General features: G+C 39.7%; 1 protein-coding gene and 1 pseudogene across 3 annotated transcripts; both read left to right on the forward strand.

Moving 5' to 3' along the window:
• Positions 1–23,034: 23,034 nt before the first annotated feature.
• On the forward strand, positions 23,035–23,566 carry LOC113927381 (annotated as a pseudogene).
• Positions 23,567–48,324: 24,758 nt separating this feature from the next.
• SEC63 (SEC63 homolog, protein translocation regulator) lies at positions 48,325–116,383 on the forward strand. Of its 3 annotated transcripts, XM_027601688.1 has the most exons (22): positions 48,328–48,614; positions 64,720–64,819; positions 69,065–69,179; positions 70,186–70,298; positions 75,450–75,511; positions 76,128–76,186; positions 77,819–77,869; positions 79,056–79,164; positions 81,281–81,375; positions 81,476–81,608; positions 83,143–83,235; positions 84,856–85,010; positions 86,206–86,253; positions 86,838–86,985; positions 89,593–89,675; positions 92,583–92,642; positions 92,844–93,017; positions 96,635–96,793; positions 100,947–101,048; positions 104,804–104,902; positions 113,951–114,055; positions 115,305–115,704. In XM_027601688.1, the coding sequence occupies exons 1-22, from the start codon at positions 48,491–48,493 to the stop codon at positions 115,446–115,448; spliced, it is 2,331 nt and encodes a 776-aa protein (XP_027457489.1). In that variant the 5' UTR covers positions 48,328–48,490; the 3' UTR covers positions 115,449–115,704. The 3 variants fall into 3 exon arrangements, with proteins under 3 accessions (XP_027457491.1, XP_027457489.1, XP_027457490.1); XM_027601690.1 differs by lacking the exon at positions 100,947–101,048 and having other exon boundaries at positions 48,325–48,614; positions 115,305–116,383; XM_027601689.1 differs by lacking the exon at positions 86,206–86,253 and having other exon boundaries at positions 48,473–48,614; positions 115,305–115,448.
• The last annotated feature ends 16,244 nt before the right edge of the window (positions 116,384–132,627 follow it).

Genomic DNA, 132,627 nt, shown 5'->3' on the forward strand with positions numbered 1-132,627 from the left:
CCATGGGTGATTGGCTGTACATAGGCCTGGCTGGGCTCACCACCAATGTCCAGACTGTTGCCCAGCACAAGTTCCAGCTGAACCTGTATGAGCTGAAAGAAGGTCTATAAAGACAGAAAGTTCTCACAAGCAGGCCTACATTTTAAAAGAAATACTAAAACAGTTCTTCAGGCAGGAGTAAAATAAGCCTAGATGGAAACTCAGAGGCTTCCAACTCAAACTCATTGGAAGAAAAGATTGATGTAAAGGGAAAAATATATGGATAAATTTAAATAATAATGACTGTATACAACAATAATATTCTGTGGGGTGTCTCCGTATTCTCTCTATTCATTAATCTATATGTGTGAAAGAATGAATAGAATGAATGAAAACACTGGCATAAAAGTCAAGAGGGGATTATTTTTGGAGTCAAAATGTTTTAAGGTCATTGCATTATCTGAAAAGATTTCTTTAGGCTGTTCTGGAAGTAGAATGGATTATCAAGCAGATACTGGTAAAGAACTTTGTTGCTTTTAAGTTGGACTGAATATACATTCTGACTCAGATCCAGTTCCATTCCTTTCATTACATCTTTGAGGATTTTCTTCTGCTCTTGACTCTTTGTATTTCTTTCTTTTTTTTTTAAGATTTTATTTATTTATTTGACAGAGAGAGACACAGTGACAGAGGGAACACAAGCAGGGGGAGTGGGAGAGGGAGAAGCAGGCTCCCCGCTGAGCAGGGAACCCGATGTGGGGCTCGATCCCAGGACCCCGGGATCATGAGCTGAGCCAAAGGCAGACGCTTAACAATTGAGCCACCCAGGTGCCCCTTGACTCTTTGTATTTCTTAAGGAAGCAGCTTGCTATCAAAGAGAAAGCAAGGGCTTTAAAATCAATCAGACCTGGGCTTAAACTCCTGCTTTTCCCCTTACTTAGGCAAGCAATTTACTTCTCTGAGCCTTCACTTTGGGAGGGCTGTGAAAATGGGAGGTAGTAATACTGGCCTCACAAGATTATTGTGCAAATTAAGTATATGAAGAGCCTACAGTGTGATGCTCAATATCCAGTGTGATGCTCAATATTCATATTGCTCAGTAGGTACTCGTTTTTCCCCTTATGGACTGCACTGTGCAACTGGCACTTGATTATTCACCCTCTCACATTGTTTCCTAGGTTCCTTATATTGGTGATTATTATCCCTCCTCTCCTGACTCGATTGTAATCTTCTCTAGTTCCGGGACTATATATCTCCCTTTCCTCTCTTACCCCTAGTTCAGTGAATAGTGTTTGGAGGAAGAGTAATACTTGCTTGAGGAAAACACATGTAAATGAGATGAAATACATTCCTGTACCATACATTATGTTGGAAGGTATCTTCATAGCAGTTCTACGCAGAAGGATATTTGAGACCTTGAAGAAAAGTCCTTCAGCTGCCCATGAGAAGCATAAATGGTGAAAACATGTTTAATGGAAAGAGTGAAGTGCCATTTTACCATGCAGGAACCCTCCAGTTTAAGCCCTGAAGATTCCAGGCTGGAGTATCCAGTATCTGGATACTCAGATACTGCTGAGTATCATGGATTGCTGCCCTTAAAACTAGCGTCGTAAGTTGTATATAATACCTTTTCTGGGCAAGAGTCCCATCTACTTAATCTCTGCTAGTTGAGTATGTATTAGATCTGACTGTTGAAAAATACCAACTTAAACCAGACAGTTAAAAAAAAAATCAACATGATGCCCATAACTGGCTTAATTTATCTTTCCTTTCAGTAATCCCACATACTACCTACTTATTTGCTGTAATGAACATGCCGTTCAGCTAAAATAAGATTAACTGCTTAAGACCGTGGCATTACAGGCAGAGAACTTTAATGCTGCTTTGTGTTTCATTGTAAAGTTCAGCAGTTAAACGATATGGTGGTGTCGTTTCTTCCTTTGTAATCAAGATGGTTTCACTTAGGATTAGTGCTCCCCAGCCGATTCTTCTGATGGAATATTTGAAGCAGCAAATTTATATGTCTAGGTTACAGCCTGGGAGCAATAATAACCTTCAGAATCAAACCTGTTGGCCTAATCAGCACTCAAATTGCACTGCTCTTTGTGAGGCCCCCCCTCTGCTCTAATGGTGATGGAAATCTTGCCTGCCATGCAGACTGTGGAAGGCAAATTGGAAGGGGGCTTGGCCATGCATGGAAAATAGCACTGTGATGACTCAGATTGGATCAGAGTTCAGAATGTTAACCCAAGTTCCTCCCAAGTGAATGAACATTCACCTGTTCTCTGCATCAAGTTCAAATCCCACTTCAATGGAGCTTTTCTAGACTGTTCCAGCCCCAACTCATCTCTCTTTTCTTCGAAGTTTAATTGCAATTATAGTTCTCCCTATATAAGGCTGACTATCAATTTATATGGTTCATATCATTGTTCTATATGGGCTAACACTGTCCCTTCAGTTAGAAGTCCAGGACTAGCATCTACATGGTCCTGGGCCCAAAGGGGCATGTTGTTTAACAGTTGCTCATTGACTGAAGGAAACACCCTCTGTGTGATGTGACCCATCATGACTCTGCCTGGATATCCACAGTGGGGACTATCAGTCTCAGCTGAGCCTGCAAGGGTCCCCTATCCTCATCATGTTTTCTCCTCTGTGGAGCATATTCCAGAGAGTGAACATGGTGACCAACAGATTTGTCCATCCATTCAACTGATTTTTTTTTCCACTCGGTAAATATTTATTAAGCATCTCCTGTGTACCAAGTCTTTTCAGAACTCTAAGAACTGAGAAACTTCTTGCTGACCATTTTGGTGGAGATGGGGAAAACAGTTTAAAAGAGCTAGACGAAAACTCCTTTCTTCTCACAGAGTACCCTTCAGCCCCAGTTTTTGGGCAGGAACCCCTATAATGCTTCCTTTCCCTGTTTGTTTATTTACCTATTCTTCCCATCCTCACTTCTCCCCTCAAACTGCTGTGCTACATGGAACTGTTCCTCCCCTTCTTCCCTGGCTTTGATAATAGCAGGCTATTGAATTTTCTTGTGTGAAACTGGTTTGCTCAGGTCTCTGCCAAGCTGGCTGCACTTGCTAGGTTGGATGGATTCCAGGCATGATCCTCTAGGTAGGATTTAGTGTGGGTCAGGATTCCTTAGTGGGTAGGAAGAGGGTGGGGAGAGAAAAGGGAGATTAGGTTGGTTCTGCCCTCTCTGCCTAAGGAATTAGATGAATTGTTTAATGAATTATAAACAGGGAGCCCTGCCTTGGATCTACTTCCATGCCGAGCCCAATAATTTTGACTCCTCCAGGGTAAAGCTGGACCCTCAATCACCCATGGGGTGATCTGAGGCTGTTGTGGGCATGTCAGAACAGCTGACATCCAAGCTGGACCTCTTAGGAAACCTGAGGTCACTCTCTTGACAGCTGTGAATCCAATAATGAAGCACCCTAGTCTCCTGCTTCCTTCATTTTTCTGGCAGAAATAGGGGCTATCCTAGAATGGTAGACTGTTAGAACCAAGGGGGGCCTTCATCACCCTTTATTCCAGGCTTCCTTATTTTTCAGGTGTAGCGATGACAACTAGTCAAAGTGGTTCACCCAGGTAGATGGAGCCGTAGCGGCCAAGCCCGGGCTGTGACCCATGTCCCCTGACTCCCAGACTGCAGCCAGGACTACAGCATGCCATCTCTCCGCATTCCCTTTTTCCATCACTCTGTTCCCACGCCTCCTTTTATTGCCTCTCTCTTGACTGACGCATCTGTTTTCCTTCCTGTTAAATTTCAAAAGCAAAAACTACCAGTGTCAGAAGGAAAACAACAAAAATGAGCAAAACTGTTTTCGTGGACACTCTTCTAACACCTTTGATTTGTCCATAGTTTGCTAATAAATATTTCTTAGATGCCAGTGTGCTTAAGCATTCATTTAGTTGAATTTGCTGTGAACTCCTAAGTGTTTATTAAGTCTATTTCTAATAGGAAGAGCATATTTTTTTCTTTTTTAGTTCAGACTTGTTTTCATTACAAATGGCAGAAACCCAACTCAAACTAGCTTACACATAAGAGGAGATTTATTGGATTCCATAGCTGGAAAGTCCAGGAAGTGATCTCACTTCTGGTTTGCCTGGACTCAGGAACTCAACTAGTTGCCCTATGCACCCTTTGTCCACTTATCTATGTTGCCTTCATTCTTTCCCACTACAGACAGGTGCTCTCCATGTAGTAAAAAAAAAAAAAAAAAAAAAGGCTGCTGTCAGTCCTCATTCACATACTTCCAAAACGTAACACCCCTTCTCCTCCAGCTCCAGATTGAAAAGTCTCAGAAAAGGGCTCTGATTGGCCCCGACTGGGGCACACGTTGCCCATCCCCGGACCAGTCACTGTGCCTAAGAGAATGAAGTACTATGATTGTCTGGGCCTAGGGTTCTATGCTTGGCTGTTCCCACCACTAACACACACACTCATGTCTCTGTTCATTGGTTTAAAAGGCAGAGTCCTGCAACTTGGCAGCCTTGCCAAAATCCTATAGAGTGGCAGAGAAACAAGTATCTACAAAGACAAAATTGAAAGACAATTATTTGAAAAGACAAATTGGTAGACTCCTACTTTAAACCCCTTCCCACTGTGTTCCCTGGAAACAGTCTGCTGAGTGCTTTGGAGTAGATCTCTACCTGGCACCTGCCTTCCGCTCCCACTATATACCTCACTTGTCATTAGCATTGTAGTATCTGCTCCCTGCCGTCAACTCCTCTCTCTTTCCTGTCCACTTAACACATTACCATGTTAATACTCTTGTACTGCAGTTCTGATCTTATTTGCACATTTACTCAAAAATCTTGACAGGAAATCACAACAGTCAAAGTCTACTGATTGCTCAGGTTTGGAAATTGTGATCTGAATAGAGTTTGAGGCGGGGGCAAAATAAGATACAGTACAGCTTTCTGGCTTCCTTTTGATTTCACTGTAGCTGGAGTTAGTGTCAGATCCCACAGGTTAAGGGCTTCATTCCACAAAACTGCCCCCAGCCTCTCACTTTCAGATGCCAGTCACAAGTCCTATGTTGTCCCCTATACTTCGGACTGACTATAATCGGTGTTCTCACAACCCTCTTTTTGGGTTTGATAATTTGCTAGAATGACTTAACACAGGGAAACACATATTTATCAGTTTATTATGTAATTAAGAATATGATAAAGAATACAGTTGAACAGTCAGATAAAGAGATACATGGGAGAGGTCCAGGAGGATCCCGAGTGCAGGAGCTTCTGTCCCTGTGTAGTTGGGGTGCATCATCCTCCCCACATGTGGAAGTGTTTACCAACCCAGAAACTCTGTGAATCCCCTATACTTTGGGGATTTTTATGAAGGCTTCATCATGCAGGTATGATTGATTATTAACTCAATCTCTAGCCCCTTTCCAAAACTTCCCAGAGAATAGGGGGTGGGATTAAAAATTCCAAGCTTCTAATGATGGCTTCATCTTTCTGGTGACCAACTCCCATCCTGAAAGCTATCCAGGAGACCACCAAGAGTTGCTTCGTTAGAACAAAAAACACACCCAGGAAGTTCCAAGCAATTTAGGAGCTGTGTGTCTGGAACTAGGGTCAAAGACCAAGTATTAGAACAAAAGATGCTCCTAATGCTCTTATCACTTAGGAAACTAGAAGAGTTCTAGGAGCTCCGGGCCAGGAACTGAGAAACAGAGACCAATATATGTATTTACTATTATTTCACAAAGTCCTTTATCTTTCCCCTTTCCCTCCATCCTGCTGCTTGGAATATGGCTGTTATGGCTGGAGCTCCATCTTGAAAGAAAGGACAAAGGCCATGCATGGCAGAGCAATAAGCCTGAGTCCTTGACACCATGGAGCCCCCTACCAACTCAGGACTGCCCACTCAGTTTTTATGTGAAGGAAGAATAAACTTTCGTCTTGCTTAGACTACTATTACTTTGAGTTTGGGGTCATTCACAATTAAACCAACACCAGCCGCTTCAGTGTATTTCAGGTGAGCAGATGAAAAGAGGAATTCTGTTTTGCACTAAGGGACAAGATAATGTGTTATATTGCTCACCCAGGATGGGGTGAATGTGTGGTAGCCTGGTGTGAAAAGAGTGAAAAGGTAGGTATCTGTTTTGGGGGACTTGGTAGGAGCAATGCTACTTCCTAAAAGTGACCAAGGGCAAGGCTTTCAACTCCTTTCTTTCTCTGCTTTGGTCCTTAATCTACCAGTACAAATCCCTTGAGCATCCAATGTCCGGTTTGGTAAAATAATAATAATGTTCTATAATGTGTTTGGCTTTTCATTTCATGAATAAGAAACACTAAACAATTAATAGAGGGATAAAGATGCACTCTCAGATAGTTTGAAAATGGAAACACTTAAATAATAATAAAAAGAAGAACTCCAACTTATTGACAGTCTTTGATGTTTTAAGCACTGTGCTAAGTATTTTAAAACATTATGTCATTTAATCCTAATGACAATCTGATGTGTTTAATACTGTTTTTAGCTCCATTTTCTGGATAAGAAAACTGATATTTAGAAAGGTGAAGCATATATGGAGTCACACAGTAAGAACGGATCTGCATGACTTCAAAACCCGTATTCCTAAGAAAATATGTTTTACTAACTCAAGATTAGTAACTCAAGATCTCTTTAACAGCTTCATTTTGCAAATGAGTGGCAGGCTCCCCACAGGAAGCAGAATTCACCCCAGACAAGTTGGATGAAAAGAATGGAACAAAGGGGCTACCTCGAGAGGTGCAGGCAGGGTTGAGGAAATGAATGAGGGAGTTTGAGTCTGACACTGGCAGGAAGCCATTATTTCCCCTAGGACTGAAGGGTCCAAGGGGAGGAAAATTGGTAATGGAGCCTGGTGAGAGCTGGAGCATGAAAGATGGGTCACCCGAGGGGAACCATGCGTGTGGAACTTCACAGCTACCAACAGAGACACGGTTCCTAAGCAGGGAGGGCAGAGGATAAGGCCTGATCGCTCTATCCTCCCACCCTCTCATCTGAGGGGGTCAGTCTCCTTGGGCACGCAGCAGGGCAGGGAGGGATGGAGAATGAACCTTGAAGGCAAGCCGACTCCATCTCTGAGCTACAACAGCTCTGTAATCCAGCCATCATTCAGACTTTTATAAAAAATGGTCTCTTTGCGCAATTCGAGGGAAAAGACCCACAGGATCGAGGGCAGCTCTCAGAACTCAGGAGCCCTCACTTTCTTCTGCTGTTTTGCAAGAAGGCGATCTGCTGGATGGCAGGCGCATCTTGCAGGCCCAGTGTCTTCTCCAGCTAACCTCTCTAACCAACCCTTAGGACAGTCTCAGCCTTCATTGTGGAATTCCTTCACACCATGGGGAGGAAGAGCACCTGTCAGAGTGTAGAAGTAGATGATGGTCAATAAGAAGCTGTTTCAATGATTAACATATATTTCTTATTTGGGACTAGTGTAGTCATTTATTTTTTGAAAATCCATGAGTATTTTATCAATAAGAACCAAAAGTTTGTTTCAAACTGCGGTAGCAGGCACTTTTTTTTTTTTTTTTAAGATTGATTTATTTGAGAGAGTGAGCGAGTGCGTGCATGCTAGTGGGGCGGGGGGTGGGGGGCAGGAAGGGGCAGAGGGTGAAGGAGAAAGACTCTTAAGCAGACTCCATGTGAAGCATAGAGCCAGATGCAGGGCTCGATCTCACGGCCCTGAGATCAGGGCCCTGAGCAGAAATCAAGAGTCAGACGCTTAACCCACTGTGCTACCCGGGAGCCCCAGCAGATAAATGCTTCTTAAAAGACCATGACAAGGCCCGTTCCACTGTTATGTTGTGTTTCTCTCATATTATTCACAAATTTTCTGTTAAGGAAGTAAGAGAGGTGCAGGAAACTTGTGAGAAAACATCTGGGGTGAAATGAAGAAGTACATTGCTAATCTACTGTCTTTTGACTTTTTAAGAAGGAAAAATGCTACAATTTTTAGTTTTCTTTCAGAGCATATTTTCTAGGCATTGGCTAAGGGAAAAAATCGGTATTGCAAAGAGAAGGAAAAGGTAAATTCCGATGATAAAAGCCTCCCGGAAGGGGCGCCTGGGTGGCTCAGTCGTTGGGCATCTGCCGTCGGCTCAGGTCGTGATCCCAGGGTGCTGGGATCGAGCCCCGCATTGGGCTCCCTGCTCTGCGGGAGGCCTGCTTCTCCCTCTCCCACTCCCCCTGCTTGTGTTCCCTTTCTCACTGTGTCTCTCTCTCTCTGTCAAGTAAATAAATGGAATCTTAAAAAAAAAAAAAAAGCCTCTGGAGGCACAAGTGATTAAGTGATACTGCCAACCTGGGGTGCAATCTAGTTTTCATGAGAAAATGTGTGGAAAGAAGGCAGTAGCCAGCACACTCCAGTGAGGCTTTTATAAGCACATATTGCCACCTCTGGGGCCACTAGAACATAAAATCAAATTCTCAGGCAAATTATAAAATGGTACTCTTAGGAATTATGAAAATAATGAGTAATTCTACTTTTCAGATATATGATGAAACCACATTATATCTCAGTTTTTTGTGGTTATGTTTTATTTTAAAAGTATTTTTTAAAGCCCTATTTTTGTAAATTGTGTTTCTAACTTTGTGTTCTTTCCCACATTTGTCACATTTTTCTGTTTGTGGTGGTCACTAAAGGGCTAAGCTGGGGGACCTGCCCTCATGTCACATGACCGACCAGCACCAACAAAAAGGACGTCTGGGACCCCTGCTTTGTTCTTTGCCCTGTTCACAACCCAAGTTTCTGAGAAATTCCTGATTTCCCTGGCCTGAACTTTCCTTTTATCTCTTATTTTTGTCCTCATAAAGATCCCTCCGGGGAAAACCAAAACAGAGTACATTTGATACTCCTCTGGTGTTGGCTCCCTTCCCTCTGCTTTGATTCCCATTTACCTCTTAAATTCTATCTCCTTCCAGCACTTCAGAAACAATCCAACCAGGTTCAGTTTATCCTAAAGGCCTGGTGCTGGATTGTGTCCACTCATTCACTCACTGAAGAGATATTTCTGGTTCCCTAAGGGAGGCAGGCAGTGTGCCAGGTACTGGGGCTCCAGCAGGGACCCAGATGGACATGGGCCTCACCTCACAGAGTTTCTGATCTAATGACAGTGCCAGTGAGGTGGTGTAGTGCCCAGGCCAGGAACTAGGCAGGTCCCAGGTGAGAAAACCAGGAATTACTAACTTAAAGATAATGGAGACTGGACCTTAATTGAAAATAGGCAATTGCATTTTATTTAAGATTTAAAATTGTATAGCCTTTTTAACAGGGCGGTTATTGTTTCTTTGGCTGTTTTAATTTTATATGAAAAGCACAGTTGACTATAAAAGCATGATGATTTCCCTCTAGATTAACTGATCTTATAGATAATATAACCATAACCAAGTTTACTTGGTGGCCGCATATTCTAACTTCAGTAAAATAAGTGGAGACCAATAAAAAGCTTCTTCAGAGCTGGTGGTGTAACTCAAAGTTTTCATCTGTTTAAAAATGTTTTGAGGGCGCCTGGGTGGCTCAGTGGGTAAGCGTCTGCCTTCGACTCAGGTCACGATCCCAGGGTCCTGGGATCGAGCCCCACATCGGGCTCCCTGCTCAGTGGGAAGCCTGCTTCTCCCTCTCCCGCTCCCCCTGCTTGTGTTCCCTCTCTTGCTGTGTCTCTCTCTGTCAAATAAATAAATAAAAAATCTTTAAAAAAAATGACAATCCATAAATAAGTCCTGGAGATGTAATGTACAGCATGATGATTATAGTTAATAATATGGCATTGTATGTTTGGAAGGTGCTAAGAGTAGATCTTAAAAATTGTCCTTACAAGAAAAATAATTTTGCAACTGCGTGGTGACAGATGTTAACTAGATTTATTGTGGTAAATTTCATAATAATACAAATATTGAATCATGTTGCACACCTGGGAAACTAAAATGTTATATATATGCTAATTCTATTTCAATGAAAAATAAATGCAACAACAAAAAACCCCAAAAAACAAAAATGACAACCCAACTGCCCACCAATCTACCTCTCTAGCTAGCTTCACCCTTTTTGATTCTTGAGAGTTTTCTTTAAAATGCACATATCCCTTGGAGGAGTTATAGCTCAATTTAGGAGTTACAGCTTATCAGACAACATGTCCAAAACTGAATTCCTGATTTTCCATCTCAGTAAACAGGTGTCAATGCTCACACACTTACTCAAACTAGAAACACACCCTTTCTTCTGTTTCTTATGGAGTGTATTACACTTTCTTGTCAGTTTTTCCTCCAACATATATCTCAAGTCTATCTACTTCTCTCCCTTTCCACTGCCACCATCCTGGTCCAAGCCACCCTCATATGTCACTTGCAAAGTCTTCCGATGCGTTCCTTCAGCACTTTGTACCACTCCCCCTTCACCAAGTGCTATAATTGCTGTTTACTCACCTGCCTCTCCCACAAGAGTTCAGGGCTTGGTTTGTTGGAGAGATGAGTGAATCTAAGTGACACGATCTTCCCAGCCATGGGAGATGAGGCTGTAGATGAGGTTGTGAATTCTATTTAGTATGCTCGACAAGAATATTCTTTCTCTAGGTCTCCTCTCTGGATACTTAAGAAAAGCCCAGAGATATATTTTGAAGGGTAACTTGACCTGAAATGAATCCTAATCGGTTTAGACAGAAAAATATAAGACTTGATTTAGAACCAAGAAATTTTTCTAAGCTTTACCTATCAGAGTATCTTCGGTGCTTTGTCATCATGTTGAAATGCTTGATGAAGCATATCGCTAGGTGTTTAAGAGATGATTCTGGATAGATTAAACAGCTGGTATACTTTTGAATTAAGATTATTGGGAGCAGCCCACAGAGAGTAAAGATCCCTTTTAACCTGGGCGCCTGGGTGGCTCAGTTGGTTGGGCGACTGCCTTCAGCTCAGGTCATGATCCTGGAGTCCCGGGATCGAGTCCCACATCGGGCTCCCTGCTCAGTGGGGAGTCTGCTTCTCCCTCTGACCCTCCCCTCTCTCATGTGCTCTCTCTCTCTCTCTCATTCTCTCCCTCAAATAAATAAATAAAATTAAAAAAAAAATCCCTTTTAACCTTTTAGACTTCAGGGTCAAGTTGTCATGTGAGGGGGTAAGCTCCCTTCACATCTGGATGGCATGTGGGCTAATTATGCTAATGATCATCCTGGTCCTTCTCTGCCTTTCTCGAATGTACTATAGTGCCCATTTGCTCTTATCCCAGCAGATGCATGGGAGAAAAGAGAAAAAGCCCAGGAAAGTTAACTTAGCCTTGCTGATGTTTAACTAGGAACAGGTTGACTACAGTACATATCCGGACTCTTGTTTTTCAAACCTTAACTTTGTTTTTCTTACAGTCTGTCTCTGCTTGCTTCCCTCATCTTTTAACTTATTTCCTTCATCCTTTCTCAGAAACATCTCCTTGCTTTCTAAAATCATAGACTCTTAGAGCTGGAAGGTCAGGAAACTCCCCAGGATCTGGTTTAATATCCTCTGCAGGGAAGACTGAGGCTCAGAGAGTTGAAATGGTTTGCCCATAGCAGTTGGAAAGCAAGTATTTGACCCATGGCCCTAAATTCTTCTTCCTGTGTAATGCTGCCTTGCCTCTCTCAGAGAATAACGAGGAGAAAGAAGATGCCAGTGCTTGCGGAAAAAAAAAAAACAAAAAAACTTCTCTTTCTTTTATTTGGACAAAAACCAATAACAATATCACATATGCATTTGTGCTTTCAAAAATATAAATTTTCTGAGTTAAAGAGCTAAGCCCATGTAAAAGAATAAAAGAGAAATCCCAATCAAAATAGAAAATAAAAATACTTTTAATATAAATTTATCATTAGATTTCTGACTTGTTTCTCCAGTTAACTAATTAGTTGCCTAGTATTTTTTAAGTGCAAAGCTCTGATAATGTCCTCCTAATCACACTCTATTGAGCAGTGGGCACCATCTGCATGGCCCTCATGACTTGACCTCATCTGCTTCTCCCAGGCTCCTTGCTGACCGCTGTCCTTTCATTCACCATGCTGCAGCCCAGCTATTTTCCATTCTACTCCTTGAATTCCACCTGCTCTTCTCTGCTTGGAGGCCCTGCCCCTGCCCTTACCTGTTCCCTTGACCTGGAATGCTCTCCCTTCTCAGGACTGGCTCCTCATCCCAAGGGGAAGCCTTTCTGAAGCACTTAACGTGAAGGAGGCACCACCTCTATCCAGTCTGTCTCCAGCCATCATCCTATTTGTTTCCCTCATAGCACCTACCATGATCTGAAATTGTTGACATAATTTTTTACTGTTTGTTGTCTGTGCCATTCCCCTCTCCCACCAAGGTAAGCTCCATAAGAATCTGCTTGTCTTGTTCACTCTGAGTATCCCCAGCATCTATGGGGGCATGTTGTAGACGCTTGATGAATATTTGTTGACTATATGAATTAATCAAACAAGCTGGAGGATTGTGGATTATTGTTCAAATAGCAATGGACTGTGCAATTACAATGTCAACCAGATTCAGAATTGCCTGCCAGGATTTAAACCTCCAAGAACATCCATGTGGGAAGTAAGACACATAGACTCATCAGCCTAAGGCAACTGCTTCTAATTGGAACTTTTCCTAAACCTGGGCTGTACTCTGATGGTCCTTTGTAATGTTTCCTATCACGTATCAGTTTAAATTCCTCAATGAGAAAATGCCCAAGGAGTATTGGGAGGTGTGATATATCTTTTAATGATAGGTTCTGGGGACACAAAGATGAGGAAGCCTCCATCCCTTTCCTGAAAGATCTTGTAGTCTAACAGGGGGAAGACACAAGGGGCTTCATTGTTTGTAAATTGCCTAGACCACAGGATTTTCATTAGCACACGAAGCAGTCTTAGCAGTGTTGTTCTGTGATGTAAGATGTTGAAATGTTTCCTGAATCCTTCACCTTTTGCAGCCTAGGACACTTTAGGTTCCACTAAAGTGTCCAGTGTTTCAAAACCAATAATGATTTTTTTAAAAAAAGAAACCTACCCATTACTGAGCTCCTATTATATGCTAGACCTTGCCCTGGGCATTTTTTACAGTTTTTCTCCCAAGGTAGTTCCAATGATATTATACTCATTTTTACCTATGATGGCACTGAGACTCAGGAAAATTCAGTATCTTGTTCAAGGTCACACAACCAATAAGTGAAAGCCATGAATCAAATCCAGGTGTTTCTAATGCCAGAGCCCATGTTCCCTGTGCTACGCCAGAGGCTCTTGTTTCAAATATTGCAGGATGCAGTTCCTCCACTTTTCACCTGCAATGGATCTCTTCCCAATTTCCCTTCTCTGCTCATGTCAAAGGACATCTTTATACATACCAGGTCAAAACCTTATAGACCCAGGCTGTCTTTTTACAAAAAGGGTGCAGTCCAATGGTGCATTGTACTGATAGAACAGTTAAGAAGGCTGTAGGGGTTCTAAGGATACCTAGAAGACAGGGGTTAAAAATAACACTAAATAATCCATTGCAGATGTGACTGACACAAGACCCATAATGGGCTCAGCTTCCGCTTCCCCTTTTGTAACTGCAGAGCCTTTATCCTAGGTCTGTCCAGATTCCTCTCATCTCTTGCCTTGACATTGGTATTTTCGGTCCTTAACAGTTAGCCAAAAAGTATTCATTGAATAAAAGTAGCTGTATTTTCCAAGGGGTGTGACTTCCCCCAATGAATGGGCAGCACTGAGTGCTGGTTTCCCGGTGAAGTCAAACTCTTCCTCCGCCTCAGGGATGCAGTTCCACTTCTCCCAGCCCCCGTGTGTATGGTTTTCATAATTTACCTGGAAAAACTGTGATTTTACTCCTGCTCATTAAGTCTTATAAATATTATGATTTGCATGTCACATCCCCCAATGAGCGTCCCCTTTGTAAACTCTGAGCTGTTTGCCCAGGTGCAGAAATAGGCAGGGAGGTTGGAGTTGCTGGGGATGAAGACAGTCACTCCCTCTCCCCGCCGCCCCCCTCCCCATACCACCCGGCCACGGGCAGGGCACTGCTGAAAATGTACAAGCACAAAGGAGGAAAACTTGTAAGAGTAATTACTATTCTAAAATTGGGCTTCCTTAAAACCCCCTTGGAGCATCTTGCAAATATTAAATTGTCTTTCAACCTCTTGAGTTTGAACTAGTTTTGTAGGTATGTGTGATAACCAACTTCAAAACAAAGACTTTTAGAGGAGACGGGTCTCCTCTCTAAACACGTCTTCGAAGAGGGCATATGCCAATAGGAGAAAGGAGGGGATGAGGAGCTGGGGAAACAGCGGAAGAGAAGCTGAGGGGAGATGGAGAGGGAGGAGAGGAGAAGGAGTGTCAGAAACAAAGGACACGTTGGGGTTTAAGTGTTCTGCTTCCTTTTCTCTTTCATTAGCACAAATAATGGGGCGACCCATGGGTTTCAAATGCACTTAAGCTCTTCTTGGGAGCTGGTTGCGGCCTGAGGCGCAGGCTGACTCTCAGAGGAGAGCCTGGCAGTCACAGAGGCAGAAGTCAGACAGAAGGGCTCTGACACGTGAGCTGTCGGGTTGTGTCAACAACAGCTGACCCGTCATAAGACCTTAGGAAGCAAACCAATGAGAATCTTGTTGCAGAGCAGCTAGTACCCGACCAGCTCCCTGCTAGGTGCTTGGAAACAGACTGACTAGCATAATGGAGTGGTTTTGTAATCTGTCATAATACCATAAGCCACAGACCCACAGACTTTGACCCCTCACAGGTATAATAAGCTCCTTTATTCCGCTGCACATGTTCTTCCTATGGGGAGGGAAGAAGGGGGCCCTTCTTCTAATTACATATCCACAACAGATGTTTTGCTGGAGAACAAAGCATGATATTCATTAGCAACAATCTTATAAACCAGGGTCTTTTTACTAGCCAGTTAACTAATTGACAGTTAAGAATTTGTATTAATAAGATACTGCAGCCAGGCATGGCTTAATCTGACAGTTTTATTAAAAAATGTAGGCAAGCTCTACATGCCAACATGACCGTCAGCCCTCATGTAGGAATCCTGCTTACAAAGGATCTTAATTTGCCTGTAAAATAATATCACCCTGGCAGAAAACTGTTCTCTCAGGTGCAAGTCCAGGAGTCAGCAGAGTTACCTGCTTGGGTGATTTTTTGTTGTTCTTCCCTTTGTGACACTTCTGAACAGGGAAGTGATTTTGTCCGTGTTTTCTTAAAATCTTGTTGGTATGGGTCACTTGTTCTGGATCAAATTATCTGGGTGGTGAATTATTCTGACTCTTCCTTTCTGCTCTTCTGTGTCTTCTTGTTTAAAATGTTATCTTACGGAGTATAGAAAGAACTATTTCTCAAGTCATTAGCAACTCCGTCCAAAGTCACGTGGGGTAGAAAGAGAAATCCCAAACCTATCATATCACTGCCTTTTTCCAGTCTTTGCCTTTGAAATTCTACCCATTTTTCAAGACCCAGTTTAAATATTCCCTCCTCCATGACAGCTCGAATTTCCTTCGCTGATGGAAACCAAATATTTTCCTCTTCTGCTTTCCCAGCACATGCACCAAGCTTCTCTCGTGCCCTTGACTCACTGACCGTAACCCCCTTGGCATACAGTCTGTCCCATCTATGCCCTCACCCCCCCCGCCGTGATCTCTTGCCTACAGCAAATACTTACTGTTTGCTGGGTCCGATTGAATTTACTCTTTATTGCTTGCTCTCATCGCAGTCGGTCAGTCCGTAAATGCTCTTTTGATCTCTGTTCTTTTTATAACCGTCTCTAGAATCTAGTCCTTTTCTGTGGCAAGACCTTACATACCTCTTGCCCCGTCTCCCTGCTTCAGTCTCAGCCTCCTTGAGATGGATCTTTCTAAGACATGTGGCCCGTCCCTCCTCTGCTCTCCGTCCTTCCACTGGTCTTCCTTCAGTCATTCATCCCCCAGACACATACAGAGCGTGCTCTGTGTGCCATGCACTGAGTTGGGAGCTGGGAGTTCAGCAGTGAACAAAACCCTCCGAAATCCTGTGCTTGTGGAACTGATGCTCGGGCGGGGAGACAAACAATACTGAACAAGAATACCGCATGTCAGATGGTGAGAAGTGCTACAGGAGAAGGAGAACAAGGGACAGGGACAGGAATGAGGGATGGGAAGGTGCTATCCTGGGTCAGTCAAGAAAGGCTCCTGCACGAAGGTGACTCTGAGGGGGCGCCTGGCGAAGGGAGGGAGCAAGCCAAGTGGGAACCTCAGGGAAGAGCTCTCCAGGCCGAGGGGACACGGGGAAGGAGGTCCTCTGGTGGGAAGGGGCATGCCAGTGTGGTTGAACAGAACGAGGCTGAAGTAGGAGGGAGGTGGGTAGATAATGTTGGACCTTGGGGACATTCAGAGGACATTGGGTTTTACTCTGAGTGAGAGGGAGAACTTTGAAGGATTTTCAGCAGAGGGCTTTGATTTAACTTCAGTTTTTTTTTTTTTTTTTAAGATTTTATTTATTTATTTGAGAGGGAGAGAGAGATAGCCAAAGAGAGAGCACGAGCAGGGGGGAGGGGGAGAAGCAGACTCCCGGCTAAGCAGGGAGCCCCATGCGGGACTCGATCCCAGCACCCTGGGATCATGACCTGAGCCGAAGGCAGACACCTAACGACTGAGCCACCCAGGTGCCCCCGATTTAACTTCAGTTTGTACAAGCTCCCTGACGCTGCTGTGTTGTGCAGAGTACTAGGGAGCGCTGGGTACAGACAGAAGTAGGGACACATGGTCACAGGCTTATTGCCGAAATCTGACTGAGAAATGGCGGTCACTTGCACCAAGGTGGATCCTGCAGGTGGTAAGAAGGGCCTGCACTGGATGTTTTTGAAGGTACAGCCAACAGGAGGACTCGCTGGTTATATGGATGGAAGGAGAGAGAGAGGAATCAAAGGGGACTGCAAGTTTTAAAATATTATTTATTTTGAGCCACTGGAAGCATGACTTAGGATGAAGACAATGGGTTTTTCATTCTAGGACCCTATTTGGCCCACCTCTCAGTAGTGTCACCTGCCTCCCTCTTTCTGTGTTCTGTGCTGCATTCCCACCCAGCCCCTCCAGGTTCCAGACTCACATTCTTTCAGATGCCTGGGTCTTTTTTCATGCTAATCCCTCCTACTGGGCTGCCAAAGCGTGGTCATCTGTCCACCAGGCAAACTCCTACTCCTTCTGCAAGACCTCTAAAATGACATATCTTCTGTGAGGTCTGCTTTCTTTTACACACACACACACACACACACACACACACACACACACACGCACTCACATGTCCCCGAGCAGGTGCATTCACACCCAGCTCTCTTTCCCACAGCTCTTTATTAATACCCCTTTTGCACTTAGCTTGCTTATTCCGATTTCCTGCATCTGGGGCCTCCTAGAGAAAGCATGCTCCCGGAGGGTGGGACCCTCCCATGTTTATCACTTCAACACTACCACAGTAAGTGAAACGTGGTGGGGCTTCATTAAGTGTTTATTAACTCAGTAAATGAACGGGAATCATGGAGGGATGTGCCTCACCCTCTAAATCCCTCCATCTCCTCCCCTACCTGGCACAAAAGGTTTGGGTCTCCCCACCCCCCCACCCCTGCTACTCATAACCTCATGAGCACTCATGCTACATGGCAGGGCATGGGATGAAGTGATTTGATGGATAAGCACTGATTTGGTTTGGAAACACAGGAATAAAATTTCATTTGCACCTTAAATATGTTTTAAAATATCAAATGGACTTAGGACTGTTTTAACTAAAGGTCCTCCAAATTAGGCTGTGTTGCAAAGAATGACAGCCTTCAAGTTCACTCCCAGGAAAGCTTTCTCACAGGTCTTGGAACAGAAAGGCTCATGGACCAAATTAAATAAAAAGATGTATTGAATGTATTTAAAACACAAGATGGGAAACGGGGACAGAGATGGGGGGCAAACAGTATGGAAGGAAGCTTATCTTTCTCTCTCTCCCTATGTTGTCATTAGGAGGACCAGGGTTGGGGTTGGACAGTGTGGGGTGGGTCCGCAGAAAGAAGGTGCCTGGAACTACCACATGCTTGCTTTATTAGAAAGACACAGGGCAAGTATGTCTGCACAGACCTGTAGCTTGCCAATTAGCGTGCTGAACAGCTATGGGTTTTATTGGCATTATTGGGGCAGAGCATCCATGAGGCTATAAAGAATAAAACTGAGATCACTGGAAGGTGGCTGGTTTTGTAACTATCAGCCTTCATGTAGCATAATCCATACTTGATGACATGTCTTTCCATCCTTTTTGGTCTATAAGTAACAATCTTGGTGTTCTGTCCTTTTAAACATATAGCATATTTTACAGGTTACCAATTCATTTGCTACCTAATACTGAGCACATCTTATGAATTCTTGCTATGTTTCATAGTCTATTTGCTCACTCATCTACACTTAACAGATCCTAGGAGTTCTAGCTCTCGTAAACTAGTCATTTACTTTCTATGTATGCTGAACCATTCTTATGAGTTTTATCTATCTTAGGTGTTTCACTTCTTTTATAGCAAAATTAGATATTCTTTTTTTAAAAAAATGATCTTATTTATTTGAGAAGGAGTGAGAATGTGAGAGAGAGAGAAAAAAGAGAGAGAGAGAGCAAGCATGAGGGGTGGGAAGTAGCAGAGAGAGAGGGAGAAGCAGACTCCCTAATGAGCAGGGAACCTGATGCAGGACTCGATCCCAGAATCTTGGGATCATGACCCGAGCCGAAGGCAGATTTCTTAACCAATTGAGCCACCCAGGCGTCCCAGAATTGGGTATTCTAAATAATACAGCAAACACATGCACTTATAGGCTGGAAAAGAGAGATTCTAAAATGCCAGTTTAAGTGTATTTGTGTCCCTAATACAATGTCTAGGGAGGTAATTACACCCAGTAAGTTATGCCTCTCACCCCCTACAACACATTCCCATGATTGGATTCCAGAAGAACATGTTCAAGGGCAAAAGAAAAATGAAAGTCATAAAAGCCTCTGGGATCATTAATTATAGAAACCCATGCTGGCTGGTTAATAATCATAATAGTTAATTGGAAAATTTTGTTTCCACTCACTTCGTAACTCAAAATCTTTTTCTTTTCCTGCTTACTCCGTGAAAGTCCTAAACTGTTTCCAAAATGGTATTGCTTAGCTGAAAGGAAGGAAGTCCAGGGGCAGTGATGTATGTATGCATATATGGATTATATGTATGTCTGTATTTATAGATGCATTCTGATACTTTTTATTGTGCAAATTGCTTTTTAAAAATAAACGTTTTTGAGGTATACTTCACACACAATAAAACACACCCATTTAAGTGTGCAATTCAATGGGTTTGGACAAATGTTTGCCCGCATATAAACACCACAATCAAGACATAGAGCACTTTTGTCATTCCCCCCAATTTTTTCTTCCCAGCGACAATTTGACACAAAAAGTAAAAGTCTCTAAAATGTCCATTTCTAATGGATTTCATTTTCCTTCAACCCCGATTCTTGCCTCCGTGAGCAAATTGAGGTAACTTAAAAAAAATATCACCCAGTGGTTTCTTTCCAATAGGTGCTGGACAATACTTATCCAATTCATTGTTTTTAGCTACTGATGTCAGCTAGGAGTATAGTGCTTTTATTTTATTTATTTATTTATTTTTATATTTTTTAAAGATTTTATTTATTTATTTGAGAGAGAGAATGAGAGAGAGAGAGAGAGAGAGAGAACACATGAGAGAGGGGTGGGTCAGAGGGAGAAGCAGACTCCCTGCCGAGCAGGGAGCCCTATGTGGGACTTGATCCCGGGACTCCAGGATCATGACCTGAGCCGAAGGCAGTAGCCTAACAAACTGAGCCACCCAGGCGCCCAGGAGTATAGGTGTTTTTAGTCATTGGTGTCAGCCTTGCCTTCTGTCATCATCTTGAGAAATGGCCCAACCATGGTTCCAGCATTACTGCTTCCCACTTCTGGACCCTCAGCCATGGTCGGATAGGATGTGTGACTGCCTTTTAAATGCCCCACATTTAACACAAAACGGAATGCAAACTCTATGCATTTGTTCATATGAAGTCCCAGTCTGTAAAGCCCTTTCCAGGGACCAGCTCAAGCCCTGCCTCTCTGAGAAGCCTTGCCCAACCCACCTATACTTTTGGAGATCCCCTTTTGTCCAGAGCATCCATATTGTGCACTGGTCAGCACCCATGGCTAGTGTCATCATTTTAGTGTCTCGAGCATGTCTGTCTCCTCTACACCTGGGTGGTAGATTCCTCAAGGGCAGGGACTTCCTTCTCAATGGCAGTGTCCAATGCCCAGTGAATAGTCACTGAATGACTGACCTCATGAGACTCTCCTTGGCAGAATACATTATATGCGAACAGGTCTCAAAACCCTTCTTGACTCAAAACAGGTGACTGGATTTTTATCCCATGTCCTACCTAACCAATGACCTCAAAGGGACACTGTGGGAGTGCTGGGTCCTGTACTCTGATGTAGAAGCCATTCTGCCTTAAGGAAACCTAATGTGTAACCATCCAAACCTACAGAGCATATAAATCATGCATATTTTTTGGAAAGTAGGAAAAGGGTTGCAGGAAGGGGAGGGAAGAGAGAATATCCATGATTACTTTCCTTACAAAATATTGTTTCACTGTATGGGAAGCAATCATCACTGGGCTCCTTGAGTGCTTGATTTCTTCCTCCTTCGGTCTCCTGTGGGACTTCCCTTCATCATGCATCTTCTCTCTCTCCAATTCCTTCAAACTTCTCCCTCATGCCGTGAACAACTCCAGTTCTCTTTAATTAAAAAGAAAAAAGAAAAACTATGTTTATCTCTCAGAGATCCTCCATCTCCCACAGCTGTGACTCTATCTCCCTCCTTCCCTTCTCATCCAATTTTCAGAGTCACCTAGATTCATTATGTTCACTTTTTCTATCTTTTCACTCCTAAGCTTGCTCCAGCCTGGCATCATCTACAGACATTTCTCTTGCAAAGACCGCTCCCAGGGCAAATGGTCAATTTTCAGTACTATCTTTGTTTCATTCACGGAGCCGATCATTCTTTTTCTCTCTCTTCCAAATTTTCTTCCAATTCTCCCAAGGCTTGTCAGTCTCTTCCTTGTATGCCTCTTTCTTTTTATCTTATCTTCCAAAATATTGCCATTACTCACAATTCTCCCCCTGGCCTATTTATCTTTTCCTTTATATAATCTCTTTTCCCAATTGCATTTATTTCCAAGCTTGAACTGTTACATGCACAATGATAACAATGGAATGTGGTTTTCCAGCCCAGCCCAGATTTCTTGTCCAAGATTTAAGTAGTATCTCTCAAATCTTCAAAGTCAACATGCCCACCATCTCTTCAACACCCAAGTCAGAAACCTGGGTAACACCTTGACTTCTCTCTCTGCTTTCCACCTGCCCTTCATTCATTCAGGTCCCACTCCTGGTAGAGTAAATATCTTCTCTCTCAAATTTCCCATATAATGTACACTGGAGTTGCATTTTCCTTGGCAAGGACTGGATCCCAAAGGCAATGAGCACAGCGACAATTGGGAGAGTTAAAATACCTGAAAGATGTTTGTTTCAGTCTATGAAGGATTAAATGCTACAGGAATGTCCGTTCTACCATAAACCATGAGAACACCAGATAACATATTTGAAACAAAAGTATCCAGACATTGGACAACAGATCATGCAAGACAGTAATCCCTGAGGGAACATAAAGAAACAAGGGAAGACTTACCAGTACTATAGCTCATTGTCTGGAGGCAATTTCTAGGCTGTAGGTCAAGAAGAAAGAAACTAAACAGAGCCTGATGATCTAGCTGAGTTGAAAGGCAGAGATCCAAGTTTGGGGAATCTGAGGTGTAGAATATAAGAGTAAAGGGAGATGAACTCCAGAGAGCTACACGTGAGTTCCTTTGAGTCTTTGGCTGAGTACTGATCTGAGCATATATAAGAGGAAACTCCCCAAGGCCTGGAAGTAAACCACTCTAAAAACAGTAGGATAATCAAATGCTCAAAGCTCACGCAGGGCTGGGAGTAGTTTGCATTTCTGCCAGCCGGAACAGAGGGCTCATATTAGATAAAGTACTTGCTCTTGTAGTGGGCCTAACTTAGTTCTAGAATAATGGGTCCTCTGACATGCAGCTCTTCTAGTGATGAATTCTTTCAGCTTTTCTCTGTCTAAAATAATTTTATTTTGTTTTGTTTTCTGAAAGATATTTTTGCTGGGTATAGAATTGTGGACTGACAGGTTTTTGTTTTTTTAAAGTGTTATTCCACTATTTTACTGCCAATGAAAAATCTGTTTGCATTTTAATTGTTCCTCTCTATACATAGTATGTATTTTTTCTTTCCTATTTCTAAGGTATTGAAAGCAATTTGATTATGATGTGTCTTGGAGTAGTTTTCTTCATGTTTCTTGTGCTTGGGGTTTTTAAATTCCTTGGACCTGAGTTTATAGTTTTCAACAAATTTTGAAAAATTTTCAGCCGTTATTTCTCCAGATGTTTTTCTGTTCTCCTTCCCTTTCTTTGGAGGCTCGAACTGTTAGATGTTAATCATTATATATCAATATTTAATACAAATATGAATATATAATATATTCATATTATGCAAGTATGTCTATATTAATTATTATCTATTAATATAATATGTATACAAAGCTGCTTTCAGTTGTCCCACAGATCACTGATGCACTGTTCAATTTTACGTTTCTTTTTTCTCTCCAAATTTCATTTTGAATATTTTCTTCAATCTCACTAATTTGCTAAGTTTAATTTGCTATTAATCTCACCCAGTGTATATTTTATCTCAGACATTGTAGGTTTAATCTCTAGATTTGGGTTTTTAAAAATATCTTCTGGTAGTGCACCTGGCAGTCCCACGGATCTGTCTCTTGCTTCAGCAGTATTTGGATGGAACAGATCCGGGGATGCCCCTTCTACCAGCCTCCAACCACCCCTCCAAACTTTTTTCTAGTTGCAACTTTTGGAGCCATCTTCTCGGCCACCCTCTGCCTCTGGATCCAGCCAATACCCTATTTTGAGCTTAGTTCCTTATGACAGATCAACCATGAGCTCCCAGATTTGTCAGAATTATTCCACTGAGGTGGAGGCTGCTGACAACCAACAGCCTGGTCAACGTGCATGTGCGGGCCTCCTACATCTACCTCTCTCTGGGCTTTTATTTTGACTGCAAAGATGTGGCTCTGGAGGGCGTGGGCCCCTTCCTCTACAAGTTGGCTGAGGAGAAATGAGAGGGCGCTGAGCATCTCTTGAAGATGCAAAACCATGGTGGCGGCAGTGCCCTCTTCCAGGATGTGTAGAAGCCATCCTAAGATGAGTGAGGTAAAACCCTGGATGCCATGGAAGCTGCCCTGGTTCTGGAGAAGAACCTGAACCAGGCCCTTTTGGCTCTACATGTTCTGGGTTCTGCCCATGCAGACCCCCATCTCTGTGACTTCCTAGAGAACCGCTTCCTGGGTGAGGAGGTGAAACTCATCAAGAAGATGGACAATCACCTGTCTAACCTTCGCAGCGTGGCTGACACCCAGGCAGGGCTGGGTGAGTATCTCTTTGAAAGGCTCACCCTCAAGTATGACTAACAGCCTCTGGAGCACAGCAGCCTTTCATGGGCCCCTCGGGCATTCCCCTCCCCCCCCCCCCCGCCCCCGTGCCAGGACTTCTGCCTGAGCCACTCCCTAAAGCCACTACACATCTTTTTAACCACCCTGGAGCCTTCTCCCAACCACGGACCAAATGGAAACAATAAAGCCTCTTGCAGCTGCTGGTAAAAAAAATCTTCCATGTTTCTACATAACGTTTGGAACATATGGAAAATACCATCTAGGGGCGCCTGGGTGGCTCAGTTGGTTAAGTGACTGCCTTCGGCTCAGGTCATGATCCTGGAGTCCCTGGATCGAGTCCCGCATCGGGCTCCCTGCTCCGCGGGGAGCCTGCTTCTTCCTCTGACCCTCCCCCCTCTCATGTGCTCTCTCTCCGTCTCTCATTGTTGCTCTCTCAGATACATACATAAATAAAAATCTTTAAAAAGAAAAGAAAATACCTTTTAATACCGTCTGCTAATTCCACATCTATACCAGGTCTGGATTAACTTCAACTGATTGTTGTTTCTGCATAGTGGTGCATATTTTCTTGCTTCTTTGTATACATGGTCGTGTTTGATTGGATGACTGACATTGTGAACTTTACCTTGTTGGGTGATAGATATTTTGGGATTTTTGTAAATATTCTTCAACATTGTTCTGAAATACACTTAAGTTACTTGGAAATCATTTGATCCTTTTGGGCCTTACATTTAAGAGGTTATAGAATAAACCAGAATAGTGTTTAGTTCAGGGGTAATAATCATTCTCCATTGTCGAGGCAATACCCTTCTGAGGATTCTACAAATGCTGTAAGCAGGAGGGACAGAGAGAGAGGGAGAAAGAGAATCTCCAGCAATCTCCATGCCTAGTGCGGAGCCTGACACGGGGCTCTATCTCATGATCCTGAGATCATGACCTGGGCTGAAATCAAGAGTGAGAGGCTTAACGGACTGAGCGCCCCAGGCTCCCTACCTCCCATAAATTCTACATCCTAAATATTTACCTGTCTCCGTCACTACTTCCCAATCACCTCTCCCTATAGACTACGGCAAGCGTCTCACCCTAACTATCCCCACACCTAATCCTTTTCTCTCACAACACAGCCAGAGAGGTTTTTCTAAAATGAAAAACAAACCATGCCTCTCTTCTGGCCTCTCACTGCTCTTAGGATAAAGCTCACAGTCCATATTGAAGACTCAAGGCCCTTCTTGGTGTGGTCCCCACCCTGCTTGCTCTCTTGAATCTTTTGGGAAACCATTCCTGCCTTTGCCTCCTGGCTCCATTCCTACTCTTTCATCCCGGGGCTTCCTGCTGGAACACTTCTAATGATTTTTCACTCAGTTAATGCCTGATTCTTCATTAAGTTCCCAGTTTCAATACCACTTCCTCAGAGAAGGCTTTCCTGACCACCTATGTCCCTCCCCACGACTCAGGTGCTGTTCCTGCCATGCACTCTCATATTTCTTCGCTTCAGTGATCATAGGACTTATCTCACCATATTATGAATTGTCTTTCCCCATCCCAACTGCTGTGCCTATTTCCCATGGTATCCCAGCACCTACCCCAATGTTTGGTTCTAAAAAGAACAAATGTTCATCCTCCATAACATATTGCAGGTCTGCTCCTTCCGTCCCAATCCCAGAGCACCATCCTAGGCCACGCCCCTGCAACCCTGGATTCCTGAAAAAGCCTCAGATCAGCCTCCCTGCCCGAGGGTCTCCTTCATCTAATCCACTTGCTGCTGCTCGCAGCAGCAAGAACCATTGTCCTCAAGCATCATTTTGATCATATCACTCTCCTTCTTAGAAGCCTACAATAGCTCCAATTGCCTCTTGAATTAAATTAAAACTCCTAATCATGGGTCTCAAGGGTCTCTACCAATTAGCTGCCTCCCTTCCCCCACACCTAGCTGCTGTCATCTTTCCACAGGCCCTCCAGCATGGCTTCCCCTGCTGCCCTGCGAATCTGCGCCATGCCCACCTCCCCCCCTAAGCTAGCCCCTGTGGCACTCTCTCCTCCTTTCTTAGCTTCTCTTTTTCTTTCAGCCATATCATATCCCTTCCTGCACTGAAAAAATATGGCTCAATAATCATTTTCCTCATGGTTGTTTCCTAAATCATCTCCATGTGGCTTTGTCCTTTCTAGCATAGCCTGTTTTCAGGTGTGTAGAATATCTGTGCTTATAGGTATGTTGTTAGTGTCCCATGCCCTACAGCTTCTGCTAACTTATTTTTGGTAGCGTCTTCCCTGTTAGGGTCCAGCAACTCCAAGGACAGGGATGATGTCTTTTCATCCCTTGTAACTCCCTGTGATCCTCAGGCATGTTCTGTGCCTGAGGTCCTTGTTTACCTTTGCAACAGAGATGGAGGGGAGACTGGAAAGTGGGAATTCCCTAAAAGAAACTCGTTTTCCTTCAGATTTGCCAAACCAGGCCCTAGTCAGTCTGACAGGTGCAGCCCCAGCTAAGCAGCAGATAGTTTGTGTTCAGCATCCCTGTCATGGGGGTGGGGGGATGTGTTGGTGGATCTTAGTGTGGTGGTGAGGAACAGGGACAAAGACAAACCTTTCTGATTGTCCGCCCTATGCCAAACACTGTGGTGGGGGCTTTATGTATAGTATTTCATGACTGCCTCCCAATAACCTGACAAATTACAAATGATTATTCCTGACGTACACATACCCTAGGAAGTCGGAGAGGTGAGTATAATCTGCCTGGTCACTGATTCAGGTCTTCCTGATCCAAAACACATGCTCCTGTCTTTATACCAAGGAAGACATGTTTCTGGATAAGTGGACCTTCTAGCAGAGTGCCCCAAATCTAAACCATAATTGGAATATTCACTCTGACACTGTTGTGTCCACCAACATATAGACAACATATACAACGTTGTCTACCACTTTACGTCTGAAGAAGATGCTCATCAAGGCTGAACCACATGGCTCTGCTCACGCTTGTTTACTTGTGTAGCCCTTGTGAAATAAGATTCTTCCCATAAATGATGGCTTTTTAAATTTTAGTCAAAGATTCCTTTAAGAATTTGATGAAAGACATGGACTCTCTCCCCAGAAAAAATATATGAACATGTAACTTTTGTACAATATCAGAGTGTTCACAGACACATCTTACTTCCAGCCATAGGTTTATCTAGACCTCAGGCCTGCAGAGAGAACTGCATACTCTCCTTATGCCTTTCCTATTTTACTGCTCCAGACCTACTCAAGGTAAATGTGTGAGGACTCTGTGCCAATATTATTTATGTACATGTTTCAAATGATTGCTCCGTAAGTCTTGACTTATTCAAAGATGCAAAAGCTAGCTTCAGCATGGAGACCTATGAGAAAACCTAGGGACTGAAAAGAATTTAGAGAAGGGGCTTTTGGGAAAATAAGTTTCATGACCCTTCACAAGACAGGTTGTGCATATATTAATCTATGGTCCCTACTGGTAGGTTTTAATCACATCTTTATTTCCAGGTGGGCTTTCACTGTGATTGTAGACAACACTATCCTTCCATCTCAGCTTAATTGTTTGAAGCTCGCACCAGACTCTGCTCTATCTACAAGGGGAAGCTCCTTCCCAAACAGTAAATTCATTTTCCTGGGAAACTCTTCCCTTTGTAGTTGAGGGGAAAGGAAAAAACTGGAGGTTTTGGGGAAGCTTTTTGAGGCTGAAGAGTGACATCTCTTGGTGGAGAGATGGAAGGGACTTTTAATTAGGCCACTGTTCCCAGGGACGTTTTGGAAAATGAGTGTTCATGGCCTCCCAGTGTCCATGAACCCCTTAAAGTCATATGAGAAATTTGGGGTGTAAAATGTGTATTTTTTCTGAAAAAACAATGGTTCAGGGCTTTCGTCAGATTCTCAAAGGGTTCTTTGCTCATGAAAGTTCAAGTACACTGGGTTGGGCCTGTATTTTCTGTGTTTGAAGTCAGAAGATGACCTGCAGCAGAACCACTGTGGAGTGCTTGTTAAAAAGTCAGATTCCAGGGCCCGCATCCCCAATTTTCTGAATTAGAATCTCTAGGGGTATGACCTGGACTCTGAATCTTTACAACTTCCCCAGGTGATTTGGTTAAATTTCTGAATATGCTAGGAGGTTTCAATGTTTGATATCACCCTTTAGAATAAGGCCAACAATTACAGTGTAGGGAAATACTTATATTTACCCAAAGAGGCCTGGGTTCAAATCCCAGCTCAGCTACTCACTAGAGGTGTCAGCTTGGCAAATGATGAATGTCTCTGAACCTTAGTTCCCCCACCTGTAAATATGAGGCTAATTTATTGTCTTAAGATAATATTGCTTAATACATAGTAAGAGTCCAAAAAGTATTATTTACTGCTCATAGCTTCTTCTTAAATATTGAGTATTCTTCTCAAGCTCTCTAGGTCTAATGTTTATTTTTTTACATGCTCTATGAGGCTTTTTTCATAAAAGTATTGTCAATAAACAAAACAAAACAGGTTAATTACTTTCTACAACATATAGCCATGTATAAAGGGGTTTTGTTATGCCATCAAATATGCCTGAACTGTAAACTATAAATTGAAATTTTCTTTGCCTCAACTTAACAGACAAATTAGCAATATTCTTATTTTGCAGGCTCTACCACACTGCAACTCTCTCTGTGGACTCATGGTGATTTTAGAAAATGGAAAGCATACATGTCGGAATTTACCAACAAGGACAAAGTCTTCCATGCTTAATAGTCACATTATTGAGAAGGTTTGGTTTTACTGAGAATCCACTCACTAGTGCATCTCCAGAAGCAAACAGCAAAAAGGAGGAGAGAAGAAATTCCTGTTGTTGTACAAGTTCTAAAATCCTCTGTTTGGTAAGAACACCTCCTGCCCCCAGGCCCATCCACCTCCTTTCCCCCCCAACCCCCGCCAGGAACGTTGGATTTTTTCAAGCAAATTCCTTCTGATTTTGTAGCTCTGTCCTACTACAGTTGTATGTCTTTTATCACTGGAAAATAATTTACACAAATAACCATTTTTACATATCAGTGAACATCCCCCCACCCCACTCACAATGTAAGCAGGGATAATGTCTAAATAAAAACAACAATCCCTTCTAATTCATTTTCACAAAGAGTAACCAAAGTTCTCATTTGATCAATAAAGAATCTCAGAATTTGTCCCTGGTGCCGTTTTTTTGAAGCTAGACATTTACTTCAGTCACTGGTGGAAGAAGACTTGTTTGTTTGGAGCATAAAAAATTGTGACTCTGTGGAGAATTGGTATCCAACAGCATTAAACTCACCAGTTGATCAATCTTAATTATCAAAACAGTTCTTAAGGATCAGCTTAGGTTTTGTATTCTTTGATTGCCATCTGCTGGTGGTTCTCCATACTAGAAAGTAAAAGTGCTCAGGAAGATTGCAACAACCTGGTTGCTGCTTGATTTTAGCAGTTCTTGCCATGGCAGAGAGAACGACATTTTTAATGTCCCATGAAGACCATGATGACACCAGAGAGCCGTGCCAAAGTTCTAGAAAAATGTCTCTCAGAGACATTCCTGGTGTAGCTGTATCCTGGGAAGATGGTTGCACAGCTACTAGGCATCTCTGTAGGGCCAACTGGTCATTCTTTTTTAAAAAATACACTTTATTTTTTAGAGCAGTTTTAGGTTCACAGCAAATTGAATAGAGAGTACGGAGATTTCCCATATATCCCCGGCACCCACACATGCACAGCTCCTACTATAAACATCTAGCACCAGAGTAGTCCCTTTGTTAGAGTTGATGAACCTGCGTTGACATCTCATTATCACCCAGAGTCCATAGTTTACATTAGGGTTCACTCTTTGTGTTGTTTAGCCTATGAATTTTGACAAATGTATAATGACATGTATCCACTGTTATAGTATCATACAGCATAGTTTCACCACCCTAAAAATCCTCTGTGCTCTGCCTACTAATCCCTCCCTAACCCCTGGCAACCATGGATCTTTTTACGGTCTCCATAGTTTTGCCTTTTCCAGAATGCCATATAGTTGGAATAATATGGAACATAGCCTTTTCAGATTGACTTCTTGCACTTAGTAATATGCATCTAAGTTTCTTCCTTGTCTTTTCACGGCTTGATAGCTCATTTCCTTTCAGCATTAAATAATATTCTGTCATCTGGATGTAGCACAGTTTATCTATCCACCTACTGAAAGGCATCTTGGTTACTTCCAAGTTTTGACACTTATGAGTACAGCTGCTTTAGGCATTCATGTACAGATTTTTGTGTGGACATAAGTTTTCAACTTCTTTGGGTAAATACCAAGGAGTGCAATTGCTGGCGGGTATGGTAAGACGTGCTCATTTTTAAAAGGACTAAGTGGGCAGAGCCAGACATGAACATCTATAACAAGAATGCTTTTCTAACCTTCAGTCCCCGGGCCCATGGTGGGCTTCAGGTGTTCAGGAATCCTGCCAAACTCATACACAAGCTGTTGGGTAATGTGTGTTTTTTGGGGAGATGTTTCACTATTTTCATCAGATGCTCAAAGTTGGCTCTGGTTCAAGAAACACAGCTCCCTGGAAACTCTGAAAGGAGTATAGTTGAGCTGGAATTAGAAAATAAGAAAACTGACATTCCTGGGGACCTTAACATGTGCCTGATACTCGTAGACAGCCCCCACATTAAAACAACACCACCAACAACAACATAATGCTAAAAACAACAGCTGGGATTTATTGAGAATCCACCAAGTTAAATAGTTTATCTTTATAACTGTATCTCTAAACTTACAACAACCGCATGCTTACAAAATATCTACATTTTGTAAAAATGACCAGGGATCGGAAATACTGCATTGCTCGTTTGTACAGCTAAACATGAGGCTGAAACTCAAATGCAGACCAATTTAAACTCCATTCTCCAATAACAAAGACAATAAAACAAAACTTCTGCCTCCAATGGCTTCCATGAGAGAAGACAGAGCTGCACACCATCTGTGGTGAGGAATAGAGACTCCCAAAGAGGAGGAGGAAATATCTGAGCTAAGTTTTGAAGGGCAACAAAGACTCAGCTAGGCAGAGGAGATGGGGCAGAGATGGAATTCTAAGAAGGAAACAGCACATTTCACGGCATAGAACATGAGAAAGAGGCTGATTGAAAGTTCCAGAGCTGGTGCTATGATGCTCAGAAAGAATGAATCCTTGCCAGCTCTTGGAGCAATTAGGACAAAGACTAATCATCTCTGGTCTTAAAAAGAAGAAATTCCCAAAGTGAATTTAAAATAGATAAATTGGACTTCATCAGAGTTATAAATGTTTGTACTTCAAAAGGCACCATCAAAAAAAATGAAAAAACAACCCACAGAATGGGAGAAAATACTTTTAACTCCCATATCTAATATGGGACTTTCATCAGAGTATATAAAGAACTTTTACAACATAAGAATAAAAAGACAAATAACTCAATTTTTTTAAAAAAGATTTTATTTGTTTATTTGACAGAGAGATAGAGAGAGCCCGAGAGCACAAGTGGGGGAAATGGCAGAGGGTGAGGGAGAAGCAGGCTCCCCGCTGAGCAGGAAGCCTGACACAGGACTCGCTCCCAGGCCCCTGGGATCATGACCTGAGCTGAAGGCAGACACTTAACCGACTGAGCCACCCAGGTGCCCCAAAACCTGATTTTTTTAAAGGGCAAAGGTTTTGGATAGACACATCTCTAAAGAGGACATAGAAATGGCCAATAAGCCTATGATGTGATGATCAACATCATTAGTCATTAGGCACCTGCAAGTCAAAACTACAATTCGATACCACTCAAGCCCACTAGAATGGCTAAAATAAAAAAGATAGATGATAACAAATGTTGATGAGGATGTGAAGAAATTGTGACCCTCATACTGGGTCACTACCATCCAATGCTGGTGGGAGTGTAAATGGTGCAGCCACTTTGGAAAACAGTTTGGCAGTTCCTCAAAATGTTAAACATAGTTACTAGATGACCTAGCAGTTCAGCTCCTAGGTACATACCCGAGAGAACAGAAAGCATACCTCCATACAAAAAACTTGTCCATGAGCGCTCATAGCAGCATTATTCGTAACAACCCAAATGTCTGTCAACCAATGATTGGATAAACAAAACGTGGAATGGCCATATTCTGGAATATTATTTAGCCATAAAAAGGAATGAAATACGGATGCATGCTACAATGTGGATGAACCTTGAAAACACTGTACAAATTGAAAGAAGCCAGTCATAAAAGACCACGTTATGTAATTGTGTTTATATGAAGTATGCAGGATGGGCAAATTCACAGACACAGAAAGGAGGTTATAGTGGTTGCCACAGGCTGCGGGGAGATGAGGGAGAATACCAGTGGCTGCTACTGGATACAGGATTTCTTTTTGGGGTGATGGCAAGTTCTGAAATTAGATAGTGATGCTGGTTGCACAACTCCGTGACTATGTGAAAACCACTGAATTGTACACTTTAATAGGATAAATGTTATGGTGTGTGAATTATATCTCAAGAAAGCTGTTGTTCCAGAAGGGTGTGGGCAGCAGGGATGGGGGGTGCAGGGGGCAGGGAGGGAATCTTTCCTGAAGCAGAGTTGTCCTATGCATGGAGCTGTATCAGAAAGGGCAAAGTGAGAGGGGCCTTAGAGAATGACAACAATAACAATTATAACCCCTCACTTCATTCACTGAACAAGTAGTTGTTGACGACCTACTACAGTTTAGATGCTGGGGATACAGAGAAACAGAAAACATCTCTGTCTACATGGAGATTCTATTCTAATGAGGAGACAGGCAATAAACAAATAAGTCAATGTGATCTCAGATAGTGCTAAGTGTTACTCAGAAAAAGGAGGGACTATTGTAGATGAGAGGCCCGGGAAGGCCTTTAGGGGGTGACACATGCACAGAGACCTGAACAAAGTGAATTTTGTCAGTATTTCTCCAATGCGGCACTGAGTTTAGATGTGCATGTTACTTGATCCTCTTAACAACAGATAGGGTAGGTACTACTATTATCCCCATTTTACTGATGAGAAAATTGAAGTAGAGCAAGATGGAGCTGGTGTTCATACCCAGGTTTGTCCTTTTATAGCACTTTATAACTTTTAAAGCTCTTTCATGCAAATGGAATAATATATGCAGAAGTGCTTTGTGGATGATAAGGTACTATGCAAATGTAAGTAATTATAACTATTTTAATGTAATCTGGTTCGACCTCCATGGCATGCATCCTTGTGAGGGAGATAAGGTGTGTAACATTATGTCATTCTTAGACAAAAACAAACACACACAGCTGTGAAGTGCAAGGTAAAGTGACTTGCACAAGGTCACAAAGTTAATTACCGTTATTATTCAGAACTAACACCTTTTTTAAAAGTTTTGTATTTTTGTCTCTGGGGTAATAAATTCTGTGTATTTTTCTTGCCAAGCCTATTTATAAAACTATATTAATTATTAGAGTGAAAAACAGTTTAGCAGTCCTAAATAAATCTTCAGATGATCTTTTCTTCTGTATCTTTGATTCCACTCACTCCACAGGCTCCTTCCTTCTCCCTGTCTTTTCCTATACCCTAACTTTTCCAGACACTGACACCCTCACATACAGACTCCAGGAATTAGAGAGAAGCCATCACATGCCTCTTAATTAGCACAGGGAAGAGGCACTTACCGTCTTAACTGAATGAGACCAAGTAAGTCATTAGCTCTCAAGATATAGAGTCAGAGTGCAGTTAGTAAGAGAGATATGGATTTCTTAAGGTGACTACATGGGGTCTGAAAATCACTCTCCAAAGTGATTAAATGTGGGGCTCCTGGGTGATTCAGTTGGTTAAGCATCTGCCTTCGGCTCAGGTCATGATCCCAAGGTCCTGGGATCGAGCCCCGCATTGGGCTCCCTGCTCAGCAGGAAGCCTGCTTCCCCCTCTCCCACTCACCCTGCTTGTGCTCCCTCTCTCGCTGTGTGTCTCTCTGTCAAATAAATAAATAAAATCTTTAAAAGAACAAAAAACCCAAAATGATTAAATGTGCTTGATTTTAGATGCTCTAGGTCAGAGGGAATTGGCAACATCCTCGAATGTCAGATCTGTTAAGAGCAGATAGTAGCATTTATTCTCCCCTTCATCCAAGGGACCAGAGATCTGCCCTTCCCTGGACATTGAGGGCCAAAGCCAGAGGCTTTGAGACTGTAGGATTTCAGAAACCCCACACTGGGGATTTGCTTTGTGAATGGTGCCTTGGAGCAAAGTATCTGGTTGGAGGTCTGAGGATACTTACCTTAACCAACCTCCTCCCCGTCTCCCATCCTCTGTAAAGTTTGGTTTTGGACCTCTTTCCTGAACCTTTGGATAAATTATTGCTTAAACCTTCTGTAGGGATCGAAGATAAGGCTGTATCTAAAACTGAGGACTCGGGACCCTTCATCGTGGGCCTAGGAACCTCATGGCTGACCAGGAGGGGCCCCGCCCCAGAGGAGGGCAGCAGGAGTAATTTCTATTATGTTCCACCTGGAAAAGCTGCTAGATGCATCCTATGAGGGAAAGAAAACAGAGGGGCTGAGAGCATGTTATATGAACATGGCAAAGTCATCTTTATTTATTTATTTAAAGTCATCCATCCATGGCAGCCACCTTGCTGTACCTACTAGACCAACATTTCCCAAAATGCATTTCCGCAGACTCTTGTTACATACATTTATTTATTTATTTATTTTAATATTATTCATTTATTTGGCAGAGAGAGAGACAGTGAGAGAGGGAACACAAGCAGGGGGAGTGGAAGAGGGAGAAGCTGGCTTCCCACAGAGCAGGGAGCCCGATGAGGGGCTCGATCCCAGGACTCTGGGATCATGACTTGAGCCAAAGTCAGACGCTTAATGACTGAGCCACCCAGGTGCCCCTATGTGCATTTTTAAAAAGGGGGTAATGGTCAAATACTTTGGGAAACCTCATGTCTTATCCTTCATCTTAGAGATTTACATTCTTGTTAACATATCAAGGGTTTCAATCTCCTCTCTTCTCTTTGTTCTCTCTTCCTGCATGATTCCAGTTCAGGACACATTCATCTGACACCTGCAGGTGAGGGGTGGGTCACAACAGCTCTAGCAGGGATGGGAATAAGACAGCCTGAACAAATGAAACTGAGATTAATCTTTTTTTTTCCTTTTGCCCTTTTAAAAAATCCTCCTTACCCCTTGACATTACATTAATGATATAGTCTTAGAATTTGACTATAAAGTCCAGATTCCTTATTTTGATCTTCAAAACCCTTTACAAACTGGCTCCACCAATATCATCTTAATCCCATAACCAGGTGACTTTGCTGGAACAGACCTAAGATTCAGATGCCCTAGGAGAATGGAGCCTAATGGCCTTCTTTACTTTGTAACTATTTACATTTGCATGCGTCAGAAATGAGGAGCCCTTTGGATAAAACACTTGAACCCTGTCCACGATTGGGGTGAAGACATGTACAGACAAGTCTGATTGACTGGAGGTCCCAGGTGGAAGCTGAGAGAGCACATTGGTAAGTAAGGGGACTCTTGGTGCAGGGAGCAGGGTAGGGAGCAGATGCACAGAGGAACACCTCTGTCCTGGACTCTGCCTGGATTACAAACTCACCTCCACTGCTTACCACCTGTGTGTCTCCGGGCACATTTCTTCATCTCTCTAAGCCTCCTGTTCCTCATGTCGAAAATGGGTGCAGTTCTAGTACCTACTTCATAGAGTTGTTTGGGAATGAAATGAACTAATGTATGTAAAGTATTCAGCAGTTCCTGTTATCAGTAAAATTCCTGTTATCAGCAATAAGGCTTTAGCATCAAGGAGTTTATAGGAGCAGTTCTGCAGAGAGTGGAAACTGACCTTGGAACTACACTTTATTTGTGTGCTCTGGGGAGAAAATGCCTTTGTCTATGAACAGAAGGTTCTGTGATTCCTTGGCACTCAAGAATCTTTTCTGTGGACCTCTCCCTTGGCTCTTCTATCCCCCACCCCCAACTTCAGAGAACACTCTACCTCCATCACTAAGCAACATAGTAATACTGGGGTATATTCTTTTTGCAAGAGCAATGACATGGACTTCAACAATCAGATGCAAAGGCTCTAGCACTTAAGCAATGGCAACAGTAATGGTGAAGGTTGGGCAATGGCCCCTCTGGATTCCATTGTAGTCTGAGCCTGCAGGGTTGTAACTTACTTAGCCATGGTGGAGAGCAATTTGCAAGTCCAAAATGGGTACATGAGAGAGCTCCCCTGGTCATTTGTGCAACTTCTGCATGAGGCTGGATTTCCCACAGCCTGCCAAGCAGGGATGGAGAGCCATCAAAATTGGGTGAATGAACCTAAATCTGGGGAAGCTCTAGGCCCTTAGGCTACATTTATACACTAGTAGCAATCATTTATTGAGGACCTGCTGTTGTCAGGCCCTGGGTTGGGCACCCTTCATTTACTAAGCATACATGAAAAAGTTATTCCCATTTTACAGAGGAAGTTAAGCCATTTGCCTAAGATCACATGGATAGGAAGTAGTAGAGCTGGGTTTTGAATTGTAAGCTGATCTGGAAGTCCAAACCCTTCCCTTCTATGCTAGTCTGCTTTTCTCTATCTATACTTCCAGCCGTGTGTTCCAGTATTGCACACACTCTTTAACTTTGTCTCCAATCTATCTTATCAGTTTGGTCTACAGTTCTTCCTACTTTTGTTTCCTAAAGTACTGCCTTTTTTGAGGTTCAGTAGGCATACAGTGCCTTGTCTACATGGGAGTCATAGTCACCAGCCCCTTCTATATTAGCCATCACTATATACTTTTGCAGCTTTTATCTACTGACAGTGGATTTGGGAGAAAATCTACAGCTTTCCTACTCAAAGTATAGTTCATGGTCCAGCCAAGTAAGCATCGCCTGGAGTTTGTTAGAAATGAGGAATCGCAGGGGCGCCTGGGTGGCTTAGTCAGTTAAGTGTCTGATTTTGGCTCAGTTCATGATTTCAGGGTCTTGGGATCAAGTCTCCCTGGGTTCCTCACTCAGTGGGAAATCTATTTCTTCCTCTCCCTCTACGCTTCCCCTCACTTGTGCTCTCTCTCTCTCTCTCTCTCAAATAAATAAATAAATAAATAAATAAATAAATAAATAAATAACATCTTTAAAAAAAGTTAAAAAAAAAAAGGAAATGAGGAATCACAGATCCCACCCCAGACTTACTGAATTAGAACCTTAATTTTAATAAGGTCCCCAGGGGATTCATATGCACACCAGATTTTGAGAGGCACTAGTCTATAGCTTTGAGCAGAATCCCTGAAGCCACCAAGCTTTGGGGTATTTCCTGATTCAGTACAGAGCTTTCTAAAGCTAATACGTTGCTGCTCAGCACCTCAAAAGCCCCTCAAAATCACTTGATGGGGTATCACCTACCCCAACACTTAAGCCCCCAACACTCAAGCAGGCTGTAGGTTTTCATGGTGATTGGAGGCAACCACCATGGGAAAAGACTGTGAAAGGTGCTTCAACGTGAAGAGGAGCTTAATCTTATAAACGATCATAGTCATTCTAAAATATGGCCACCAACTGGAATCAGAGTGGGAGGTGGGGAGAACAATTCTGATATAACTGGTATAGAGAACAATTCTGATATAACTGGTATAGAGAATGGCCTAGGCATTGGAAAGTTCTTAAGTTCCCCAAGTGGTTCTTATATGCAGCAAAGTTTGAGGACCACTGAACCACTGTGACTACCTTCTTTCAGTTAATATAATTCTAGGGTCTATGTTATATTCAAAGGTAACACAGGGTTTCCTATACTTGATTTTAAGACTCACCTGGAGTAATTGCTAAAAATAAAATAATCAGGCCTTATTCCCAACTCACTGAGTCAGAATCACCAAGGGTCTGGGAGCTGTAATTTTAACCAGCACCTAGGTGCTCTGCTCCTCTTCATAGAGGAGATTTGGAAGATATTGCTTCCAAAGACCAGTGGATTAGAAGCTCTAAACCCTGTAGCAGTTGCCTGCTTTTATCATTTTCTTGTTTCTGGAAGGGCACCTGATCTTTCCCCATCAGGAACTCCTTGGGTTTAAAAGTGTAAAAAACGGTCTTGGTATCGTTCTACAGCTTTTTAAAGGGAAATGTTCTCTTATAAAATGCTCAGGCTGACTGTAATCTAGAGCTTAGCACAGCTCTTGGCACAGGGTCTCAAATATTTGTTAAATAAATTAGTGAGTGGTAAAATAACTCTGAAAAGGAGCACCAGGGTGGCTGGAAGAAGGAACCAGCAAGCAGACTAACTCCCTTAATTTCTGACTTTTGAGTCAGGAAGTTTACTTCAGTAAACTTGACATATGACAAATAGATAAATTAGGAAGTGGTTATTCATTTCACAAAAGGCTGATTTGATTTACAGAGGATTCATTAAAGCAGTGTATTTCCCAGACTAGCAGAATCAGCATTACCTGGTAACTCACGAGAAATGCAAATTTCCAGGCTACGCTGTAGAACCTGAATCAGAAACTCTGGGTTATGGGGTCTAGCAATCTGTGTTTTAAAAAGCCTTCCAGGTGATTCTCTTACAACTAAAGTTTGAGACCTACTGCACCAGAGTAATTCTTTACATGAGACATTCCCCACAACAAACGAGACAAAGGATGTCCAAGAATACACTTGTTGCCAAAGGGGACCTTAGCTGTATTCTCTGATCAAGTATCCCTATGCATCTTCAGAAAGATTCCACACCGTAGTTGAGTATTTCCTTAAAAAAGCACTTTATATATATAAGTATAATTTGCTTATATTTAACCTGAATAGTTTTATAGTGTCAGATGGAAAAATATCACAGCATACTGCACAGGGTGAGAGTTAAGTTCTCTTTTTTGATCTTTCTTCCGGTAATATGCTGAGCCGTAATATAAAATATATTTCTTGCTATGAATAATGGTCAAAAGCAGTTTGAAAAGCACAGCTGCATATGGTACAAGGTTTGGCAGTTCTCATGCATGCGAACAGAGAGTGTCATGTAAATAAGTATGCAGAAGGGCTCATTATAAGGATCAAATCAGTAATCCCTGCTAAGAAAGAACATTCCTTATGTTCTAAAAAGGCTTTCTATTTCTGTGGTCCTGCCTCAGATTTCAAGCAGCAAGCTGCCTTCCCAGGTTGGTCAGTTGCTTTTCCCAGAGTGTCTGGGTTTTGGTGAGAGGAAATGCAGACATTGACAGATAATTAAGACGCGTACGCTAGGCTACTAGTATGTGCGTAATACTGAACCTAACAACTGCTAAAAGTAATTCATTTAGCATTTCCTAATGTGGAAACGAATGAAGAGCATCCAAATGAGAACAAGCAGAGGCTATTTATTCAGAGCTTGCCACAGCAAGGGATTCTGCCACCATCACTTGGGTTTGGCAGAGACTTAAAGCCAGGCAGGGGAATGGGGAAGCTTTATAGTGCAAAGAAGGGAAGGCTTCACGGATGCTCTGATTAGGGGTGGTTGGCATGGAGAAGCTGGAGCCAGGCTAACTCAGAGCGGGTCATCCTGGGCGATTGGCTTAGGCAGCGTATTTGGCTGGTTGATCCCGATTTGAAAATAGGGGCAAAAAACTGGAAGCTGGCAGTTTTTGACCTAGTCCTGATGTTCTGGGCTGATTGCTGAAGAGACTGTGTTTTGATTTCCTGGATTGGTTGCTGTAAAGGTTATGTGTTAGGGTTCTATTGTTTTAGAGGTCTAGTCTGTCTCATTACCCATCAAAGCAAGGCACCAACTTAACCTGTAGGGCAAGTTTATTCATTTATTCAACACTTAGGGTCTCTTGCCAACTTGTCCAGTGAATAAGAAGTTAAAATGAGGGTTGAATCTAGGCAGCCTATAGGTCAAAGTTCCCCTCCCTCTGTCTGAATAGTTAGTGTTGGCAGGGATGACCCACAGAAATGTGCTTTTGGTGGACTGGAAATGCCCAATGATGCTGAAACATCTTGGCTCATAATCATTCAGCTCAAGGGTGGCTACTCTGCATCTGTGCTAATCTGAGTGAGCCATGAGAGCTGACCATAATCACTCACCCCTCCATAGCCCAGCAACAAAGCAGGCTCCCAACCCAGCTGCTTGCCCTGGTCTCAGGCTGCCAGGCAAAGGTTGCCAACCTTAGCAACCCAGAGAGGTCAAACTTCCAATATCTTCTTCTTTCAGTTAAGGGTCTCAGCCAGATGCCAACTGCAGCCCAGGAAGTAATGGCTAGAGGATCTCACCATTTAACTGCCCAGTTTCCGTACCCCTTCCAAAATTTGGTAATCTCCCATCTTGTGAGGCAGAAACTTCATCTCGGCATAGAAGATACTCACTTCCTCATCTCACCAAATACTCACTTTCCCAGTCTCCCCTGCAACTACGGCATGGCTGTGACCCAGACCCACCAAGTGGGCACAACTGTATGAACTTAAGTCTCCAACTCTATACAAATGCAAAAATCCCACAACACACACTACTTCTTGTTACCTACATGTTCTGCTGTTCCATAGTGTGAACGAGGTAAAGTGGGGAGAAACAGGAAAGGAAGAAAAGGGAAAAAAGAGTCAGTGAAGCTTGTTTTATTTATTTTAAAGATTTTATTTATTTATTTGTCAGAGAGAGAGAGAGCACAAGCAGGGGCAGCAGCAGAGGGAGAGGGAGAAGCAGGCCCCCCTGCCCCTCTACTGAGCAGGGAACCTGATGTGGGGCTCCATCCCAGGACCCTGGGACCATGACCTGAGCTAAAGGCAGACACTTAACCAACTGAGCCACCCAGGTATCCCAGTGAAGCTTGTTTTATTATTATTTTTTTAGATTTTATTTATTTTTTTGACAGAGAGCAAGAGAGAGCACAAGCAGGGAAAGTGGCAGAGGGAGAAGTAGGTTCCCAGCTGAGCAGGGAGCCCAACACAGGGCTCTATTCCAGGACCCTGGGATCATGACCTGAGCTGAAGGCAGACATTTAACCAACGAAGCCACCCAGGCGCCCCTGAAACTTGTTTTAAATGGAAGATTTTGATCAGGCTTTTGCTCAAGTTTAAGCAAAAAATGTAGTTTCTGAGATTGTTAACAATTAACATGAATTTACATAGCAGGTAAGAGGATAGAACATATAGAATATAACAAATAAAAACAATTATGGGGCGCCTGGGTGGCTCAGTCGTTAAGCATCTGCCTTCGGCTCAGGTCATGATCCCGGGGTCCTGGGACTGAGCCCCGCATCAGGCTCCCTGCTCCGCGGGAAGTCTGCTTCTCCCTCTCCCACCCCCCCCCGCTTGTGTTCCCACTCTCGCTGTCTCTCTCTCTGTCAAATAAATAAATAAAATCTTAAAAAAAAAAATCAATTATAGGGGCACCTGGCTGGCTTAGTCAGTAGAGCGTGTGACTCTTGATCTCACAGTTGTGGGTTTGCACCCTACTCGGGGTGTAGAGATTACTTAAAAATAAAATCTAAAATCAAAATAATTTTGTTGAGTAGTGGAAGAAATTCAATAAATAAACAAATCCATATAGAATATATTACTTGGTGAGAAATGCCTTGAAGAAAAATAAAAGCAAATAAGGAGATAGAAAATGAAGGAGGATGCTACTTTATTTTTTTATTAAGTAGGCTCCACACCCAGCGTGGAGTCCAACTCAGGGTTCGACCTCATGACCCTGAGATCAAGACCTGAGCTGAAATCAAGAGTCAGTCACCCAACCAACTGAGCTACCCAGGCGCCCCAGATGCTATTTTATAAGGAGATCAGGTAAGACTTCTCTGAAAAAGTAGTATTTGATCAGAGACCTGAATGCTGAGGGCTTCAAAGGGGCCACTGGGATAGCTGGGGGAAGAATGTTCCAGGCAGAAAAACTCACCATGTGCAAAGGCCCTGAGGACAACAAGGAGGCCAGTGTGGCTGGAGTAAGTTAATGAGGGGGCAGTGGTGGCCATGGACTGGGAGAGGTGGGGCATAGGGCAGATGACTTAGGACCTTGCAGACCCAAACGCTCAGCTTTCATTCTGGTGAGATAGGAAGACTGTGGAGGATTTTGAGGAAAGGAGGATTTTAAATGATCTTACAGGGTTTTTGAAGGATCTTACATACATATACACCCAGATGGGTGTTATATAAAACTGGTGAAATCCGGGTAAGATCTATAGATGGTACCAATGTCAATTTTCTGATTCTGATACTGTATTTTAGTTATATAAGATGTTACCATTGGAGGAGGCTGACTGAAGGGTACATAGGCTTCTCTCTCTCTACTATTTTTGCAACTTCTTGTGAATCTATGTTTCAAAATCGAAAGTTGAAAGGAGGGGGAAAAAAAAGGATCCCTGGCTGCTGTGTGGAGGACAGATGTGAGGCGTGACAGAGGTGGGCAACAAGATTGGAAGGAGAGATGGTAACAGGCTGTGAAACGGAAGAGCCAGCCAAGTGAGGTAAGGTATGTCAAAGAAGACTTTTTGGGGACATCACTTTTGTATTCGATCTTAAGAAGATTTGTTTGATATCAAAGAGTGGAAACTATATTCTGGGTAGAGAAGAAAGAAGTACATAATAGAAATGGTGACCTAATTCACCCTCTTGTTTCCTGCAGGACTGTCCTTAAACCATGCTAGTTCAAACCATTCCTTTTTTTCTCTTTCTTTAAGGCATCCCAAGGGCATTGCAATGTCTCACGCTCATGCACTCCTTTAACAAAGTTCATTTTAAAAGCAATATTGCTAATATGTAGCTTGTAACCTGGAAGCTGGACTTAAAAGTATTTTTTCAACTCTGTTAGTCCCATTCACAGACAGACTGGACTTTATGCTATTCTCCAAATGTTCTTTGAGCTGACTCCACCTGGATTTTTAAATTCTATTTCTATTTAAGTTTTGAGGCCTAGCTCAATTGCCATCTCTTCCTTGAAGCCTTCTGATGTTCTCTGACAAAAGAAATGCTTCTTTCCTGTGAACTTTGCAAATATTTTTATCAGTATACCTCTTACAGCATTTATCACGTCCTTCCTTGGGTTTTTGCTACTTATTGAGACAGTATGTCCTCTTCATTAAATTGTAGGTGAATTTCCAGAGGTCAGAGACTCTGTCTTAAACTCACCACACTTATATTCTCCACACTGGCTAATAGTGTGTGAGCTCTATGGATGTTAAATGTTGAATGAATGAATTTCTTCTTCTTTTTTAAAAAGGGTTGTATTTATTTATTTATTTGAGAGAGAGAGAAAGAGAGAAAGCAGGAGCAGTGGGGAGGGGCAGAAGCAGAGTCCCCTCTGAGCAGGGAGCCCGACATAGGACTCGATCCCAGGACCCTGAGATCATGACCTGAGCCGAAGGCAGACACTTAACCAACTGAGCCACACAGGCGCCTCCCTGAATTTCTTCTTTATAATAATCTGCATATTTGGAGATTAGGGGGTACATTCATTTTGGAGTTAGGGAGGTATTTTTATGTAGTGTACAGTTACTTCTGTGTATGGTTGTTACCACCTTCAGGAATACTCCTTCTACCTCACCATCTGGGCAAAGTCAAGCCCTATTGTAACATGAAAGAGTGATACATCTTGATTCAAGATATGAATGTATCCCAGGAGGCCTGGCACCTGAAGTATAAAGGTAGTAGAGGAGAAACATATTTTGAAATATACAGAGCCAGAAACTACTCTATGGAAAATTCTTCCACTCAGTAGGTGTTAAAATTGTAGGCAGAGGATTTGGTTCTCATTGAGGCTTATCAAAAAGGAAAATCTCTCTTAGTAGGAATATATTCAATATGCAATGTATACAATTATAAATGTACCATAGTTTTCAAAATCCTGTTGGAAATCGTGGAAATAAAATTTATTAGAATTCTTCCATTTGCAGTACACAAACCTATAGTGATTATAATTATTATGAATATTAACTATTTTTAGTAGACTTTATTATTTTCTTTTAGAGCAGATTTAGGTTCACAGCATAATGGAATGGAAGGTACAGAGATTTCTCATGTAATTTCTGCCCCCACTCATGCACAGCCTCTCCCATTATCACTGTCCCCCCATAGAGGGGTACCTTTGTTACAACTGATGAACCCACATTGACACATCATTATTATCCAAAGTCCATAGCAAATATTAACTTTTGTACCTAATTTTATAATCATAATTTTATATTCTTTTTCCTAATTAGGGTCCCCCCATCTTATATGCTTCAAGACCCACAAATATTTGCTTTTCAACAAGATGATTTGTTTCTTCCTGAAGTTCTAATCTCTACTGAGAATTTTTTTCTTCTTACTCAAATACATACCTTTGAAGTTTGCCCATAGTGAACTCTTCTGTTTATTTATGGCCATTCTTCCAAGTTGTATTTCGATCTGGGTGGGAACTCTCATCAAGAGCTATTTTATGGCTTACTGAAAAATGTCAATCATTATTTTTTTTAATCAAACAATTTGGATATGTTGGCAATTAATTCATAAAAGAATGACCTGAGTTTCTTTTTTTTTTTTTTTAGATTTTATTTATTTATTTGACACAGAGAGAGAGACAGCGAGAGCAGGAACACAAGCAGGGGGAGTGGGGGAGGGAGAAGGAGGCTTCCCGCTGAGCAGGGAGCCCGATGTGGGACTTGATCCCAGGACCCTGGGATCATGACCTGAGCCGAAGGCAGATGCTTAACGACTGAGCCACCCAGGCGCCCTGTCCTGAGTTTCTTGATACATCATTGACAACTGGTTTTAGCAAAATAAATTCTCAGCTTTGTAATCACAAAAGTAGGGATAGAGTAAGAACAATGTTGACAAGTCTAACATACTCATGAAAAGAGAGGAGCTGAAATACAGACCTACTCCCAATACTTAAGAAAAGCCACTGCCCTCAATTCCTCTTTTTTTTTTTAAAGATTTTATTTATTTATTTGAGAAAGAGAATGAGAGGGAGAGAGAGCATGAGGGGGGGAGGGTCAGAGGGAGAAGCAGGCTCCCTGCTGAGCAGGGAGCCCGATGTGGGACTCGATCCCAGGACTCCAGGATCATGACCTGAGCCGAAGGCAGTTGCTTAACCCACTGAGCCACCCAGGCGCCCCTCAATTCCTCTTTTAAAATTGTTTTCATGGGGTGCCTGGGTGGCTCAGTGGGTTAACTGTCTGCCTTTGGCTCAGGTCATGATCCCAGGGTCCTGGGATAGAGCCCCACATCGGGCTCCCTGCTCGGCGGGGAGTCTGCTTCTCCCTCTGCCCCTCCCCACTGCTCATGCTCTCTCTCACTCATGCTCTTTCTCCCTTGAATAAATACATAAAATCTTTTTTAAAAAATTGTTTTCATGGTTCTGGAGTTGAGTATAATCAAGTCCTAACACCTTTCCAACCCATACCCCCCTTTACATTCTCTCCGAGTATAAGACTGTGGTTTCCTAAGGGCCTTACAGGGGTAGGGAATGAAAGGATTAAAATGGTTTGATAACATTTTATCTAGTCAAAGTTCCAACATATAGGTCATGATCTAAAATTTTAACTGTAATAATGTCATGGAAGCTTTTTGTAAATCATAAGTCTTGTACAAATATTACTTTGTTGATTACAAAGTTTAATGTAATGTTTAACGATTTGTCATTACTACTGTGGGGGGTAACTCTTCATCTCTGTTAGGGACAAATAAAAAAGAATTGGTTACTTTGTATTAGAAGAGATTTAGCTCTTTTAAAAAATTTTTATTTATTTATTTGAGAGAGAGAGAGAGAGTGCAGGCGTGGAGGGAGTGGCAGAGGGAGAGAATCTCAAGCAGACTCCCCACTGAGCACCGAGCCCCATGTGGGGCTCAATCTCATGACCTGAGATTATGAGTCTGAGATCATGAGTTGAAATCAAGAGTCAGACACTTAACCAACTGAGCCACGTAGGCACCTGAGATTTAGCTCTTAATGGAAGAAAATCCTAACTCTGAAACAAAGTAATAAGGGGTTTAACATTAAAGATGATTTGCTAGGCTTTGGCAGTGAAGGTTATTGTAAGGTGGGGGGAGGGAGAAAAGAACTAGAAATAATTGCATGTACCTACCTAATAATTTGGGTCTTTCCTGTCTCTTTGAGGCTAATTCCATTAAACAGAATATTAAATAATATTGATTATGGCCACACAAATGTATTTTGGTATGTAAAAATATAAGTCAACACCAGCAGTATGAGGATGATTTGGAATGAAGGACAGATTTGCTCTAAGGAAAGGGTAAATTATTGAGAAGAACCTAAAAATAGTGAGGCTTTCTATACTTGAGAGGAATTATCTATCTAGCAATTGTAATGAAGTTGATTAAAATATTGATTTAAAGACACATAGACAATACAAAAATGCCCTTTAAAACATGCTGTTAGATTAAGAACAAAATGTGTTTGTAGATCTGGTTCTACCATATTCACTTACTATTACTAAATATTTCATTAAAATGATCTCTTGAGAGAAACCATTGTGTTAATTTAAAAATACCACTGAATTAGAAATTGTGATTAATTAAAGGTATAGTTCAGATTTGCCTTGGAGAATATTTGGGTGATCCGAGTTTATTTATGTTCAGTAACCTTAAGTTCTAGGATAAAACGTCTTTATATCTTTAAAAACAGAAGATACCTATGAAAAGAGAGGAGCCAAAATATAGACCTGCTCCCAATACTAAAGGACAAACCACAGCCCTCAATCCCTTTTTAAAGTTGTTTTCATGATTTCAGAGTTGAGCATAATCAAGCCCTAATATCTTTCCAACAACCGCCTTCACATTCTTTAATCTGCTTAAACAAAGTCATGTTTTAGATTGGTCTGGAGGTTAGCAAATAAATACGATTTGTTCAAAATATTATTTTATGGTTCGGTTCTCTTCAAGCCACTCTTATGCATGAACCCAAAGCTGCAGTGAAAAGATTATTCCTGCAGGAAAAAAGTCAGAAGAGTATTTTTCATCAATAATTTCTATTGTCACAAGGTTATAAAACTGATGTATTTGCACAAATGCTGAGGAAAATACATAATCGGAGTAATAAAAAATAACCTGTACAGCATTATTAAAACCTGAGAAGACTTAATAACAAATTCAACATAAACAAAAGAAACTTCAGGAACCCACCCACTTCAGTTGAGGCAATTTTATGGCTAATTTGTTTCTGAAGCAAGGCAAATTGTTCTGTGCATATCCGCGTTGGGGTAATCAGAATGTGGCGCTGACTTCATAGTTCAATCCTCTTGCCCTCACTTCTCTTCTATTTTTTCACCTCTAATACAGCCTTTGAAAACTTTATATAGAAAAAAGTGACGAGGGAAATGCAGAGAAGACGACTTTTAAAAATTTCCTTTCAAAATGGGTAGGTAGGACACTTGAAAGGGAAGAGAAAATACATGTGAAAATAATCCATTATGAAGAAAAGCTTTACCGATTATGATAAATGCTAGTTTTGAGGACATAAAATAAAAGACATGTGACCAGATTTCTCTTCCAACAATGGAAGGCATATTGAAAGAAAGTTAGTAAATAGACTGTAGTCTTAAAACGTGTTTTAAAAAAATAGTGTGATGTGTGGTATTTTCTTATTACATTTTTTCAAAGCATTTTCACTATAATTCACTTTAGTCTTCACAACCACTCCGAGAGGTAGTTCGGGTGGGTCTTTCCTCTTGATCCATAGAGGCGAGATGGAGACACTGGGATAGGCCACAGGCGGGGCTGCAGTGCGACCGTGGGGTCATTCCCAGATCAGGGCACCAGTCCTCCGGCTCCCAGCTCAGCTGCCTCTGGCCTCTGAGACCTCAGAGGTAGCCAAGAGAGAGGCTCCTGAGAGCAACTGCTTCCCTAGCGGTCCCTTTAGTAGCACATTATCATGCCCACACCTTGCAAGGAGAGCCAGCCGCCCTGAGGGAAATGTTAAGGTCCACGAAGAGGTGGTGGCCAAAGGCACCGGCTTTGTGGCATCAGAGTGATCTGAGTTTGAATCCCCAGACTTTCTTTACTGTGCATGACTTTAGGCAATCTCTCTGACCCTCAATTTCCTCACCTGGAGAGCCAGCATGCTTTGATTTATTCCCAGGGGCTTACTGACGATTAAATGATATAAAGAAATAAAGGTCTTACTTAGCCTACTGCCTGGGTCGAAGAAAACACTGGTGACCTGGTGTCTAAAAGTATTGCCTCTGGGATGGAGAGATCACTGTCTCTAATGGCTTGGGGAATCTGCATCTGCAAAATGGGCGCAGTGTAGATCGCAGTCTCTTGGTAGCAAACATTACTTTGCAAACAAACCACAACAACCCCCTCCCCCACCTGCGCCGCCCAATTCTGAATGACCCTTGTTTTCAAAATGTGCGATCTGGAGGAACGGATCTGGAACCTAAAGAAATGTTATTATCAACCAGGGAAATTAAATAAGCGAGAGGGCAGACAAGGTGAGGTAAGGATGGGAGAAGGGAGAAGCGAGGAAGCCTCAGTTCTCCTCGGAAAAGCTGCGGCTCCAGGAGCAGCCAGGTGAACCGCGCGCACCCACTGTTCCGCGGGTCTTCGCTGGGAGCCCCTAAAATGACCCACCGAGACCCTGGTGGGACGCTGGGAAAGGAGCAGGAGGAAAAAGGGCGGGGAGAGCGGGTGAACTCTAAGGCTAGGGGCGGAGCTCTAGGGGAAGATCTACAGAAGCGCGAGGGGAGGGGCTGTGGCTTAGGGGCGGGATCAAGGGCGGGACCTCTCAGAGTTCCACGGCTGCGCGCGCCACGTCTCCCTTAGCCAGTGTGTAGGGGAGAGTCAGAGGGAGGGAAAAACCGAACGGGGCGGGAACTACCTCTTCTCGCGAGAGTTGGCGACGGCAGCGGCGGCGGCAGCGGCGTGTCCCTGAGAGTAGCGTGGGGGCGGGGAGGAGAGGCGGCGGCAGCGTCCGAGCTACGCCACACAGGGCCGGGGTGCTGGGTGCTGGAGCCAAGAGCGGGGTCGTGGCGGCGGTGGTGAGAAGAGCGAGGCGGAGGGGGGGGTGCCATGGCGGGACAGCAGTTCCAGTACGATGACAGCGGGAACACCTTCTTCTACTTCCTCACCTCATTCGTGGGGCTTATCGTGATCCCGGCCACATACTACCTCTGGCCCCGAGACCAGAATGCCGGTGAGTCTTGCCGGCAGCTGCCCGCGGACCCGCGCAGGCCCCGCCGGCCCCTCTGGGCCGCGCCGCCCCCGCCCAGCCCAGCCCAGCCCAGCCCCCAGCGTCGGGGTGATCATCTAGCCCGGCCGAGCCTAGCGTCCAGGCGTCCGCTGCTGGCGGGGCCCGGCTCGGCGGTGTTTCCCTCGGTTCCTCTCAGAGCTCCTCTCCATCCCCCGTTTCATTGTCTTTTTCAGGAGTTTCGCTTCGCTCCTTCTCACCCATTGTTCTGGGCGCTCCTTGCAGCCTCCTCCTGCCTCTTTGTCTTCTCTGCCTCTGATTTTATTGGTTATTTTTCTATATGGAGGGACTAGGATGGGATGGGGAGGATGGGAATTGGGAGGTGAGAGAAGAGTTGGCAAAGGAGGAAGCCGAATGTGCAGGCACAACTCCTGAGCCCCTTGGCCAGGGTCCTCTTCCCTCACACCCCTGTTTCCCTCTTGCAGCTGGCGCTCCAGATGTTTTGGGCACCGTCTGAGCTGGGTGGCATGCTTTGGACTCCCCAACTGAGCTCGCCAATCGCCCCTCCCCCCGTCCCTTTTCCCCTGTTGCTTTTTCATTTGTTCACTAACACGGTGGGGTTGGAAGCAATGCAGTTATTCCCCTTAGCAACAATAGGCTGTTCTCTATTTCCTTTTCTTTGGAGTTTCCTGTTTATGGCGGAAAAAGTGCAAGTATGAAGGATTAAGTCTAGTAGGTAGTTGTTAGGTAGCTGGTCCATTCGCTTTTAGTTCTACATCTTTTCACATTAAACACGTGGGATTAGAACACAAAGTAATATAGATTCTTTTCGAGGCATTTTATGTTGCACTGTACTAGGTTATATGACAAGTGATAATCTTAAAGCTGATGGAACTGCCAGGCCCTAATAGGTTATTTAACAGTAACTAGTAGGTTTTGAGTATTAACATTTAGGGAAAGCTTTCTGTTTCACAGGAAATGCTAACTTGGTTAAACATCTTCTTTGAAGTTGGGTGTGGTGGAAGTCTAGGTTGTCCAGGTTATATATTCTGTTTGGGGTAGATTGTTAACAGTGAAGCACCGAATCAGCTCAGAACTTGTTATGCTTTAAGACTGACTCAAATGCCCTGTAAAATTCTTGAGTTACATAATGGAATTAAATTGAGTTTAGGATAAATAACAAAGGATTCCATTTTTTAGTACATTCGATAGTTTAAATATCCATTAGGTGCAGAAATCTGCCCAAAATTACCAGTTTTCTTATTCAGGGGATGGTTTATGAAAATTGGATTTTGGACTCTTGTGCCTTCTTTTCCTAAGTGTATTTAAATTTAAATGGGTTCTTTGGACAGTGGTTGTACATAAATGATTAAGTCTTAATATAGTAATGGTTTCCCTTATCTGCAAAACCTAGGCCATTCTAATAATTTTATTTTGAATTAAAAATGCATTTTTCAGTATAGTAGCTTATTTTCACTTAACCTTTGTGTGTGCATCTGGTTGTGTGGAAGACAAAAGGGTATTGGGAGAGTAGGTAGGTTTCGTTAGGATGTGTTAGGAGAAGCTGCTGGTTTGGGAGATTAGTCATTTTAATCTACACTGGATTTCTGAAATTTGAAAGTCCTATTTTTGTGGTGGGTTTTATTTATGAAATTATGAAATTTGCCTGATAACTTACAGGCAAGTTATACTTGAGCTCCTTCAGCATATAGTTGGTCTTTGGAAAAGTGGTAGGGAATTAATAGTGACTGTAAGTTATGGCCTTCAAATGTCACTTTATTTAATCCTCTTAAAACACATTGGAGTAGGTACTATTATTATTATCTCTATCCTTATGTGAAGAAACTGGAGTTCAGAGAGCTTAAGTAACTTTCTTCTTCGTGGTGGAGCCCAGTCTGCTTAGTTTCAAAGTCCTCTGTTGTCTCCATATTGCTAGATAGAAAGGTGTTGATTTGCCCCTACTTTACATCTGGCTCTCTGTTTCAGGCTTGCCTTAGTAAGTGTGCATGTGTTGATGTATTTGGTTTGCTCACAATTGCACTGTGAAAATTAAGGTGGACACTTAAATGCTATTCTAATCATCATGAAAATTGGTGGACTTGGACTATTTTTGTGTATCTACCATAATTGAGTTGTTTCTTTAGGATTACAGTGCTATTAAAAGGATGTTTTTATCATAATGACTTTTTTCTGAAGTTCAGTTTGCAATGTCTTGAATATCAAAGAGAAATCTTAGAATTAAGAGGTTCACCCAAAGCTCTGAAAAAGGTTTCTTTTTTTCAGAATGTTTGCAGCAAAATAATTTAGTGACTTGTGTCAACAGGAGGCTACTTAAAATCTTGATTCTTCTCACTTAGAAAATAGTCATTAATATGGCATATTAATTTGGAATATTAATTTGATTATTGGTGCTGTTTTAGACCCTTGAGGGCTTGTAAAGGTAGAGACACTGTACTGTCTTTCTGAAATCTTAACAATTCTGAAATACATATTTCCTCAAGGGTTTTGAATAAAGGATGTGGACCTGTAGTAGTATTTTTGATTAACACAACAGGTATTTTAATACTTGATTTTGAAGCTTATTTTATTTCATTTTCCTGTGAAATTTAAGTAACCAAATACAAAAATGTCAGCGTAGGAGTTTGAATTTCAGAGTTCTTATGGCAGTCTTGACTTTTCAGAGATATTCTCTGTAGGAAACCATGAAAAAGTTTTCTTTGCCAGTAAGTATACATTTTTAAAGTCCAGTGTAAGTAATCTTTGTTTAGTTTTTTTAAAAAGATGATACATGTGGGTCTTTTATTTTATTTATTTTTATTTTTATTTTTATTTTTTAAAGATTTTATTTATTTATTTGACAGAGAGAGACACAGCGAGAGCAGGAACACAAGCAGGGGGAGTGGGAGAGGGAGAAGCAGGTCTCCTGCCGAGCAGGGAGCCTGATGTGGAACTCGATCCCAGGACCCTAGGATCATGACCTGAGCCGAAGGCAGACGCTTAACGACTGAGCCACCCAGGCGCCCTACATGTGGGTCTTTTAGTTTCAAGGTTTAGTTGTTTCATTGTTGCTCTTCTGGAATTATTGGGCTCTTGAGTCCATTAGCATGGCACCATTTCACAGATGGTAAGATCTAGGGTTTGCGAAATAAAAGTAGCTTGGTCATTGGCATATTTGATATGTTAATTGAAGTTATTCTATTATCCAGAACACTAATGGAATCCTTTTGCCTCGATTTTTGTCTAATCTGGGCTAAGTGCACTTACAATTTATACCCCTTTTAGTAGTTGAGGGATCCTATTTATCTTACTCTCCTGGTTGTTTGCAAATTGGCTGAATAAGTTGACTGAAATCTTTTTCAGACCATTATGGACAAAAGCTCTGGATGAAGTAATAACAGACGGTTTAGATTTCCTTAAAACAGTGGTTCTCAACCCTGGGTCCACATTAGAATCACTTGGGGAGCTTTTAAAAACACTTTTACCCACCCCCAGATACTCTCATTTAATTGGTCTGGAGTGGGTGCTGTGTATTGGTTTTTTAAAAGGTCCCTATGTGATTGTAAATTGTAGCTAGCAAAGAGGAGAACTCCCTTGGTAGTGGTCTTTTGCTGGAGTTGTCATTTTGGGAGATGGTGTATTTTTATATGTGCTATTTGCTAAAAAACAAAAATCACTAATGCCTTAGCCTTTTTGTTTTACATAGTTAAGAAGCACTTATTGTAGAATAGTGCTGTAAAGTTCCTGTAGTTGAAAGCCGAATATATTTGTTAAAACAACGTTAATAATATAGGTTTACAATGGTATTTGATAAGAGAAAACTGCTTGTAATTATTAGAATTTCAAATAATCAAGAACATGCTTTTATTTGTCCCATAGGTGAAGGCTTATTGATCCTTTGAATTGAGATAAATTATATCATTACCTTTTCCAAGTTTTTGTTTTTTTTAACTCCTTGACCTTATTTTTTTAAAACTTACTTGACCTTACCCCTTATCTTACTTTTTCAAAACTGCCTGGTTTTGAAACCTGTCTGGATCTGCTGCTTTACTCATTGTGTGATCTTAGGCAAGTTATTTAACTTCTGTGTTTTTAGTTTACTCATCTATAAAATAGAGACAGTGAGTTATTTGTTTTACAGAAGTAAAATAATGATTAAACAAATAGATATATTGTACTCAGGTTTTTTCCCCATGGTTTGAAAGGATTCATGAAACTTTAAAAAAAGTTGCATTTCTTTATTCTTTGCTTGCCCCCTCTCAAACAGTGTACAAGTGATTCAGCTTTCTGATGGCAATGTGAGTAGGAGTCCACTTTTAGTGCTTACTAGTGTAGTAAGAAAACTCTGAATTTGGAAAGTTAGAAGTTTTGGTTTTAAGTTCCAGCCCAGTCCCTGTTTTGTTATTTCTGAACTCAGTCTCATTTTCTAGGTATAATAATAATAATATGCCCTATAGGAAGTGATTATGAGAAGCAAAGCAATAAATGCATATAAACATGCTTGCAAAACCGAACACAGTGTAGAAATTCCTTCATTTAGTAGATATTTATAGGACATTAACTTTGTGCTAGATGCTGCTTCTAGGTGATGGATCAGATCTTTTCAGCGCATATAACATTTTTCTTAATAAGTTGTGTATTTCTGCACTGTATGTACACAGTGCAGAAAAGCACACACACGCAAAAACAGAACAGACATTGCTTGTAATCCCATCACCCAAAGGTAATAAAACATTTTGGTGTATGTACTTCTCTTTTTTTTCATCCTGTGGGGATGACTTTATAACATGGTCCTTCCTCTTGGTGGGGAAGGCCCTACACCCCCCTCCAGCTTGAGACAGATAATTGTGATTGTCCTCATCCCAGCTCTGCTGCTGTCCATTTGAATATTTGCTAGCCCCAAGGTGGGTATGCTGAAAGCACTCACAATATCACTTTGAGCTAGACTCAGGTATTATCCCAATTTTACTAATGAGAAGACTAAGTCCTAGAGAAGGAAGCCAACGTACCTAAAGCCATATAGCCTCTAGTTGGAAGATTGGGTGTTGAATCCAAACCTATTTTAATGCTAGAGTTTCTCTTGTTAGCCGTTACTCTTATACTGCCTCCTATAATTAATATAATGCATTATAGTAAGTATTAAAATGGTAAGTGGAAAGTGCTGTGGGAGCACAGAAGAAGGAATGAATAATTCTGTTTGGGGATTTGGGTGTTTCATGCAGAGAAGGTGATTTGAGATAGGTCATAAAAGGTAAGTGGGGAAGTGTATTCCTTATGTAGGAGAAAGTATATGCAAAAGCATGGAGAGGTTCAATAAATGGTAAAAATTTAATGTGCCCTTAAGAGTAAATCAGCCATTTTAGGAAGCTTATACTTTGTTTTGTAAGTTATTGGGTAAACAGTGGAAGTTTCTAAATAGTTAATGACCTGGTCAGTTTTGCCGTTTTAGGAAGCTTATATTTTATCTTGTAAGATACTGGGTAAACAGTGGCGTTTTTAAAGTAGGGTAATGACTTCATCAGTTTTGCTTTTGTGGAACATTGTGTGGAGAATGATTTGGCAGAAGAGGGTAGAAGGTGGTGGTTGCTGGGTAGGGAAGAACTAGATGGAGGAGGAGTCCATTTCAGAGGCTTATTAGTCCGTTGAAATGTAGGGGAATGGGCAGATTAGAAAGAGAATTCTAAGACAGCTTGGACTATTTATATGGAATATAGAAGTACCTTGGAGGGAATGAGAGAGTGGAGTACAGATTTTGAGTTTTCACTTATTTCTGTCTTTACTTATTTCTCCCTCTCTTAAAAGCTGTTTGGTGGGCGCCTGGGTGGCTCAGTCATTAAGCGTTTGCCTTCGGCTCAGGTCATGATCCCAGGGTCCTGGGATCGAATCCCACATCGGGCTCCCTGCTGGGTGGGAAGTCTGCTTCTCTCAAATAAATAAATAAAATCTTAAAAAAAAAAAAAGCTGTTTGGTGATTGGCCCAATAATAACCTACCTTTATCAGTTTTGGGATTGAGTGCAGGGAGAAAGATGGGGATGATCATTTTTATTTAAAATGAAATATTGGCCGTATTTATTGATTTACCTAGGTTTCTAATTACGGTGGAGTTGATTATCTGAAGCTCTTGCTGAGTGGATTTTAACAGAAAAAAACTGGCTGCCATCAGCTTTGTGTTCACAGGAGTATATTTTATGAATGTTCATATTTTATTTAGAGCATATATTCTTCCTAAGACTTTAGATCTTGAAGGGATACTAGAGATCTGAGAAGCTTGAGTCATTTTATTTATTTTTTTTTAGGATTATTTTTTTATTTGAGAGAGCAAGAGAGAGTATGCGTGGGGGCGGGGGGCGGGGTGTTTGAGAGGGAGACGCGAGGGGCTCCATCCCAGGACCCTGGGATCATGACTTGAGGGGAAGGCAGATGCTTCACCAACTGAGCCACCCAGGTGCCCCAGTTTGAGTCATTTTAAAATAAAGTCATTCCCCTCTGTGGTCTATCTGACAGAAAGGGGTATCAGACACATACTATATGTGTACTTAAGTCCTACACAGTAGAGGGGACCAGCAGGCACGTTGGCAGTATGAATTATGGTACAACATTTAGGCTTTGTAGTTGTGACAAACATTGGATTAGTAAATGCATTGCGAACAATTGTTTTTATTTAAAGGTCATTTTGCATACTTGCTTGATCTTGGAAGAACCTGAAAAACAGAGATAGGCTTATTTTCATTTCCTCAGCTATTTGTTCCCTTAGTCATACTTTTTATTTAGACATAGAAGAGGTCACAACAAATATATCTATATTGTAATTGGACTTCATTTTAAAGAATGTTTCCTATTGTCAGACTATCTACACCATCTCACCATCACATTGTTTCTTTGAAAAGTGTTACTGGTTTTTCATTCTCTTAAGAAGGTGTTTCTTACATTTTGAGAATTGTGTTTGTGTCAGTATGGATGGAAGGGATTTTCTCATGTAGATAACAGATTTTTTTGGCTTTAGGTTTTTTGCTTGTTTAGTTAAATCTAGTAGTTATTGATTGAGCCTTCACTGTTTGCCTATACAGGGAGGGCAGACGATAAGAATATGAATGCAGTGTAAATCTTGTTTAAAGATTTTATTTTTATAGAGTTTGTAATCTAGGTAGGGTGGGAGGATTAGGATTAGACAAATACATGAATTATTACATCCAGAGCATAACAAAGGAAATGTAAGAAAAGTGAAAACAAGTGCTGTGGAAGTTAGCTAGATTAAGTATTTACATCTGGTTGGGAATGATAGTGGGGATTTAGAGGTATTTTGACTAAACTATTAAAGGATAAGACAGATTTAATGGGTAGAATGGTGGGGTTGGTAGTGCAAAGAAATCACATGAGGGAGGCACCTGGCTGGCTCAGTTGGTTCAGCATGTGACTCTTGATCTCAGAGTCATGAGTTTGAAGCCCCATGTTGGGTGTAGAGATTACTTAAAAATAAAATCTTAAATAAAAAAATCACATGAGGAAAAGTACAGAGGCTGGAAAGCATGGAACGTATTCAAAGTACAGATCAGTTGAAGCAGAATTCATTCAGTGAATAAGTGAGAAAAGGCCGGAAAAGTTGATTTAAGTCATATGGTGGAGAATCTTATGCCTAGCTGAAGAGTTTATGTGTGATTTGGTTGACAGTATGTCATTTTTGGACATTTTGGAATGTATTTTTACAGTTGTGTATATGAATTAATGTAATAACATCTCATAGAATGAGAAAGAACAGAGATTAAGAAGCAGACAGGAGATAATGAGGGCCTGAACGGTGGTTGTGGCAATAGGAAGATAAGTGACATACTTGAGATGTTACTGAGGTGGAATCTTTCTTTCTTTCTTTTTTTTTCTTTAATTATGTTGGTAAAGTACATATAATGTAAAATTTATAGTTTTAGCCATTTTAAATGAACAATTCAATAACATTAATTACATTTACAATGTTGTGCAACCATCACTGCTGTTTACATTTTTCATCACCCCAGATTCTACCTATTGAGCAGTAACTCCCCATTCTTTCTTTCCTCCAGCGCCTGAAAAACTCTAATTTATTCTTTGTCTCTGTACATTTGCCTATTCTAGATATCTCATGTAAGTGGAATCATACAATATTTGACCTTTTGTGTCCAGCTTATTTCATTTAGCATAATGTTTTCAGGATTCATCCATGTTGTATGTATCAGAACTTTATTCTTTTTATGGCTGAATAATATTCCATTGTATGGATATGCCACATTTTTATTCACCTTTTGATGAACACTTGGGTTGTTTCCCCTCTTTGTCTATTGTGAATAATGCTGTAGTGAACATTGCCATACAGGTACCTGTTTAAGTGCTTATTTTCAGTTCTTTTGGGTATATTCCTAGGAGTGGAATTGCCAGGTCATATGGTAATTCTATGTTTAGCTTTTTGAGGAACTGCCAAACTGTTTACCACAGTAGCTGCACCATTTACATTTCTACCAGCAGCATACATGGGTTCCAATTTCTGCATATCCTCTTCAACACTTATTTTTCATTTTTAAAAAATTATAGCCATTGTAATAGATGGGATGAAGTGGTATTTCACTATGGTTTTGATTTGCATTTCCCTAGTGGCTAATGATGTTGAGCATCATTTCATTTGTCTGTTGGCCATTTGTGTACGTTCTTTGGAGAAATGTCCATTCAAATCCTTTGCCCATTTTTAAATTGAGTTGTTAATCTTTTTTTGTTGACTTGAAGTTGTTCTTCATATATTCTGGATATGAATCCCTTATTAAATACATGGCTTGAAAATATTTTCTTCCATTCTGTAGATTGTCTTTTCACTTTCTTGATTATGTCCTTTGATGCACCAAAGTTTTTAATTTTGATGAAGTCCAATTTATTTTATCTTTTATTGCTTGTGTTCTTGTTGTCATATCTAAGAATCCGTTGCAAATCCAAGGTTCTGAAAATTTATCCCTATATTTTTTTGTAAGAGAATTACGGTTTAGGTGTTGAGTTGTGTAAGTTCTTTATATTTTGGATATTAACCCCTTGTTGGATATATCATTTGCAGATGTCTTCTCCCATTTAGTAGGTTGCATTTCCTTTTTGTTGGTTTTCTTTGCTGTGCAAAAGCTTTTTATTTTGGTGTAGTCCCAATAGTTTATTTTCACTTTTGTTTTCCTTGTCCTATATCTATTCTTTAGTGATTATTTGCTATTCCTTTGTACCATTTGTAACTGTAGGCAAGTTACTTAACTTCTCAGAGCCTCAGTTTTTTAAGTATAATACGTACATATATATCCCCAGGGTTATTAGGACATCTTAATGAGAAAATTCATGCATTTAACAAATATTTATTAGGCACGTACTATTTGCCAGGCATTGTGTTAGGCAGTGGAATGTGGGGTCAGCAATGTAGATGGGATCTCTGTTCTCTTGAAGTTTATATCCTAGTGTGGGGGAGATGATTGACATACTACATATAAACAGTAAAATATTAGATGGTGATATATACTGTATAGAGAAGTAGGATATTTAGAGAAAGTCTTCTTGGGAATGTTCCTTCAAGCCGAGTGAGGTAAGGAAGCCAGTCATTCAGAAATCTGAATTGGGTGGGAAAAGCCTATAACTGGCTGGCTGAACAGTTGTTTGTGTACAAGAGCCTTTAAGCCAAAAACAAGTTGGTCATATTCCATGAATAGAGAAGACCAGAGTGGCAGGAGTTTGCCAGGTGAGGAGAATAATCTGGGATAAAGTCAGAGAGGGAGCTGGGGTGCAGAGCATGTTTGTAAGCCAGGGTAAGAAGCTTGGATTTTATTTTAAGTTCAATGGGAAGCTATTGAAGGTTTTTAAGCAGAGAAGAGACAAGATCTTGACTTAATATTCTCCTACTTCTTAATGAGATGAAAATAGTTTTTGGCCATCTTGCTTATTTATCCTTTTACAGACGATGTCTTTTCTACTTCAAATATTTAATTAAAAAATTTTAGTTGCATATTTAAAAAATCACATACTATAAAATATCATACAGATGGTCCCGGGTCATAATGGTTCAATTTATGATTTTTGGACTGTAAAGTATGAAATTGGTACACACTCAGTGGAAACTGTGCTTCGAATTTTGAATTTTGGTCTTTTTCTGGGCTGGCGATACGTGGTACAGTACTCTCATGATGCTGGGCAGCAGTGAACCACAGCTCCCAGTCAGCTATGTGATCATGGGGGTAACGACTGACACACTTACAACCATTCCATACTATATGCCCATTCTGTTTTTTACTTTTGGTACAGCATTTAGTAAGTTACCTAGGTTTCCTTCTTGTGTGTAGGTGGCAGATGAACCCAAGTTTCTGAAACCTTCCAATTTAGATAATCTGTGATTGTGTGCACTGGTGGTGGTGAGTAGTGTTTAGTCAGTCCTCTATCCATCCCAAATCCAAATGGTTCTGACCTCACCTTGAGAATGACACATTTTGGCTACCTATTCAGATTCAAGTTAAGATCGTAACAGAAGCTTTAGTTTCTCTTAGTGTATTTTGAGATTAGGATGATTTTAGGAGAGCTATAGTTTTGGTGGTCTAGAGCAGTGATTCTCAATTTTTCACTAACAAATTATCATTCTCATGCCTCTCCTCTTTTGCAGCATTCTGGGAACCAAACCGCCCTATTATAGTAAAATGTGTTTTCCTATTTTTTAAAATGAATAAAACAAAATTGTCCCAACAGTGGGTGAGCCAGTATCATCATGGTGAGGTAATATAGTCTCAACTAGCAGCAGAAAGACTTTGGGTAGCTAGAAAACTGATGTATAATGTCTTTTAGACTTTTTGGATTATTGAATATAACCTTTTAACTCTTGGTACTATTTTCTTGGACCCCCCTAGGGATTTAGGAATAGTTTTAGTAGTCACTGAATTTTGGAAAAAGAAGTGTGGTACTTTTTTCTTTTAAATAAGTCATGTTCTGTCTATATCATTTAGCCTTGTTAATTTAAGTAATCTATATTATAAAGCATTCCAAAATTTCTCAGTGATTTTTATAATTTTCACAATATCAAAAATATATGTTGATATATTTATTTGAACTGAAAAATGAAGTCATACTATTTTTTTGACCAAGTTTGATTTGTCTAATTGATTTAATTAAAATGAGGGCTGCCTTTGCCAAATTGATTATATAGGGTATATTTTCTATAAATTGAATGATTCAAGGTAATCTGCAGCTTCCAAGTTTTAACAAAATATACTTAAATTAGAAGATAAAGCTATTTTGTCTAATGTGTCGGATTGGCAAAAATGAACTTTTCATTTTTAAAAATAAGTTTTGGTATTTATGGGATATTTATAAGCTTAGAAGTGATAGCATAGCAGATACTTTACTCTCATTTTAGTAATTTATCAACTTAAAATATTTATGTTGTCTTGATAACACCAAAAAAAGTAGCATCAAATTTTAGCATCTAAAAGTTTATAGATGTCAAACCTGAGTATGATAAACTTACTGATGTTCTTTGGCAGTATGTGCTAAAGCATTTAGAGGTGAGGCATCTTGATGTCTGCAGTTTACAGGAAGATAGTTCGGATAAAAAAGAGAGGGGGAAAAAGGAAACTAGAGGTAAGGCTGAGAGTTGCAAAATGTTAACATTTGGTGAAAGGTACTGTTCATTGTAATATTCTTTCAACTTTTCTGAAGGTTTGAAGATTTTCAAAATAAAAAGTTAGGAAAAACTTAATAGTCATGGGGAATAAAAAATTAATTTTAAGAGGCATTTGTCAGTATCATAAGAAATGACTTACCAGGATAAAAATATGTTACATTAGGATAAAATGTGGGGGAAGTAAAATGAGGGGTTGGCTTGTACATGAAGTTTTGTAAATGGATGATGGTGGCTATGAAATTGCTGTGGTATTTAGATTTCATTGGTGTGTTTAAAAGTGATGGAACTATTTTATTTTAAAATGTCAACTCCATGTCAAAAATGACATCTTTTGCCACTCTTCAGACTTCTGATAAAAAATTTGAGATGCCAAATTAGAAATCTACAAGTAGATAATATGATTTTTAAAAATTCTTTTTGCTGGGCGCCTGGGTGGCTCAGTCGTTAAGCGTCTGCCTTCGGCTCAGGTCATGATCCCAGGGTCCTGGGATTGAGTCCCACATCAGGCTCCCTGCTCGGCGGGAAGCCTGCTTCTCCCTCTCCCACTCCCCTGGCTTGTGTTCCTGCTCTCACTATCTCTCTCTGCTAAATAAATAAATAAAATCTTTAAAAATAAATAAATAAAAATTCTTTTTGCTGTAATCAGGCAGACAGGTTTGAAGATTTTGTTTCTGGCTAGCATTCTTCAGTTCTTTGGCTTCAAGGAATATGGTGCTAAGGGTTCACTCAGATATACTACACCCTGGCAGATTGTTCTGGCATGGACAGATGGCTGTGACTATTTTAGCAAAGACATTGTATAGCTTATGAAGCACAACCATAATAACCTTCCCCCAAACCTGTACTATTTCCACAGACATAAAAACTTTGTTCAGCTGCTGAGAGCAATCATAATGTTATATTGTTTTTAAACCACAGAATTGTTTTACGACTTTGTTAATTTCCTTTTTCTATAAATGTGGATGATTTCTTTAAAAACTATAAGTTAATGGTATTATTAATATAATTTGTACTGGCCATGACACTAGTAATTCTACAAACTAGAAGTTTATAAATGAACTTTTTTTTTTTTAATTCTAAGTGTCTTCTAAAAAACTGCCTGGAAAGACTTCACTTGTGATACTTACTTTGACTTGAGGTCATTCATGTAGAGATTTGGAATTTGTATTTAGTTGTGCTGGAAATCTAAATGCCAGTGTGTTACTGTGTAAACTATAGCTTGTAGTACTTATTGGTTGACTTCAGTATTATCCTAAAAAGTTAAGATATAAGTTTTGGATTGGAAGAGTGAGGCATAAAATGTACATGTACACATTGTGAAAAACTACGGGGCTGAAAACCATGTGTACTTTTTTTTGGCCAGAGACATTGGGAGAATATCATTCCTTTGAATAGATCAAGCCATCTGGTTAATAGAAACTTCAGCATTGTTCTTATAACTTTGTCAAACATTTCCTTGGTTTTATAGTTGAAAATGGAAAACTGTGGAGGCTTAATTTAATGAAATACAGATTAAAAAATCACTGGTGATACTTTCAAAAATGTCCATAATTTAACCATGAAAATAAAAAAATTAACATTACTCCACTTCATTCTCAGACCCTGTTTAAGTTTCGTCTCAGTGAAGTTCTTTATAGCAAAAGATCCAGTTCAGAATCACACATGACATTTAGTTGACATGTTTCTTTAATCTCCTTCAGTCTGGAACAGTTCTTCAGCTTGTTGACTTTGAAGATTATAGGCCAATTATTTTGTAGAATGAAACTGCGGGTTGTCTGGTGTTTTCTCATGATTAGATTCAGATTATATATCTTAGGCAGGAATTTTACAAAACTGATTCTCTGTGTCTCTTATTGTATTCTGTCAGATCGTATATGGTTGCATTTTGTCCCATTGCTATTGATGTTCACTGATCACTTGATTAAGATAATGTCTGCCAGGCTTTCTATAATAGTTTCCTATTGCTGCTGTAACAGATTACTACAACCTTAATGGCTTATTACAACACAAATGTATTTTCTTACAGTTCACCAGGCTGGAAGTCCAAAATCAATTTCACCGGGCTAATCATGGGGTTGGTAGAACTGGTTCTTCTTGGAAGCTCTAGAGTTGAGTCTGTTTTCTTGCCTTATTTAGCTTCTAGAGACAGCCTGTGTTCCTTGACTTATGACTCTTCCCTCCATCTTCAGAGGACATCACTCCAACATCTGCTCCCATTATCATATCACCTTCTTTGTCTTCAACCCTCCTGCCTCCTCCTTTTAAGGATCCCTGTGATTATATTGTGCCCATCCAGATAACGTAGGATACATCTCCCCATCTCATCTTAATTTAGTTGGATCTGTAAAGTCTTTTTTGCTTTGTAAGATAATGTATTCACCGGTTCAGGATATTAGGATGTGGACATTTTGGGTGGCAGTTGTTCAGCCTACCATATTTTCCCACTGTAAAATTATTCTTTTCCCTTTTGTAATATTTTGTGGAAAGACACTTGGATCCCTTGTTCTTGTTAGTGGAGAGTAGTGGTATTTAGAAACTAGATCTGGGTGTTGATGTGCTCACTGCTATTGATCTTGCACACTGCTCCTAGGCTCCCTTAGTAGTGTTAGGGAATATATATGTATAGAATACATCTGTATTTCTACATGGAAAGATATTAGTTCATACCAAAATCTTTAATTCCAATTCAGTACCACAGGATTCGTTATTTTCGAATTTTTCATATGTGTAACTCCCTTCTCTGACAGTGAAAAACTGACCCCAGTTATCTTTTATATGTTAACTTATTTGATCAGTCCCCCTGCATATTACCAGTCTCCTTTGCTGTCACTACCCTTTCCCGTATATGGATCCATTGTCATCACACCTCGTTCTGATACCTCCTACCACATACCTCTCCTATGTGGGTGCTTTCCTCAAAGCCTGGTGGTAACAGGGTAGTTGGAGTTCTTACTTACATGGTGGCTTTGGAGCATTCTGTTATATGCAGAGTTCTTTTACTTATCTAACATCTCATTTAAGCACTGCAGTTTTGTTGTTTCTAGTATTGTGAAAAAATTTCTATTTAGTATTAACCAGCTGGACTCAGTGTAGGTGATCTCAGTTTTGTTGGTAACAACCAAAGCATTATAGTCAGGAGCCAGGGGACCATATGCCTTCTTCTCCCATCAGGCCTTCCTGATCAGGTGTTGACCTTGGCCCTTTTCAGTGTCATAGAGCTTCTTCTTAATCTGTTTGATCTGGTGCTTGTTGGCCTTGACATCCATAATGAACACAACAATTATTGTTGTCTTCTGTCTTCTTCATGGCTGACTCATTGCTCAGGGGGAACTTGATGATGGCATGGTGGTCAAGCTTGTTGCTCTTCCAGGGAAAATATTTGGGCTACCTTTGGAGTATCTTGGGCCACCAGAAGGTGGGTGACATGCAGATCTTGTGTGTGTGTGTGTGTGTGTGTGTGTGTGTGTTTTGTGTGGCTGGGGTTGCCTTTTAGCATTGCCTTGTTGGCCTTCCAAGCCTTTGTTTTGGCTTCAGCTTTGGGAAGGGGAGGGTTTTTTCCCTTTGCTTTCTGCATGACATCTTCGTGAAAAGATACATTTTTATTTTAAAACTTAATTTTTTTTAACTTAGGAAAGTTATTCAAGTGATGGTAATGAGTTTAGTAAAACAATACATGATATTTTGGCTTTAGTTTAATTCCTCTTTAATTGAATTGCAGATTTTTCCTGGCGACTAAAATAATGCCTTTTCTTATAACTCCTATATGAACCTATTTTAACTTCTTATGGGTTTGGGTGACTTTTCTAATTTAACATAATCATTCTCATAATTGAATAATACCATTTCTGCTTAGCTTCCTTTTAATAAGCTGCATGTTTCAGCTATTTTACACTTTTTGTACCTTCTATAGCAAAAGGGAAAGGAAGAGAGCATTTCTCAGAAATTGCTGATTATGTGACTAAATATTTTGGGTTCAAGTCAGTTTTTGTGTTTTCAATTAGAAGTTATTTAAGTCTCACATGAAAATGGTTGCCTGGGGTGCCTGGGTGGCTCAGTTGGTTAGGCGACTGCCTTTAGCTCAGGTCATGATCCTGGAGTCCCAGGATCGAGTCCAGCATCCGGCTCCCTGCTCAGCAGGGAGTCTGCTTCTCCCTCTGACCTTGTTCCCTCTCATGCTCTCTCTCTACCATTCTCGCTCTCAATAAATAAATACAAATCTTTATTAAAAAAATGGTTGCCTGGTAGTCGAACAAGATTTTCCACATAGATCATTTGTTCTGAATGGCAGAAAAATTAACCGATGTTGTCAATTTTTCTTAAAGGTTATTTGAGTAGGTAGTCTTTTATATTCCAGTAAAATTTTAGCATGGTAATGAAGGTTAGTATGGTATTAACTGGTTTTGCCTTCATGTGAAAAATGCTTTAACTTACCACCTTATTTATTTATTTTTTTTTGACAGAGCAAATTCGATTAAAGAATATCAGAAAAGTATATGGAAGATGTATGTGGTATCGTTTACGGTTATTAAAACCCCAGCCAAATATTATTCCTACAGTAAAGTAAGTAATTGGTTTCAGTAAAAAAAAAAAAAACAAAACTTAGTGCTTACTCTTTGCTAGGTAACATATAAAATGTGGGTATAATGATGAATAAAACATATGTTTAAAGAAATTGTAGCCTTAGGTGGGGGTAAGATGTGAATTTGGGAGCTTTTAAACAGTGATTTAGAGGTTCAAAGGAGAGAGAATGTACTTCTGACTTGGGGGAGGGAGAAAGGGAAGTCAAATCTTGAAGGAAGACCTTGTGCATCTTGTCAGGATTGGCATTTTGCCTTAAAGACTATGGGAGAATCTTTAAAAGATTATCAAAAGCAGGGAGGTGACATAATCAAGTTTGCATTTCATAGTGATAATTAAAGTTTATTGAGCACATACTGTATGCCAGATGCTGTGCTAGGGCTTTATGTGTTATCTCATAATTTTATTATTAACTTCAAAGTAGATGTTCTTGCTATTTTGTCAGATGAAGAAAGTAAGAGGAAGATGAGGTAACTTGACCAGGGTCCTGGAGCTAGAAGTGGTAGAGCGGGGACCTTTTATTTTGGCAGGCCAATTTGATTAAACAGGACATTAGCATGTTTAATTAGAGGAGGCTTATTTGATTTTGTGAGGCTATGGGGTATGCTGGTTTAGAGCCTAGGCTTTGGATCTTCACCCTGAATCATCAGTTTTGAGGTAGTAGGTGAATCTGTAATGAAAGAGTTGCTATTATTGGAGGATTGTATCTTGTGAATTACTTATATCTATCTGTCCAGTAGATAGGAAGGGAAGAACTAGCAGTGATAATTAGTAAAAGTAGAGCCATTTATTTTTTAATTTTGGCTTAAATGATGATGATAGTTTTCAACATATCTGTGTAACTTCAGGGGGCTTAAATGGTCTTTCTTGGTAAGGTTTTACTTTGCCTAGTTTAGTTCCTTTGCAGAGGGAGGGAAATTTTAGCTTTGGTGTTAAGAGTTCTACATTGATGCGAAAGTAAAAGGCAAAATTAGTGATTAGAAGAGTAGTTTTATGTTCACTGTTTATTCTTTGCTTTTGCTTCTCATTTTAAAGTTTTATGAGGTAGCAAGGCAAATAGTTGTGGCCTCCTAATCTCTTCCTTTTTTGGTTTTGGTCAATACTTTGTGGGTATCTGAACCTCAGTTTTCAAGAAAAAAACCCAACCCTGTGAAGTTCTCTTTAGTGATTAGTAAACTGATTTACTTAAATGGAAGCACAAATTAAGGGATGTTTATAAGTGAGGAAGAATTAAATTAGGTAACAATTTAGATAAGGTCAGAAACATCAAAACCTTTGTGCTACTTAACCTTAAAGCATTGTTTCACAATTAAGCAGTCATTGCGTAATGCTCTCATTTCTGGAAGTTGCTTCCAAAATGACCTTTAAAATATACTTAGAGTAAAAACACAAGACTTCACAAGTTGATCACTGATGCTATTATATGTAGGGAAAGACGCTTATCTTTCCACAGGACCTAAATATGTTTTTAAAAAATTGGGTGTAGATCATGATGAAATCCATTATGTTTCCCCCTTTGCTTTGGCTTTCAGGAAATTAAAGCATGGTGTTATTGGTTGTTACAGTTTTCATCAGCCTGGGCGGTTCTATTATGAGCTTCTCTAATCCTCTCTTCATTCTTGAGCTTAGAGAGCCAGGTGCACCATGTAGAGCATTTGTCCTGGGGTATAGTATATCCTGGGTGTTTTGATTCCTCTCCCTTCTTCTACCCTTGTTTGCTTTTAAGTCTTGTTTTAGTGGTTTTCAATTTCACTTTTATCTTTGTTTTCTGAGCTTTCTTAGCCTTTTGGAGCATTGGCAAAACAAAATGTGGAATTATTAACTTGTAGATTTTCAAGTGTTCTGTAGCATATCGAAGGAATGGCAAACTTTGGGTTTGAGTTAAAAATTACTATGTAAATTATTCTCCTTATTCATTCAATAAGTAGTCATTGTGTGCCGATTATTTATGTGTCAAGTAATATACCAGGAACTGATATATTGTGATTAACAAATAGATGTGGTTCAGCAACTTAACAGTTGTGGGAGAAACTGGCAAGTAAACAAGTAATGATAATAGAGTTTAGTAAGGGCTATGAGGGGGGTGCCATGACAGAGCAGAGGAAGGGCTTTCTGGCTTGAGACAGAGAAGGCTTCTCTGAGTGAGGTCAGGGCTGAGATTGGGTAAGACATACTGAGAACAGCTAACAGGAATTGTTTACTATCTGTGAGATACCTTCTAGGTGCTTTACATACCTAATCTCTTTTAATTCTCAAACCCACCCTAAAAATTGGAAACTGAGTTGTAAAGGACAAAGCAACTTTCCAAGATCTCTAAGTTAGTAAGTGGTGAAGCTGGAATTTGACCTCAGGTAGTTTTCCAGAGGCTGTGTTCTTAATTACCTCTCCCTAGATAGCTAGGTAGAAGTGGGAGTGTTCCAGGTAGGACATCCTTTTCCTCTTTGGGGATATAGGTAGTATGGAAAGAAGTTTGCAGTATTAGGTACTTAATAAGGATTAGAACATTATTTTGGCTAGATGGAAAGAAATTTGTATCTGAATGCCAACCCTGTTTAAGCTACTCTGGGGTTAGTCAAAAACTCAGTAAGATCCTGTTCACGTGCTCAAGGAGCTTGCAGTGAGTTAGAGGAGAAAAGTCATGGGTTTTGCTTCTTAGTGACTATAACCCTGGTTTTCCCATGATCACCTTGACAAGGGTAACAATTGCTTTGAGGTGAGTCTTGAAGGATGAATAGATTTTGGATAGGCAGAAATGGGGAATGGGAATTCTAGGTGGAAAGATTCAAGAGCAAAAGCATGATGGTAGGAAAAGCTTAGGGAACTTTGGGAGATGGGGATTTTTTTTTTTATTGGGTGATAAAGGTCAGTAGGTGGATTTAAACTTGATCCTAGAGGCTCATTCCAAATAAATATATTTAAGCTAGGTTTCTACCAAATGAGCTTAAACACCTGGAATATTTTCTGTCTTTGAAAAAAAGGTCACTCCAATTTTGTTTGATTAGGCCTCGATTCATTTTATGTGTTTAACAGTTCCTACTTACATAACAAATTGTGATATAAAGAGTATAAAAATATAAAATTACTCAATTTCATCACTTAAAGATAGCCACTATTAAGATGATTTACCTTCTATATTTTTAATAAAGTTTTATTTATTAAAAATAACATACATATTATACATATATCTTGGAAAGCTGTTTTTCTTGTTTTAATTTAATTTAATGATCTTCCACAGTAAATATTGTTTTTATTGGCTAGATGGTATTTCACTTTATTAATATACCATTAATTTGTCTACTACTCTATTGATGGACATCTCTGTGTGTGTTTTCTGTTATTCTGTGTATTATTTCTGTTATATATTTGTAACCAGCTTTTTATATACCTAATTCTAGTTTATTTCCTTCTAAATTTCTTGAAATAGATAGTTAAAAGGGTATGTACTTCTTCAGGGTTTTGACACCTTATTGCCAGACATTCCTTCAGAGTGTAAAGGGTATGAGTGTTCTTTTTTTTTTTTTAGCCTCTCCAATACTGGTAATATCAGTCTTTTAAATATTTTTACTAAACAGAGCATATTGGAGAGAAGAGGTTAGGTTTGCTTATTTTTTTTAAACTATCTATTCCTTTATATCCCTTTTTATCCAATTATGTACATCTTTCTATATTTGTATTCGCTAATTGTTTGGCTGTGTCTTGGTTTATTAGTCTCCTATAAATGATTTATTTAATTAGTCCCATATAAATGGATATTTAATGTGTTTCTAAAGTTTTACTGTTATAAACAAGGCTATTCATTCACCCATTTTTTGCAGTTTATCTTACTCAAAGTCTAATTATTAGGTTAAGAGCAGCTCTTTTTTTCTTTTTTACATAAATGGTTTACTGAATACTTAGTTTTAATATATTTTGATCTAATATAATGAGACCAATAAGTTGAATTAAGTTCTATACATAAAATTCTGCAAATAGCAATCGAGAGAATATTACAGGTAAGATTCTAGATGCAGACTACTAGATTCTAAAGAATTCAAAGGTAAAAAAGGCACTGCTCTGGTTGTGACAGGAGTTTACAACCCAGAGATTATAGAATTGAGTCAATATCATAGCGATGTAGGACGCTTTGATTGTTTTATTGCTTTGTTCTGCCGTATGTCTTTATCGATTCTTAAAGGAAAACCGTATAGGTATATTTATTTATACTTCATGTATCTTTTTCCTAAACAGGAAGATAGTTCTGCTTGCAGGATGGGCATTGTTCTTATTCCTTGCATACAAAGTTTCCAAAACAGACCGAGAATATCAAGAATACAATCCTTATGAAGTATTAAATTTGGATCCTGTAAGTATTTTTCTACAATGCACATTAGTTTATTGACTCTATGAAAATACTGTAAGCCCATATCCTAAAAGGAATTGGGTTGTGCCTAAAGAAATCAGTTTGGATATGTAATCCATTATTATTCTAATGTATATATGTTTTTTAAGCTGCAGATGTTAAGTTCATCCTAGTAAGGCTTGGTTTGAAATTGCTAAATATAAGAATGTTTGAAGATGAGATGAGAAGTTAGTATATTTTTAAAAGACTTTTATAAATTGGTTTAATGCAAAGTTAAAACCAGGGGGTTCATTTATGTTATTTGGATGGTAAAAATCTCATGATCCTGTGTTAGTTGACACTAAAGCAGTGTGTTAAGTCTCTTTCTGTCTTACAAAGAACCGGTTTCATTGTTAATGGTTTTATAGAAGCAAAATTTGCGTCATATCTGATTTTTCTTACTGTGATGATCATGATCAAGAGAGAATTTTTTTAAGATTAAAAGATTTTGGGGGGGCAATTTAATGCCATAAAAATCAATATGAAAAATTTATTAATAGAAATTGAGTCTAATTAGGAAACAGGTAAACTTCTTAAGTGTTTAACATTAAAGTATTGATAAACAAATGAAACCAAATATTCTTCTGATTATTTCTTAGAAAGGGAGTTAACCTTTGATTTGAGAGTTTCTTCAGACAGACTTAATTTACTGTGATCACTTTGATATTTAAATGTTGCTATCTTTTTATTTTATTTTAATATGGCATTGTGTGGTTTCATTCTTAAATCCTTGGTGCCTGGTGTTACACAACGCCCAGTAGGTGCTCAATAAAATAAACATATTGGACAAAATAAGTATATTTTTATTTAAAAAATACATGGGATGAAACTTATGGGACAATTATATAGGATGAAAACATTTTCTCTTTCTGAAAATACCGAATAGTTTATATTTTAAAGTTCAAAATAGGATGAATTATGTTTTTACAGCATTGTGCTTATTTTAACTAAAACAAAGCTTTCGTTTTAGGGGGCAACAGTAGCAGAAATTAAGAAACAGTATCGTTTGCTCTCACTTAAATATCATCCAGATAAAGGAGGTGATGAAGTTATGTTCATGAGGATAGCAAAAGCTTATGCAGCGTAAGTATCATAGGACCCATTACACATTTTTAGGAGTGGTAAAGATAGTTTTTTATTTGAATAAAATATTTGTCATAAGCTTTTAAATGATGACCTTATATGTTGAGTCTGTTTATGGAACTGCCTGACAACCCTAAACTGCTAATTTAACTAAACTTGAATTTTAAGTAACCTAGAATAGTGCTTTTGCCCTGTGAAGTTAGTTAAATTCAGTAGTAGGTAATATGTTAATTGAGTTATTTTCTAAGCATTCTGATTGGAAGAGGATATACTTATACCTTGTTTTCATATCTAGGCTTTTTTTAGACTAGATCTCTTTCTCTTATTTTGGAAACGTAGCTTATCTTAGCTATCTAAAGACTAGTTTAATTTTTGGGGAACAAGATAAGGGTATATAGAATTAGAGTTTTTCCTTGAGTGTTAATATTACAAGAGATAAAAGTTAGCTGGATTCTTCAGGGCTCATAGGCATATCCCAATACAGCTCTTATGTTAAAGAGTAAAATACAGACAAGATGTTGTCTCTTTTTAGAGGACTCAGTGATGTATAATTTTGTGCTGATTTTAAAAACAGAAGTAAATAATAGGACAGGCGCCTGGGTGGCTCAGTTGGTTAAGCATCTGCCTTTGGCTCAGATCATGATCCCAGGGTCTTGGGATCGAGCCCTGCATCGGGCTCCCTGCTCAGCGGGAAGCCTGCTTCTCCCTCTCCCTTCGCCTGCCACTTCCCCTGCTTGTGCGCTCTCTCTATGTCAAATAAATAAATAAAATCTTAAAAGAAAAAAAGGTAAATAGGATACTCAGATGTAATATCAAGTAGAAGTGGTATATGACTTACAGAAGTTTGGGAAATACTCATTTTGTGCTTAATAAAAGTATACTGACTATGTCTCCTCTCCCGTCTTTTTTGTGAGTTGCTTGTTACATATGTGAATATGATTCTGCGATAAAGCAGTGCCTTCAGGAACTTCCTGAAGTGTGTACTACATTTCGTTTTCTGTATGGCAGATGTCCTCCAGATTGCTGTTTTTCAGTTGGTGTCTTCCCCTTTTTTCACTGTGTCTCTTCTAAGCATTTACTCTCATTGCTCAAGTGTTTCAGTGCTTTAGTTGCTGTCTTCAGGTAATTTGAGAAGAACTGAAGATACCCAGAGGAAGTCAGATAGCTAAGATTGATTAATTGGTAGTTTTAATTTTAGTCCCTTTGTCCCCCCTCCCCCCTCAGTTTTCAGGTATTGTAATATTCTTAAGTTCATGATTTTGTTCTCACGTTACTGGAAATCTGACTCTTTATGTTGTATGGTCATTATCTAAAAAGTACAGAAGAAGAATATATGGCCTTTGGTTTTAACTCAATTATATGATCAAGCTATAGAATGCTTTTTAAGTAAAATGTCTTAAATAGTTGATGGTCCGTAAGACAAATGAAGGAGTAAAATAATTATGGGACCCAGAGCTTTGAGATCTTGTAACTTGTATAAGTATAAATGGATTAGATAAATATAAGTTCTGGGTGATTGAAGTTCCCATTTTATGCATAGTTCTAGCAGCCTAAGTATAACTCAAGCAGCTTTTGGAATGTGTTTATAGGCTTTGAACTGCACAGTTTTTTAGAATTTGCTTTGGCTCTTCAGGATATTTTCTCTTCCCTTATTTGCCCATTATAATAACAAGCTGGGTCATTCTTATTTCTTCATACCAGTTTCTAACTTAAAGGAAAGGAGGTGGTTAGTTTTGAGGAGTTAGACCAACTATTGAATTTTCTGGTTCATAGTTTCTGGTTTCTTTTGGATATAGTTGGGATTTGGCTTTTGGGTGTAAAACATATGTTTAAGCTACTTTATAACAAGTGGACAACATAGATGTTACTTTAAAGCTATTTTTTTTTAAATGTGTTTTTGTGTGTTCCTATGCATGAGTATGTAACTTAGTAACATAGTCAACTCAGGGTCATTCACCTATAATTTAATGAAAACATTCTCTAGATCAGGATGTAAAATCTGGGACCCCTGAAACTGTATACAGAATTTTTTTTTAAAGATTTTATTTATTGATTTGAGGGAGAATGAGAGAGAGAGAGAGCACGAGAGGGAAGAGGGTCAGAGGGAGAAGCAGACTCCCCGCTGAGCAGGGAGCCCGATGCAGGACTCGATCCCGGGACTCCAGGATCATGACCTGAGCCGAAGGCAGTCGCCCAACCAACTGAGCCACCCAGGCACCCTGTATACAGAATTTATGTGTATTTGTTAACTATGCATTTTTCCAGGGCCAGAAGGGTTAGAGATTTTATCAGATTTGTAATAGGATCTATGGCACAACCTCCCACCCGCAAAGTTAAGGGATATAATCATGTTTAGGAAACTTTATACGCCTTGAATTTTTAAAAATTATGTTAATATTACTGGTCTTGTTTAACCTTATTATATATGAATTATACTAAAATGTACATAACTTTTTTTTTAAGATTTTTTATTTATTCATTTGAGAGAGAGAGCGAGAAAGCCAGCACAAGCAGGGAGAGAGGGAGAGGGAGAAGCAGACTCCCCGCTAAGCAGGGAGCCTGATGCGGGGCTCGATCCCAGGACCTAGAGATCATGACCTGAGCTGAAGGCAGACACTTAACCATCTGAGCCACCCAGGTGCCCCTAAAATTACATAACTTTTAAGTATTTTTTAAGTCTTAGGAATGGTATACTGAAGCACTAATAAGTAGCCAAAAATGTTCCTTTCTTACACTTTTAAAAAGTTTATGATAAAGTTCCTTTAATTTGATTGAGTATGGAGCATGGTGCTGCCTGTCACACACCAGTTGTACAAATCAGCTTAATGAATGAATTAATGGAATGGTAATCGACTGTGTATGCAGTTTGAAAAAATGAAGTGTTTCTATGATGTGAGCTATGCTTTATTTTGCAAAATCAAGGGCATTGTGTAGAGAACAAAGCAGTTTATTATGCTGCCATCATTAGAAAGGTAGAGCGGACAGATAATTATTTTTGGGAAAAGAATCTGATAAGAGGACAGAATATTGAGAAAAATAATAGCAAAACCCCTGGGTAAGTGGACAGTTGTACAGGGAAACCAGGCCAAAAATTTTTGAGAAATATCCCTCCCTTAGCAAAAAAGAGCCACCATAAGCACCATCCTTATGAACCTCTCTACAGTGCTTTTTGTTGGCTTCTGTATTTTACTGTGGACTTAGGTCAAATAGTATAAGTGGAGTTAAAGTTAAAAAGGGACTGAAGATGTCAATGTACTTGTTTTCATAAATGACCAAATTGATAAGTTTTAAAATATTTTCAGTTCCTGACGAACATAGGTGCAGAAATCCTCAGCAAAATATTACCAAGTCACATTCAACAATATATTAGAAGGATCATTCACCACAATCAAGTAGGATTTATTTTGAGGATGCAAGGATGTCTCAGTATTTGCGAAATCAGTCAGGGTGATACACCACGTTAATAGAACGAAGAATAAAAATCAGATGATCATCTCAATAGATTCAGAAAAAGTATTTTGCAAAATTCAACATCTGTTTTATGATAAAACTCTCCCTCAACTGTTAGAGTCTTAGAGGGAACATAGCTCAACATAATAAAGGTCATATATGAAAAACCCACAGCTAACATCATACTCAGTGGTGAAAAACTGAGCTAAGACAAGGATGTCCACTCTCACCACTTTTATTCAACATAGTACTGGAAGTGCTAGCCACAACAGTCAGACGAGAAAAATAAATAAAAGACATTCATATTGGTAAGGAAGAAGTTAAACTGTAACCTTTTGCAGATGGCATGAAAACCCTAAAGACCACCAAAAAACTTTTTAAAAGTAATAAATGAATTCAGTAAAGTTGCAGGGTACAAAATTAATACCTATTTTTATTTTAAAAATAAGTCATAGGAAATACGGTCAATGTTATTATAATAGCATTGTACAGTGAAAGATGGTAGCTACACTTGTGAGCATAGCATAACTTATAAACTTGTCAATCTCTATTTTGTACACCTGAAACTAATGTAATATTGTGCTAACTGTACTTCAATTAAAAAAAATTAGGGGGCACCTGGCTGGCTGAGTTGGTGTAGTGTGTAAGCCCCACGTTGGATGTAGAGCTTACTTAAAAAAATAATAAAAAATAGAAATTAGGTTTAGAGGAAAAAAATTTGAACTCATTGCAAATTTTTGCTAGTTTTTAAAGGTACTTCTGCATTTTCACTCTTAATGTGGAGCTTTGTTGAATAGAAAATTACATTGTATCCTATATGTGTATATTCTGGGAAGGTTAAAATTAGATTTGGATATAAACGTAATCTTTTGCCACTTAGTCTTCAAAAAATGCCTTTCTTATGATATTACTGGTCATTTTGTGTGTGTCTGCCTTGTCTGCTTAACAACACTGTAAAGTTTTTGAAGGAATTGAAATTTTCTTTTAGTATTTTTTTAACATCTATTTTGGGACCTGGAATAAAACCACTCTCATTTTGTGCCTTGAGCCATGTCCCAGATCAAGGGTAATATTTCTTTTTACGTGTTTAAAAAAATCACTCTGTCATTTTTATATTGCTGGGTTAGGAAGCTGTTGTTTTAGCAGGTATTTTCCTAGTCCTTCTGGCAGTTGGTTTAGGAGAAAATTGTGACCTCAGCAACAGTGCAAATGACCTTTTCTATAGCAATGGAATTTTACAGGTGTTCATTTTTTTCTTTGAGAATGTGGTACCAGTTTTGGGATTATTATTAATTTGTATTAAGTTTATAAATAGGTATATATTATTATTGAAGTATAAACAGTGCTCACTGAAGAAATTTTGGAAAATATATGAGGATATAAGAAGAAAGTCACCTATAATCCTCCCTGCCTTCTCAGAAAATGTAGTAACGTTTAAAGTTTTATCTTCCTGCTTGAACTGGCAAAACTTGAGAACCCATGGGCCAACCAGGAATTTCTATAAAGGCTCAGTAGTTCTCATTTGCTTTAATGTAGAACTCCTTGCTTTCCTCTCTTTTTTTCTGATTTCAGAGAGGCTTTTCTTGATTTTCTAAAATTAATATCTATAAGAAATGAGTTGGTTAGTTAATAGAGTTTGTATATATGAGTACTTTTCAGATGTGCCTTTCTAATTTTGCAGTTTTGTTCTTTTAATGCTAGTTTAACTGATGAAGAGTCGCGGAAAAATTGGGAAGAGTTTGGAAATCCAGATGGCCCTCAAGGTGTGGTAAATAATAATTACAAATTACTGGTGATATGGTGTGGATATATATATATGTGTGTGTGTGTGTATATATATATATAATGAAAATATTAATAGATTGAGAAGAATATTTTGATTTTCTTAGTTTGTTAATAGGAAAATTATAACCTCAAGGAGCTAAATAGATATGTAAATGAGCTCTCATTAGCTAATTTTTACTTTATTTTTCTTTCTAGCAACCAGTTTGAAAGATAGAACTTAGATTAGGTTGATGAGAAGTGTAATCACTGTAATTATTCATCATTTCCAGCTAGCACTTGATAAAAGTTGGATGAAAACAATCTGTTTTTCTTTACTGACTTTAAACATTTTCTTGTATATTCATAGTGTTTACATTACCCAGGACATATAAAAAAAGAATTTAGATTTAATAAGAAGGAATTCATGTACTTTGGTCAAGTTTCCCCCCCCTTCTGGAAAAATCCATTAACTTTTATGTAATGGGAACACACATAATATACTCTTTCTTAAAGCTTTTATTGGGCTAGGGGGAGTTGGGAGGCAGAATTTTGGGATATAACTAAATAATAAAACTGGAAGTTGAGATTCTTCAGAAATAACTCTTTCTGTTTTAGCCACAAGCTTTGGAATTGCCTTGCCAGCTTGGATAGTCGACCAGAAAAACTCAATTTTGGTGAGTGCATGTATGTAAGACACATTATAATGTGTTAGATATCAAAATACTGCAATGCCGTTTTTAACGTAACTGTGTATTGTGAAAACTTTTTACATAACGGAGAAAAGAATTGGTTCTTATTATTAGGTTGCTATTTGGGCAGTGTGTTCTAAATGTAGTTTAAAACCTTAAAGTTGTGATTTCTTTTGGAGGCGGTTTCAGGTCAGGTCTTACCATTGGTTTGGAGAACTATGGTTTTATATGGTATCCTAAGTAGTACTCAAAATTTAAATTATCCTTCATTTTACATTTATCCAAGCTAAATTAATGTTATAACATGTGCTAAATTAATGCTATATATATTCCATATGGTACTTAGGGAGGCAGTAGGATATCAGACTTTTTTTTTTAAGATTTTATTTATCTGAGAGAGAAAGAGAGAGAGAGATGAGGGGCATACGGGAGGGAGAAAGAATCTGAAGCAGACTCGGCACTGAGTGTGGGACCCAACGTGGGGGCTCAGTCCCATGACTGTGAGAGCATGACCTGAGCCAAAACCAAGAGTTGGACACTCAACCAACTGAGCCACCCAGGCACCTCAGGATATCAGACTTTTAATCAGTGATAGATGCTGCAACTCTAAAATGTCAGGAATTATCTTAACCTATTGTTCAGGAATAGATGTTTCCCTATTTCACATTTCTTTTTTTTTTTTAAAGATTTTATTTATTTATTTGATAGAAAGAGACACAATGAGAGAGGGAACACAAGCAGGCGGAGTGGGAGAGGGAGAAGCAGGCTTCCCGCTGAGCAGGGAGCCCGATGTGGGGCTCTATCCCAGGACCCTGGGATCATGACCTGGGCCGAAGGCAGACCCTTAATGACTGAGCCACCCAGGAATCCCTATTTCACATTTCTTAAAAATGATTAGGAGCTGTCTTTGAAGCAATAAAAAAGAAAATTCATATAGTCTGTCATTTGTTTTGAAAATGGCTGTTTAATGTTCTTTTATGGCTGATGAACATTATCTTCAGGGATATATGGTTTCGTATATAAGAGTGTCTGTCATGCTTAGGATTACTGTGGGAATACTGGAGAAGAGAGATAGTTAGCTACCTGATTTGGGATCAAGTAGTAGGAGAAAAATCTAAGACCAATAGATAGAAATTACTTGTAAACAGAACATTATGAAGTTGTTCCTTGATAAGGAACTAGGCTTCTATTATTTATTTCTAAGACACTAACTACTTGCGAAGGTGTGCATCTATAAGTACCTGACTGGATGGAAAATATCATTTATAAAGCTGTTTTGCTGGTGTTATCTACAGAGCAGATTAAAAGGTAATTTATTATAGTGGATAAAAGCGTAAATTTTTAGAGTTGAAATGCCTGGATTCCAATCCTGGCTCCACCACTTGCTAGTTGTGTGAGTTGGGACAAGTCATGTAACCTGTGTGTGCTGCAGGTTCTGTATTTGCAAAAGGAAAATAATAATGGTACCTTTCTCATAGAGTTTGAAAATAAGGTTTAAATGAAATAATACATGAGGAGTGCTTTTGATAGTGCCTCTCCCATGTAAACCTAAAAATAAGTGTTCCTGGTATTATAATTGACCTGTGAAAGGCATAATTATTTTCTTTTCAATTCTAGGTTTTACTTGTATATGGATTAGCATTCATGGTTATCCTTCCAGTTGTTGTAGTAAGTTCTAACTCTTTTTTTTAACAATTTTTGGAAAGGGAATTGGTGGCATGCTTTGGAATCTCCCTATAAGATTGCAATTTGTATTAGAATATAATCCATTGATCCTTGAATTTTAAGAATCTTAATTCAACTATACTTTAAAAGTAGGTGATATCATTTGAGTATGTTAAAGTATATCTCCTCCCAATACAAAAGTTACACAACTGAAATAATACAGGTGTATTTAGAGTTTAGAATATCTTCCTGCATCACCTCCCTCAACTTCGTTTCTTCGTTAGAGATAATCACTGATAAGTTTGGTGTTCTCCCTTTCAGATTTTTAAAAAAATGTTTATTTATTTATTTTTGAGGGGGAGGGACGGGGGGAGAGGGAGAGTAAGAATTTCAAGCAGACTCCCTGCTGAGCATGGAGCCCTGAGATCATGACCTGAGCCGAAATCAAGAGTCGGACGCTTAACCAACTGAGGCACCCAGGTGCCCCTTTCAGATATTTTTCTGTGGATTGTATATACATACGCACTTTAAAAAAAAAATGTCGTCTTACTGTATGTATTGTTCTGTGACTTTTTTTGCTTCCTATATTGGGGGCACAACATACAGAGCAACCTCATTTTTAAAAACTATTGCATAACACCTCAATATGGAGATAACATAAAGTTTATGATTTTACTGTTTCTTTTGTGACTGGTGGTTTTCTTTCTGGTCTTATAGTTTCTCTGAGTCCCGTAGTGAGACTGATAATTAACCTGTCTTGCCTTCTTCATAGGTTTGTTGTGTGAGGATCCAGCTATATGGAATCATGTGAATGAAAGTAGTATATCAACTGTAAAATTGCTCCCGCACTTATTTATCAAATATTTATTAAATACAAACTGTCAGGAACCAGCTTGTTGCTTTTATAGCAATGGTTGTTTTGTTTCTGTTTTATCTTCAGCTTCTAACTGAACCATAAATGTTTTAATCATATATATGTAGTGGGGTAGGTTGGGGTTTAGGTGTTGGGCAGTATAAATACTTGCTAAATAATTTGAAATATGTAACAAAGCATTTTTCTAAAATTCAGGTATTGTTACTTGTTTTATGAACATTTAGAAAATTTGACCAGAAACATATTCTGCATCAAACCTAATATTTACTGTGGTTTTGATACTTTATTTATTTTTTAATTTTATTTGCATTTTAGGGCTCTTGGTGGTATCGCTCAATACGCTATAGTGGAGACCAGATTCTAATACGCACAACACAGATTTATACATATTTTGTTTATAAAACCCGAAATATGGATATGAAACGTAAGTAAATTTAAGTAGCTGTGATAATAGATTATTTTCTGAGTCATTTATGTGATATATATTCAACTGGAGACATTTCATTTCAGTTTTATATTCTGTTCATATAACTAAAGCTGGAGAATGCTAACACCCTTTATCACATGTATTTTTTTTTTTTTAAGGATTTTATTTATTTATTTGACAGAGAGAGAGCACAAGCAGGGGGAGTGGCAGGCAGAGGTGGGGGGAAAGCAGGCTCCCCACAGAGCATGGGGAGCCTGATGTGGGATCGATCCCAGGACCCGGGATCATGACCTGAGCCGAAGGCAGTCGCTTAACCAACTGAGCCACCCAGGCACCCACATGTATTGTATTTCTATTATTCCCATTTACTCAGCTATATATATATATATATTTTTTTTTTCCCCTAGAAATTGTATGGTAAAGCTTCATGTGGGTAAATTTTGTAATAATACTAGCTAATATTTCTTGAGTGTTTGTTGTATACTAGGGATTATGTATGTGTTAACTCAATCTTTATTTTGCTCCCATAAGTAAGTTACTGTTTTTAAGCACATTTTATAGATGGGGAAACTGAGCTTAAGGATACTTACAGTAAGTGGTAGAGTTAGTATCAAACTCAAGCAGTCTGTTTCCCAAGCCCTAAATCAGTACGTTATACTGTATTAGTCTCAATAAAATAGGTAGAGGTCTTGGATGTGTTGAAAGAAAATTGTCAGAATATTTAATTCACAGATTCTTATTTCAGAATTTCTTTATGGAAAAAAAAAGTTCCATTTAAAATACTTTCTTTGATTCCATAAAGCTAACAGTATAAATTTTATCCTTGGAATACATAATGTTGCATTTCAGAATCACTGCTCTGCAGAACTTACAGACATATCATAGAAAAACCCTGCTTCCCCCCTCGGGAAAAAAAAGGAAGATACAAGTTTTAAAAAGTTTTAGATTGTGCCTCACTGTAGAATACATTTTTGTTCCAAAACCTAAATGGAGTTTTCTGTAGTTTGGATTTGGCCAGTTTTATTAATTTTTTTGGTAATGAGAAAGAGACTTCTCAGAATCATGTAACTGTGTGAACAGATCTTTTATTTTTGGAGTATTTTTGGAATGAGCAGATCATTTATTTCTGAGGAATAAGTGGTTGTTACTCTCCCTTTTACACACAACACATATATCACTTTTCCTTATGTTGAATTGAGATATTAATACAGAAACCACCTTATGAAAGTGTTTCATGTTTATGGTGTGTTTTAGTGTGTTTTTTTGCATCAGTGGTCTTGATTTCTATTTTATTTCTGACAGTGACACTTAGCCTTACACAGTTCTATGAGAAAAACATTGTTAAGCTGCTGGTGGGCTTGGTTATACATCCTTGATTACTTTAGTGTTGGCATCATTTATTATATAGCTATTTTAGGAGTAGTTGTTTCATGAAACATTTGAGGGTAGTGATGGTAGTTAGTAGCTTACACATACTACTGTTCTTACTGTGTGTCAGGCACATTTGAAGAAACTGAAGCCCATAGAGAGGTGAAGAATATTGTCCTGGGTCATTTAGTTAGGGAGTGAAACTCTAGGGTCTATGTTCTTAACCTTTGTACTGTCCTGCTTTTTGTGAATACATTGCATGCATTTTTTGCTGGAAGGTGAGATTGATGACTGCAGTGCCAGTCATCAAACCTAAAACTCTTTTTAACTCATTGTTTCTCAGCCTTGTTTAACTATGGAACCCCTCTTTTTTCCACTTAAAAGTTATTAAGATCACGTGGGATACTTAATAATTGCTCTGTAGAAAGCTTCTGTGGAACACATGCTTAAGTCTAGAAACAGATGCTATTTAAACTGATTTTAATGCATCCAGTGCTTTGGGGCCCTTGATTTGATGTATATTTCTATTTACTTGTGATAGGTAATATTGTACATATTTTAAAAAGTGAAACGTTTCTTTTTTTATGGGAAAAATGAATACTTGTTAATGGAGTTTGGATGATTTTTAGCTTTCCATGCAAGTGGAAAATTGCCTCAGTGTAGGATTAATGAAGTATCACAGGAGAGGAAGTTAATAGGTGAGCAAATGTATTTATTTACCTTCATATCACTTTTGTTTTCTTAGGTCTTATCATGGTTTTGGCTGGAGCCTCTGAATTTGATCCTCAGTATAATAAAGATGCCACAAGCAGACCAACAGATAATATTCTAATACCTCAGGTTAGGCCTAGCTCCCAGATTCCTTGATATAAGCATTTAGGTATTAAAGTTAATGCTTTTTTAGGTATATATTTTTTAATAATTATTTTATTTACTCTAGCTAATCAGAGAAATTGGCAGCATTAATCTAAAGAAGAATGAGCCTCCACTTACCTGCCCCTATAGCCTGAAAGCCAGAGTTCTTTTACTATCTCATCTTGCTAGAATGAAAATTCCTGAGACCCTTGAAGAAGGTAGGATTCTAATATCTGCAGGGTTTTTTGTGTTTTTTTAATATTAGAGCACACGTGAGCTGGGGGAGGGGGAGGATGGGAGAAAGAATCTCAAGCAGACTTGGAGCTGAGGATGGAGCCTGGGGTGGGGCTTGATCTCACAAACCTGAGATCATGACCTGAGCTGAAACCAAGAGTCAGATGCTTAACTGACTGAGCCACCCAGGCACACCTCAGCAGGGTTTTAATAGTACAAAAGCAGTGGATTTAATTAGACCTCATGGTGCAGTGTTTTGGCCCTGTTCTTTTTTGCTCAATCAAATAATTGCTCAAGGACCTTTTAAAAAGAAAACTTTATGCTACATAATTCACAAATATTTTGAAAGTCTAAAGTCAGATACTTGGACAAATGTTAAAATTTAGTATTTCAAGGTGAGAGAAGACTCTGAGAAATGTTTATTCAGTTGCAGATTATATAGTAATTTCTAGTGAGTTTTTAAAAAAGATTTTGTAAGCTTTTTAAGCTTTTTGGGGGAAGAAAAAATGGATTTCACAACAAATATCTCAGTCAACCACCACTACTACCATCACCTCCAGCAGTAATTGCTGATAAAGGATTTAATTTTTATTGAAAGCTTCCTAAATTGCTTGAAGCCACCTCTCTATGTAAAAGAAAAGCAGTGGATTGGGACAGTGCTGTTTCCAGGGATGTCATGAATTTGAGTGTCATTTCTTCTTTACTTGCGTTACTTCATTTGAAGTTTTAAAAGAAAATTATTATACTTAGGGAATAAATGTTCTTTCTGAATGAAGCTCCTCTTCTTCTGTCCCTTTTTAAAGCCAATAATAAAATCAAATGCCTCCAAAAACAAGGCTAGCTGATGCTCAGTAATTGGTGATAAGATAGGATACTTATGATGGAATGAAAGATCACTATTTAGGCATTTTGTTGGAGTTGCAAATTAACCAGTAATTCTGATTTTTCTAATATTCTGTACAGATATGAAACCATCTCCATTTTTTACCAATTAAGTAACAGGGAACAAATATTTTTTTAGGTTGAGTACTAACCCCATTGGATGATCTTAATAGTTAACCATTACATGCAGTAAAAATGAGTCTGTCTCCTTCCTCTTCCTCCCCCCCTTCTCTTTCTGCATTGAGTTAAGATTTATTCTCAATCTTAGTCTTTGGACTTATTCATAGTTATAGAAACTTAGGTGCACAAGAAGAAGATTCTTAAGGTTCTTAAATATAGTAAGATTAGAATTAAGTTTAAGACTATTCTTCCAAAAAAGGGAGTTAACTTATGAAGCACAACACCATAATATTAAAAATTTGCCTTTGAAACATCTAATCTGATCTAGGGTTTTCTGACTGATTTTTGACAGTGATGCTTAGGAGAAACTGTTGTGTTCAACCTTTAAAATTCTGAGGTCATCTGAAATATTTATGGGACAACTTGAATTTAGTATTAGTCTTGGACTATAGATGATAGAGATGTTTCAACTATAAAAGTGGAATGATTTGTTTCAGGTTTTCTGTTGTTTTGCAGATCAGCAATTTATGTTGAAAAAATGCCCTGCCCTACTTCAAGAAATGGTTAATGTAATCTGCCAGCTAATAATAATGGCCCGGAGCCGTGAAGGTGAGGTGGAAATGTAATTAATTATGTTGTACTTTTTCTTGCAAGCTCCTGGAGATTATACTTACAGTTTTAGGATTTTTGAGTACCTACAGTAATTCTGCCTATGTATTATATAAGTTGAATCAGCTTTCCCACTTTTATTCATGGTTTTTCTTACTTCTTTCCCGTATGTTCCATTATGTAAAGTCTTTATCACAATTCATGTTTTTGAATTTATTTATTGTTTTATTGTTTGTTGTCACTTATTGTTAAGATTTAAGATACCTTTTCCTTCCTTTGAATATTTTTAGAGTTAGGTTATTCTGTATTTTAACAATGAGTTTGAAATAATTAAGTGATGTAATAATGACTCATCTGACATGTAGTGTTTTTTGCATGAAGGGAAAGAAAAAAGAATGAGAGAGTTTGTGGTCAGTAATGGAAAGGGAGACCCTTAAAGGAGATAATGGTCATGGTTTGTTGTTATGGCTGATACCAGTTCTTGGCATGGTATCAGTATGTTATTGATACTGATAATTTACTGTTTTGGGAGGTGATGCAAAGAATTTTTCTGTTAAACCAATGTTTGTTGCTGGATAAAGGCTGTTGCATTTGAACATGTTTGTATATTTTTGGTATCTTATAACTTCTTTAATTTAAATTTTAGGTAGTTAACATACAGTGCAACATTGGTTTCTGGAGTAGAATTCAGTGATTTATCACTTACATACAACACCCAGTGCTCATCACAACAAGTGCCCTCTTTAATAACCATCACCATTTAGCCTGTCCCCCACCCACCTTGCTCCATCAACCCTGTTTGTTCTCTATCATTAAGAGTTTCTTATGGCTTCTCTCTCCTTTTTTTTCTTTTCTCCCCTTCCCATATGTTCATCTGTTTTATTTCTTAAAATTCTGCATATGAATGAGATCATGTATTTATCTTTCTCTGACTTATTTCACTTAGCATAATATACTCTGGCTCTGTTCACATCGTTGCAATTGGCAAGAGTTCATGCTTTTTGATAGCTGAGTAATATTCCATTTTGTATATGTACACCACATCTTCTTTACCCATTCATTGGTTGATGGACATTTGGGCTCTCTGTAGTTTGGGTATTGTTGATAATACTGTTGTAAACATCAGGGTTCATGTATCCCTTCGAATCTCTGTTTTTGTATCCTTTGGGTAGATACATAGTAGTGCAATTGCTGGGTCATAGGGTAGTTCTAGTTTTAACTTTTTGAGGAACCTCCCTACGGGATTTTACAACTTATTTTATTTTATTTTTTTTAAGATTTTATTTATTTATTTGACAGAGATAGAGAGAGAGAGCACAAGCAGGCAGAGAGGCAGGCAGAGGGAGAGGGAGAAGCAGGCTCTCCACCGGGCAGGGAGCCCGATGCGGGACTCGATCCTGGGACTCCAGGATCATGACCTGACCCGAAGGCAGTCGCTTAACCAACTGAGCCACCCAGGCACCCGGATTTTACAACTTTTAAAGGAAAATCAACACTATGATCTTAAAATTTGAGGTGTTAACGATATTCATATGAGTCATGTTTTCGTGATGAGTTGTGTACTCCGGAACACATAAAAAGTCCAGCCTTGTTTTTTCTTTTATTCCTGTTCTTTCTAAGAAAGGGAGTTTCGTGCTCCAACTTTGGCATCCCTAGAAAACTGCATGAAGCTGTCCCAGATGGCTGTGCAGGGCCTTCAGCAGTTTAAGTCTCCCCTTCTGCAGCTCCCTCACATTGAAGAGGACAATCTTAGGAGGGTTTCTAATCATAAAAAGGTAATTCTTTGCCACTTTAAAATCAGCTTTAAACAGTATGTCATGTTACTTAAAGGTAGCACGAATGAAAAGTGTTCTAGAAGTGTTTGCTATGACTTTCTTAGATTTAGAATGTCTTAAATACTCTACAACTATTCCTAGAGTGGTTCTGTTAGCATTTTCTTGCTTAGGGAGGTGTCTTATAATATAAATTTACCTACTGTAAGTGATTTTACTACTTTGGAGGTCAGTGCATTTTAGTAATTAAGACTTTGTTCTTTATATTATGTTACCAGAAATAAATGTACAGAGTAAAAATGCACTGAATGCTTTCCAGTCATTTCATGCCTGGCTTTTAAGGTTGGGCATGGTTTATTGGTTGAATAGGAACAAAAAAAATTAAGTTTTCAAAACATAAGTAGATCAAATAAAGATGCTTCTAATTTAGATAATGCAATCTATTGTAAAGATCTGCTAATGAATCTTAAGATATGGCAAAAATGTGTATAAATGAAAAAACTTGAGGAAATATAAGAAAAATTATAATTCTGATAGGAGATTTTAAACATTATTTTGCATACATTAGACAAAGTGGGCGGAAGATAGACATTGGATTTGATAGTATATTAAGGTAGAACTAATGTGTATTAGAGATTCCCATATGAGTTCTCTGTCCTTTCACGTAATCGTATTGCCCTTATAAATTTGTTCACATTTTGAATTGAAAACTGTGTAATCAAAAAGTGGACATTCCACATTCCTCATGATCTAAGCCCTGTCTGTGAAAGTAAATATTAATAACTAGTACCAAATGCCTGGAAATGAACACTCTCCTAAGTATCCCTTTAGCCTAGATGGATATTACTGCAATAACAGCTATATTTAGAAAATAACAAAAATGAGAATATTGTGTAGTAAAACCTTAAGGATGCAGTTGTACTTGGAGATAAATTCATACTCTTAAAGGTTTTTATCATTAAAATTGAAAATATGGGTCAGCAAACTGAGCATATCAAATGGTAGTTGTTCTTGATTGGGTCAAGAGTCTATGAATATTACTGTTTTTTTTTCCTCCTAACTTTATTTTTTCTAAATTTAAAAAATTACCCTGTATTAACTTTGTAATTAAAAAAAAAATCCTAAATTTGAATTTCTTTGGATAAAAGGCCATGAAATGCTATAAAGTTGTATTTTTTGCTTTGAAATGTGTATGCAGATCTTCCTCAGCTTACAGTGGGGTTACATCCTCATAAAGCCATCGATCGTAAGTTGAAAATATCCTAAGTCAAAAATGCATTTAATACACCTAGCCTACCAAACATCATAGCTTAGCCTAGCCTACCTTAAACATGCGCAGAACACTTATATTAACCTACAGTTGGGCAAAATCATCTAACACAAGCCTGTTTTGTAATAAAGCGTTGAATACCTGTCTCTTGTAATTTATTGAATACTGTACTGAAAGTGAAAAACAGAATGTATGGGTACAGAATGGTTGTAAGTGTATGGATTGTTTACTCTTGTGATTGCGTGGCTGATGGGAGCTAGGGAGCTACAGTTTGCTGCTGCTCCCCAGCATAATGATAGTATTGTATCAAATATCATTAGTCCTGGAAAAGATAAAAATTCAGAGTATGGTTTCTGCTGAATGCATTGCTTTTGCAGCACTGTAAAGTTGAAAAATTGTAAGTAGAACCATTGTAAGTTTGGGACCCAGTATAATCTTAGCATTTTTCTAAAAGTTACTGGATTTTGTTTTAGTGAAACATGCTAATTTTCTTTTTGTGAAAAATTCTATGACTTTGGGATTTATTTTCTTTCTCTCTCTCTCTCTCTCTTAAAATTCAGTACAAAATTAAGACTATTCAGGATTTGGTGAGTTTAAAAGAATCAGATCGTCACAATCTACTGCACTTCCTTGAAGATGAAAAATATGAAGAGGTTATGGCTGTCCTTGGGAGTTTCCCATATGTGACTATGGATATAAAATCACAGGGTAAGTGGGAGGTTTCCCTGTTGAACATTTTTTCTCTTTTTGATAAATTGGCTTTTGTTTATGTGGCTTAAGGTTCTCAAAACATTTGATATCATAATGTGTAGTTAGACTTTCCAGAACTGTAGTTTGTCAGATTGGCTGTGATGGAATATGATACATGCTTAATAATATTTTTTTTTAAGATTTTATTTATTTACTTGACAGAGAGATAGGGAGAGAGGGAACATAAGCAGGGGGAGTGGGAGAGGGAGAAGCAGGCCTCCCGCAGAGCAGGGAGTCCAGTGCGGGGCTCGATCCCAGGATCCCGGGATCACGACCTGAGCCGAAGGCAGACGCTTAACGACTGAGCCACCCAGGTGCCCCCATGCTTAATAATTTTGAGAATACTGATAGAATCCCATAGAATCTTACTTTTATTATCCTCAGAATGGGATTAAGCTTGAGGACTCTCTGTTCTGTAGTTCAAGTTTTAGGAATATCTTAACTTTTCAAAGATTGAAAGATTTTCAGATGTACTGAAAGATACTTGAAGTATATATTGTTAGTGTAAAAGAAATAGCTGTTTAGTTCTAAAATTGAGTTTAAAAAGTCCAATTTACTTTAGTAAGCCTTGGAAATTACCATGTTAGAACATGCCACATTTCATGTTGTTTTTCTCAACCTGTCTCTATCTTTATGTCCACTGGGGTGAAAAAATAAATTTTTCTACCTACACAATTGTCCTGTGAGTGTCCATTTTAACAACTGAATAATAGTATCATACAGTGGTTACAGAATTAGAGATTATCTGCCCATTCCTTCATTGTGACAGTATTCTGAGTTTTGACATTTACTAAGTTCCTGTTGTGAGAACATTCTTGTGGGACCAAGAATACAAGGATGTGTTAGGAATGGTATCTGTCTTTAAAGAGTTTATAGTCTAGTTGAGGAAGTAGGACATAAACATAGGATTAAAAACAAGGAAACATAGGCAAGTGTTAAGTGAATGACACAGACATTGTGCCATTGCTTCATTCAACAACTATTGAGTGCCACCCATTTTATTGGGTGTGGTAAGCAGTGGTAAGCAGTGGTAAGACAAAGCTTCTGCCTTATTGAGTTTGCATTCTAATGGAATTGAAAAGAGATAAATGGCTCTCAAAGACTTGGTGTTTGAGAGGTAAGGTAAACTGCAGTCTGGTTTCAATTTGGCTGGAGTATAGGATACATGTAATGAACACTGGGACTGCTTTGGTGGGGAGTTTGGATTTCCTTGTGATCTCACTGGGAAACTTCATGATGTATTTCATTCCATAGTATCTTGTATAGACAATTTATTATATTTTCACAGTGCTATCCAAATGTGTAATATGAGTAATATAGTTAAAGGAGGGAGCGTAGAAGAATTTTAGAAGCAGGAAAGGAGCATCTGCCTGATCCAGTGCTGGAGATGGTGGATCTCTTTCCCATATTGCTTAGAGGCTGTACAGAATCTCCTGTAGACTTCAGATTGAAGAAAGGATATTGTATCCTTCTTTTTTAATAATAATAATTTTTCTTTTTTAGAGCGCGAGGCAGGGGGCGGGGGTGATGCGGGGAGGGGGGGAGGTGGGGAGGGGGAAAGGGAGAGAGAATCTTAAGGGGCGCCATACCCAGCGTGGAGCCCGATGCAGGGCTTGATCTCCATACCCTGAGATTGTGACCTGAGCCGAGATCAAGAGTCGGATGCTTAACCGACTGAGCCACCCAGGTGCCCCAGGATATTGTATCCTTCTCGTTGCCCAGCTGTTGCACCTCAAAGCCCGTAATGGAGGAGAAAGTAGTTAAGAGTTTGGTGGAGGCCGTTCTTTTCCCACTGGTGTTGTGTTAATGTAGGCCAGAACAGAGTATGCTAATCTAAATCTGTGTGAAATAAACATAACAAACTTAGAAAAATCTTAGGCAGAAATACATAGTGAAGAAAACTCTTACAGATAAAATTTGGAGGAAAAATGAATTTGAATAAGATATGTTTGATAAGTTATTTCATTTATTAATTTTAACATTAATGTTTATTAATTTTAATGTTAAGTTTATTTTATTAGCTTTTGGCAATATGTAGCAAATGTGGTTTTAAAAAAAGGTGCTTTTTACTATAAACAAAACTTCGAAGTTCTTGCCTTAAGAAATAAATGTAATGTGACTTAGAATACTAGTTCTAATTATTTTATTTCTGACAGGCAGACTGGCATTGATCATATAGGTAAAATCTCGTGAATACAAGGTTTGTACAATTTAATAGAGTGACAGATTTTTATATCACTATGAAAGAAAGCTGTGGTAGAGTAGGCCTCACATTATACTTTGTTTTAAAAGACCAGGGTTTGAAACTTGGCAGTGCCAATATAGCCATTATGTGACCTCAGGCATTTTACTTTAGTTTTGAACCTCACTTTCTTCTAAGTGGAAATAGTCTTCAGAGAGCTATTTTAAAGATTAAATGAGTGCATTGTTGAAGGCATCTGGTGGAGTGTTTTATATAGAGTAGACAGTCAAAATATTTTTTATTAAGTTTAAAATATATTTGAAATACTGAAGTACCAAATTGAATTTTACCATTTACTCTGATTTTTTACTCTCATCTTGTAGTATTGGATGATGAAGATAGCAACAACATCACAGTAGGATCCCTAGTTACAGTGTTGGTTAAATTGACAAGGCAAACAATGGCAGTAAGTAATCTGTTTTTATTTTTATGCTTTAAGAGTTATGTGTTAAAAAAAAAGAGTTATGTGTTAAGGGGTGAAGGGGAAAAGGAGGTCCAGACTTCTGATGATGGAATAAGTCATGGGATTCAAAGTATAGCACGGAATATAATTAAGGATATTGTGACAGTGTTGTATGGTTACATAGCATAACAGAGAGAGTTGTTGAATCACCATGTTGTACACCTGAAATTAATATAGTGTGAACTATACTTCATTGAAAGAAAAGGAAAAAGTTATGTGTCAGAGTTCTTACATTTATTTTCTCATTTTAAGTCACATATTCTCAAAGTCAAAGCTATTATAGTAGTAAAATCTAATTTTGCGAGTCCTATTTAGCTGTTTTTTTTTTTAAGATTTTATTTATTAGAGAGAGACAGCGAGAGAGGGAACACAAGCAGGGGGAGTGGGAGAGGGAGAAGCAGGCTTCCTGCGGAGCAGGGAGCCCGATGTGGGGTTCAGTCCCAGGACCCTGGGATCATGATCTGAGCTGAAGTCAGTCGCTTAACCAGCTGAGCCGCCCAGGCAGTCTATTTAGCTGTTTTGATATTTTAAATTAATATTCATAGTTTTCCCCTTAGTTTTTACATACAGAAAACCCTTGGAAAATAGATTAATTCTTCCTGTGATGATTTGTTAATTCCCTGTAAAAACATTATAATAATAAGGTAATGTGAGTTTAGTATTTAAACTCTACTATACAAAGATTAATTATTGATTGTTGTGAATTTCATTACCTGTTCCTTCTTGGTCAATTCTGATTTTACTCTTAATTTTTTAAATTATAGTGAAAATATTTTTTTTCTAATTATGTGAAAAATTAATGCTGTCTGGGAAAAAACTTCAGGCATTGCAGAAAAGTATAGGAAGGGATTAAAATCACCTAAAGTCCCGCCACTCTGAGATTATTGATTTTGAAGCTCATCGCTTTAGATACCCTAATGCATGAATACCTGTGGGGTTAAACGGTGTTTTCATGATCATGGATTCCTTCTCTCACCCACCTCCCTCAGGAAACCCCTTGTCAGTCCCAGGCGACCAGAATTTAGTCTTGTGTGTATCCTTTCATATCTTTCTCCATGCTCGTATTTACTGCCTGGGCCTTTACACTGTATATATATATATACCCTGGTACTTTCCTCATTCTCTTTGATTAAATTCAATCACATTGTATATGTTTCCTGTATATCTTGTTTTTCTTAGTTTCTATTACATATTTGTGTTACTTCCCAAGTCAGCTATTATCTCTCAAGTTAGAATTATAGTTGTAACTTGTTTTTAATTGTACTATTTTTAACTCTGCATATTCAACTAGTGGAAGATTTTAGCCTGTTCTACTCTGGGGCCTCTGAATATCTGCAGGAAACATACTCTGCGTTTAAACCCCATCTCTAAAACCTCTGGTCGGAAAAGCATACTTTGTAGTAGGATATATCAAATCAAAGATGTTGATTTTATGGTAGCAAGTGATAAGGAAGCATTTGTGTCATGGACTCTGGATGAGAAGTGCCCCCCAGGAGAAGAGGAAACTTCAAAGCCAGTGGCTAGGATTGGGCATAGAATCCAAATTTATATTACCTACATGCTTCGGAATTCCCAGCCTGAAAAATGAGTAAAAATTGGCCTTGAGGTCTTGACACTTCTGGGATAATTGGTAGGGGAAAAAAAGCAAAATTGCCCTGGAGGAAGGGAAAGAATCAAATATTTATCTTCAAGTTCTTGTATGAACCGAACCTCAGAGTAATTAAGTATTAAAACCCAGCTAATAAATGAAGAAATGAAGCAGAGATGGTAGAATTAGACTAGGGATTGGCAAACTTTTTCTCTAAAGGTCTAATTAGTAAATTTTTAGGTTTTATGGGCCACATGGTTTCTGTAGCAAGTACTGAATTCACAAATGGGCATGGTTGAGTTCCAATAAAACTTTATTTGAAAACCAGGCAATGGGCCATAGTTTGTGGACCCCTGAATTAGGCTAGCAGTTTAAAGCCTGAGTTATCATTGTTTTTACTTGTTAGCTTTAGTAATTCCGGGGAGTTTATTAAACACAACCAACATCACTTACTATCTTCTAGTATAGATTCTCACTGAAACCTTACTGGAATTTAAATCCTAACTTTATGCCTTCTATTCTGATCCTAAGTGGATTATATGGTGGATATGTCTTTAAATTTTATGGATTTTCTCGGTGCTCCACCCCTTAGGCATTTTATTTACTTATATATGTAATTAATTTTAAAAAAATTAAAAAAAATTTGTTTTTCTTACTTAAACTGTACCCCCAATATGGGGCTTGAACTCACAACCCTGAGATCAAGAGTCTCACACTCTACTGACTGAGCCAGCCATGTGCCCTTCCATAGTTATTTTAAACTATGAAATACTTTTTTTTAAAGATTTTATTTATTTATTTGAGAGAGAGAGAATTAGAGCACGAGAGGGAAGAGGGTCAGAGGGAGAAGCAGACTCCCTGCTGAGCAGGGAGCCCAATGTGGGACTCGATCCTGGGATTCCAGGATCATGACCTGAGCCAAAGGCAGTCGCTTAACCAACTGAGCCACCCAGGCACCCTAAACTATGAAATATTCTTGACTTTATAATGAGTTTATATATCTTAAGTCATTGCATTTGTACTTTTCAAAATGTATTCAAGACAGATGTGAGATATTTCAGAAGGTAACTTTTGAAGTATCATTTAGTAATCGCTGAATTTGCACACATCATTTAGTAATTGCTGAAAGTCTGCTGTTCTTCCTCCCTCCACCAATTGTCATCAGTTAAAAAACTTATTGGTCATCGATTTTGAAAGGTTGCTTTATCTGAAAAATAAACATAGGTTGATAGACTTTATATTTTTCTTCTCTCTGCCTCTAGGAAGTATTTGAAAAGGAACAGTCGATCTGTGCTGCAGAGGAACAGCCAGCAGAAGATGGGGTAAAACTTGATTTTTCTTACTTATCTTTCCTGGTGAAGGAAGTGTTTTCTTCTGTTCTCTGATTGATTTATATTGTTGTGGGAGAGTAATTCAGTTTGTGAAAGCATTTAGTTTAGCCATTTTCATCTAAAAATTATTCTGACTCCCAAATGAGACTGTTGCTATAACTTCTGAGTGTGTGTGTGTGTTGTTATTTATAGCAGGGTGATACTAATAAGAACAGGACAAAAGGAGGATGGCAGCAGAAGAGCAAAGGACCCAAGAAAACTGCTAAATCAAAAAAAAAGAAACCTTTAAAAAAAAAACCTACACCTGTGCCCTTACCACAATCAAAGCAACAGAAACAAAAGCAGGCAAATGGAGTTGTTGGGAGTGTAAGTTTATTACTGTTATTATCACTATCTTTATTGAATTATAACATACACTAAAATGTTCCCATCCTATGTGTAGCTCCTGAAATTTTATGTATGTATGTACCCATGGTACCCAGATTAAGATAGAAAACCTTAGCACCCTAGAGAGCTCACTTGTGTCCCTTCTTAGTCAGTGACCCCCTCCATCTCCCTCCATACCTTCCAGTTTGGGCTGTTATTACCACAGATTAGGTTTGCTTATTCTTAAACTTCATGTAAGTAGAGATATGTTTGTCCGCTTTCATTCAACATTATGTCCGTGACACGCATCTGTGTTGTGTGTATGTGATAACTCCATTCTTAAGAATACACTCCAGTTTATCTGTTCTGCAGTTAATGGACATTTGGGTCATTTCTAGTTTTTGCCTGTTATTGAATAAAAATGCTGTGCTTATTCATGTACGTGTCATTTTGTGGACATTTCATTTTTCTTGGTTATGTACCTAGCAGTGGAATTTCTGGGTCATAAAATAAGTGTATATGGTTAGCTCATTGAAAGAGCCTGTTTTCCAAAGTTGTACTGTTCTATGTTTCTACTAGCAGAATATGAGTTCAGTTGTTTCACATCCTCACTAATGCTTGGTTTTACCATTCTTTTTTATTTTAACCATTACAGTGGATCTGTAGTGGTATCTCTGTGTGTGGTTTGTATTTACCTGGTAACTAATGATATGGAGCATCTTTTCATATACTTAGCAGCCATTTGAATATCCTCTTTCTCTACTGGGTTGTCTTATGGATTTGTAGGATTCCTTTGTATATTCTGGATATGAGTCCTTTTTTACTCTCTTAATGGAAGCCTTTGGTGGTACCTAATTTTAAGGAAGTCTTTCATTAATTTCATGGTTACTGCTTTTGAGTCCTGTTGACATTTCTGCCTATCAGAGATTTTAGGATTTTATTTATTTATTTGAGAGAGAGAGCACACACAGGGGCAGAGGGAGAGGGAGAAGCAAGCAAGCTCCCAGCTGAGCAGGGAGCCCTACATGGGGCTCCATCCCAGGACCCTGGGATCATGACCTGGGCCGAAGGCAGATGCTTCATTGAGCCACCTAGGTGCCCCACAGTATTGAGTCTTTTTACTCATAATCATGGTTTATCTTTATTAACTTGGATCTTCCTTAATTTTTTCTCAGCAGTGTTTTGTAATTCCCAGTGACAGAGGTATGACGCATCTTTCATTAGATTTACCCTTTTGTATTTGATACTTTCTGGTGCTGTTGCATATAACATTAAAAAAAAAAATCCGTTCTTCAGTGTTTATTGCTGGCACGTAGAGATACAGTTGTCTTCTAAATATTGACCTTGTATCAAGGAGTCTTGAACTGACAGTATGGGCATACCTTGTTTCATTGCACTTCAGTTTCTTGCACTTGTCAGATACTGCATTTTTTACAAATTGAAGGTTCGTGGCAACCCTGTGTTGAGCAAATCTATCAGCACCATTTTTCCAGCAGCATTTGCTCACTTTGTGTTTCTGTCACATTTTGGTAATTCCCTCAATATTTTACACTTTGTATTATTATATTCGCTATGGTGTTCTGTGATCAGAGATTACAGCTCGCTGAAAGCTCATGTGATGGTTAGCATTTTTTAGCAATAATGTATTTTTTAATTAAGGCATGCACATTTTTTAGAATATTGCTTGCACACTTAACATACTATAGTATAGTGTAAACATAACTTTTATATGTAGTGGGAAACAAAAAAAATCACTTGACTTTTTTCCGATAATCTCTTTACTGCAGTGGTCTGGAACTGAACCTGCAATATCTCCGAGGTATGCCTGTAATTCTGATCATTTGTAGGTACTTTTAAAAAGATTTTCTGTGTACACAATCGTGCCATCTAGGAATAAAGACAGTCTTACTTTTTTCTTTTTAATCTTTTTGCTTTTTCTTCCTTTCTGTCTTACTGTAATGGCTGAAACTTTCAGTGTAGTAATGTTGGTTAGGAGTGAGGACGGTGGTCACCCCTGTCTTCTTGTTTATCTCCAGGAGAAAGGGAACAAACTATTAAGTGTGATGTTAGCTATAGGGTTTTTGTAGATATTCTTTATCAGGTTTGCTGAGAATTTTTATCATGAACAGTACTGAACTTTATTAAATGCCATTTCTCCATTTGTTGAGGTGATGTGATTTTTCTCCTTTCTATAATGTAGTGAATTATGTTGAAGCATTTAAAAATTTTAAACTGTCCTTGCATTCCTGGAAGAAATTCATTTTGTCGTCGCACATTATCCTTTTTCATATTTATCTGGATTTGTTAATATTTGTTTAGGATTCCTACATCTATTTTTATGAAAGAATATTGTTTTGCCATTCTCCTTTCTTATAATACCCTTGCCAGGTTTTGTATCAGGTTTATGCTGGCCTCATTAAACAAGTTAGGAAGTATTTCTTTCTTTTTCCTGAAAGAGTCTGTGTAAGATTGGGTTTGTTTCTTATTTGGAAGAACTATCTAGAGAAGCCATCTGGGCTTGGATTTTTTAAAAAGGGTTTTTAGTTTTAGAGTCCATTTCTTTAACATATTCTACATTTTTCCTTATATCAATTTTAGTAAATTACATTTTTCAAGGAATTTGTCCATTTCTTCTGAGGTATCAAATTTATTGACAAAGTTATTCATAATATCCTCTATTTGTAATTTCTTTTGGAGCTGTAGTAATTTCTCTTATTTCTAATATTGGTAATTTATATTCTCTTTTTCCTTTGATCAGTCTTGCCTAATAAGAGTCTTATCTCAGTTTTATTAATCTTTTCAAAGAACCAACTTTTGGTTTTGTTTAGGTTTCCCTTTATATATCTGCCTTCTCTTTAATTGATTTCAGGTCTGTATTATTTACTTCGAGTTTTTTTATATTTAATTTGCTGTTCTTTTTCTTCTTGAAATGGATTAGAAATATTTTGTCTGGGACATTGGCTTTCCTTACTACGTTATACTCTATCAACTATAGAAGATAATGTTAAATTTTCAAAGCAGTGCTTTTCTATGAGCTTTCCATTTCCCCATCTCAAATAAAATATATTGTGTAAGTGGGGTGCCTGGGTGGCTCAGTTGGTTGAGTACCTGACTCTTGTTTCGGTTCAGGTCATGATCTCAGGGTCATGAGATCGAGCCCTGCATCCTTGGGCTCTGTGTTCAACAGGGAGTCTGCTTGAGATTCTCTCTCCCTCTGCCCTCCCTCTCCCCCCGCCCCCGCTGATGCCATGTGTGCGTGCTCACTGTCTAAAATAAATCTTTAATAAAATATATATATATAGTATGATTGATGTTTTGAAAGATGAGCCATGTTGCCATTGCAGTAGTATACTTTGCAAATAAAGATAAAATATTTTTATTTTACAAACATGGAAAATAAATAAAATAACTAACAATAGACAAATAAGCTAAATGTTAAAGTCTTTAGTCTGACTACCACATATGTATAAATACGTGTGTTTATAATTGTCTAAAATTCTGTATGAATAGTGAAATTATAATCATGAGCTAATTTAATTATAATGGCAATAATTAGCTTCAGGGACTCAGAATTCACTGAGATATTCAGAACTTCTGTGGTTGCTTTTTTCTTTTAGGAAGCTGCAGTAAAGGAAGATGAAGAAGAAGTTTCTGACAAAGGCAGTGATTCTGAAGAAGAAGAAACCAATAGAGAATCCCAAAGTGAAAAAGATGATGGTAGTGACAGAGACTCTGATAGAGAGCAAGATGAAAAACAAAACAAAGATGATGAAGCAGTAAGACTTATAGGTTTAAATAATTAGAATTATATACCTCTGATAGTTTTGGTTTTTGTTGTTTTTTCATTTGTTTACTTGTTTGTGTGCTTGTCTTAATACCAGTATATTTTATAATCTTACAGTACTTTGTAAGAATATGTTTGTGGGATGGTGGTCAGAATTATAAAGAAAAATAGTTTCTAACAAGGATTGGACCTCTTAATTTTCTTAAATCTTAAATTGCTGTTAGTATAGGTTGTGGATTTGAGGAGAAGTCAGTTTGGTATCTTACAGTAATTTTCAACATTGGAGTTGAGTCTGCAAATGAATTAGGAAAGGTGAGTTATGGTCTAAGCAGTTACTTAGAGGAGTCTTTCAAAAGTTCTAGGTAGTGTTTAGAGTAAAGAAATATTACTGTGGACTCTAATGTCAAGAGGTTGTTTAAGGAGAAGACTAACATTTATAGAATGCCACCTTGTTTAAGAGGTATATAAGACATTAAGGAAAGGAGGAGTCTCGAAGGAACTTACTAAGGTTGTGAGGGTAGAGAGAATAGGAAAAAGTCTCGTGGTGTGGCATTAAGTTGCACCTGATTTATAGATGGGCTATAGAAAAGAGGGTTTGGTGGACAAATAATGGGTCCTTAGAGACTGCTACAAATGAACTGTAAACTGATCAGCCATTCCTTTATGTTTGTGGTGTTCTGTTTTTTTCTGACTGGGCCATCAACCTAAAAGTTACCCTTGTGGTTTAGGAGAGAAAAGGGGATTCCCTGAATAGCCTGTGAGGCACAGGTAGAGGCCGAAAAGAGGATAAAAAAGTAAAGGGCAAAGGATAAAAGTATAAGGAATTGCAGGCATACCTAGGAGATAGTACAGGCTTAGTTCCAGACCACCGCAATGAAACTGACATCACAATAAAGTGAATCAAATGAATTTTTTGGTTTCCTAGTGGATATAAAAGTTATGTTTACACTATATTGTAGTGTAGTCTATAGAGTATGCAATAGCATTGTCTCAAACAATATACACGCCTTAATTAAAACATTCTTTACTGCTAAAAAATGCTAACCATCATCTGAGCTTTTAGCGAGTTGTAACCTTTTTGCTGGTGGAAGCTCTTTTCTAAGTGTTGATGGCTGCTAACTCTTCAGAGTGGTGGTTGCTGAAGGTTGGGGTGGCTGGGGCATTTTTTTAAGTAAGATGACAATAAAGTTTGCTGCATTGACTGTTCCTTTCACAAATCATTTCTCTCTAGCATGAGATGCTGTTTGATAGCATTTCACCCATAGTAGAACTTCTTTCAAAATTGGAGTCAGACCTCTCAAACCCTGCCACTGCTTTGTCAACTAAGTCTTTGTAATATTTTAAATCCTTTGTTGTTGGCATTTACAGTTTTGACAGCATCTTCACCAGGAGTAGATTCCATCTCAGGAAACCACTTTCTTTGCTCATCCATCAGAAGCAGCTCCTCATCTGCTCAAGTTTTCTCATGAGATTGCAGCAATGCAGTCCCATCTGCAGGCACCAACTCTAATTCTAGGTCTCTTGCTATTCCTACCACATCTGTAGTTGCTTCCCTCCCGGAGTCTTGAACCCCTCCAGGTAATCTGTAAGGATTGGAATCAGCTTCTTCCAAACTCCTGTGAATACTGATATTTTGACCTCTTCCCATGAATCATAAATGTTCTTAATGGCACATAAAAGGATGAATCAGAAGATTTTCAATATACTTAGCCCAGATCCACCAGAGGAGTCACTCACTATTTGTGGCAGCTGTCACCTTAAAAAATATATTTTATTTCTAAACTAGTAACACTTGAAAGTGATAATTACTCCTTGATCCATTTGCTGCAGAATGGATGTTGTGTTAGCAGCCATTAATGATTAATGAAAACAATATTAATCTTACTGTGCATCTCCATCAGAGCTCTTGAGTGACCAGGTGCATTTTCAATGAGCAGTAATATTTTGAAAGGAAATTTTTGTGAGTAGTTGGTCTCAACAGTGGGCTTAAAATATTCAGTAAACCATGTTGTAAGCAGATGTGCTATCATTCAGGCTTTGCTCTTCCATTTAGAGAGCACGTGCAGAGTAGATTTAGCATAATTCTTAAGGGCCCTAGGATTTTTAGAATGGTCGGTGAGTAATGGCTTCAACTGAATGTCACCAGCTGCAGTAGCTCCTAACAGGAGAGTCAGGCTGTCTTTTGAAGCCAGGCATTGACTTCTCTCTAGCTATGAAAATCCTAGATGGCATCTTCTTCCAGTGTAAGGCTGTTTTGTCAGTATTGAAAATCTGTTATTTAGTATAGCCATCTTTATTAATTCCCCTAGCTGGATCTTGTGGGTAGCTTGCTGCAGCTTCTACACCAGCACTTGCTGCTCCACCTTGCATTTTCATGTTATGGAGATGGCTTCTTTCCTTAAACCTCATGAACCAACCTCTGCCAGCTTCAAATTTTTCTTCTGCAGCTTCCTCACTTCTCTTAGTCTTGACAGAATTGAGGCAGGTCCTTGCTTTGGATTAAGATTTGGCTTAAAGAAATATTGTGGCTAGTTGGATATTCTGTCCAGACCACTAAAACTTTCTCCATACATGCAATAAGGCTGTTTCGCTTTCTTACCTCTCATGTGTTCACTGGAGTAGCACTTTTAATTTCCTTCAAGAATTTTTCCTGTGCATTCACAACTTGGCTATTTGGCCCAAGAGGCCTAGCTTTCTGCCTGTTTCAGCTTTAAACTTGCCTTCTTCACTAAGCTTAATCATTTCTAGCTTTTGAATTAAAGTGAGAGGTGTGCGGCTCTTCCTTTCACTTGAACACTTAGAGGCCATTGTAGGATTATTAACTGGCCTGATTTCAGTATTGTGTCTCAGGGAGGCCCAAGGAGAGGGGGAGAGATGGGGGGAACAACCCATTGGTGGTACAGTCAGAACACGCACGTTTATTGTGATTAAGTTTGCCATCTTATGTGAACATGGTTTGTGGTGTCCCAAAACAATTATTATGGTACATCAAAGATCAGTGATCACAGATTACCATAACAAATATAATAAAAAAGTTTAAAATATTGCAAGAATTAACAAAAATGTAACACAGAGACTCAAAGTGAGCAAATAAATGCTGTTGGAGAAATGCCAGCAATAGACTTGCTGAACACAGGGTTGCCACAAAGCTTCAGTTTGTGAAAACCGCAATATCTGAGAAGCACGGATGTGCAAAGTGCAGTTAAATGAGGTATGCCTGTAATGTGGTGGGGAGTTTGCCCTTGGGAGTGGTGGGGAAAAACAAGGAAGACTTTTTAGCAGTTGCTGGCCCTGACTGTTTTTGTACTTTGGGAATTAAATTGATTGCCAAGAAATTAAAGCCTATTAAGAATATTATTCCCCCAGGTGTGCTTTGAGAAAGAGTTGACATATTCCTTTCTGACTATAGTATTAGGATTAGTAGAGGTGACAGACTAGTTTCTTTAGATACCAAAAATACATTCATTCAAGTGTCAAATAATTATACAAACAGTTATTCGTTATCTGTCACATTGCAAGCACTGTGTTAGATGAGAGGAATGCAAGCCAAATGTAAAACAGTTTCTGCCCTTGAATGATAGTAGGCTAGAGGGGAAGGCAGACTTGGAAATAAACATTGAAGTACAAAAGAGATTATGCACATTTTGTGCAAGGTACAGTGAAAGCACAAAGGAGGGAGTGATCAACTCAGTTGAGGGAAATTTCTGGTATTCAGGAGCTCATGGTTTAGGCTTTAGCAGCTCCCGAAGGAATAATAGTAGGAATTTTCCAGGTTAGAGAAAGAGAGAGAAAACAAAAATCCAAACATGGTTTCGGAGGAGTGAAATAGCTTGGTGAATTCAGAGAAGTCAAGGTAGTTTGAAGTGACGAGAATAGAAAGTGCAGAGAGAGGCAGTGACAGGAGACTGGAGTGGAGAGATTGGCCCAGGTCAGGTCAGATTATGACTGTATAGTTCGTGCTAAAGGGCTTAAATTTGATTTATGAAATGATGCATTATAACAGTTTTGAGCAGGGAAATGATCAGGTTTGTGGGACTGAACTCCGTGGTATTGTCAGGAATAATATCTAGAAGAAGATGGAAACTCTTCAATGAGAACATTTGAAAACATACTTGATTTCAAGTGTTTGATTTTTACTTTACTAGGAGTGGCAAGAATTACAACAAAGTATACAGCGAAAGGAGAGAGCTCTCCTGGAAACCAAATCAAAGATAACACATCCTGTTTATAGTCTTTACTTTCCTGAGGTGAGTTATTCATGACTCAGTGTTTTCCTTGTTCCGTTTACTTTCTCTTCAGGTATTTTTCAGTTGCCTTTTATCCCTCTATGTTGTATACTGGCTCAGATGTGCTAAAGATGATCTATTCTTGATAGGCAACATTTTGAAGGATACATTTCAGTATGAATTAGATTTAGTGAATGTGTCGTTTAATGGGAGGATTGTTAACTTTTTAAGTATTTCTGTGGTTTCCTGGGCTTCTGTCCTTTCTGTGCCTGGATGACTGAAGGTTGTGCTGAATGATGATTTCTCTTTAGCAGTTCAGGCAGTCTTGCAGACAAATGCATATTTTGTCCTCATCATAGGACTACATGGGTTTTGTGAATCCCTCACTTCTATCAAGTTTTAGATAGGAAGAAAAAAGTTCTTAAATTTTCCCATGGGTTTTCTCTGATGGGCCTATACTGGCCACCTGGAGCCACTACACTTGCTCTCTCTTTCCCTTGTAATTGCCCTAGTCTGTGGGAATAGGCAAGCCCATGGCTATGGGACCAGCTAAGTTCAGTAAGAGTTGAGAGTGGCTGAGCCCCAAGCTCAGGACAGACGGATCAGTGCTGTTTGGTCTCTTGTCCTTGTTTAGTTTGTGGTTGTGGCCTGCTCAGCTGTTATCTCCTTGAGTTTTTTGTCTTTCAGATGAATTTGGGATTTGCATGGCGATTTGCTTTTGCCATGATTCTGTCTATGGCCAAAGGTCAAGAACTGGTTGCCTCTTAGTTCAGGGAAGCTATTCCACAGACTGCCTCACAGCTTTGCCATAGAACCTTCTGCTCAGCACTCATGTTTGGCAGGTGATTTCATGTATAAATCTGCTTTTTGCTTTAGAATGTCAATCCAGAGTTGCTGGGGGCTGCTGAAGGCAAATTCCCAAGTAATTTGTCTTTCCTAATAATAAATGAATGGCTCTGCACAGACTATTGTTTTGACTTGGAAAGAAGTGAGCCCAGGATTCCATGTTAATGCACTTGCTGATCTTCTGGCATGTCCTGAGCTTTAGCCCATCTGTTAAAGGCGTTTTGCCCATTGCAGTGGTAGCCTGCCAACCCCAAGGCTCCCGAAATCAAGCGAGTAAATTCCACTCATTGGTTTTAAAAGTGCCATGGGATGTTATAAGCTGCATAATTTGTACCCTTATAACAGTTCATTTTAGACCATGCTTAGTTAATAAGCAAAACATCCATTCACTGCCTTAGAACATTTTAGCCTTGAAAATGCCTTTTTCTAATTTAAGCTACAACTGTACTGTAAACATCTCAAGGTACCATTTATCAGATAAAATTTACTTAGGATTTTCCTAACATCTGTCTACCTTCCCGTGTACCTACCGAACTACCCTAACAACCACACTACCCACTTAAATTGCTTAAAGTTTTATGATTATAATTGACTTACATGTTACTGAAACTCATTCATTATACTTAGTATGTTAAGAACAGTGAGGAATCTCACACCAGAGAAAAACTATTGAAAGTGCAAATAACTCGTGCTACAATGTGTTTTCCACTTTCACTATGTGCATCAAAGAGTCTAGGCACAAGTACAATGCCATGGATTGATTCACTAGCTTCTTAATAAATATTTTTGAATGAATCTCATTTTAATTAAGTAACCTGGGAGAGCAGACGGAAAGGCATTCTCTTAGTGGAGAGGTGAAGAATCGCATGTTCTTGAACATCTCCCTGTGCTACTTACATTACATATATGTTCTGGTAATGAGATTTCTGACAGTGAAATGTCAGAACTCTTAAATGATTAAGGTGCCTACCTCATTTCATTAATAATCATGATTATCATTTTTTTAAAGATTATTTATTTGACAGAGCGCGTGCGCTCGCCAACACACACAAGCAGGGGGAGCAGAGGGTGAGGGAGAAGCGGACTCCCTGCTGAGCAGGACCCTGGGATCATGACCTGAGCCGAAGGCAGGCGCTTAACGACTGAGCCACCCAGGCGCCCCCATGATTATCATTTATTACAATCAGTGTGCTAGACATTCTGACATATCTTTTGCTTGTATTATCTCGTTCATCTTAGCAACACAGCATGAGTTAGGCACTCATCATTTAACAGAGAAGAAAAGTGAGATTTAGACATGTGAAACAGTCCGGGTCTGTGTGGCTTTAAAACAGGCATTGGGAAACGACAGCCTGCAGACAAGTCTGCCTCCCTGCCTATTTCATGAATGAAGTTTTACTGCAGCACAGTCACACTCATTCTGTTCATGTTACAGTGGCAGGGTTGAGTAGTTGTGACTCAGACTCTGGCCCACTTTTAACACTGTGTGTGTGCAACACGCACAGAGACAAACATACGTATATACACATATACCTGTTGTGGTAGTCCCCCTTGGGTTAAGCAGAAGTTAGATTAATCATGCACTTGTGATTTATATTCTGCTTGTTAATGTTGTTGTAGTGCTTTGTAGTTTACAAGAGTTTTTAGTTGACAGTGTAGCGTTCTTAGATCAAATTTTAATGTCTTGTGGATAAAATAGAAAGTGCAAGTGATTTTGACTTAAAAGGACATTTTCCCTAGGATACTGTTTTCAGTAAAAAGTTATTTTTTTTAACTTTCTTTTGGATAATTGAAAATTTACAACAGTCTAGTGTTGTTTTGGTTGAGTATTTAGAACATCCTAGAGTTTGTTGTATTTTTTAGCTCCAAAACATTTTTCTTTAAGCCATTTTGGAAAGCTGTCTTCCCTGACCAATTCTTAAGCAGTGGATACCAAGAGATAACTGAACAGTTACTAGTGTGTCCTGCACAGCAGTGCTCACTGAGTACATTGAAGCTTGATGCTTCCGGACTGCTTGGGCTGCTGCTGCTTTTTTTTTTTTCCTTAGATTTATTTATTTATTTATTTATTTATTTATTTATTTATTTATTTATTTGACAGAAAGAGACAGCGAGAGAGGGAACACAAGCAGGGGGAGTGGGCGAGGGAGAAGCAGGCTTCCCACTGAGTAGGGAGCCCGGTGCGGGGCTCGATCCCAGGACCCTGGGATCATGACCCGAGCCGAAGGCAGACGCCCAACAACTGAGCCACCCAGGCGCCCCTGCTTCTTCTTCTTCTTCTTCTTCTTTTTTTTTTTTAATACTTTTCTGTCTCCTGTCAGTTCTTCCTGCTGTCATTGTGCATTCTGGTGACAGTTTCTTTACTGAGCTCTTTTTCTATTCCTAATCTTTTATGAGGTACAACTAAAAACGCTGCACTTATTAAAATCATGTGCAGTGAAAGGTATAAATAGACTCTTAAATCTAAGATGCTCTCTTATGAGTAATATGTTTTAATGATTTCTGATTTGGTTTCCCAAGTCCCTTCCACTCCTACTTTCTGGCTTTTGCTTATTACTAGGTAAGATTACTAAGATTATTTGCTAGATGATATTTTGTAGTAGTTTATATTGTTTTATTTTTTAGGCTATCTTTTGTCATTTAAGGTTAATACAGGGGTTTTTAATACAGAGGCCCATCATTAGGGTTTTTTAAGGGGCCATTTGAAACCCCAAAATTACATGCAGAATTCTTTTGGACAGCAGATCTACAAATGGTTAATAATGATTTATTCATTCAGTAAATATTAAATATCTATTTTGTACCAGGCACTGTATCTGTGCTGGAAATACTGCAGTGATAAAACCAGAATAATACCTCTGAAAGGAGACAAGGCAAAACAGTTATCTCTCTAGTTCTTTCTGATAATATAAACTCTTTTCTCTTTGCAGGAAAAACAAGAATGGTGGTGGCTTTATATTGCAGATAGGAAGGAACAGACGTTAATATCTATGCCGTATCATGTGTGTACACTAAAAGATACAGAAGAGGTAATTATCCAACAACATTATTTCAGTATTTACAAATATATGGCATCTCACCATCATGTTGCTTCATAAAGTCTTTCTTAGAAATCAGTTTATCATATTTGGCTTATTTTATTTGTTAAGGCACATTTTATAACTGTTCTCTGGTGTCTTTTGGGAGTAGCCGATTGGAAATTTACACAGTGTTGTTAAAGGTAGGCAACTCTATCAGTCTTAAAAACTTGTTTTCAACTTATTTTTGGGAGTTTTCACTGTTAGTGTCTAAGAACATATGCCTTTTGTTTTCCTGTCCAGAATTTAATTATATTTTACAAAAATTTACACATTGGATTAGTGCTAAGATAAATACCTTTGGTCTTAAAAACAAATTTAAGAACTGATAATTAGATTTTTAGAATGGAATTTTGATTATGTGGCATTATTCATTGTTAATGTCATCACTAATATATCATTGTGATGAGTATATTTTATCTGTTTTTCATTGTTTCATGCTACTTTTCTAGAAAAGTTCTTTCTGCCTGGATTTGGTAGACAAGAGCAAGGTTTTTTAGAATTTCAAGATAGTTCTGTGATGATTTTTTTTTTTTTTAAGACTATTTATTTATTTGACAGACACAGTGAGAGAGGGAACACAAGCAGGGGGAGCGGGAGAGGGAGAAGCAGGCTTCCTGCAGAGCAGGGAGCCCGATGCGGGGCTCGATCCCAGGACCCTGGGATCATGACCTGAGCCGAAGGCAGATGCTTAACGACTAAGCCACACAGGCGCCCCTGTGATGTTGATTTTTAATCCAAAAGTATTTTCCCCCCTTTATAACCAAATAGTAAATGTATGAAGTAGTTTGTTGTTGTTTATTTGACACTTAAAGTTAGTGCTAACTTAAGGGTATTTCTTGGATAGAGCAGTTTCCTTTTTTTTAATTTAAGTTTTACCTATTTTTGAACAGATAATAAATTCACCTAGTTAATATTTCAGAAGGTATACAAAAGTGCACTCATTGAAACATCCCTGTCTCAGTCACCCACTTTCCTTCCTGGAGGCCATCAATGTTATAAAATTTTTATGTAGTCTTCATGTGATACTGTATGTAAATTACAAGCAAATACACATGGGTATTTTCTCCAATACTACATATAAAATAGCATACACCTTTTTCTCTCAATGATATAACTTGGAATTATTTCCAAGTTACTGCAGAAAAACCTTCCTCATTTGTTTTTACAGCTGCATTATACTCTTTTATATGGTTATTTATTTAGCACTCTACAATTTAATGGACTTATAAATTATTTATTTTGCTGCAGTGAATAACCTCATATGTCATTTTGCACATGTACATTTATAGGATAAATTCATAGAGTTAAAATTAATGAATCAGACGCTGTGTATATTTGTAATTTTGGTAGGTATCACTAGATATTTATTTCTCTATAGGGAGAATGAATATTTAAGAATGCCCTTTATCTCTCAGTATATCAGACATTTTGAATGTCACTGTTAATCAGAAAGGTGAAAAATGGCATCTTTGTGTTATTTTTTTCCCCTTTCATCTTTTATTTATTTATTTATTTATTTTTTTAAGATTTTATTTATTTATTTGAGAGAGAGAGAGTGAGAGATAGGGAGCACGAGAGGGAAGAGGGTCAGCGGGAGAAGCAGACTCCCTGCTGAGCAGGGAGCCCGACGCGGGACTCGATCCCGGGACTCCAGGATCATGACCTGAGCCGAAGGCAGTCGCTTAACCAACTGAGCCACCCAGGCGCCCTCATCTTTTATTTTAAAAAGTTTCAAACCTATAGAAATGTTGCAAGCACACTACCATGAACTCCCATAGATCCTTTATCTACACCGATCAATGAACATTTTGCCTTATATTTAAGATAGTTTGTCTTTCTCTGCATGTGTGCCTGTAGATATCATGACATTGTAACCCTAAATACTTAAACATGTATCTTGTAAGAACAAGGGCCATCTCCTACATAAGCACAATAAAATTACTATATTCAGGAAATTTAACATTGATATGGTATTTATGTAATGTGCAGTCCATATTTAGATTTCCTTAAATGTTTCACTAATGTCTGTTGTAGTTTTGTTTTTAAATTCAGGATCCATTCAAGGATCATGCATTGCATTTGGTTGTCATTCTTCTTTATTCTAGAACTCTTCTTGGCGTTTTTGCTTTTAAATTTTTCACGCCATCAACATTTTTGAAGAGTCCAGGCAAAATATTTTGTAGAATATCCCTCAGTTTTAATTTGTCTCATTGGTTACTCATGATTATATTCATCTTAAATATTTTTGGCAAAAATACTACATAAGTGATACAACCTTCTAATGAGGCACATTATATCAGTTTGCCCCACATTGGTGATACCATGGTTGAACATTTAATTAAGGCTTTTCTCTACTATAAAAGGTATGTTTTTCCTCTAATCTTTCAGGTAATACTTGGACACTATGTTAATATCTTGGTTCTCTACTAGTCTTTTACCCACTCATTTTAATACACATTGATGATTTTTGCCTTAATCACTTTTTACTATGCTGGTTTTACTCAGTATAGTTTTAAATTTTGTATCTCTCTTAAGAGTGAAACTGAACATCTTTCAGTGTATTTGAATTGTACTTATTTTTATGTCTGATTGTGACCATTCATTTTTGTTGGGTTATTGGTCTTTTAATTGGTTTGGGGAATTATTGTTGTTTTAAATATTATATCCCTTAGTGATATTTGTTGCAAATATTTCTCCCCAGTTTGTTTTACTATTGCAGTTGTTTTTACCAAGTAAAAATACAAACATTATTTATTTGGGTTTTTTTTGGTAGTGTGATTTAGTAATTTTTTCTTTTATGATTTCTGTGTCTTATGGTATACTTAGGTCAAACTGTGAGATTAATTTTAAAAAATGATAGTCCCATGAATTTTCTAGTTTGTTTTTCCTAGTTTGTTTGTTTTAATGTATAATCTTGCCTACAAAATCTGGATTTTGGAGATTGGAGGCAGATCACCAGAACATCCAAATGCTATCTTAATAACTTATTCTTCCTTTGTGTAAGTGGAAATGAAACTTTTTCTTTTAAGTTTTTATTTTAATCACCTGATGCTTATCCACATGCACTTCTTAGTTCTCATCACCTTTATCACTATTCCCTGCCCACCTCCTCTCTGGTAACCATTGGTTCTCTACGGTTGAGAGTCTGTTTCTTGGTTTGTCTTTCTCTCTCTCTCTCTCTCTCTCTTTTTTACCCCCTTTTCTCATTTGTTTTGTTCCTTAAATTTCACATATGAGTGAAATCTTAGGGTGTTTGTCTCTCTCTGACTAACTTATTTCACTTAGCATTATACTCTCTAGCTCCATCCATGTCATTGCAAATGGCAAGATTTCATTCTTTTTTATGGCTGAGTAATAGTCCATTGTATGTATATTTCACACCTTTATACATTCATCAATTGATGGATATTTGATCTGCTTCCATAATTTGGCTATTGTAAATAATGCTGCTATAAACATAGGGGTGCATGTATCTCCTTGAGTTTTTTTTAAGATTTATTTATTTTGGGGCGCCTGGGTGGCTCAGTTGTTAAGTGGCTGTCTTTGGCTCAGGTCATGATCCCAGGATCCTGGGATTGAGCCCCACATCGGGCTCCCTGCTCTGCGGGAAGCCTGCTTCTCCCTCTCCCACCCCCTCTGCTTGTGTTCCCTCTCTCACTGTGTCTCTCTCTGTCAAATAAATAAGTAAAAAATCCTAAAAAAAAAAAAGATTTACTTATTTTACAGAGAGAGAGAGCAGGGGAAGGGGCATGGGAGAGGGAGAGAGAATCTCAAGCAGACTCCCTGCTGAGCACAGAGCCCAGCATGGGGCTTGATCCCACGACCCTGAGACCATGACTGCTTTTTGGGTAAATACCCAGTAATGTGATTGCTGGATCATAGGGTACTTCTGTTTTTAACTTTTTGAGGAACCTCAGTTCTGTTTTTCACAGTGGCTGCACCAGTTTGCATTTCCCACCAACAGTGCAAGAGGGTTCTGTTTTCTTCACATCCTTGCCAACACCAGTTGTTTCTTATGCTTTTGATTTTAGCCATTCTGACAAGTGTGAGGTGATATCTAATTGTAGTTTTGACTTGTGTGTCCCTGATAAGTCATGTTGAGCATCTTTTCAGGTGTCTGTTGGCCATCTGTATCTTTTTTGAAGAAATGTCTGTTCATGTCTTCTGCCCATTTTTAATTGGATTACTTGTTTTTTGGGTCTTGAGTTTTATAAGTTTTTTATATATTTGGATACTAACCCTTTTTTTTTTTTTTGAAGATTTATTTATTTGAGAGAGCAGGAGGGGCAGAGGGAGAGGGAGTGAAGCAGACTCCTGGCTGAGTGAGGAGCCTGACACAGAGCTCAGTCCCATGACCCTGAGATCATGACCTGAGCGAAAATCAAGAGTCGGACACTTAACCAATTGAACCACCCAGGTGCCCCACTGGATACTAACCCTTTATCAGATATATCATTTGCAAATATCTTCTCCCATTCCATAGATTTTGTTGATTGTTTACTTTGCAGAAACTTTTTTTATTGTGATGACGTCCCAATAGTTTATTTTTGCTTTTGTTTCCCTTGCCTCAGGAGACATATCTAGAAAAGAGTTGCTATGGCCCATGTCAAAGAAGATACTGCCTATCTTCTCTTCTAGGACTCTTGTGGTTTCAAGTCTCACATTTAGGTCTTTAATCCATTTGAATGTGTTTTTATATACGGTGTAAGAAAGTGGTCTAGGTTCTTTTGGACATGTTGCTGTCCAGTTTTCCCAAAAGCATTTTTTGAAGAGACTGTCTTTTCCCACCAGATATTCTTTCCTGCTTCGTCGAAGATTAATTGACCATATAATTGTGGGTTTAATTTCCGGATTTTCTATTCTGTTCCATTGATCTACGTGTCTGATTTTGTGCCGGTACCATACTGTTTCGATCACTTCCGCTTTGTAATATAACTTGAACTCTGGAATTGTGATGCCTCCAGCTTTGCTTTTCCTTTTCAGTATTACTTTGGCTATTCAGGGTCTTTTGTGGTTCCATACAAATTTTAGGATTATTTGTTCTGGTTTTGGAAAAGTGCTGTTGGTATTTTGGTAGGGATTGCATTGAATGTGTAGATTGCTTTGGGTAGTGTAGACATTTTAACAATATTTGTTCTTCCAATCCACGAGCCTGGAATGTCTTTCCATTTCTTTTGTGTCTTCAGTTTCTTTCATCAGTGTTTTATAGTTTTCAGAGTATAGGAATAGACCTCTTTAGTTAGATTTACTCCTAGGTATCTTATTGTTTTGGGTACAATCCCATTTTTTGTAAATGGGATTGATTGCTTAATTTCTCTTTCTGCTGCTTCATTATTGGTGTATAGAAATGCAACAGATTTCTGTACATTGATTTTGTAGCCTGCGACTTTATCAGTTCTGGCAGTTTTTTGGTGGAGTCTTTTGGGTTTTCTATGTATAGTATTATGTCATCTGCACATACTGAAAGATTTCTTTCTTTCTTACCGATTTGGATGCCTTTTATTTGTTTCTGTTGTCTGATTGCTGTAGCTAGGACTTCCAGTACTATGTTGAATAAAAGTGATGAGAGTGGACATCCTTGTCTTGTTCTTTACCTTAGGGGAAAGGTTCTCAGTTTTACCCCATTGAGGACGATGCTAGCACTGGGGTTTTGCATATATGGGTGGCCTTTATTATGTTGAGGTATGTTCCCTCTACACCTACTTTATTGAGGTGTTTTTGTTGTTGTTGTTGTTGTTGTTGTTGTTTTTTCCTTTTAAGTAGTCTCCACACCCAGCATGGAGCCCAGTGCAGGGCAAGAACTCATGACCCTGAGCTGAGATCAAGAGTCGGATGTTTAACTGACTGAGCCACTCAGGTGCCCCTTGTTGAGGGTTTTTATCATGAATGGATCTTGTACTTTGTCAGATGCTTTTTCTGTGTCTATTGGAATAATCATATGGTTTTTATCCTTTCTCTTATTGATGTGATGTATCACATTGATTTGTGAATATTGAACCAACCTTGCAACCCAAGAATAAATCCCACTTCATCATGGTGAATGATTTTTTTAATGTATTGTTGGATTCATTTTGCTAGTATTGAGGATTTTTGCATCTATTTTCATCAGAGATACTGGCCTGTAGTTCTCTCTTTTGTGTGTTATTTTTATTTGGTTTTGGTATGAAGGTAATGCTGTCCTCATAGAATGAATTTGGAAGTTTTCCTTCCTTTTCTATTTTTTGAAATAGTTTGAGAATAGGTATTAATTCTTCTTTAAATGTTTGGTAGAATTCTCCTATGAAGCCATCTGGTCCTGGACTTTTGTTTTTTGGGAGTTTTTTGATTACTGATTCAATTTCTTTGCTGGTTATCGTTCTGTTCAAGTTTTCTATTTCTTCCTGTTTTAGTGTTGGTAGGTTATATGTTTCTAGGAATTTATCCATTTCTTGTAGGCTGTCCAGTTTGTTGGCACATAGTTTTTCATAATAATCTTTTATAATTATTTGTATTTCTGTTGTGGTGATGGTTATTTCTCCTCCTTCATTTGTGATTTTATTTATTTGGTTCTTTTCTTGATAACTGGGTAGAGGTTTATCAGTTTTATTGATTTTTTTTTTTTTTTTTAAAGAACCAACTCTTGGTTTCAGTGATCTGTTGTATTGTTTTCTTTCATCTTCTGGGTCATTAATTCATTCCTCTGCTTCTTCCACCCTGCCATTCATTCCATCAAGTGTGTCTCGTTTTGTTTATTGAGCTCCTTATCTCTGCTATTGAGTGTGGTCTGTGTTAATGGTCTCACTGATGTCTTCCACTCTTTACTCAAGCCCAGTGAGTATCCTTATGATCATTGCTTTAGGTTCTCTATCAGGCATGTTACTTATATCTGTTTTGCTTAGATCTCCTGCTGTGGCCTTGTCCTGTTCTTTCATTTGGGAGAGAGTCCTCTGTCTTTTCATTTTGTCTAAGTCTCTGTGCCTATATCTCTGTGTAGGAAAGTCGGCTATGTCTCCTGTTCTTGAAAGTAATGGCTTTATTTAGGGGAGGTCCTGTGGTGCTCTGCAGTGTAGTGTCCCTTGTTCTCTAAGGCCTGGTGCTTCAGAGAGTATCTCCAATGCGTGGGCTTTGCTTTTGTGTTCTGCCTGCTTTATCTTTCAGGCCAGTTGTCTGCAGAGGGCCCCTTTGCCTGTTGGTGGGTGGTGTTTGGTCTGTGGCCTGAATGTGGCAAGTTTTAACTAGGTGTGTTCTGGTCTGCTTGTGAAACAAGCCTTGTTGCCACCACCGTGGGAACTGAGGCCCTGCCAAACTTGGGGCCCACTGTGCTGGGACTGAGGCAAGTGTAACTGGGAGGGGTGGTTCCACTGGAGTCCAGGTGTTCGGGGGGCTTGGTGTAAGCAAGTTAGGTAGTGAGAATTGGCACTTCCGCTGCTTCCTGCAGGTGGCCCTGTCTTATGCTGAGAGGTGGGGGTGGGGGGGGTGGGGGTAATGGCCCCGGCCAGGGGTCTCTCTGTGATGCCCTCTGAGATGAGTGAATACCCTCCCCACTGTGAGCCCCATGCGCTTTTCAGGTCACTGTTTCCACGCTCTATGTCCATGGACTGTTTGCCCTGCCTTTTCTGTGAGAGCAGCCCCAGTATCATCTGAGCTCTCCCAGAGCCAAGCATGCTGACCTTTAAAACTCCAGGCTTTAAGCCCTGCTGGTTGCAAAAACTCACGAAATTTGGGTCCTCTTCCTTTCCAAGCCAATTGCTATGGGAATTCCTTTTCCCCATGCACTCCCCTATGTGCTGGTTTGTCTCTTGCTCTTCTCTGCAACTGCAGCTCCCTCCCTACCACAGTGGCCATGATCCATTTCTCTTCCAAACTGTGTGTCCACGCTTCCTACCTTCTTCGACATGGCCTCTTCTCTCTCTTCTCACAGCCCTTAGCTGTGCTGTTTGTTCTGGCAGTCTTCAGTTCAATTGCTGGGGCATTTAGGATGATTTGGTAGTTATCTAGTGGTATTCATGGGATGATGTGAGCCTAGGGTCCTCCTATTCCCCTGCCATCTTCCTTTCCCTGGAATTGAAAGTTTTAAGAGTTTGTAACTCTTTGTATATATGGAGTTTGTGATTTAATAGGAAATAAGTATCTTCTTGACCTTTTAAGGCACTGGGCATGTTTTTAAAAATTTTTTTTACTTGAGTATGGTTGACATGTTTTTTGAGTATAATTGACATACACTGTTACATGAATTTCAGATTCAGCTTGTCTGTGTTACACTCTGTCCGCAGTGAGTATAAGCTATAGCTACTGCCTGTCAGCACACACAGCCCTTAACAGTGTTGTTGACTGTGCTCGTTTACGTGACTGGCTAATTCCATAACTGGAAGCCTGTGTTTTCCATTCCCCTTCACCCATTTTGCTCATCCCCTCACCTCCCCCCCCAACATTCTCTCTGTCGACCATCAGTTTCTTCTCTGTATTTATAGGTCAGATTCTGTTTTTTGTTTGTTTATTCATTTGTTTTTTAGATTCCACATATGAGTGAAATCATACGGTATTTTCAGCATTGGGCATTTGTAAAGGAAAACTCACTTCTCCTGTGTTTCTCATTTCCTCACACTACTGTCACACTCACAACACTGTTGACACTGGGTTTGTGGGTTTGTACCCACACCAAGCAGTTCTCTGTCATCAGCGGAGTGTCCTGCAACTTCACTCAGTGCTGGCACTGTTTATCTGGAGTCAGCATCAGATCCCACAGGGTAAGGGCTCGGTTCCGTAAGACTTCCCCGCCCCCCATGTGCTTCAGATTTACAAGTCTCAAGTTGTCACCTGTACTTCTGACCAGCTGGCTATGAAGTAGGGTTCCCATGATACCCTCCTTGAGTCCAATAATTTGCTAGAATGGCTCATAGAACTCAGGGAAACACATTTACTAGTTTATTATTAAAGAATATAATAAAAGACCTAGATGATGTTGTTTCTTCCATTTCTCAAAATACGGATTTTAAGTGCTGTTTTTTTTTCTTCTAGGTAGAACTGAAGTTTCCTGCACCAGGAAAGCCTGGAAATTATCAGTATACGGTGTTTCTGAGATCAGACTCCTATATGGGTTTGGATCAGATCAAACCCTTGAAGGTAAGAATAGTGACTCTTTTTAATAAATATGGTTGCCTGTTTCAATAAGTGCTTAATATACTAGGAAAGCATTTCTAGTTCTGAAATGTAGAGTAATAGAGGGAAAAAGATGTTTTCTCATACTTTATATATGATACACTCAGTGGCTTGCCCTTTTAATAATAAACTTGAGTTAAAGGAGCATAATGCTTTAGAACCTCGGATATAAATTATTAGAATGATTTAGAATGTTAAATATAAATTACTTAAATGATACTCTTTTTTTTAATTTAATTAATTAATTTAAAGATTTTATTTATTTGAGAGAGAGAATGAGAGAGAGAGAGAGCACACAAGAGGGGAGAGAGGGAGAAGCAGACTCCCCGCTGAGCAGGGAGCCCGATGCAGGACTCAATCCCAGGACTCTAGGATCACGACCTGAGCCGAAGGCAGTTGCTTAACCAACTGAGCCACCCAGGCACCCTTAAGTGATACTCTTAATGTGCTGTAAAATGCTATGACTTTATAGGGCCTCACCAACTGGGTTCTGGGGTTTTTTTGTTTTTGTTTTTTAGAAAAGTACATGTATTTTCCCACAGATTCTTTTGGAGTGTTTATTAATTTCTGAGATTAATTTGTTTTTTATCATCTTATACACTTTGTATAAGTATCATTTGAAGCACGTTCCTATCAGTGTTTACCAGTTTCACTTGAGGTTTTTATACAAGGCCTTCTGTTATGTAAACGTTGTGTTGAAGTGTTGTTACATGGTGTACTGGAGTCCCAGAGTAAAGGGAGCTGGGAAAGGCAGGCCTGTTTTTTTCCCACGAGGGTACCATATTTCTTTCCATTGTCTATAGAATTTTACTTCATGAGTATGGAGGCTGCAAAATACTTTTTTGAAAGTCACACTTGAGTTTTTCTTCTCTCAGCAGACTTATTAAGACATAAGACTTACTAAGACATAACTCAGTGTTCTTGCTCAAGAATCACAATTATTAATCTTTCATTGTACAGAATAGTATATCTTCTATAGAATTAAAATGTCAAACCGTATTTGAAATTTAACTGCATTCGCATATTAGTAGATTACCTTTTTATTTCTGGGATGAATGTCTATTGTAAATAAATATGTTAAATTTAGAGTTAACACCTGTAAAGTCTATTTCTTTATAATTGCTGTGGTCACAGAAAACTTTTTCTTTATCAGATATTTCTTCCCTTTTTCCTCCCCAAATTTCTGATGTCTGCATTTAATTCTTCTTTATAGTTGGAAGTTCATGAGGCTAAACCTGTACCAGAAAATCACCCGCAGTGGGATACAGCAATAGAAGGGGATGAAGACCAGGAAGACAGCGAGGGCTTTGAAGATAGCTTTGAGGAGGAGGAAGAAGAGGAGGAAGATGATGACTAAGCAGTACTATGAATGGACCCCACAGTATTTGCAGCTTTTTGCTGTTTTGGAAGTGTATAATAAACCAGAAACAGTGCAGAACTGATGTTGAGGGAGGTGTTAGTTCTTTACTAGAAATGGGTGCATAATATAACTAGGCAGTGGTGATGCCTTGGTACAGTCTGAAAAGTGCTTAAGGCTTGTTAAAGCCTTTCAAGTATGGGATGGTGCATTTATTTCATCGGCAAATGATAATAAACCCTTTGTTATAACTGTCCAGAAGTGTGGGCTATGTATTATCAATTTATGGTCCCAGTAAAAGTAAAGGTACATGAAAACCAATTTATAAGTGAGCAGTTTTTCTTTGTTTAGCTTTAGTTTTCAGCAAACATGAAAGTATGGTAAACACCACACATGTTTTTAGGAACATCTGCTCAAGTTTTAATCTTTTAATAAGCTCTGTCATTCATTTATTGACATTTTGCAGTGATACAAGACTATTTATAACAGCTCCATTCATAGCTTTAAACTTTTTATTTTTACCTGTCTTGGTCATAAGTTGGCATTCTGTCACATTCCACATAATATAGAGGGCTACATTTGGGGATTTTCCTTTTCTTAATTGCCCAGAGTTATCAGACAGATTATAAAAAATGGCTTTTAATGGCTTAAAACATTTTTAAGCCTCTATTTTAGCAGATCAGTGCAGGATCTAATTCTTTTTATAAGCTATAGGTCTAAAAATGATTGTGGGACCATATGTTCTCTGATGTTGGTAACTCATGTTATTAAACCTTTTTAAAAAGGTTCACTATAAAAGCTGAAATACATTCTTAGCTTTTAATCCACCTGACTCAGAAGCCTTTTAAGGAAAAAAAAACCACATAACTTGCAAAGGAGGCATTTTTTTTGTATTCATTTTGGACTCCTGTCAATAAAATAGAAGTTTGACTCATTTTATGTTTGTAATGGTGTGTGTCTTTTTACTTCCAGAGAAAGGATATAATAGGATAATTCACTCTTTCAACTAAAAATTTAATAATGTACATTACTGCAGAAGTGATCGCTATTTCTGTATGGTATAGAAAAATCCATGTGTGGGAGGAATTATCTCCTCACACATTGCAACCCAGAAGGATAGTGCTTATAAAGAGTAGAAATGTATACATGATGAATCATTCAGGTAAAATGAATATTTTTATTACTAGATAGTGAGGAGAGGCATATGTCTGTAATATTATAAGACTGATTGTAATAATCCTTGCCTATCAAAATCTCCATAGGCCAAAGTACTGTTGGAATACTAATTTGTGACCTTATTGATTTAAAAGGTTGCCACATTCCATGCAGAATTGGTATTTTGTTACTGCAGTAGTTGGAAATAAAATTTGAAAATTACCAAAAACGAATGGTTTTCTGGTTCTAAATTTAGGATATAATTTCTACAACATACTCAAAACAGTTTCTTCATTGGAATTTCCATCACCTGTTTGTCAGTTTGTTTAAAAGGTGTTAGTGAGACTCTTCCTTGGCGGGCAGTAGCCCCCCTGCGGATTTGTTTCATTTTACAAGTAGAGGGTGGGTTTAATTTTTGAGTCAGGTTTTCCTGGGGAGCTCCAGTGTCAGGTGAGACAGCAGCTGGTCACCTAAGTGCGATAGACGGGAGTGAGGCCAGCCGGTAGCAACAAGCAAAAGGGGGTTTGAGGAAACCTGTGACCAAACCAAACTGTGTAATGTGCACATCTCCTGGTTTTCTTGAAGGATAATATTCAAGAAAAGTATTTCTATTCTAGTGGCTATTTTGTCTGAGGTTTTATTCTTTCAAACAACTGGCTTTCTGTGTTTGAGACTCCAGAGAGGATAATTTCACAACCCAGTAACTCACCGCAGTGCTTAAAAAAAACAGGATCACCTTGACCTTAGAAAATCCCACCAGTCTGTTTTCCTTTGCCCTTTGTGTGATACATACTTCCCAAACACACAAGTGCATTACCCTCTAAATTAGTACTTTAGGTAAAAAAAAACTTTCCATATTGCAATAGCGAAAGAACTGAGCCTTCAGTTTATAGTTCCCGTCTCTCCAGCAAATCTCAAAACTCCATATCCCTTCTCTCGATCAAGATTTGATAACAAACCCTGGTTTGCATTTAATCTAATGGAAACTCTTAGTGTAGTTTCAGTTTTGTTTTCATGAGGAAACTTGACATTTTGTCAACAGAATAAATGAACATATAGATGAAAACATTCAGTCTGTGTACACAAAGTGAAACTGGTTATGAAATTAAGTTACTTAAATTGTGTAATATTTTAATCTCTTTAAATTGGTGAAGTACCTATTAAAAGGTAACTCTTCCATGAGAAGACCACAATTGAAAGTCTAGCAGTTGTTTGTCATGTGTGTATCTCAGTCTCAAAAGTCAGGTGTTTGTGTCCTTTCTAAAAATTTTTAAGTTTTCATGAATATTTTTTAAAACTAAGCACTTTGAACAAGGTTCTCTGTAGAGAACAATACTCTTCTAGTTCTCCCAGCTTGCACTGAGGGGTGGAGGATGAGACTGTCCACCGTGCTCCACTGCATGGCGGGAAGCTCAGACCTCGGGTGCAAGCAATAAGGGTAGGGGGATGCCAGAGGACTGATGGGGAAGGAGTGGGGAGGATGTTGAGGAATGTAATGAAGCTCGCTGAGTGCGTCATTGACCGTGACGTGTATCTAGTTATTTGCTTCAACAAATCAAAACCAGATGCAGGAGTGTTCTTTAGCAACAATTATTTCAAATGTGATTCAGCACTCTACATATTTTTTGAGTGGTTGCTCATCATTCATCATATATTCACTTGCGTTTCTTTGTGCCTGGGTCTATGATTGGATACCGGAGTTATAGAAATAAAATAATTCATGTTCCAAGGACTCACTGGTATTATGACAGGAAGATGTGTGGCAATCCATTCTAATCCATTTGCAGTAGCTAATGGCCATTGTTTGGAATGCTTTTTTTTTTTTTAAGTCTTTTCCACTGTAGGCAGAGGAATTTTGTTTTTTAGATGCTAGGTATTGGCTCTTTATTTTTTTAATAAGCGATTCCTCATCCTTTATTTTTAAGTATTTCTTTAAAGCATTTTTCTCCCCAAATATTCTTACTCAACTCCATGAAATCCCCTAGTTTGCCTTAAAATGAAACAGCCATCAGTGAACCATAAAGTAACATATCACTAGCTGTGTTGTGATTAGTCCAAATATGTCTTAAGTTAGCATCAAACATCTTCACACATTTAAACTAGATACTAGGGCTATTTTGCAAAACTTTGAAAAGCTGTGATCTTGTACATTTTTCTGTAACCTGAGCTAAGAATCCAAATACAGCGATCACTGGCATGCTTTAGGACTGTGGTTTCAGGTGGGGGTGTGTTATATCCCTGGGGTATGCAGATAAATCAGTCCGTTGGGAAAATGTTAAAATGGTTATTTGTATTTACTCTCATCCTTTTAAATTTCTATTTTTGTGTGTTTTATAATGTACATAATATATTGTACAATTGTACACTTATATAATTCGTAAATAAATACATTTATTGGTTCATTATTTTTTTCTGATTTCAGTGCATGATCGAAACATTTGGATACGTTGCTTTTAGGTATAGATAGCGTGGCATTTAAACTAAAATGATTTGGACCTTTGGCACTCAATATTTGAATTCACAGTGTGATGTTACTCTACTGGGAGTTGGCATTCACTCTGTCTAGCCCTACTGTAGTCCCCAGGAGCAAAGTGACACTTTTCTAAGATGAGAACTGAGTAGGTTTCGTGATGGGGTTAATAGATGAGGGTAGAGTTCTAAGCAGATGTCGTCCGTGGAGTGGAAGTGGGGCAGGTAGAGGCCAAAGAGGGGCTAACTGCTGGGATGTCCAGCAAAGGCTACAGCTCTTAGAGGTCCCTGTAATCTGGCTGCCACAAATTAAAGGTGAGTATGGGAAGGATTGTCCACTCTCTTTTCAGCACTAGGTAGTTCAGCATTAACCTGTCAGGCTGCATATGCAAAGGGAGCTGTGTTCCTTTATCTTTCTGAACACCTGAGGTTTACCCTTTAAAATCTGGAAAATGGTAGCAATAGATAACAGAGATGGGAGCAGTTTCCATAAAGAGCAACTTCAAACTATTTGCCTGTAGTTTCCAGCCTGGTTCCGGTAGAGGGCGATAGGGCTATAATTTTCATTAGCAAAGAATGGTTGAGCTTGTGGGACTAAACCAAAATTAAAGACATGCTTTGTAATTTATTTCTGTTTCCACCTTTTAGGATTACCTTCTTTCCCTTTCCTCCTTTTTTAGCCCTATCTAACCTTTGTCTTTCTTAACATGTATCCTTTAATACATTATATTTACTTCTCGGTTTTCTAGCTGGAAATACTAGGTCCCTTTGCAACAAATTCCAGAAAATCCATATTTATTCATTGTGCTGGAATTGTATTAGATCGTTTGCGTGAGAGAGGTGGGAGATTAGGTAGGACTAAAAGATCCTTTTATTCTATAAAATTTAAATTTTGGGGTTGTTGGTATCAAGAACTATGTATGAAGGGTCTGAGACACTGCAGGCTAACAAGTTAACCCGCCACGGTGTCATGGATGTTAGCAAAGACAGGAGAATCCCGGGTCAGAAGCACTGCAGGCTGCGTGAGCTTCATGTTCCCCATCTGCTCCTCTGGTCCTCCAAGTTCCATGGGGGCTCCGCAGAGCAGATGTTGCACAAGAAAAATACTTGAGTCACAGCTGAGGAATTTCTAGCTCAGGAAGCCTAGTCTTTTAAAGGGTATACAAGCAAAGCTGTCCAAGAGGGAGATATTCTCGATTCCGAGCTAGTTTCCTACATAAACAAAAAGTCTGGAACAAAAGCTCTGTGCCTCTGCTCACAAGGTGCGCCGAAACATGAGATCCCCATGGAAAATTGTCTCTCAAAAGTTGGAATTCAAAATACATAGTACCTCTACTTACAGGGAGTCTTTGGACCTTTGGTTAAAATTGAGGAACCTCTGAAATATTCTCAACAGTTGTGCTGGCACCTATGATCATCCTTTGAGGGAAGATTTATTTTTGGTTTTGACTGTGAAAAGTTGCCCAGAGATTATGCAGATGAATGGGGAGGGTAATCAAATTTGCTGATAGACATTTTGATCAAGAATTAGGCATGTGACTAAAATACAATGAGAGACTTTAAAAATCTTGATCATTAAACTGCATTTGAGACATCGAATGATATTACCAGGATAACTCTAGCCTCCCTCATGTATATGCATTAGTCTGCATCTATAGCTTTGTAAAATTAGTCTACTTACTTTATAATCACATCCAAAGTTTCTCCAGCTTTTTCAAAAAATTCCAGTGTAATTAACATACAGTGTTACATTAGTTTCTCTCCGGCTGTTTAATTTCTTGATTCTCTGCCACATTCTTAGGATGTCAGTCACTGGCTGTGCCACACATCAATTTCCAAGTTTCTCCAAAAGCCTACAGTTCCTCTTCTTGATGTGACAACATACACAGAGAGAAAGGGGGAGCAGCAGGAGGGGCGCCCCAGCTGAAGGGAGGCAAGGCACCCCTTCCAAGTGTCTTGGAGTTGCAGCTCGCTCCACAAGCCACTCCCGGTTCAGAACTCTGCAGTTAGTCTTTTTCCCACCATCCCAAGGAGCTCTTGCCGCACTACCCACCCCTTACTCAGGAAACACTGATGGGGGCCTATTATCATGGAAATCATAAGGATTAATGTGATTTCCAGCAAAGTGCTTTTGAGAATTGGAGATGAAGCTATAGTGTTGTGATTCACAGCATTATTTCTTTATACACTGAAAGCCCCCACATCTTTCAAGTCTGCTGACTTAATGACAGGGTATCTCAGTAAATGTCAGGAGTGACACGTCAGGAGCAGCACATTTCAGATGGGAGTTCGGGTTCGGTAATACTAAAACGGAGTTTTGAGTAGAATTTTGAATGTGTGTTAAAAAGAAAAATCTTTAGAGCTAGGAAAAAAAAATCTTTAAAAAGCCTTCCTCCGTCTCGCTCAGTCTGATTTGTCAGGTTTTATTTTGCATTTGGTACGAGGGTACTTAGAATCTGATCGAACCGAGGGCCTGCCTCCTAAGCCCTCCACGGAAGCGAGCGGGAATGCAGGACTGGAAGCGAAAGCCCTGGGCTCTAGCGTTGGAGCTCCGTCCGTCCGCGGGGCGCCACCGGCCTGGGAAGTTAGGGACGGTGCGCGCGGAGGTGCTGGGAACCGTAGCGATGCCCTCTGCAGCTGGAGGAAATGGCGCTCCCAGTCTGACCCACAGCGGGCCGGGCATGGATGGAGGGAGAGACAGAGAAGAGAAGTGACCTGTCGCAGCGGGGGACAGAACTGGAGCGGGGACGCAGGCACGCTTCCGGACAGGGTGCTGCGCACGGGGCGTCTCCCGGCGCCACGCCGCTTCCTAGGGCTGAGCTACCCCCCGGAGCCCCATCGCCGAGCTCCTCGCCTGCGCGGGCCCCAGGGGCCTGGGGCTACGGGGAGGGGCTGTTGCTTCCTGGCCCGGGTGCTCGGAACACAGAACGGAAAGAGAGGGAAAAGATCCCCGCCCTACACTCTACAAGGGGGAAAAGAATGAACAATAAATATAACTGATAAGCGCTGTAAATAGTACATTTGAGCGTGGTAAGTGTAGTGATAAAAAGGAGTAGAGAAAGGTAAAGAAGGTAGGGGGAGGACAGGTTTCAGCTTTCAGGGTCAGAGGGAGTCTCCTCTCAAAGCCGGCATCTGGGCCAAAGCTTGAAGGGGTGAAGAAGTTAGTGGTGCAAGTGCTTGGGGGTTAGGGTGTTCCGGACCCGGGCTGTCAGGAGCGGCCTGGCCTGTGGGCAGAGCGCCGGAAAGGCCAGTGGCCACATCAGAGTCAATCAGGGGAGAGAGAATGAAGTCGCGGCAGGCTGGGCCTTGTAGGTCCTTGTAAGGACACCGGCTTCAACTCTGAGGAAGTGGGAACCATTGCAGGTTTTTGAGCAGGGGAGTAATGGGATCTGCGCGTGTCTTAAAAGGATCCCTCAGGCTGTTGTGTTTAAAACAAAGACAAAGGGGGCCCGGGTGGCTCAGTCGTTAAGCGTCTGCCTTCGGCTCAGGTCATGGTACCGGGGCCCTGGGATCGAGCCCCGCATCGAGAGCCCCACATCGAGCCCCGCATCGAGCCCCGCATCGAGCCCCGCATCGAGCTCCCTGCTCGGCGGGAAACCTGCTCCTCCCTCTCCCACTCCCCCTGCTTGCGTTCCATCTCTCGCTGTGTCTCTCTTTGTCAAATAAATAAAATCTTAAAAAAAAAAAAAAAGACAAAAACCAGAGAGGGGCCGAAGCAGGAAGACCCAGTGAGAAGGTTATGGCAGAAATCTCCCGGGAATTTTGACCCATTTACAAGGCAACAGGTGCTGTGCGTTTGTCCACACGGAGGCTCTGAGAGGGTGGCAGCTGTGGAGGTGGGGGGCAGAGCTTGGATTTGGGCTGTGCAGATTTGAAGATAAAGCTGGCAGGATTTTCTAGTGAATTGGATGTGCTGTTAAGAGGGAAAGAGAGGAGTAAGGATGCTGCTAAGAGCGTTCCTGAGCAAGTGGAAGGATGGAGTTGCCATCAGCTGAGAAGGTAAAGGCAAGATGTGGAACAGATCTGGGGGAAAGACTACAAGTTCGTTTGAAATTCTTCAAACGGAAGAGTTAGGGAGGCAGCTGGATGTATGAGTCTGGAGTTTGCCAACAAAGTCTAGTTAGGAATCTAAATTTGGGGCTAAATGGCATTAACATGCTCAATGAGATCCCCAAAGAAACAAAGGCAGAGGTCTGGGCCCCGAGGGAGACTGACATTACCAGACTGGGGGGCGGGGGAGGCAGAGAAGGAGTCGCGGGAAAACCAAGAGTGTGGTGACCTGGAAGACACTGTGTCAGGAGAAGGGGTACCTCTGGTGTCACCTGCTGCTGAGAAGGCAAGTGAGATGAACATGGGCGTTAGCCAGGAAGAGGTGTTGCTGATCTCCCTAAGAGCAGTTGCAGGGGAACAGTTGGAGACAAAACCCTGTTCCAAGTGGGCTTGAAAGAGAATGGGAATTAGGGCAGTGTGGTATTGGGACAAAAGCAAAGAGGTCAGTGATACAGAATGGAAATCCAGAAACAGACTGGCGCAGGTGGACAGACTCACACAGCTGGTGTACGTGACAGGTTGGCATGTGGCAGGTACAGCGAAGGAAAGGAAGGCTTTTTCAAAACACTGTGCTGGGACAATGGGACACCCATTCAGGGGCGGGGGGAAACGACACATGGTCCCCTTCTCATTCCTTATGCAACAATTAATTCCAGGTGGCTTGGAAGTCTAAATCTGAAAGGCAAAACAATAAAAGCTTTTAGAATATAGGAGATATTTATGACCTTAAGGTAGGCTACAAAAAGCATGTCTAAAAAGGAAAAAAAAAAAACCTGAGAAATTGAGTTACATCCAAATGCAGGACTTTTGTTCTTCGAAGACACAACAAAGAAATGAAAACCGGAAGTCCCAGCATGGGAGAAGTTATTCGTCACACACACAATTCACTAAGCACTTGAATCCATACTAAACAAAAGACTCCTACAAATTGGTAAGAAAAAAAAAGACAACTCAATGGGAAAATTGGCAATAGGCTTAAAAAGACACTTTGTGTCACAGATTGGGTCCTTCAGAAGCAGACACTGAGAAGGGGTTTGTGGTGTCAGATATTTATTAAGAACCAAGATGTTTATTGTGAACAAAAGAGGGAGGAAGCAGAAAGGGGCAGAGAAAGGAGCTGAACTTTGACATAGACCTAGCAAAGCCTGGACCAGCCTAGGAGGGTGCTCAGGAGTGAATATTGCTCATTAGTATGTCTCGTGCCAGGATGTAAAGGCTGTGTCTTTATAGTCCTACCTTGCTCAGTGAGCATGGGCTCCTCAGGAAGAGCATGACCTTGACAAGGTGGTTCTCTGTATCAAGGCCAACCCTGAAGGAACTGTTGGCTGGAGTCTGTCTGCCGACCACACTCCCTGCCGCTAGGCAACATGACCTTCCTTGAAGGAGGATCTGAGTGCCGTGTCTCCATGTCTACTGCACAAAACACTGTATCTGAAGGGCAAAACAAATACATGAAAAGCTGTTCAAGTTCTTTATCCATCAGAGAAATGCAAACTAAAACCACAATGAGATATCACTACCTGTTCACCAGAAGGCAGAAGTTGAAGAATGGGCAATACCAAGTGGTGGACATGTAGCACCTTGAAATCTCATCTGCTCCGGTAAAAATATAAATTTGTAGATCACTTTGTAAAGTAGTTTACCATTAGTTACTAAAGTTGAAGTTATGCATAGGCATGGACATAGTAATTATACTTTCAGGTATTTACCAACAGAAATGCATGCACATATGTACCAGTAGACATGTATTAAGAATGCTCATAGAAATAAGTCAATCAGAGAAAGACATGTATCATATGACCTCACTGATATGAGGATTTCTTAATCTCAGGAAACAAACTGAGGGTTGCTGGAGTGGTGGGGGGTGGGAGGGATGGGGTGTCTGGGTGATAGACATTGGGGAGGGTATGTGCTATGGTGAGCGCTGTGAATTGTGCAAGGCTGTTGAATCGCAGACCTGTACCTCTGAAACAAATAACACATTATATGTTAAAAAAAAAAAAAGATAGCAGGAAGGGAAAAATGAAGGGGAGGAAATCAGAGGGGGAGACGAACCATGAGAGAATAAGGACTCTGAGAAACAAACGGAGGGTTCTAGAGGGAAGGGGGTGGGAGGATGGGTTAGCCTGGTGATGGGTATTAAGGAGGGCACGTACTGCATGGAGCACTGGGTGTTATATGCAAACAATGAATCATGGAACATTACATCAAAAACTAATGATGTAATGTATGGCGATTAACATAACATAATAAAAAAAGAATGCTCGGGCGCCTGGGTGGCTCAGTTGGTTAAGCGACTGCCTTCGGCTCAGGTCATGATCCTGGAGTCCCGGGATCGAGTCCCATGTCGGGCTCCTTGCTCAGCAGGGAGTCTGCTTCTCTCTCTGACCCTCTTCCCTCTCATACTCTCTATCTCTCATTCTCTCTCTCAAATAAATAAATAAAATCTTTAAAAAAAAAAAAAGAATGCTCATAGAAGTTCTATTCATAACAGTCCCAAATTAGAAACAACCCAAATGTGGATTGATAATAGAATGGATAAATAAATTTTTCTATGTTTATATAAAGGTTGTGATGGGCAGCCTCTGAGATGGTCCCCAGTGACCCCCTTCCTCCTGGTGTTCACATCCTGGGCTGGTCCCCTCCCATACTGGACCAGCTTGGTCTCTGTGATTAATAGCAAACAGCAACAGTGATGGTGTGTCACTTCTGAGATTCGGTTATAAAAAACACTGCAGCTTCCATTGTGAGAGCTCTCATTCCCATATTTTCTCTTAGACTATTTGCTCTGGGGAATCCATGTCATGAGCACGCCTATGGAGAGGCCCACATGGCCGGGATTTAATCTCTTGTCAACAGCCATGTGAGTGAATTTGGAAGTGGACCCTCCAGCCCTAGTTAAGGTTTCAGAGATTATAGCCTCAGGCAACAGCTTGACTGCAATGACTTGAGAGACTATAAGCCAGAACACCCAGCTAAACCACGAATGATTCCTGACTCTCAGAACATAGGTCGTATAGTAAATGTTGGTTTCCGGCTGCTAAGTTGGGGGTAATTTGTTACACAGCAATAGATAACTAATGCAATGGGATAATATAAAGTAATGAAAACAAATGAAATGCAGTTACATATGTCAACATGAGTGAATGTTACCAACGCAATATTGAGTGAAAGAAACCAATAACAGAAGACATTTTTAATTATCCCATTATTTAAAGTTCGAGAAACAGGTAAAACTAAAGCACGATATTTAGGGATGCATGTCTAGATGGTGAAACAGTCAAGTCAATCAGGGAAGTGGTTTTCATAAAAGTCGGGATGATGGTTACCTTTGGGGGCAGAATGGGGTCAGAAGTGAGAGGGGGCAGGAGGAAGGCTTCTGTGCTCTTGCTAATGTGCTATTTCTTGACCTGGAGGGTGATAGCAAGGGTTTTTGTTTTGGATAAATCATTAAGCTTTATGCTTTTGTTCTTAACCCCCCACTCCACCTTTTTGTCTATGTGTCAGTTTCACAATGCGAAGGCAAACAAAGAGGGTGGGATGAGAGAAATTAGGGACAGAGCACAGACAACTCTGCAGAGGAATGTTGTTGCAAAGAGGATCAAAGAAATGGAATAGTAGCTAGAAGAGACCTTCTACGATTTCCAAAACAAGACTTTTTTTTTTTAAAGATTTTCTTTATTTATTTGACAGAGAGAAACACAGCGGGAGAGGGAACACAAGCAGGGGGAGTAGGAGAGGGGGAAGCAGGCTTCCTGTGGAGCAGGGAGCCCTACACGGGACTCGATCCCGGGACGCTGGGATCATGACCTGAGCCAAAGGCAGACACTTAACAACTAAGCCACCCAGGCGCCCCTAGAACAAAGCTTCTTAAAACATGAAACAACAGTATGTTTTATGCAGAAGGAAATCATCTACTGGAGAGGAAAAACTGGTAAGACAGAAGAGGGGTCTTGCTGGAACCAGGTTGTGAAGTAGGTGAGCGACAGTCGGGCCTGAGCTAGGGGTACTGCGTCAGTCAGAGTCCTCTGGAGATACAACCAAGAGAATGTAGCTACACCTATACACTCTATACAGTAAGCTTGTATCTGTATCTATTAATAAACCTATATCTGTATTTATCTATCGACCTATCTTTAGATTTATTTTAAGGAGTTTGTCTATAGTTTATTTTAAGGCTCACATGATAGGCGAGTCCCAAGCCTCCAGGGTGGGCTGGCAGGCTTGGCAAGTGGTATATTTGAAAAGATGGGATTCCCCTATCACACATACTTAAGGTGATCCAACTGGTGGGGCTGGCAAGCATTAAGCTACCGAATCCCTGTAGACGAGCCGGGCAAAGAGGTCCTCAGGAGGAATGAGGATCTTCCCCGGGTGGACAGGCAAATTCGGGCTTAGTTCGGCCAGCTGATGTGGGTGACCTGGTAGGTAGGTGCTTTGGGGGAGTCGCAGCTGTTCCCAATCCGTGAAGACACTGAGAGAGGTGCCTTCGGTGGAAACTCTCCCTTTCTTCTTCCCTGCCCCCGGGAGGCACGAGCCCACCCCACCCCCCAGCCTTACCCCCAACTCCCCAGTGCTGGTGCTCAGCGCCCGGGTCCGGACTGCGGCGCGAGCGGGCGAGCCAGCTGCGGCCGCCAGGGGGCGTGAGGCGGCCGAGGAGGGCCGGGCTGGCGGGCAGGGCCGGGGATATCCGGGGCCCCTTACTGGAGCCGGCGGGCCCCAGCGGGGTGGCTGGAGCTCTCTGCTCCGCCGGGCCCCCTCGGCCGTGGGCCAGGGCCCCCCCCCACGCCCCGCCGCCGCCCAGCCAGCCCTCGGGCCTCCGCTGGTTCACCGACCACGTCCCCTGCGCCTCTTGCCAGCCCTGAGCTGCTCTCCTCGGACCCCTGGACGCCAAAGGGGGTCCCCTGCCGCTTGCACGTTTGGCCTCTCAGATGCTAGAGCTGGCGCCCTGCCTCGTGCGGGGCCCTCCCCCTGCCCCCGGGCCACCCTGGAGGAGGGGGACAGCTACATAGTTCACGCCTCAGAGGTGGCCCAGTGAGCTTTCAGGACCTCTCGCTAAAGCAGGGGGGATACAGCTTCCCTCGCCTAACGGAACGCCCCTCCTCCTTAGGACCCGCCACGCACCTGGCTGAGCTGCCTCCCACTTGCTGGGCGACCGGGAGCAGGGGGGCCAGATGCCCCGCACGCACGGGACGGACACATACATACATATTTGGGACAATACTTACCGTATTATCTATCTAGTTAAATCTATCCATATCTATATAGTTTAAAAAAATCCGATTTCTCTGTTTTGTTTCAGTTAAACCCAAGTACACTTTTCCCCCCAAGCCATCAGCTTTCTTAACAGATTTTAGAAAAAGAAGGAATTTATCCTTTTAATCATGGCATTCATTCAGCTAAAGCTGTGGCCCTTTATGTCTGTGGAAACTTTCCTTTCAAGGAGCTTAATGTTTTTATGTTAATTTATTTTTATGGGCGAATCTGTAGTTTGCTTTCTGACTGGAGTCCACGCTGAATAGGAGCTGTTCAGTGGGGCAGATTTTGGAAATCATGATAACATCTGTACACCACCCTGAACAAGGCCCTGTGGGAGTCTCCTGGGGACCTTACTTCTGGGTAACCATTTCGCACCCACTCTCCTATGGGAATGGGACACACACACACACACACACACACACACACACACACACATAGTCTATGTGTCCATTACATTTATATTTTGGGTCAAGAGACTCTGCCTTGTAAAGGACAAAAGCCCTTACAATATTCCTAATAACACTCCTTGGCCCTTGTGGAGCTCATTTTCTCATTCCACTGTGGAATGCCATCCAAAATCAAACTGGCTCAAATGTAGATATGCTCTCCCTTGATCCTGACCTGCTTGGTCTGGGGGGACAGGAAGCCAAGAACATCAGTTTCCTGGGACAAAGTACCACAAAACTGGATGGCTTAAGCAACAGAAGTGTAGTGTCTCACAGTTCTGGAGGCTAGATTCCCAGAATCAAGGTGTCAGCAGGTTATTTCCTTCTGAGGGCTATGAAGGAGATCCAGGATCTTTCCTTGGTGTGTAGATGTGTCTCTTCACATTTTGTTTTCCTCTATGTATGTCTGTCTCTCTGTCCAAATATTTCTTTTTAATAAGGAGACCAGTCATATTGGATTAGAGTCCACCCTAATGACCTAGTGACCTCTGTCAAAGACCCTATCTCAAATAAGGTCATGTTCTGAGGTACTGGGGGTTAGGATTTCAACATATCTTTTTGGGGGGAGGGACACAATTCAACCCATACACCAGGAAACCCTGATGAGGGAAGGTGCACTTCACTGGTGTCTGAGAGATGACTCTTTGAGGGATCCCATCAACACCTCAATAGACAAGAGTTTGGCTGTCAGGCTGGAGTTTTGGTCAGGAAGCTTCTAGAACCAGGAAGTGATGACTTCATGGGAGAGCTCGCTGTTCCTGTTGGACACCTAAGCTTGGTCTGAGAGGCCAGCTGAGCTCCCAGTAGCAGAGGTGCTTTCCTCTCTACAGGAGCTGCAGGGAGGGGTCCTTGTCTTCACCATATCTGGTGGTGAAGCCCACTTACCTTCTTATCTGGGCAAGAAGCCCACTTACCTTCTCTCACTGCAGGTGGGAACAGGACTGTGAGCAGAGCATTCTCCACAGACTTGTCCAACCCACGTGGCACCCGAGTTCAATGGGGAGCTGGGAATTGGTCCAGGAAAGAAAAACAATGGCAGGCATTTGGAGGATTTGAGGTAAAAATTTAATAACATGTGTGGTAAATGTTAATAGTAATTTGGGTCTCATAAAACCCTGCCTTCCCACACTGTATCCCCTTACTCGGACAATAAAACTCTAATGTTGTGTCACACACAATTGAAATCTGAGGATTCAAAATAATACCTTGCCTATTTCTTTCTAAGGGAGCACAGTCAATGAAGAGTTTCAAACTTAGATTTTGGTCACTTATCATTCTCCTAAGACTTTTTTTTTAAGAGAGAGAGAGCATGTGCACACAAGTGGGGGCTGGGGGGAGGAGCAGAAGGAGAGGGAGAGAGAGAATCTTAAGCAGGCTCCACATCCAGTGTGCAGACCAATGCGGGACTCGATCTCGCAACCTGAGATCATGACCTGAGCCTAAATCAAGAATCGGATGCTTAACTGATTGAGCCACCCAGGTGCCACTCTCATAAGAGTTTATTTTATTTTATTAAAGATTTTATTTATTTATTTATTTGACAGAGAGAGAGAGAGAGAGAGCACAAGCAGGAAGGGCAGTAAGCAGAGGGAGAGGGAGAAGCAGGCTTCCCACTGAGCAAGGAGCCTGATGCGAGGCTCGATCCCAGGACCCTGGGATCATGACCTGAGCCGAAGGCAGCCGCTTAACTGACTGAGCCACCCAGGTGTCCCTCTCATAAGATTTTAATACTCTCTTTAGTAGTAGGAAATCATGCAAGCGAGAAAATCCCAGTCCCTCTATTGATTCATGGAGAAAACAGACTCAATCCTTCTGTCATTTCCAGGGAAACATCAAACTTTCCAACAGCTGCTAAGTCTAGTGTGAAAATAAGCTAATAGCACATGTGATCTCCCAGCGTTTCTGGCCCCATGGGAAAGAATATTCAGGCTCCAACAACACTGACCTGATAGGCAGGATCATCGTGTCCTGCCAAGTTAGGAAAGATTTTTTGACCCCCTCCCAAGCCTAATTTCAGATGGTCCTTTTTGCGAAAGTGAGATCCTTTGAATCACTATGTTGGGGATATGATTTCTTAGTCTCTCCAAAATATATAGTGTGTTGGAGGTGTGAAATTTGGCATGTGAACATATGGGATGGAGAATTGACTGCAGGGAGGGAGTCCCCCTGCTGTGACTGCCCACGCAATTTGGGGCTTCCGAGGTAGTTGTTTGGAAAATGAATTAGATTCTGTCCTTAAAAATAAAGTTATTTAGCAAAGTGAGGAAGCCTTGATCCAGCTGCGGAGCCACAGGAGCAGCTGGGGGCTTAGCACCCTTCTGCACACCTCTAAAGACATTTGAGGCTTTTGGTTGCTAATCAGTACCTGCAAATCATTTTAATCATCAGCTTCTTGTTACATTGTGAGCACATTAATAGTTTTTTCTCAATGCATTTAAGGGAAAAAGAGATTGCCAGTAGAAGCCTGTTTAATTTGATCACCTGTGCCCATGGGCACCAACACCCTTTCTTCCGTCTTCCTTCCTTGGCACCCTCTGGCTATGACCTATATCCATCATGCATATGTGAGTCAAACCCGTGGCACAAGACCTGCTCACCCTCCTGTAGCCAAGTGGTGTTTTCTTTCTGCTCTTCATTTCCTCTTCTCCTCCTTAGACACACTCACATCTGTTTCCCATCATTTAATTATTCTGTGTCACAGTTGACATTTTATTTTTCAGTCTTCCTCTGTCTACCCTCATATCTCTAGTTTTCCTTTAGCAAACACGTACTCATTTCATTCTGATACTGTGTCCTGATAGTTTTCCCTACTTGGTTTGCTACTGTTGTTTCTTTTCTTTTTCTGATTTTTTTTTCTGTTGCTTTGGTTTTTTTCTCTCTCCAGGGCCAGGGAAACCTGGGTACAGGTGCCAGAGCTGGTCAAGAGGACATTGCCAGCAGCCCGGGGTTATACCTGCCCATCTCGGGTGAAAGTGGGGTGTGATAAAGACCCCTTCCCCCCCCTCACCTCCAGGCCATTGCAGGAAGTTTGGGTGGGTCATCCCCACCTAGCAATATGTTCAGTCTCCTTCTTCCCCAAAGTTGAGTGTGCCTATGAGTACGCTGCTTTTCAACAGTCCCCCTTTGCCATGTCCCCTGTGCTGGGGACAACAGTCCCGACATCACTAGCAGGGTCTGCAGGCAGAGGAGGGAGGTCGAAGAAGAAGGCAGTGAGTGACAGAAGTGTACCTGTGTAGAGGGAGTTGTTTTCCTGGTTTACTTTGAATAAGGCACTTCTCTGTACTTTGGAATATCTGGTGGTCAAAGGGCATGCTATTGAAAGTTTTAAGATTGTTGCAAAACAGGTTACTATAAGTTTGGTGAAGTCAATTTTAGATTCCTTTTTTGTTTTTAATTTTTGGATTGACGATCTTCTAAAAGGGCACAAGAATGATGCTTTTGGCAACTGTGTGAGAGTCTCCTGGCTTCCTCAGGGAATGTAATATGCCTTTTTTCTTTGGCTGCCTTCAAGATTTCCTTTTAATATTTTATTTTCGGTGTGATTTTTTTTTTGAAGATTTCATTTATTTATCTGTCAGAGGGAGAGAGAGAGAGAGAGAGAGAGAGAGAGAGAGAGAGAGAGAGAGAGAGAGAGCACCAGCAGGGGGAGCTGCAGGCAGAGGGAGAAGCAGGTTCCTCCCCCCGCCACCCCCCAGCAAGGAGCCCGATGTGGGACTCAATCCCAGGACACTGGGATCATGACCTGAGCTGAAGGCAGATGCTTAATCAACTGAGCCACCAAGGCGTCCCATAGATGTGAT

Source organism: Zalophus californianus, chromosome 7 (genome assembly GCF_009762305.2).
Source record: "Zalophus californianus isolate mZalCal1 chromosome 7, mZalCal1.pri.v2, whole genome shotgun sequence".
Taxonomy (NCBI): domain Eukaryota; kingdom Metazoa; phylum Chordata; class Mammalia; order Carnivora; family Otariidae; genus Zalophus; species Zalophus californianus.

Excerpts from the sequence above, each read along its gene's own strand:
- SEC63 (XM_027601688.1), top strand. The coding sequence starts at position 48,491 with ATGGCGGGACAGCAGTTCCAGTACGATGACAGCGGGAACACCTTCTTC. Across the intron at positions 70,299-75,449 it reads ATAGCAAAAGCTTATGCAGC|TTTAACTGATGAAGAGTCGC; the intron begins GTAAGTATCATA and ends TTTTAATGCTAG. Across the intron at positions 114,056-115,304 it reads ATCAGATCAAACCCTTGAAG|TTGGAAGTTCATGAGGCTAA; the intron begins GTAAGAATAGTG and ends TCTTCTTTATAG.